The sequence below is a fragment of the Nomascus leucogenys genome, chromosome 1a, assembly GCF_006542625.1.
Source record: "Nomascus leucogenys isolate Asia chromosome 1a, Asia_NLE_v1, whole genome shotgun sequence".
Lineage (NCBI taxonomy): Eukaryota > Metazoa > Chordata > Mammalia > Primates > Hylobatidae > Nomascus > Nomascus leucogenys.
Window position 1 is genome coordinate 97,691,131 of NC_044381.1, and position 144,179 is coordinate 97,835,309.

Genomic DNA, 144,179 nt, shown 5'->3' on the forward strand with positions numbered 1-144,179 from the left:
ATTAATAAAGATTTAGCAGCCAAATAATTGCACTAACATGACTTTAGCATAGAACAACATATACTTTTAGGCTCATCTTTCTGTTGTATAAATCAGTGATGAAAAACTTCAAAAATTGGACCAATGTTAGACTGCTTAGGGTAATTGATTTGGAACACATGTTTAAAACATTTTTTATCCATCTATGAATTCTTAAATATTTCTTATGCCTAAGAGGCAATCAAAAATGCCTTTCACTGACCTTTGGTATTGACTCTTCCTAATAGAGAATGTCTCTCTTCGCTCCCATTTCAACGGCTCTTGAGTATGACTACCTAATGCTGGGGAAAATGTTGGCTGCTTTTAGCAGGCATGCCTGTCAATACCAACAGTTACACCATTCTGCTCTTTCAGTTCAGTTTCCATTGTACTGGAGAATGAAGACCTATCTGTGAGTATTTATTCCTCTCCAGATTGGCTGTCAAAAGCTCTTTATGTTGAATTTCCTTCTTACTGGGCCCCCAAAAGAGTCAGTCTCTCCTAATTGATCTTCAAATGATTACCACATTCAGAAAAAAATGGAATCTTTGCCTAATATACAACATACATTTGAGTTATAGTAGTATTTTGTTTGTAGATTTTTTGTGTGCATCTAGAGAAAAGAGATTTTAAAATCAGAAACAAAAAAAGTTAATAAAAAATTTAAAAATGATTTAAGGAATCATAAATAACCTAAATATCCACTAATAGAGGGTTGACATAGATCAGATGTAATATGATAAATATGTAGCTATATAGATTTATGATGATATTTCTGTTCAGTAAAGCACTCTGCTTCTAATATAAATGATACTATGACACTGAAGCTTCTGCTTCTACAGAGCAGACTATGCACTAGGTGTTTATATCTCCTTCCTTAAAAATGTCTATAAAAATAACAGCAAAGAAATATGGAGGGCAGTTATCTCAGCACTAGGAAAGGAAGACAAAGCCATCAGCAGACGAGAAATTTGCTAAAATCTCTAAAAGATAGTAGGTAGATGGAATTAGGTAAGAATGAAGACGTAAACATCCCAGGACCGAGGACACATAGTTCCAAATTAAAATAAGTAAATGCTGAGCAGAATGAATGACAAAGACCAATATATAGAAATACCTCTACAAAATTTTGTTACACACCAAAGATAAAAAGAATATCCTAGAAGCTTCCAGGAAGAGGCTTTGGAAACCAGTTACATAAGGCCCTTGCTGTGAGGTTTATTATCTGCCTTTTTTTTTTTAATACTTTAAGTTCTGGGATACATGTGCAGAACATACAGGTTTTTTACATAGGTATACACGTGCCATGGTGGTTTGCTGCACCCATTAACCTGTCATCTACATTAGGTATTTCTCCCAATGCTTTCCACCCCCTAGCTCCCCACTCCCCAACAGGCACTAGTGTGCAGTGTTCCCCTCCCTGTGTCCATGTGTTCTCATTGTTCAACTCGCACTTATGAGAATATGTGGTGTTTGGTTTTCTGTTCCTGTGTTAATTTGCTGAGAATGATAGTTTCCAGCTTCATCCATCTCCCTGGAAAGGACAGGAACTCATCCTTTTTTATGACTGCATAGTATTCCATGGTGTATATGTGCCACATTTTATCGAGTCTAACACTGATGGGCATTTGGGTTGGTTCAAAGTCTTTGCTATTGTGAATACTGCTGCAGTAAACATACGTGTGCATGTGTCTTTATAGTAGAATGATTTATAATCCTTTACATATATACCCAGTAATGGAATTGCTGGGTCAAATTTATTCCTGGTTCTAGATCCTTGAGGAATCGCCACACTGCCTTCCACAATGGTTTGACTAATTTACACTCCCACCAACAGTGTAAAAGCATTCCTGTTTCTCTACAACCTCTCCAGCATCTGTTGTTTCCTGACTTTTTAATGATTGCCATCCTAACTGGCAGGAGATGGTATCTCATTGTGGTTTTGATTTGCATTTCTCTAATGACCAGTGATGACGAGCTTTTTTTCATATGTTTGTTGGCCACATAAATGTATTCTTTTGAGAAGTGGCTGTTCATATCCTCCACCCACTTTTTGATGGGGTTGTTTTTTTCTTGTAAATTTGGTTAAGTTCCTTGTAGATTCTGGGTATTAGCCCTATGTCAAATGGATGGATTGCAAAACATTTCTCCCATTCTCTAGGTTGCCTGTTCACTCTGGTAATATTTTCTTTTGCTGTGCATAAACTCTTTAAGTTTAATTGATCTCATTTGTCAATTTTGGCTTTTGTTGCCATTGCTTTTGGTCTTTTAGTCATGAAGTCTTTGCCCATGCCTATGTCCTGAATGGTATTGCCCAGGTTTTCTTCTAGGGATTTTATGGTTTTAGGTCATACATATAAGTCTTTAATCCACCTTGACTTAATTGTTGTACAAGGTGTAAGGAAGGGGTCCAGTTTCAGTTTTCTCCATATGGCTAGCCAGTTTTCCCAACACCATTTATGAAATAGAAAATCCTGGACAAACGTGGTGGCTCACACCTGCAATCCCAGCACTTTTGGAGACTGAGGCCGGCGAATCACAAGGTCAGAAGATCAGGACCATGCTGGCTAACATGGTAAAACCCCATCCCTAGTAAAAATACAAAAATTTAGCCAGGCATGCTGGCCAACACCTGTAGTCCCAGCTACTCAGGAGGCTGAGGTAGGAGAATCGCTTGAACCCCAGAGGCAGAGGTTGCAGTGAGCCAAGATCACGCCACTGCACCTGTGAGTAAATCTCAATAAACATTGACAGCAAAAAAATAATAACACATAGGTTAGGAAGAATGTAAATAAAGCTAAGCGTTTTAAGCTCCTTGCTTCACCCAGGAAGGGAGAAAAATTATTCACTAATAATTTCAATAAATCAATGTTATATTTTGTAATTTCTCACAAGAACACTAAAAGAATAAAGAAAAAGCCTAACACTTTCAACTAAAAGAAATAAAATTAATAATTTTAAAAAAAAAATCAATCAGACGTCGACATGGCCAGAAATTGTAACTCCACAGGTCTTGGAGATACTTGCCTACCACAGGAACTCTCTTGGGGATCTGTGGCCAAGGTGGTCTCCAGCTGTCACAGTTGGTACCAAATCAATTTACTGGGAAAAGCAAGCATTCAATGAATCTCTGCTTGTTTCTTTAAAATGCATCAGTGATATGATACTGAGGAGGTCCCAATTATTTATTGATCACTTCAACAAATGTGCTATAATAAGCATATTACACTCAGAATAGTCATTTCTTATATCCTGAAAAAGAATGGAAGATATGAGGTGAGTTCTTAGGAGACTCTGGCAGTATTTCTCCTAATTTTAATATTAGAAAATATAAGCTAGTAACAGCAGAAAGTTGGATTATTCTTGATAAATTGAAGATTTAGTGACAAAGAGTGACACAAGGAGGCAACATAAAGTCTGACGGCAGGATTCTTTACCAAAGTGCCTTTCTACACCCATAGGAAATCAACCGAGTTAAAGATAACCAGTATAAAATCAAGGACATTGGTTATTAAGGTTACAGAAGACTATACACTGCACAAACCACAAACTTTACAGATGTGACTACTTGATACTTTCATTTATGCCTCTATTTCAGCATCTCCCAACAGGTTATGATATGCAAAAGAATGAACTCCAGAATGGTATCTTGAATGCTTTCTATTCGGCTATATTTATTCTAGGGTTTGTTTGGTGTTTTTTCATGATCAAGGATCAAAGATCTCAATTAATCTTTTCCCATCAATTTATGTTGACTACAAAGTTACTAGCTTCTGTCATCAAAATGTCTTTGAAATTTGCCATTTGTTTTTTATGTGTCGATATTCTACAATTTTAGCTCTATTTGCATCTATGTGAAATGGCCTTTAAAACTTTGCTGGCTCTTATTCTGCAAGCAAAGTAGAAGGGACTAAAAGTGACTGAGAACTGATAAAATATTCTTTTCATCTTCCAAATTATTAGCTGAAATTGCATGGAGAAATTATATAGGAAAAGTCTGACAAGAAACAATATAAAAAGATATAATCATTTATTAATATTTATTATGTATTATAATAGACATATTTATTAAGAAATTAGCTATAACTAACTTTTTGAAGAACTATTCCAAAACAACATTTCATTGTGAGGTTTGGTTGTAGTTTTAGCTCATGTTCACCAAATCAAACTCCCTTTTATGAAATACACACGAAATTTAGAAACAATTTTGGGAAAACTCAATGTTTACATTGTCAACTATTAAATCTGAAAAGTTACATGAATGAAACACTAATTCACTAGTTTAAAACTATTCAGATAAAAGCATGTGTCCACTTTTTTTCCTGGCATCTATATATGTTTAGAAAATGTGATACAGATAAAAAGTTTCCTCACTGAGTGACTACAAAATCTCACTTTAAATGAGCAAGGAAAGTGAGTACACTAAGTCTAACAGTTTAAGTTTTTCTTCAGAACAATGGTCTTAACAGCTTATTTGTAAACGTTTAAGCTTGAGTTCTGTTGGGAATTTTCAAGAAAATATTAACTGTCTTTTAACAGTTAATAGTAATCCCCAGGTATAACTATTTACATTTAAATTTTAAAAAAGGTATTAGTATTAGAGACGCTTCTTTAGAAGCTTTGGAATGTAAATTTCTGTAAATTCAAAAAAGAGAACTCTTTGTGATTTTAACATTAAAAGAAGTATCTTTCCCCTGAAGTTGTAAAAAGTCCTTTTAAATGCTGAAATTAAGAAAAATCTGAGTTACATGCAGAAAAAGCATTTGACAAAATTCCACATCTCTTCACAAAAAAACTCTCAACAAATTAGGTGTAGAAGAGATGTATCTCAACATAATAAAGGCCATATATGACAACATTACAGCTAACATCATACTCAACAGTCAAATATTGGAAGCTCTTTCTCTAAGATCAAGAAGTAGACCAGGATGCTCACTCTCACCATTTCTACTCAATATATTACTGGAAGTCCTAGAGAGGGTAATTAGGCAAGAGAAAGAAATATAAGGCATACACATTGAAAAGGAACAAGTTAAATTGAATTTGTTTGCAGATGACATTATCATATATATAGAAAGCCCTAAAGACTCCACCAAAAATAAATAAATAAATGAATTCAGTAAAGTTGCAGAACACAAAGTCAACACACAGAAGTATGTAGCATTTCTATACACTAACCATAAACTATCAGAAAAAGAAAATAATAAAACAATTTATAATAGCATCAAAAAATAAAATACTTAGGAGTAAATTAACCAAGAAAGTGAAAGATCTGTATACTGAAAACTACAAAACATTGATGAAAGAAATTGAAAAATACACAAATAAATGGAAAGATATCCTGTGTTCAAGGATTGAAAGAATAAATAGTGTTAAAATGTCCATACTATATTGCTTAGTTCCTTTTGTGCTGTTGTTGCAGAATACCACAGACTGAGCAATTTATAATGAACAAAAATTTATTTCTGTTCTGGGGTCTGAGAAGGCCAAGATCAAGGTGCTGGCATATGGAACAAGGGCCTTCTTGGTATGTCATAAAATGGCATAAGAGCAAAGAGAGGGAGAGACAGGGAGAGAGAGGGAGAGAGGGAAGAGAGACAGTGAAGGGAGCCAAACTCACCCTTTTATAACAAACCCACTCCCACAAAAAAATAAAAAATAAAAAAAAAACCATCAATCCATTCATGAAGGTGTAGACCTCATGGCCTAATTACCTCTTAAAGGTCCCACTTTAAGGCAAATATTCATAGCATTCCACCCGACTCCCCAAAACTAATGTCCTTCTTACATACAAAAGATATTGATTCTATCTCAATAGCCCTAAAAGTCTTAATGCATTCTAGCACAAACTCAAAAGTCCAAAGTCTCATCTTCAACATCATATGGGTGAGATTCAAGCCACAATTCATCCTAAGGCAACTTGCTCTTCAGCCATGAGCCTACGTAATCAAACAAGTTGTCTACCTCTAAAACACAATGGTCAGATAGACACAAGATAGACATTCTCCTTCCAGAAGGGAGAAAAAGGCAAGAAAAAAAGGGGTAACTGGTCCCAAGTAAGTCCGAAACCCAATAGGGTGAACAACATCAAATCTTAAGGCTCCAGAATAATCTTCCTTGCCTCTATGTCCCACCTGACATGCACACTGGAATGGGAATTGGGTCCCCATGGCCTTGGACAGCCCTGCCCTATGGCTTTGTTGGGCTCAGCCCACACAGTAGCTCCCACAGGTTAGAGTCTCATACCTGCAGCTCTCCCAGGCTGGCACTGCACACTGGCAGTGCTATTGTTCTGGAGTGGGCTGCCCCCACCCCCAGGGCTCCAGTAAGCATAGTTCTAGTGGAGATTCTCTTTGGCAGCTATTTCCCTGTGGCAGGTTTTCATCTGGGTCCAAAGACTGTTCAATACATCCTTTGAAACCTAGGTTGAGACCTCCACGGTCCCACAATTCATGTACTCTGCACCTCCCCGGGGTTAGCACCATGTGAATGCTGCCTACATTCACAGCTGTTCCATCCCCAGTGGTGGTCAGAACAGCACTTGGGCCTTCTTAAGCCATAGCTGGGGCAGTGGAGAAGTGTTGTTCTAGAATGTGAGGAGCAGATACTTGAGGAGGGACAGGGCAGCAAAAGCTGAAGCCCCATGGGTGCCCTGGGCCCCTCCGCAGAAACCTTGCCCTCAAGACCCTGGCTTGGTCCAAAGATTTCTGAAATGCCATTGGAGTCATTCTCCCATTGTCTTAGTGAATAGCGCCTGACATTTTTCTAGCCATATCAATCCCTTCAGCAGTCACTTGGCAACATCGTTAGGATTCTCTCCCAAACATGCTTTTAAAATTTTTTACATTGCCAGGCTGATAATTTTCCACATCTTTTCATTCTGCTTCCATTTTAATTATTAATTCCACCTTTAAATCATTTCTCTTTCCTTGAATTTTACCATATGCAGTTAAGAGTAGCCACATAGATCCTTCAATGCTTTTCTGCGTAGATATTCCTCCAGCCAGATATCCTAGTTCATTGCTTTGCCTGGGCATGGACACAGTGTAGCCAAGTTCTTTGCCACTTTATAACAAAGATGATGACCATCCCTCCACAGTCCGGTACCCCAGTACCTTGATCTTTATTTCTGAGATCTCATCAGAATTACCTTAACTGCCCACATTTCTACCAACATTAGGATGGCAACCACTTAAGTAACCTCTAAGAGGTTTCAGGCTTTCGCTACAGCTCTTCTTGCCTGAGCCCTCACCAGAATTACTCTTAATACCTCATTTACAGCAACCTAGGTTTTTTCCTAACCTGCTCTTCTAAATTTTTTCAGCTTCTACTCCTTACTCAATTTCAAAGCTGCCTCTACATTTTCAGATATTTGTTACAGCAACAGCCCCTCTTCTTGATACCAATTTTATATCTTTGCATTCTGCTACTATAACAGAGTATCACAGACTGCATAATTTATGAGAAACAGAAACTTATTTCTCACAGTTCTGGAGCCTGGGAAGTGTAAGACTACAGTACCGGCATCTAGCAAGGGCTTTCTTGAGGTGTCATAACATAGCATAAGGGCAAAGAGAGGGTGACAGAGAGACAGAAGGAACTGAACTCATCCTTTTATAACAAAACCAATCCCGAAATAACAGCATTTGTTTATTCATGAAGGGAGAGCATTCATGGCCTAATCAATTCTTAAAGATCCCACTTCCTAGTATTATTACAACAGCAATTAAATTTCAATGTGAGTTTTGGAGGGAACAAACATTCAAACTATAGAATTACCAAAAGCCAGGCAGGGGCATTGTGGCTCATGCCTGTAATCCCAGCACTTTGGGAGGCTGAGGCGGGTGGATAACAAGGTCAGGAGTTTGAGACCAGCCTGACCAATATGGTGAAACCCCATCTCTACTAAAAATACAAAAATTAGCTGGGCACAGTGGCAGGCATCTATAATCCCAGCTACTTGGGAGGCTGAGGCAGGAGAATTGCTTGAACCTGGGAGGCAGAGGTTGCAGAGAGCCGAGATCATCCCAGTGCACTCTAGCCTGTGCAACAGAGCAAGACTTGGTTAAAAAAAAAAAAAAAAAAAAAGAACTACCCAAAGCCATGTTACAAATCCAATGCAATCTCCAACAAAATTTCAATGGCATTTTCCACAGAAATCACGGTCCCTGATTTCAAAATATATTACAAAGCTATAGGAATCAAAACAGCATGGTACTGGCATAAAAACAGACACATTGACACCTACAGGAATAGGATAAAGAGCTCCAAAGTAAACCTACATATTTACAGTCAATTGATTTTCAACAAAGGTGCCAAAAATACAAAACAGGGAAACAATTGTCATTTAAATAAATAGTATTGTGAAAACTGGCTAGTCACATAGAGAAGAATAATATTGGGCTCTTCTCTCAAATCATATACAAAAATCAACTCAAAATGTTAGATTAAAGACTTCAGTGTAAGACTTGAAACTGTGAAACTATTAAGAAAAACACATAGGGAAAAAGCTCCATGGTATTGGTTTGGGCAATAATGTTTTGAATATTACCTCAAAAGTATAGGCAACAAAAGTAAAAATAGACAAATGAGGTTATGTCAAACTAAAAAGCTTCTTCTGTCTAAAAATAGACAAATGAGGTTATGTCAAACTAAAAAGTTTCTTTCACAGGAAAAAAACTTAACTGAGTAGAGAGACAATCCACAGATTAAATTATTTGCAAACCATACATCTGTTAAGGGGCTGATATTCTATATATATATATTTAAGGAACTCAACTCAATAACAAGAAAACAAATAAGCCAATTTAAAAATGAACAAAGTATCTTCATTGTCATTTTTGCACAGAATTCATATAAATGGCCAACAGATATATGAAAAGGTGGTAAACATCACTAATCATCAAAGAAATGCAAATTAAAACCACAGTGAGATATCACCTCACACCTGTTAGAATGGCTTTTATCAGAAAGACGAAAAATAGGCCAGATGTGGTGGCTCATGCCTGTAATCCCAGCACTTTGGAAGGCTAAGGAGGGTAGATCAGTTGAGGTCAGGAGTTCGAGGCCAGCCCGGCCAACATGGTGAAACCCTGTCTGTGTTAAAAATACAAAAATTAGGTGGGTGTGGTGGCATGCACCTGTAATCCCAGCTACTTGAAAGGCTGAGGCAGGAGAATTGCTTGAACTAAGGAGGCAGAGGTTGCAGTGAGCTGAGATCATGACATTGCACTCCAGCCTGGGTGACAGAACAAGACACTGTCTCGAAAAAAAAAAAGATGAAAAATAAGTTTTGGCAAGGATGTGGAAAAAGATGAGCTCTGAAAACAAAAAGTTATATTAAAACCAGTGAAAATAGGCATTAAGCAAAAAAACATTACCAGTAATAAAGATGGTCACTTGCATTTCAACAGATTCAATCCACTAAGAAAACAAAGCAATAGTAAATTTAATGTCAACCAATAACAAAACCCGAATAGTTCTAATAGCATAAATTCTAAGTATCAAAAGCAAAACCTTGAAAGATAAGGAGAAATGGACAAATTTACAATAACACTGTGAATCCTAATACACCTTTTCAATAATTCATATCACAAAGGCAAATACCATAAAGGCCCCAAAAGAAGCCTCAACAACTGCAAAAGACTAGGGTGATAGAGTATATTTTCTAATCACCACAACTTACTAGAAAATATGTTTTTAAAACAACAGTAGAGATTTTGCTAGTCAAGATAGAAAAACAGGGACAAGATTTACCTTTTTATCATAGCAACTACAAAATCAGACAAAGTATATGAAACAACAATTTTCAGACATTGGATGAAAAGCAATTCAACAACATAATCCATGAAAAAGGGGAAACAAGCAAAATGAGCCCTACTATTCCACAGGCTTAGGTCCTAAGAGGCAGTTTCAGGCTACAGGGAGGGAAGAAAGGCTGTTGGGGGGAAGGGAAAATTCAAACAGAGTTGGGCATCTTGCTGTGAGGAGACGGAAGCTTGCGAAAACTAAGACAGCTAGAATTACACAAGAAAGAGAACAGGAGAGGAGGGAGCTACAAAAAAAGACAGAGTTCCACGAATCTGCAGAGGCATACTTTTGAGTCTGTGGCTAGGGAAACTACACAGTAAAGAAAAGCCTCTGGAAGAGAGTAATCAAAACAATTTCCTAAGCTCACAGAACTGAGGATAGGTTGTGCGCACACCTGCCAGAGTGAATAGATCTTATAATTGATGACGCATTGAGTAAAATCTTCAGAAGTGTATTGCCTAAGTAGGAGGGCTATATCAAGCCATAGATTAAAGGCCTAACAAAATTAAAAGCAAACCTTTCAAGATTCCAATTGCTACAAAGTTACATTGCAAACCAAAACAAAATCTAACAGTATTAAAAGGAATACAAAATCTAGCACCAGCAAAGTACAATTCACAATGGCTAGCATCCAATCAAAAATTGCCAGGTTGGAAAAAATAGAAAACTATGGCTTACAATAAGGGAAAATATCAGTCAATGGGAACAGTCTCAGAAACAGAGATGATGAAACTAATGAACGAGGATGTTAAAAATGTCTCATATTTCAAGAAGGAAAAGAAAGACATGAGCATGCTAAGAAAAGAAATAGAATATATTTTAAAGGACCCAAATTAAAGTTTTAGACATGAAGAAATATAACATCTAAAATGTAAAATACGCTAAATGGAATTAAAATCATAATAGGTACTATAAAAGGTCAGTGATTTAAAGACATAGCCATAGAAACTGTCCAAAATAAAGAACACAGAAAAAAAGACTAAATAACAAACAAAAGAAATTGAACATCAGTGATCTGTGGAAAATATCAGGTATTCTAACAAATATGTAAGTGGAGTACAAGAAGAAGAGGGTCAATGAACAGAAAAAAATGTTTGAATAAACAATGGCCCTCATATCTTTTAAATTTTATGGAAAAAACATAATCCACAGATCCAAGCTTAATGAATAACATCAAAAGAAACATTAAAAATGCTAAGGAATATAACCAAATTGCTAAACACCATTGATAAAAATCTTAAAAACAGAGAAAAAAGACACATTATATACAGGATAAAGAAATGAACTGGGAAGTGTAGTTTGAAGATATAGAACAAAAAGCTGGCATTATCAGAACATGTAGACAATAGACAAAGTTAAGGGGCACAATATTTAGCATTGTTATCTTTCTAATGTATTGTTGTAATGTACAGAACTTTCTTTGGTGTCACATGGCGCGCGCAAACACACACACACACACACTCTTCTTTTTTTTTTTTTTTTTTACCTTTTTAAGAAAACACACTGGGCCTGAATCGTTTTTTTATGCATTACTTCTTCATCTTTCCTCCTCTACTTAGATTATAAATTACTAGAAGACAGACTTTCTCTTAGACTTGATCATTTCCCTGCAACAATGCTCCACAGACATTCATTTAATATGCGTTGATTTTTTCTTCCCAAAGTATTTGCTGTTATACATAGGCAAAAGATAGCTGAAGGGTCCAGGAAGTATCACAGAAAAAGTAGAACCATGAGGATTTCTTTTCACTATGATTCCAAATTTCCTAGTAAATGTCTCACTAGAATTATTTTAGATAAAGCATTTAAGAGGTAGGGAAAGCTTTTTGAGAAAAGCTATGAGTAATACTCCAGGCCTTGACCTCTCTGGGTGCCCAGTAGAAAGAGTGCTCTACACACATCCCCAGTCCCTACACAGCCTGATTGAAATCGTCCCTTTTTTTTCACATTCTCTGCCAGTACTCCTCCCCGCCAAATATAAATGAGGGGAATAGTGCACCCAAATTTATCAAACAGCCACCCCAGCACACAGCAATCCTCAGCACACATGGTCTAACCCACATATAGTTGGCCAGCAAAACTCTCCAACCAGTGTGTACCCTCACTTTGTCTCATTAGCATGCCAGTAGAACCACAGTGATGATTTATTCAAGCTAAGCCCAAATCTTTCATAAAGAAAAAAAGGCAAGGGTGGCCTGGTTAAAAGGGAAGAAGAAAGGATAGAGTCAGAGTTCCCATAAGAACCTAATTTAAATTCTGACATGGATCTTTACTGATCTCACAAAAGAAACATAAAAAGAACTAGAAAGGGGAGGGGGAAAGGCAGCCTCGGACACAGCATGGCAAATTGGAAAAGAAACCTGCACACTTTCCCTAAAGACAATTAGCTTAATTATTTCTATAGTCATCCACTGCATTCAGTACATATTGATTGACTTCATTGCTAATTAGACTAAATGACCCTGAACATTTCTATACAATCAGTTTCATTCTGTAGAAAACTTATTTTCAGTGGTATTTTGATACATGCTACAAGAGATTCTTTAGATATTTAAAACTAACAAAGGGGAGTACAATATTTAACATCTGTGAAGGAAAAGGTAAAGAAAATACTATGCAAACTATTATATAATTTTCTCAAATTGTGAAATTCCATAATCCTATATTTGACCTCCATATATTTACAGCTATATATGAACTTCAATTTCAGCTTTGATAACTGTGCTTTAAAGAGATCAAAGTTTGTACCATTTCAGAAAAGGTAATTCGAATTGAATAATGATATTATAAGGAAATTAATAATGAACTTATAATTAAATAATTTATTAAATAAAAAATTAAGAAAACCAAATATATGAAGAACGTTTCTAGTAATTAGATCTGGGGTTCTGGGGTCCTGAAATGGACTGGAATGAAATGGGCTACTGAGCAGCTTATTACTGGAAACCCTCAAAGAGATGATAGTTGATTAAAGAAGATGGAAATGGTATTACTGCATTGGAAAGGCGACTGGACTAGATGATACCACAGGTCCCTTCCAAAGATGCCACATGTATTATGCACTTCCGCTTCTAGTTAAGGTAACGTGGAAATCAAGGCTGAGTGTAGTACAAATATTGAGGGAATGTGGCCTTTAGGCAAGGAATAAATCCCTGTCCGATTTCCTTTGTTTTGAGCACTGTGTTGGTAAATCTGCTGTTAGGACTGGATAAATCTATGGAGCCTGAGACACAGGCCCCAGTCTGCTAACTACAAGATGGCTGTTAAATACAAAGACCATCATGCAAAGACCTTCATGCATTCCCCTCTTTCTGCTCAAGAGGTGACCTACAAGCTCCGTGCAGAGAGGACCTACACACATCAGCTTCTCTTCCAAGAGGCATCCATATAGAAACCTGCATGGAACTTATCCCTCCTGCTTGTGGTAACTGCACTAAACTTCAAGTGTCACTGTTCTCTACAATTGACTTTGTGCGGTTAATTTGGAAAGTAGAGATCAATCCAGTATAACTGCAATCTCAATATGGGGTGCCATGAGAAAACAGCCTTGGGATGACACATGCCCAGGGAAGCAGCCAGGGCTCCCATGCAGGGTTATTCATTTACATACTACACAAGGACTCCATATTCAAAGGGCAGCATACACATCACAGACAGATTTACTATTTTGAACTACTGTCAGATTATTATTTTAACATTATTGATTCAGAAAACAGACAACTTTTCTATTTATAGTGAAAAGTTTTTAGCAGACAGCAACACTGTATCTTCCAACAAACATCAGTATATTGAAACTTTTTCCTGACAAAGGACCAACAAGTCTGATAATCAAAGATCTTGTTAGTGAAACATCTAAATAACCTGTGTTTTTACATGGGGAACTGCATTTCTGACTAGTGTACTGATAGATAAACCTCTGAAAATGTGAGCAAAAAGTCTTCTGTTGGTGTCAGTGCAAAGGTTAAATCTGATGCTATATAGTACAGTTCATATCATCTGTTTACTATATTAGAACAGTATTGCTGAATTCTTGATTCAAATCTATGAATACTTTCATGATGATGTAAAGTAATGAATATTCATTTCCCATTAGTAATATACAAGGTAAGTATTACTTAGAGATTACTGTGCAATCATCCACTTAATATGGCAATTGATTGTTTTTGTTATGGAAATTCTGACAGTACAAACATTAACTGCCATTAAAATGTTGCTGTCTCCTACCATATAGATATTATTTATGCTAAATATAAAATGTGCAGGAACCAAAATTCAATCGATAGTGCCTTTAAAAGAATTAAATGAGTAAGAAATTCTTTGACAAAACATGAAGCAATGCTGTTTGATAAAATTATATTATTGATGTTAAACCAATTGTAGTTTCTTGACTCTGAAATCAACTTCTCCAACATTAAATTACCATAAAAAGGGGAAAGAAGATTTAATTTACCTATATATCTCACTAGCAGTCCGGCTATGATCCAAAACAAAATTTCAAAATCAATTTTTTTCTTATCTTGGATGTAACATTCTCCTTAAAAGAAAGGCTTATGATAATGAAAGAATATCATGCCTTTTTCAGTGGATTAGATATTTGCTACTCAAAGTGTAGTCCACGACAGGCAACAAAAGCAAAAATAAAGGAGAACTACATCAAACTAAAGTTTCTTCACCACGGAGAAAATAATCAACAAAACAAGGTTCCCACACCTGCCAAAAAGATGGCAGATTAGAGGCTTTCAGCAGGCTACAGACACTTGGAAATAGAAAAATCGTGTGTAAAGATTAACTCTGAGCTGTAATTCAAGAAGAAAAATAGGAATTCACCAGAATAGCAAAGTACATTTCAGATCCTGGGGAAGAGAATGTGGACAAACAGCCTCCTAGCAAAGCACATTTCAGATCCTGGGGAAGAGAATGTGAACAAACAGCCCCCATGATGACATTTGCCTGATAAATGTGAGTTGAAGCCCCAGTACCTGAGAAGGGCAGAGAGTCTTCCTCTGTAACTCACCTTTCCACTAGGAATCTGTGCCTTCCAGGCTGAGGGAGAACACGTTTTTTCTCCCAAGCCCTGGGACTACCCTGGGGAGATACTGTGAGACAGAGAGAGGGAATGATGCTGGTAAAAGCTGCAAGCATCTTCCCAGACCCAGGACTGAGAGGAGGATGCCATTTTTAATCTGGACTCACACAGTCAGTCATGGTTGGCAACCTGACAGCAGCAGCTGCTGCAGGCATGTTAGCCTCAGGCCAGAGATTGGAGCACTTGCTCTGGAGCAGGCGAAGGGCCCTCATAGCCAGAATTAAGCAGCAAGTGTGGAGTGCATGCCAGCAGCATTAGATGCTGGATCGGGCTCTCTCCCATTGCAGGACTGGAACAGGAGAAAAGTTGCTGAAGCCAAGGTTTCTCCTGCATAGTAAGACTTGCAGCCAGGGACAGCTTTGCAACCTGAAATTGGTCCGCATGTGTTATTGCTGGATGCCCCAGTCTACACCCTTGGTCGTTCAGGGGAGAGTACCCTACCATTTGCAAGGAGTGGGGGAGAGGGAGACCCCAATCATGTTCATCTGAATTGGGAGCGTAAACCAAGCCTTCCTTCTCTTGCAAAGATGTGGGTACAGTGGTGCCCCATCCACGGCACATTCTCAGGCATTTGGAGTACCCATTTGCCTAGATTAGCAGCCTAAACTGCCCCCTCCCTTCCCATGCAGAGAACCTGATGCAGTGGTAGTTTCTTCACTCCATGCACAGGCATATGTCCAGGCATTTGGAGTACCTGCCCACCTGGATTAGCAGTGTAAGCCGCCACTCTCTTCCTGTGCAGAGGTATCGGTGCAGTGGTGCTTCCTCCACTCTACATCCAGGCATATTTCCATGCATTCAGAGCAGCTGCTCACCTGGATTATTAGCTTGGACCATACAGAGATCTTGTTGCAGTGGCACACTCTCTGCTCCACATCCAGACATATCTTCAGGTTTCTGATGCACCTTCCCCCTTGGAATAGGAGCTTGAGCTGCCACTCTCTTCCCACATGAAGAACTTGGTGCAGGAGCACTCCCTCTATGCCACACCCAGATGTAACTGGAGGTATTTGGCACAACCACTTCTACAGATTAGAAGTTTCAGTCGCCCTACCATTCCCATGCAACTACCTTGTTGTGGCAATCGTTTCTCTTCTCCTTCCCCAGGCATATTACCAAATTTGAAGGGCATCTGCTACCCCAAATTAGGAGCTTGAGCTGGCCCTATCCTCCCCTGCAAAGACCTTGTTGCAACAACGATATCTTTGCTCTTTGCCAGGACGTATTTCCAGGCATTTGGCACATTCATTGTTTTGGGTTACAAGACTGAGCTGTCCCTCCCTTCTGGTGCAGAGAACTTGGTGCAGCTGTACTCTTTCCACTTGATGTCCAGATATATCTGCAGGCATTTGGAGCATCCACTCTTATAGGTTAGGAATTTAGGCCATCCTCCCCCATTCTTATGGAGAGAACATAGGACAGCAGAGGCACACCACGTACACTTGGCAGCTGCCCACTGGACCCCCTCAGAGCTGATGCTTGCACCTGCCACTGGGGGACATGCATATGGGCCTGCCTGGTCTGGCACCACCTATCTTGGTTCCCCCATTCTGCGGCTGAGCAGAGAGCTCAGACCACTGAACATTCCACAGATCAGCCCATTGTGTGAAGAAACAGAGCACTTCTCCCAGTACACAAAGATCAAGTGTGTACCCATCTGCATTGCCTGCATCCAGCTTTTACCCATAAGCACCACCTATTGGACTGGAGGTTGAACTGCACAAGACCAAAGAAAATCTGACGTAAGAGCACAGCACTGGGGAATGAGACACACCTCCTGAGACTCTCACTACCCTTGCGCCACAGGAGGCAGTGAGCCTGTTCACAGACCAATTACATCACTACCCAACCGGCATTTGGAAAAGTAACCATGAAAAGGCTACCTATAACAAAGGAACATATACAGACCCTTTGCCACTGAAAGCACCCAGAACCAAAGCCAAAAGACCCTACACAACATACATTATATCATCCAAACCTCTGAGTTTATAGGTATTCGAGAGGGAGAAGAAAAAGTTTGAAGTGTGGAAAACTTATCTGAGGAAGTGATTCAAAAAACTTCCCTGGTTTTGGGCGACATTTAGACATCCATACACAAGAAGCTCAGAAAATTTCTGGAAGGTACATTGCAAGAAGAACCTCACCAAGGCATATAGTCATCATACTATCCAAAGTGAATATGAAGGAAAAATTCCCAAGGGTGGCAAGAAAACTACCTAATCACCTACAAAGAAAATCCCAACAGACTAACAGTGGACTTCTCAGCAGAAATCCCACAAGCCTGAAGAGACTGGGAGCATATTTTTAGTCTCCTTAGAAAAGAAGTGTCAGTCAAGATTTTTTTTCCAATTTTTTTTTCTTTTTTTGTTTGTTTGTTTGTTTGCAGAGACAGGGTCTCACTTTGTTGCCCAGGCTGGTCTTGAACTCCTTGCTTCAAGCGATATTCCTGCCTTGGCCACCAAAAGTGCTGGGATTACAGACATGAGACACCATGCCTAGCTAAGAATTTTATATCCTACCAAATCAAGCTTCATAAGTTAAGGAAAATAAATTCTTTCTCAGACAAACAAATGCTAAGGAAATTCACTGATAGTAGAATGACCCAACAAGAAAAGCCCAAAGGAGTTTTCAACATGGAAACTAAAGGATGATACTTGCCATCATAAAAGGACACATAAATACAAAACTCATAATCCCAGAAAGCATTGAAATTCCAACACAACAGGCTAAAAACTTTATGACAGGTACAAAACCTCACATATCAATATTAACCTTGAATCTAAATAGCCTAAATATTCCACACAAAAGCCACAAAGTGGCAAATTGAATTTAAAGACAGACACAGACTCAAAACAAAGAGGTGTACGATGGTTAACACTGAGTGTCAACTTGATTAGATTGAAGGATGCAAAGTATTGATGCTGGGTGTGTCTGTGAGGGTGTTGCCAAAGGAGATTAACATTTGAGTCAGTCAAGTGGAAAGGGCAGACCCACTCTTAATTTGAGTGGGCACAATCTAATCAGCTGCCAGCATGGCCAAAATAAAAATTGGGCCAAAAAAAAAGAAAAAGAAAAAGGAGCTTGTGCAGGGAATCTCCCATTTTTAGAACCATCAGATCTCGTGAGAGTCATTCACTATTACAAGAACAATGCAGGAAAGACACACCCCCATAATTCAATCACCTCCCCTAACACAAGAGAATCGTGGGAGTTAGAACTCAAGACGAGTTTCGGCTAGGGACAAGCCAAATCATATCAGGGTGGAGAAAGATATATGATGTAAAAGGAAAATGAAGGGAGCAGGAATAACCATTCTTATATCAGATTAAAACACACTTAAAACCAATAATATTAAAAAGAAGGCAAAAAAGGTAGTATATAATAATAAAGTCTTCAATAAAACAAGATTTAACTATCCTTCATATGTATGTACTCAATACTAGAGCACCCAGATTCATAAAACAAATACTACTAGATCTAAGAAAACAGATTGATAGCAATACAATAATAGTGGGGAACTTTGATAACCCACTGATATCACTTGACAGATCACTGAGTCTGAAAATCAACAAAGAAACTGGGGACTTAAGCCAGGCTGTAGACCAAATGGGCCTAGTAGACATTTCTAGAACATTTCATACAAAAGCCACAGAAAATGCAAGCTTCTCACCTACACATGGAACATTCTCCAAAATCAGCCATATGCTTGGCCATAAAGCAAATCTCAATAAGTTCAAAAAAAATCAAAATTATATCAAGTATCATCTCAGACAACAGTGGAATAAAATTAGAAATCAATGCCAAGAGGAACTCTCAAAACTACACAAGTACGTGAAAACTAAACAACTTGCTCCTAAATAACCTTTGAGTAAACAATGAAATTAAGGCAGAAATCAAAAAATTTTCTGAAACAAATCAAAATAGAGACACAACATAAAAAAACCTCTGGGACACAGCAAAAACAATGCTAAAAGTAAAGTTTATAGTATTAAATGCCTACAGCAAAAAGACCAACATATCTCAAGTTAACTACCTAATCTTACTGACATAGTTTGGCCCTGCATCCTCACCCAAATCTCATCTTGCAGCTCTCATAATTCCCATGTGTTGTGGGAGGGATCCAATGGAAGATAACTGAATCATGGGGGTGGGTCTTTCCAGTGTTGTTCTTATGGTAATGGATAAGTCTCACAACATTTGATGGCTTAAAAAAATGGGAATTTGCCTGCACAAGTTCTTTCTCTTTGCCTGCTGCCATCCATGTAACATGTTACTTGCTTCTCCTTGTCTTCCACCATGATTATGAGGCCTCCCCAGCCACATGGAACTGTGAGTTCTCCATTAAAACTCTCTCATTTGTAAATAGGCCAGTTTTGGGTATGTCTTTATAGGCAGCATAAAAATGGACTAATACAGTAAACTGGTATCAGCAGAGTGGGGTGCTGCTGAAAAGATATTAAAAACGTGGAAGCAACTTTGGAGCTGGGTAACAGGCAGTGGTTGAAACAGTTTGGAGGGCTCAGAAGAAGACAGGAAAATATGGGAAAGTTTGGAACTTCCTAGAGACTTGTTGAATGGCTTTGACCTAAATGCTGATAATGATATGGACAATGGAATCCAGGTTGAGGCAGTATCAGATGAAGATGATGAACTTTTTAGGAACTGGAGCAAAGGTAACTCTTGTTACGTTTTAGCAAAGAGACTGGTGGTATTTTGCCCCTGCCCTAGAGTTTTGTGGAACTTTTAACTTGAGAGAGATGATTTAGGGTATCTGGTGGAAGAAATTTCTAAGCAGCGGTCAGGATGTGACTTGGGTGCTGTTAAAGGCATTCAGTTTGATAAGGGAAGCACAACACAAAAGTTCAGAAAATTTGCAGCCTGACAATGTGATAGAAAAGAAAAATGCATTTTCTGAGGAGAAATTCAAGCCAGCTGCAGAAATTTGCACAAGTAATGAGGAGCTGAATGTTAATCCCCAGGACAATGGGGAAAATATCTCCAGAGCATGTCAGAGGTCTTCATGACACCCCTCCCATCACAGGCCCAGAGGCCTAGGAGAAAATGATTTTGTGGGCTGGGCCCAGGGTCCCCATGCTGTGTGCAGCCTGCGGATTTGGGGCCCTGCATCCCAGATGCTCCAGCTGCAGCTGAAAGGGACCAACCTAGAGCTCCAGCCATGACTTCAGAGAATTCAAGCCCCTAGCTTTGGTAGCTTCCATGGGGTGTTGAGCCTGTGAGTGCACAGAATTCAACAATCGGGGCTGGGAAACCTCTACCTAGATTTCAGAAGATGTATGGAAATACCTGAATGCCCAGGCAGAAGTTTTCTGTGGGGTGGGGTTCTCATGGAGAACCTCTGCTAAGGCAGTGAAAAAGGGAAATGTGGGGTTGGAGCCCCCACACAGAGTCCTTACTGGGGCACCACCTAGTGGAGCTGTGAGAAGAAGGCCATAGGCCTCCAGACCCCAGAATGGTAGATCCACTGATAGCTTTCACCTTTTGCCTGGAAAAGCCACAGACATGCAATGCCAGCCCATGAAAGCATCCAGGAGGGAGGCTGTAACTGGCAAAACAATAGGGGAGGAGCTGCCTAAGGCCTTGGCAACCCAGCTTTTGCATCAGCGTGACCTGTATATGAGACATGGAGTCAAAGGAGATCATTTTGGAGCTTTAAGACTTGACTGCCTTGCTGGATTTTTGACTTGCATGAGGCCTGTAGCCTCTTTCTTTTGGCCAATTTCTCCCATTTGGAATGGCTGGATTTACCCAATGCCTGTACCCCCATTGTATCTAGGAACTAACTGACTTGCTTTTGATTTTGCAGGCTCATAGGTGGAAGGGACTTGCCTTATCTCAGATGAGACTTTGGACTGTGGACTTTTGAGTTAATGCTGAAATGAGTTAAGACTTTGGGGGACTGTTGGGAAGACATGATTGGTTGTGAAATGTGAAGACATGAGATTTTGTGGTGGGGGGGCGGAAGGGGAATGATGTGGTTTGGCTCTGTGTCCCCATTCAAATCTCATCTCATTGCTCCCATAATTGCACATGTTGTTGGGGGGACCCAGTAGGAGATAATTGAATCATGGGAGCAGGTATTTCCTTTGCTGTGCTCAGGATAGTGAATAAGTCTCATGATACTTGATGGCTTTAAAACAAATGGAAGTTGGCCTGCACAAGTTCTCTCTCTTTGCCTGCTGCCATCCACATAAGATGTGACTTGTTTATCCTTGCCATTAAACCTCTTTCCTTGGTAAATTGCCCAGTCTTGGGTATGTCTTTATCAGCTGTGTGAAATGGACCAATACACTCAAGGAACTAGAAAAACAAGAACAAACCAAACCCAAAACTGGGAGAAAAAAAGAAATAACAAAGATCAGAGCAGAGCTAAATGAGATTGAGTGCCAAAAAATGACACAAAGAATCAATGAAACAAAAAGATGGTTCTTTGAAAAGGATTAAAAACATGACAGACTGCTAGCTAGATTAACCAATAGTAAAAAGAGAGGAAATTAAATAAGTACAATCAGAAATGATAATAGTAGTGTTCCAACTGACACCAGGGAAATACAAAAGATCATCATAGACCACTACAAACACCTCTATACACACAAACTAGAAAACTTAGAGGAAATGGGAAAATTCCTGGAAACATACAAACTCCCAAGATTGAACCATAAAGAAATAGAATTCCTGAACAGACCAATAATGAGTAATAGAATTGAATCAGTAATAAGAAATTTCCTAACAACAAAAAAATCCCAGGGCCAAATGGATTCACAGCTGAATTTTACTACACATACAAAGAAGAGCTGGTACTAATCTTATTGAAATTATTCCAAAACATTGAAAAGGAGGAATTCCTTGCTGACTCATTCTATAAAGCCAGTATCACACTGACACCAAAGCCAGGCAAGGACACAACAGAAAAAACTCTACAGGCCAAATCCCTGATGAACATAGATACAAAAATCCTCTGAAAAATACTAGCAAACTGAATCTAGCAGCATAACAAAAAGATAATATATTATGATAAAGTGGGTTTTATGCCAGGGATGAAAGGATAGTTCAATATATGCAAATCAACAAATGTGATGTGATTGAATTAAAACCAAAAACCATACAATCACCTCAATAGATGGCAGAAAATCCACCTGATAAAATTCAACATCACTTCATGATAAAAAAAAAAAATCTCCTTGTGAAACCAGGCATCAAAGGAATACAGCTCAAAATAACAACCACATATGACAAATCCACACTGAACATCACACTAAATAAGGGAATGTTGAAAATATTTGTCCGAAGAACTGGAAGAAGACAAGGATGTCCATTCTCGTCACTTTTATTCAACATAGTAATGGAAGTCCTAGTCAGAGCAATTAGGCAAGGGAAAGAAACAAAAGGCATCCAACTTGGAACTGAGGAAGTCAAATTATCTGTTTACTGGTGATATGATTATATACCAAGAAAACCCTAAAGACTCCTTTAAAATATTCCTAGATTTGATAAATGACTTCAGTAGTTTCAGGATACAAAATCAATATACAAGAATCAGTAGCATTACTATACACTACCAATGTTCAAGCTGAAAACCAAATCAAGAACTCAATCTCGTTTACAGTAGCCACAAAAACACAAAATACCTAGGAACAAATTTATCCAAGGAGGTGAAAGATCTCTACAAGGAAAACCACAAACATTGTGAAAGAAATTGTAGATGACATAAATGGGAAAACATGCCATGCTGATAGATAAGATGAATTAATATTGCTAAAACGTTCATACTATCCAAAGCAATCTACAGATTCAATGAAATCCTTATCAAATTACCAACGTCATTTTTCAAAGAATTAGAAAAAACTATTCTAAAATTTATGTGGAACCAAAAAAGAGCCCAATTAATCAATGCAATCCCAAGAAAACACATTGCATTTTTTCAAATTATACTACAAGTCTATAGTAACCAAATCAGCATAATACTAGTACAAAAATAGGCATGTAGATCAATGAAATATAATAGAGAACCCAGAAATAAAGTCACATACCTACAACCAGCTGATCTTTGACAAAGTCAACAAAAATAAACAACAGGGAAAGTATACCCTATTAAATAAACAGTACTGAAAAAATTAGCTAGCCATACACAGAAAATTGAAACTGGACCATCTCAAGATGAATTAATCCATCTTGAGATGGATTAAAGACTTAAATATAAGACCTCAAACTATAAAAATACTAGAAAAAAATGAAAAAAATTTTCTGGACACTGGCCTAGGCAAATAATTTGTAATGAATTTATTATGAAGACCCTTCAAATTATATACAAAGTTATATTAACCAAAATAGCATGGTATTGGCATAAAAACACATAGACCAACGGAACAGAATAGACGGAGAGGCCAGAAATAAATTTACACACCTACCGCTAGTTGATTTTTCACAAAGGTGCCAAGAACATGCGCTGGAGAAAAGACAGTCTCTTCAACAAATGGTGCTGGGAGAACTGGGTATCCACATGCACAAGGAGACTAAACTCCTACCTCTCACCATATAAAAAATTTAATTCAAAATGCATTAAAGACTTAAATGTAGGTCTTTTATAAAACTACTAGAAGAAAACATGGGGAAAATGCTTTATAACATTGAACTGGGAAAGGATTTTTTAAATAAGACTTCAAAAGCACAGGCAACAAAAGCAAAAATAGACAAATAGGATTACAGCAAAATGAAAAAGCTTTTGCACAGTGAAGGAAACAACAGAGTAAAGAGACAATCTATAGAATTAGATAAAATACTTGCAAACAATATATCTCACAAGGGGTTAATATCCTAAATATAAAAATAACTAAATGGCAAAAAAAGATTAAAAATTGGTAAAACACCTTAACAGTTTTTCAAAAGAAGACCTACAAATGGCCAACAGGTATATAGAAAATGCTCCACTCACTAATCATCAGGGAATGCAAATCAAAACCATAATATTACCCTACTTCAGTCGGAATGGCTACTATCAAAAAGACAAAAGAAAATAAGTGTTGGAGAGGATGTGGAGAAAAAAGAACACTCACACACCACTGGCACAAATGTACATTAGTACAGCCATTATAAAAAACAGCATGGAAGATTCTCAAAAAATTAAAAATGGAACTACCATGTGATTCAGCAATCCCGCTCCTGGGTAAAAATCCAAAGGAAATAAAATCAGTATGTTAAAGAGTTATTGAAAGACGAAATTATACCTTATAAACATGCACAACTACAATGTGTTAATTTTAATTTTTTAATTTAAAAAAGAATACAATATATTTTGGCCTTAATTTACCACATGTATTTCTAAATACTTTTATAGCTCTAAGGATGTATTTAACTTTGCCAATATTGATCATCAGTGGAGAAAGTATCTTCTTAAAATAACCATTTATTAATTGATTATGGCCTACAATTTCACAAAAAAGACTGTTAAATCTAGAAACCATTTCTACAGGAAAGGACATAAAGTAAGCACTCAGTCTGTCATAAATTAATTTTCATAGAAACAAGATGTGTGTTTTGTAACAAATTATATTATCTCAGTGGCTAGCTTTCCAAAGTTTGATTTAAAATTCTAAATCTATTAACATTATGTGGCAACTTGATTGAGCCACAATGTGCCCAGATATTTCGTAAAACATTAGTCTGAGTGTTCTTGTGAGGGTCTTTTTGGTTGAGGTTAACATTCAAGGAAAAGAGCAAGTTGACTGACTAATGCAGCCAGGTGAAACAGCTGCCACCACGGGACCAAGACAACTAGCACACTTCAAACAGACCTTCAGAGAAAAGGCCCAACCTGCTCCTACTGCAGCAAGAGTGCAGTCTTCCACCCTTCTCCCCGCCAACTGCCATTGCAGATGGAGAATTGCAGGCACAGAGCCAGCCAGCCCAATCCCTGCTAGTGCCACACCCTTGCACCAGCACTGCCATGGGAGTGAAACTAGGAACAGAGAACAGCAGGTCCTCCCCTTCCCTGGGCAATCACGCCTGTTTGCAGTGCACAGAGAAATATTTCAGACCTGCATCTGCCGGCTCCTCACCACTGAGCCAACACCACCACAAGAGTGACCATGCACAAAGTTGACAACATGGGCATCCCACCCCCCTCCAAGCTGCATTGCCTCTGCCACTGTGATGAACACCCACAGGGAGGCAGGCATCTTGACACCCACTAGCACCCTGCCACATCCAACAAGTGTGTACCCCACCATGCTGCCACTAACACTGCTACTGGCATGTGCAAATGAGGATAGATCCCGCTGTCACTGCAGTATGAAATGCTTTGGCTGACATCACCCATTGGAGTGTAGTGACCACCGGTCCAGGAGCACCTCAGTCCAACCAACTACAGTGAAATACTAAACCTAAGAGACAGAAACCAAAGTTCGGGCCCAATGCAGTCCAGGAGTTGGGAGCTGAGCATTGGCCTCACAAAATCTTCCAGAAATGAAGCCAGTCAACTGAATCCACCTTGTACCACAATCAACCCCTCAAGGTGATCAAGTATGATAAAAGAATAAAAAAAAAGAAAACTAAGTCAGTGTATTAGTCCGTTCTCGCACCATTAATAAAGACATACCCAAGACTAGGTAATTTATAAAGAAAAAAAGGTTTAATTGGCTCACAGTTCTGCAAGGCTGGAGAGGCCTCAGGAAACTTACAAACATGGTGGAAGGGGAAGCAAATATGTCCTTCTTCAAATGGCAGCAGCAAGGAGAAGTGCTGAGCAAAAAGGGGAAAGCTCCTTATAAAACCATCAGCTCTCATGAGAACTTACTATTAAGAGAACAGCATGAGGGTAACCACCCCCATGATTAAATTACCTCCCACTGGGTCCCTCCCATGACACATGGGGATTATGGGAACTATAATTCAAGGTGATATTTTGGTGGGGACACATCCATACCATATTATTCTACTCCCAGCCCCTCCCAAATCTCACGTCCTCACATTTCAAAACACAACCATGCCTTTCCAACAGTCCCCCAAAGTCTTGGCTCATTCCAGCATTAACCCAAAAGTCCAAGTTCAAAGTCTCATCTGAGACAAGGCAAGCCCCTTCCACCTATGAGCCTGTAAAATCGAAAGCAAGTTAGTTACTTCCTAGATTCAGGGGGCATACAGGCACTGGATAAACACACCCTTTCCAAATGAAATAAATTGGCCAAAACAAAGGGGCTACAGGTCCCATGCAAGTCTGAAATCCCACAGGGCAGTCACTAAACCTTAAAGTTTCAAAATGACCTTCTATGACTCCATGTTTCATAACGAGGTGACACTGATGCAAGATTGGGCCTTGGGCAGCTCTGCCTCTGTGGCTTTGCATGGTACAGCCCCCTCCTGGCTGCTTTCACACCTGGCATTGAGTGTCTGTGCCTTTTCCAGGCCCACAGTCACAAGATGTAGGTGGATCTACTATTCTGGAGTCTGGAAGACAGTGACCGTCTCTTGCCTTCACTCCACTAGCCAGTGCCCCAGTGGGGACTTTGTGTGAAGGCTCCAACTTGACATTTCTCTTCTGCACTGCCCTAGCAGACATTCTCCATGAGGGCTTCACTCCTGCAGCAGACTTCTGCATGGACATCCAGGCATTTCTATACATCCTCTGAAATTTAGGGGAGGGGCCCAAGCTCAGTTCTTGTCTTCTGCACACCCACAGGCCCAATACCATGTGGAAATTGCCAAGGCTTAGGGTTTGCACCCTCTGAAACGACAGCCTGAGCTGTACCTTGGCCCCTTTTAGTCACAGCTGGAGCTGCTGGAACACAGGGCACCAAGTCCTGAGGCTGCACACAGCAGGGGGGCCCTGGACCCTGCCCAGGAAACCATCTTTCTCTCCTAGGCCTCCAGGCCAGTGATGGGAGGGGCTGCCATGAAGGTCTCTGACATGTCCTGGAGACATTTTCCCTATTGTCTTGGTGATTAGTATTTAGCTCCTCTTTACTTATGCAAACTTCTGCAGCCAGCTTGAGACTTGAATTTCTCCCTCAAAAATTAGTTTTTCTTTTTTGCTGCATCATCAGGCTGCAAATCTTCCAAACTTTTATGCTCTGTTGCCTCCTGAATGCTTTGCTGCTTAGAAAACTTATTCCACTAAATACCCTAAATTATCTCTCCCAAGTTCAAAGTTCCACAGATCTCTAGGACAGGGGCAAAATGCCACCAGTCTCTTTGCTAAAGCATAAGATTTTAAAGAGTCACCTCTGTCCCAGTTCCCAAGAAGTTCCTATTCTCCATCTGAAACCACCTCAGCCTGGACTTTGTTGTCCATATCACTAACAGCATTTTGGTCAAAACGATTCAACAAGTCTGTAGGAAGTTTCAAAGATTCCCACATCTTTCTGTCTTCTGAGCCCTCCAAGTCTATAGGAAGCTCCAAACTTTCCCACATTTTCTTGTCTTCTTCTAAGCCCTTCAAACTGTTCCAACCTCTGCCTGTTACCCAGTTCCAAAGTTGCTTATCCATTTTTGGATATCTTTACAGCAGCACCCCACTCTCTGCAGTACCAATTTAATCTATTAGTTTGTTTCATGCTGCTAATAAAGACATACCGAAGACTGAGTAATTTATAAAAGAAAGAGGTTTAACTGACTCACAGTTCAGCATGGCTGAGGAGGCCTCAGGAAACTTAGAATCATAGCAAAAGATGAAGCAAACATGTCCTTCTTTACATGGCAGCAACAAAGAGAAGTGCCGAATAAAAGGAGGAAAAGCTCCTGATAAAACCATCAGATTTTGTGAGAACTCACTACTATGAGAACAGCATGACGGTAACCACCCTCATGATTAAATTACCTCTCAGCAGGTCCTTCCCACAACACATGGGAATTATGGGAACTATAATTCCAGATGAGATTTGGGTGAAGACATAGCCAAACCATATCAATCAGCAACCTCAAAGATTGAAGGAACATAAGTCCACGAAGATGAGAAACAACCGCACAAGAACCCTGACCACTAAACAGCCAGAGTGCCTTCTTTCCTCCAAACAACTACATTACCATTCCAGCAAGGGTTCAGAACCAGGCTGAGATGGCTGAAATGAGAGAAATGTAATTCAGAACATAAACAGAAATGAAGATCATTGAGCTATGTAAGTACATTGAAACCCAACCCAAGAAAGCAAAGAATCACAACAGAACAATGCAGAAGCTGATAGACAAAATAGTATAAAAAATAATGTAACCAACCTGATAGAGCTGAATAACACACTACAAGAATTTTCATAACACAATCACAAGTATTAATAGAAGAATAGACCAAGCACAGGAAAGAATCTCAGAGATTGAAGACTGGCTTTCTGAAATAAGACAGACAATAGTAGAGAAAAAAGAATGAAAAAGAATAAACAAAACCTCTGAGAAATATGTGATTATGTACAGAAAGCAAATCTACAACTCATAGGTGTCTCCGAAAGAGATGGGGAGAATTAAATCAAGTTGGAAAACGTGTTTCAGGATATCATCCATGAGAACTTCCCCAAACTAGCTAGAGAGGACAATATTCAAATTCAAGAAATGCAGAGAAGCCCAGTAAAGTACCTCAGAAGAAGATCACCACCATAATACATTAATTATCAGATTCTCCAAGGACAAAATGCAAGAAAAAATGTTAAAGGCAACTTCACAGAAAGGCCAGGTCACTTACAAAGAGAAGTCCATCAGACTAACAGTGGACCCCTCGGCTAAAACCCTAAAAAGACAGAAGAGACTGGGGGCCAATATTCAACATTCTTAAATAAAGGAAATTCTAACCAATAATTTCATGTCTGGTCAAAGTATGAATCATAAGTAAAAAAGAAATAACATCCTTTTCAGACAAGCAAAAGCAGAGGGGATTTCCTACCACCAGAACTGACTTATAAGAGTTCCTGAAGGAAGCGTGAAATATGGAAAGACCATTACCAGCTGCTACAAAAACACACTGAAGTACACAGACCAGTGACATTACAAAGCAACCACATAAATATGTTGCAAAATAACCAGCTAGTGTCATGATGACAAAATTAAATCCACACATATCAACACTGACCTTGAATGTAAATGGGATAAATGTCTCAATAATAAGACACAGAGTGGCAAGCCAAATAAAAAACCAAGATCCATTGGTATGCAGTCTTCAAGAGACCCATCTCACATGCAATGACACACAGAGGGTCAAAATAAAAGGATGGAAAAAAATCTACCAAGCAAACGGAAAACAGAAAAAAGCAAGGGTTACAATCCTAGTTCCAGATAAAACAGTCTTTAAACCAACAAAGATTTAAAAAGGTAAACAGCATTAGATAATGGTAAAGGGTTCAACTCAACAAGAAGACCTAACTATTCTAAATATATATGCACCCAACACAGGAGCACCCAGATTCATAAAGAAAGCTCTTACAGATCTGCAAAGAGACTTAGACTCCCACACAATAATAGTGGGAAACTTTAACACCCCACTGACAACATTAGACAGATCATCAAGACAGAAAATTAACAAAGATATTCAGGACCTGAGCTCAGCACTGGATCAAATGGACCTAATAGACCTCTACAGAACTTGTCACCCAGAACAACCAACAGGATATAAATTTTTCTTTTTTTTTTTTTTTTTTTTTGAGATGAAGTCTCTCTGTTGTTGGCCTGGGCTGGAGTGCAATGGTGTGATCTCAGCTCACTGCAACCTCTGCCTCCCGGGTTCCAGCAATTCTCCTGCCTCAGCCTCCTGAGTAGCTGAGATTACAGGCACCTGCCACCATGCCTGGCTAATTTTTGTATTTTCAGTAGAGATGCGGTTTCACCATGTTGGCTAGGCTGGTCTTGAACTCCTGACCTCAGGTGATCCACCGACCTTGGCCTCCCAAAGTGCTGGGATTACAGGCATGAGCCACCACGCCTGGCCCAGAATATACATTTGTCTTATCATTACATGTTACATAGCCTAGAGATTACATAACTGGAAATAAAACATCCTGCAGCAAATGCAGAAAAAATGAAAGTATAACAACCAATATCTCAAAGCCCAGCACAATCAAATCAGAAATCAAGACTGAGAAATTCACTCAAAACCATACATTACAGGGAAATTGAATAACCTGCACGGAATGACTTTTAGGTAAATGATGAAATATGGGCAGAAATCAAGAAGTTATTCGAATCTAATGAGAATAAAAATACAACATTCCAGAATCTCTGAAGCACAGCTAAGGTGGTGTTAAGAAAGAAATTTATAGCACTAATGCCCACATTGAAAAGTTGGAAAGATCTCAAGTTAACATCCTAACATTACAACAAAAAGAACTAGAGAACCAGGAGAAAAACAACCCCAAAGCTAGCAGAAGACAAGGAATAACCAAAATCAGAGCTGAACTGAAGGAGTTTGAAATGTGAAAAACCATTCAAAAGATCAACAAAACCAGGAGGTGTTTTTTTGAAAAAATTAATAAAATAGACTCCTAGCTAGACCAATAAACAAGAAAGAAGATTCAAAAAAACACAATCAGAAATGACAAGGGGGATATTACCACTGACCCTACAGAAATATAAATAACCATCAGACAATATTACAAATGCCTCTCTGCAAATAAACTAGAAAATCTAGAAGAAATGGATAAATTCCTGGACACATAAACACTCTCCCAAGACTAAATCATGAAGAAATTGAACTCCTGAACATAACAATAATGACCTCTGAAACTGAAAAGATTGTACCATTCCTACTGAAACTATTCCTAAAAATTGAGGTGGAGGAACTCCTTCCTAACTCATTCTGACGCCAGCATCATCCGGATACCAGTACCTGGCAGAGACACAACAAAAAAAGAAAACTTTAGGCCAATATCTTTAACGAACATTGATGCAAAAATCCTCAACAAAACACTGGCAAATCAAATCAAGCAGCACATCAAAAACTTCATCTACAATGATCAAGTAGGCTTTATCCCTGGGATGCAAAGTTTGATTCATTTGTAACATAAACAGAACTATAAGAATGAACCAGCACAAGAACCCTGACCACTCAAAAAGCCAGCATGTCTTCTTTCCTCAAATGACCATGTCATCTCTCCAGCAAGGGTTGAGAACCATGATTATCTCAATAAATGCAGAAAAGGTTTTTAATAAAATTCAACACCCCTTCATAGTAAAACTTCTCAGTAAATTAGATATTGATGGAACATACCTCAGAAGAGTAAGACCCATCAGTGACAAACCCACAGCCAACATCATACTCAACAGGAAAAAGCTGGAAGCATTCCCCTTGAAAACTGGCACAAGAAAAGAATGTTGTCTCTCATCACTCCTGTTCAACATAGTAATGGAAGTTCTGGCCAGGGCAATCAGGCAACAGAAAGAAATAAAGGGCATCCAAATAGGAAGAGAAGAAGTCAAACTACATCTGTTTACAGATGACATAATCCTATATCTAGAAAATCCCACTGTCTCAGTTCAAAAGCTCCTTAAGCTGATAAACAACTTCAGCAACGTCTCAGGATAAAAAATCAATTTGCAAAAATCACTAGCACTCCTATACACCAACAAGAGTCAAGACAAGAGCCAAATTAGGAATGATCTCCCATTCACAGTTGCCACAAGAAAGAATAAAATACTTAGTTAGTAAAACAGCTAACTATCAATGTAAAAGATCTCTTCAAGGAGAACTATGAAACATTGCTCAAAAAAATCAGAGATGACACAAATAAATGGAAACATATTCCATGCTCATGGATAGAAAGAATCAGTATCACTAAAATGGCCATATTGCACAAAGCAATTTATAGATTCAATGCTATTCCTATTAAACTACCACTGAGATTCTTCACAGAACTAGAAAAAAATAAACTATTTTAAAATTCACATGGAACCAAAAAAGAGCCCAAATAGCCAAGGCAATCCTAAGAAAAAAAAAAAAAAAAAAAAAAAAAGCTGGAAGCATCATGCTACCTGACTTCAAACTATACTACAGTGCTACAGTAACCAAAACAGCTTGGTATGGGTACAAAAACAGACACATAGACCAAGGGAACAGAATAGAGAACCCCGAAATAAGGCCACACACCTATATGCATCTGATCTTTAACAAACCTCACAAAAACAAGCAATGGGGGAAAGAATTCCCTATTCAATAAATGCTGCTGGGGTAACTGGGTAGCCATATGCAGAAGACTGAAATTAAACAAAAATTAACTCCAGATGGATTAAAGTCCTAAATGTAGAACCCAAATCTATAAAAACCCTGGATGACAACCTAGGCAATACCATTCTGGACATAGAAACGAGCAAAACTTTTGCAACAAAGATGCCAAAAGCAATTGCAACAAAAACAAAAATTGACAAATAAAATCTAATTAAAGAGCTTCTGCAAAGCAAAAGAAACTGTCAACAGACTAAACAGGCAACCTACAGGAAGGGAGAAAAATTTTGCAAACTATGCATCTGACAAAGGTCTAATATCCAACATCTATAAGAAACTTAAATTTACAAGAAAAAATCAAACAACCCTATTAAAAAGTGGGCAAAGGACATGAACAGATACTTTTCAAAAGAGGACACACAAACATTCAAAAGAAGTCAACAATCATATAAAAGAAAGCTCAACATCACCGGTCTTAGAGAAATGAAAATCAAAACCATAATGAGACATCATCTCACACCAGCTTAGAATGGCTATTATTAAAAACTCAAAAAAATAACATGCTGGCTAGGTTGTGGAGAAAAAGAAATGCTTATACACTACTGTGGGAATGTAAATTAGTTCAACCATTGTGGAAGACAGTGTGGTAATTCCTCAAAGACCTAAAAACAGAACTACCATTTGACCCAGTAATTCCATTACTGGTTATATGCCCAAAGGAGTATAAATCATTCTATCATAAAGACACATGTACACATATGTTCATCGTAGCACTATTAACAAAAGCGAAGACATAGAATCAACCTAAATGTCCATCAGTGGTAGGCTGGATAAAGAAAATGTAGTACCTATATACCATGGAATACTGTGCAGACAAAAAATAATGAGATCATGTCCTTTGCAGGAACATGGATGGAGCTGGAGGGCATCATCCTTAGCAAACTACCACAGGAACAGAAAACCTAATACTTATATGTGGGAGCTAAATGATGAGAACACAGGAACACATAGAGGGGAACAATGCACACTGGGGCCTATTGGAGGCTGGAAGCTGGGAGAAGAGAGAGGATTAAGAAAATTAATGGGTACTAGCAAGTTTAATAGGCTTATCAATAGGCTTAATACCTGGGTGATGAAATAATCCGTACAACAAACCCCTATGACACAAGTTTACCTATATAACAAACTGCACATGTACTCTGATCTTAAAAGTTAAATGAAATTTTTTTAAAAAAACAAAGGAAACATTTAAGTCGGTAGGACTGAGTAGTTTGTCTCTCGGAAGGAAGTTGACCTGACCAAATCAAGCAAAGACCTCAATAGTACAAAAAGTTTTACTCTCCCTAAAGTAATAAAAATTCCTCCTGCCTAACTACCTTCAAACTGGAACATCATGTTTTTGCCTGACTTCAGACTCATACTAAAAGATCAATTCTTTCTGGGTCTTGAGCCCACAAGCCTTCAGACTGAAATTTATTGACTGTCCTGGGTCTTTGCTTGCCAACTCACCCTGCAGATTTTGGGACTTGTCAGCCCCTCATAATCACATGAGCCAATTCCTTACTCACACTGATATGATTTGATTCTATGTCCCTACTGAAATCTCATCTCCAGTTTTAATCCCCATATGTAAGGGGAGGAACCTGGTAGGAGGTGATCGGATCATGGGGGTGGTTTCTCCCATGCTTTTCTCATGATACAGAGTAAATTCTCATGAGACATGATGGTTTAAAAATGTGACACTTCCTCATTTTCTCTCTCTCCCTTGCCACCATATAAGACATGCCTTGCTTCCTCTTCACCTTCCACTGTGATTGTAGGTTTCCTGAGGCCTCCACAGCCATGTGGAACTGTGAGACAATTAAACTTCCTTTCTTTATAAATTACCCAGTCTCAGGTAGTTCTTTATAAAAGTGTGAAAATGGACTCAAACGAAGAGTTGGGATCAGGAGTTTGGAGTATAACTATAATAATACCTGAAAATATGAAAGCAACTTTGGAACTGGGTAACAGGCAGAAGGTGGAACAGTCTGGAGGGCTCAGAAGAAGACAGGAAGTTGTAGGAAAGTTGGAACTTCCTACAGACTTGTTGAATAGTTTTAACCAAAATGCTGATAGCAATATGGACAATGAAGTCCAGGCTGAGGTGGTCTCAGATGGAGATGAGGAACTTATTGGAAACTGGAGCAAAGGTCACTCTTGCTATGCTTTAGCTAAGAGATTGGTGGCATTTTGCCCCTTTACTAGAGATCTGTGGAACTTCGAACTTGAGAGAGATGATTTAGGGTATCTGACAGAAGCAATTTTGAAGCAGCAAAGCATTCAAGATGTGACCTGGCTTTTTCTGAAAGCATACAGTCATATACATTTACAAAGAGATGATCTGAAATTGGAACTTACGTTTAAGAGAAAAGCAGAACATAAAGGTTTGGAAAACTTGCAGCCTGACCATGCAGTAGAAAAGAAAAACCCATTTTCTGGGAAAAAGTCAAGCTGGCTGCAGAAATTTTTGTAAGTAACAAGGAGCCAGACGTTAAAAGCTGAGACAATGGGGAAAATGTCTCCAGGGTATTTCAGAGCTCTTCATGGCAGCCCCGCCCATCACAGGCCCAGAGGCCTAAGAGGGAAATATAGTTTCATAGCCTGGGCCCAGGGTCCTGTGCTATTCTATACAACCTAGGGGCATGGCACCCAGAGTCCCAGCCACTTCAGCTCCAACCATGGCTAAAAGAGGCCAAGGCACAGTTTAGACCATTGCTTCAGAGGGTGCAAGCCCCAAGCCTTGGTGGCTTCACATGGTGTTGGGCCTCTGGGTGCATAAAAGACAAGGACTGAGCTTTGGGAGCCTCCACCTAGATTTCAGAGAATGTATGAAAATGCCTGGATGCCCAGGCAGAAGTCTGCTGCAGGGGTGGAATCCTCATGAAGAACCTCTACTAGGGCAATGCAGAGCGGAAATGTGGAGTTGGAGCCCACAGAGTCCCTACTGGAGCACTGTCTAGTGGAGCTGTGAGGAGAGGGCCACCATCCTCCAGACCCCAGAATGGTAGATCCACTGAAAGCTTGCACTCAGTGCCTGGAGAAGCCACAAGCACTCAATGCCAGCCCCTGAAAGCAGCTGCAAGGACTGAACCCTGCAGAGCCACAGGGGCAGATTTTTCCAAGGCCATGGGAACCCACCCTTTGTATCACCCTGGATGTGAGACAGGGAGTCAAAGGAGATTTTTTTGGAGGTTTAAGATTTAATGACTGCCCTCCTAGGTTTCAGAGTTGCCTGGGACTCTTTGTAGTCCCTTTGTCTGTAGCCCCTTTGTTTTGGCCAATTTCTCTTTTGGAATGGCAACATTCACCCAATGCCTGTACCCTCATTGTATCTTGGAAGTAACTAACTTGTTTTTATTTTACAGGCTCCTAGGTGGAAGAGACTTTGCCTCGCCTCAGATGAGATTTTGGACTTTGACTTTTGAGTTAATGTTCCAATGAGTTAAGACTTTGGGGGACTGTTGAGAAGGCATGACTGAATTTGCAATGGAAGAAGGACATGATATTTAAGAGGCATCAGGGGCAGAATGATATGGTTTGGCTCTGTGTCCCCACCCAAATCTCATCTTGAATTGTAATCCCCACATGTTAGGGGAGAGACCTGATGGGAAGTGATTGGATCAAAAGAGTTATTTCCTGCATGCTGTTCTCATGATAGTGAGTGAATTTTCACGATATCTGATGGTTTAAAGGTGTAGCACTTCCCCCTTTTCTCTCTTTCTCTCTCTCTCTCACTCCTGCTGCCATGTAAGACATGCCTTGCTTCCCCTTTGCCTTCCACCATGACTGTTAAGTTTCCTGAGGCATCCCCAGCCATGTAGAACTGTGAGTCAATTAAACCTCTTTTCTTTATAAATTACCCAGTCTCTGGTAGTTCTTTATAGCACTGTCAGAATGGACTAATACACACACACATACACACACACACCCCTTATTGGACATATATATATGATATTGGATATATCATATATTTGCAATAAGTTGTCTCCCTGAAGAACTCCTACTAATACACATTATTTTCTGTTTAATGATTCAACTTGCTTAGTTCCTACAGAATGGCTTTATGTTTTTAGTATTTGTTATTCTTGAGTATTCTTTTCAATTGAGGAAGATGCAACTCTTTTTCTGATTTGCACAAAGGTATCAAAGGCCATGGTAGCTTTGGAGGTAGTATAGAACAGAGAAGCCAACATTGCAAAGGGATTTAGAGCCAGAACTTAAGCCTGTTTAATATCTGACTTCACATCCATTGGGTGAGTGGTCTTGGGCTCATGCCCTCCCCTCTGTGCTTTAGTTTTTTTATCTACAATATGGAGCTGACGTGATTTAAGTAATTATACTACAAAAATCACTTACAACAGTGCCTAACAAGTAGCTATCAGTACTAGATATTGCTATTATTACTATCTTTAGTATATTTAAAGTACATGTTACAATTTCTTAAATTCTATTGAGCATGAACCATATGGTATCCTTTATTATTAGAATCACTCCATTCCAGAAAACTAAAGGGAAATTAGAAGGGAAAAATTATCTTCTCATTGAACCTTTGACATGAACATGGCATGTCAATGATGCCAATTTTGAAAGGGTGGGTTTTTTTTTTTCCATATATCTCAGAGTCGGGAATACATTACGTATCCTCTAACTTTTCTTCTTAATATCAACCTTGCCTCTGTTTTTAGAAAAATACAGTTCAGTTATAATTATTCCATTCATTAAAATGTTAAGTGCTAAAGATACACTGGTGAATATGTAATTCCTGACCTTAAAAATTTCCCATTAACAAAGGTAATTATCAGTGTAGGTAATACCACAGTAGCTAAATTACCAGTTAGCTTTTCTAACCATGACTGTAGGCTTTAAATTCCAGAAACAAAGTAATCAAATAGAAAAAGACTCTAAGAATTTGAAGGTAGTTCAAGGAAGAATCCCAAAAGCACAAACAGCTAACTTAATTATTTAATCTTTGTTCCATCATTGGCCTTTCTCTGGTGCCATACCTTGCACAAATGATATTTTTGGAAAGGAAACTCAAACTATGTTAGAAAATGGTATTCAGGTTTCATATTAGGTCTGAAGGGACTATTGAGATTGACAAAGATAATCAGAATTTTTATCTAGTGGAAAAGTTACTGCACTAACTCTATTACCATTTTAAAGCAATGTGTACTAATTTCCCACTGAATGAGGCTAGGCTACACCTCCTTATAGCTACACTCCAGGGTCACAATAGCCATGTCATCACTACAGAGCCAGGATAAAAATCTTAGCTAATGAGCTATCTTCCCATCCTAGAAAGAGTGGTCCAAGGAGTTTAAGAGAAAGCTACCCAGCCTTCTTCTCTTGTAATAAACAGAGCAGCTGCTGAGAGACCGTTACCATAACAAGTGAATAACCTCACAGAGACACTGATTTGGAATCCTTCAGGAGTAGATAACCCCCGGGTATAGGGGCACCTTCTAGCACCCAGACCTCACATGATTCTAATATATTCTCAGGAAAGCATTCTGTGTATCCATGATGTCTATCTCTGAAGCCGCTGCTTGCCCTAGTGGCTTCAGCCAGGCTGCCCCAGGAGTCCCTTGGCAAGCACCCAAATCCACTTCAGGACACTGATTGACATCTTTGTCTGACTAAATCTCACATGATTTTGGATTTTACTTTAATTGTTTTCAGTGGTTAAAATAACAACATTCTGACTGCTTCATTGGTTATATTCCCAACAGTGATCTAACTTAAAATCATTTCACTGCTATGCTTTTATTTCTTTCTCCTCACTCCAATTATTTTCTTTCTTTCTCTGAGCTCACCTTTTGGGTCAGCAGCAATGAAACAAAAGAAGCTGACTTAGTGGAGTTGGGATAGTGGCTACAGATAAGCTATGATGAATAAGAAATTACTTATGTGTGTGTCATAGACGGAGTGTTTGTGTCCCCTCTCCCTCAAATTTGTATGTTGAAGCCTTAACTCACAATGTGATGGTATTTGGAGACAGACTTTGGCAATTAGGATTAAATAAGTTCATGAAGATGAAGCCCTCATGATAGAACGTGTTCTTTAAAAAAAAAAAAAAAAAAAAAAGGCACCAGAGAGGACTCTCTCTCTCTCTCTCTTCAGGCATGCACCAGGAAAGGCCATGTGAGCACACACCAGAGAAGGCCACGTGAGCACACAGCAAGCAAGTGGCCATGTGAAAGCCAGGAAGAAAGCCTTCACCAAGAACCAAATCCACTGGTGCCTTGCTCTTGGACTGTCCAGCCTCCAATTTTTATTATTTAAGTCACCCAGTCTATGATATTTTGTTGTGGTAGCCTGAACTGACTTACATAGCATGGAATAGACCTGATGCTATTGATCTGAATAGCCTCGTAAATCTTGAATATTCTGGATCCTCTATTAGCACTAGAACATGTCAGGAATTATTTTATTTGCTCATTTATTTATATTAAAAGTCTTAGAAATGCTTGTAAGTAACACTTTTATCGAAGACCATCTGATATCAAAGTAGAATTCTTTAAAAATGTTAAGCTTTGCAGTCATTGTAAATGTAAGTATAAGCATATTTCAAGATGTGCTGAGAGACTAACTAATGCACCAAAAGTTCAAAAGTAAAATCAATGTAACTGAAACCAATTATTTTCAGTCATTCAACAAAACTAATGAAATTTCTTCTAGATGGATATGGTGCTAGATGGGCATGAACTGTGCAAGGTTGAGGGGGTAGTAAGAAATTAAGAAATGAGTAAGACATGGCCCTTCCTGGGCTTGACCCCTGACATCCAAAAACCTGTCATATCCACCTGAAGAAGGCTCTGCAATAATTAACTTGTCTGTGTCTATTACAGGCATATTCATCATTGACTCCATTTTTTAAATTCTTATTCATATGCTATTTATTGTGACTTTAGTCCATACTGTGAAATATATGTTCTTATTCCCAAAGTGACCATTTTTCTAAGTATATAGATAGGAATCAATTTGATTTTCAGAGTTAGTACAGCCTAGTAACACATCACTGAAAAAAAAAAAAAAAAGGAGGAGGAAAAAAAAGCCAAGCTCAAAAGTTATTCACTTAGATACAAAAACAGACTCTTCAAAGGCTTACAGGCTGCATTTAAGTCTCTCCATTGGAGATAATGAGACACCATCTGCTTGCCACTCATTTACAGAGTTTTATGTAGCCAGAAAAGAATGATCAAGTATCCATCCAGAGCCAACTGTACCATCTATTTTTCTATAGTACATAATACAAATGCACATAATTATTTCAGAAACTAAATTATTTTTATTAAAAGAAATATACTTTTGAATATATTTAATCTTTTAATAACAACTTGTGGCAGGAAAAATGTATTTTCTCTTTCAAAGAATATGTGAGTTGAGTGCTTATCCACACCACTTTCATACTTGTTTTAAAAAAAAAGTAATAAACTTTAGTATCACCTTCACCCATGTTTAGAGGAGAATAAAATGAAAGTCCAACAGCAGCAGCAAAATGAGTTAGGATTGAAACATTTTCCCTACCAGAAAAGAAGTGAAGAACTAACTTTTATGGGATCAAAAGTGGATTTTAGAAACATAATATTGGGCTGGGTGCAGTGGCTCATGTCTGTAATCCCAGCTCTTTGGGAGGCCAAGGCAGGCGGATCACGAGGTCAGGAGTTTGACAGACCAGCCTGGCCAATATAGTGACACCCCATCTCTACTAAAAATACAAAAATTACCTGGGCATGGTGGCACATGCCTCTAATCCCAGCTACTTGAAAGGCTGAGGCAGGAGAATCGCCTGAACCCAGGAAGGGGAGCCTGCAGTGAGCCGAGATCACACCACTGCACTCCAGCCTGGGTGACAGAGCGAGACTCCGTCTCAAAAAAAAAAAAAAAAAAAAAGAAAGAAAGAAACATAATATTGGCAGGGCATCGTGGGTCACACCTGTAATCCCAGCACTTTGGGAGGCCGAGGCCAGCAGATCACCTGAGGTCAGGAGTTCGAGACCAGCCTGGCCAACATGGTGAAACTCCATCTCTGCTTAAAAAAAAAAAAAAAAATTTAACCTGGGTGGTGGCAGGCACGTGTAATCCCAGCTGCTCAGGAGGCTGAGGCAAGAGAATCACTTGAACCCAGGAGTTGGAGGTTGCAGTGAGCTGAGATTCTGCCACTGCACTCCAGCCTGGGCGACAGAGTGAAACTCTGTCTCAGAGAAAAAAAAAAAAAAAAAAAAAGAAACATAATATAAGTCACAGATAATCTCCCATTGTGAAATGACTTTTTGTTTAAAAGAAGTTCCCTATACCCTAAAAGTATACGGGGGAATATTACATCCAAATAATAATAAACTGTTCACAGAGCAACTGCTTTCAGAACAATTCAATACTAAAGTATTGAATTACAGGCAGAAAGTAGGGTTGTAAAAGGCTTTACTCTGTTAAAACTATTTTCTCATATATAAAATGGTGTCCTGTGATAGCTCTAAGATACTATTTAGCTAAAGCAGTTTGTCCTCACATGGGATAACATCAAAAAAACATGTAATGGGCAGGTGTAAAGTCCACACATTGTTAATGAAAAGGAAAACTGAGAATCACAGCTAAGAGGTTTATAAATAAAGTAAATATTACCTAGATATTATTGATACATATTTAAAACTTTTTGAAACTTTTTTTTAGATTCCATGTTTTTTACATGGGTATATTGTATCATGGTGGGAATTGGGCTTCTACTGCGCCCATCACCCAGATATTGAACATTGTACCCAAAAGGTCATTTTTCAGCCCTCAGCAGCCTCTGCTCCTCCCCTTTTGGAGTCCCCAGTGTTTATTATCACTATCTTTATGTCATGTATACCCATTATTTAGCACCCGCATAAATGAGAATAAGTGGTATTTTTCTGTTTCTGAGTTAGTTCTGTTAGGATAATAGCCTCCAGCTCCATCCATGTTGCTGAAAAGAACATGATTTCATTCTTTTTATGGCTGCATAGTATTCCATGGTAATCTATGCCACATTTTCGTTATCCAGTCAACCCTTCATGGACACTTAGATTGGTTCTACAACTTTGCTATTGTGAATAGTGTTGTAATAAACACACAGGTGCAGGTGTCTTTTTTATATAATGATTTGCTTTCCTTTGGGTAGATACCCAGTGGTGAGATTGCTGGCTCGAATGGTAGTTCTATTTTTAGTTCTTTAAGAAATCTTCAAAGTCAAAAGATAACAGATGCCAGAGATGTTGCAGAGAAAAGGGAATGCTTATATGCTGTTGAAGGAAATGTAAATCAATTCAGCCACTGTGGAAACCAGTTTGAAGAGTTCTCAAAGAACTTAAAACAGAGCTAACATTCAACCTGCAGCCCCATCACTGGGTAAATACCCAAAGGACAATAAATTATTCTACCAAAAAGATACTCACACTCCTATGTTCATTGCTATGATATTCACAATAGCAAAAACATGGACTCAACCTAGATACCATTTAATGCAGATTGCATGACAAAAATGTGGTACATATACACCATGGAATACTATATAGCCATAAAAAAGAATTAAATTATGTCTTTTGCAGCAACTTGGATGCATGCAGCTGGAGGCCATGATCCTAAGCTAATTAATGTAGAAACAGAAAACCACATACCTCATGTCCTCATTTGTACATGGGAACTAAACACTGACCACACATGGACATAAACATGGGAACAGACACTGCAAACTACTAGAGGGAGTAGGGATGGAGAGAGTGGGGCATGGATTGAAAAACTATCTATTGCATAGTATGGTGTATCCTGGATGAAAGGACACATACCCCAAACCTCAGCATCACACGATATACCTATGTAACAAACTTGTACATGTACCTCCATATCTAAAATAAAAGTTGAAAATTGAAAAAAAAAGAAATCTCCATACTGTTTTTCATAGAGATTGAACTAATTTACATTCCCACTAATAGGGTATAAGCATCCGCTTTTCTCCACATCCACACGAACATCTGTTGTTTGGCATTTTAATAACAGCCATTCTCCCTGATGTAAGATGATACCTCAAAGTGGTTTTAATTTGCATTTATTTGATGATTAGTGATGTCGAGCATTTTTTTATGTGTTTCTTGGCCACTTATATTTCTTGTTTTGGGAAATGTCTGTTAATGTCCTTTTCCAAGAAAAACTATTATTTTTTTAGAGGCAAAAATTTGCATTCAGAAGAACCCACGAGGTGACCAATAGGTCCTTAGGAAGATGAGAGTAATGAATTACAGATACCAGGAGATGATAATTACTTTAGATAGAAGTCCATCATCAGTCACACCAAGAGAAGGCAGCAGAAGAACAGACCCCTGTCCACTGTAATATCTCACTCTTATCCATAAGTACAACCTTTAATCAGCCTCTACTGCTCAACTCAAATCACACTGAAACCTTCCCTGATGTCCCAATCAGATTCACCCACCTCTCTTCACATAGTCTCATTTAATAATGATGACTTTGAGAGAGCTTTCCCTCTCTGTATATCAGAGCCTGGCAGAATCTCTGATACATAATAAGTGCTTAGTAACTATTTTTGGAATGAATGGAAAAATTTCTCAAAATATTGCTTTGATACTTCTAGAGTTTTCCTCCTTGACATTTCTACAAGATGGTTTCAGGAACAACAACAAAAAAAAATACAGGAAAGGAGGGAGGAAAGGGAAAGAGGCCCACCTAAGGATCACTAATAATGAGAATTCCCTGAGTAGGAACTCAGATTTCCTTATGGCTTAATACTCAACACAGAGCCTAGCACAATGTCTCGTGTTCAGTAACACTAGACAGGGAAGATTTGTGAATTTGAGTTATATTAGCTCTGTTTAGATGAAGGATAATTTTTATCCCATTTCCTATGCTTCTACAAGTCCTAATATATTTGAGGTTGTTGAGATCAACCACAGTCTTATGTTTCTGGATCTTTCCTCTTCCCCCTTTGCCCTCAGGCCCTGACTCTGGTTATTCCTTTCTCCATACTACCCTTTTACCTTATATATACTACATAACCTCACTGGTTATGCCAGTTTACAATTCTATGTGCCATGGTGCTTATTTCTGTGCCAGTACCAGCAAAGTGGTTAGCCAAAGTAGGCATCCAATAGTAGTTTGTCGATGACGACCCCTCCAGAACTAACAATACATTGGTCTCCCATGTCCCTTCCTCCTTTCATATTCTCATTTCCCAACATATCCAGCTTAGATTTCAAGGCCCAGCTCTGTAATCACTCTGGTGTATCCACTTTCAGTGATCCTGGTCTTCCATTGTTTAGTTGTACCTGCTTGGCAAACTCCAGTCCTGCCTAGATCTAATATTCCATCTACTGCTCACCTGTACCTAAGGACTTAAACGTATATAAAGATAAACTGCATTAAATGTTTGAAGTGTTGGTTTCATTTTAAATTCATAATTGATAACCTCAAATGAGTTCATAGTTTCACCCAGGAAATCTACTGTATTTCCTCAGAATGTTCACTCTCTCTATTAGTCCATTCTCACACTGCTATAAAGAACTACCTGAAACTGGGTAATTTATTTAAAAAAAGGTTTAATTGACTCACAGTTTGGCAGCCTATACAGAAGGCATGGCTGGGAGGCGTCAGAAAACTTACAATCAAAGAGGAAGCCAACACATCTTACATGGCAGGATTAATAGGAAGAGAGCAAAAGGGGAGGTACTACAACCAGATCTTGTGAGAAACCTATCAGGAGACAGTACTAGGAGGATGGTGCTGAACTGCTAGAAACCACTACTATGATCCAATCACCTCCCACAAGACCCCACCTCCAACACTGGGAATTACAATTCAACATAAGATTTGGGTGGGGACACAGAGCCAAACCATATTAACTCTCCAACTCTTCTAAATAATTATGTTTTTTACCTTCTTCTCAAACTTCCAACAGTTCCTCTCCTTCTTCATTTTTATCAGATAACCTCAGTTCCTACTGAGAAAACAGAAGCAATCAGAGGAGGACTTGTTCTACCACATCTACTCAATTATTACTTCTAGCCCTGTCTCTCCTTCTGTTCCCTTTACGGACGGGACTGTCCCTACTCCTATAAAAGCCAACCCTGCCGTTGTGTACTCGATCCCTTCCCTCTTATCTATTCCATCAATTCTTTCCACTATGTCATTTCTATCTGTAGACAAACAGGCCATCATTTCTTTAATCTTACATAGACACTCTGTCTTCCTTCCTCCGTCTCTTATACCACTTTCTCCTCTATCTATCATTCCATTGCTCTTCTGCCCTTTACAGAAAAGTCCCTCAAAATAGTTATCTATACTTGCTATTTTCAATTCCTCTCCTCCTATTATCTCTTGAACTCTCTCCAAATCATACTTTTGATGCTTTTGTTTTCACCACCTATTCGCCCATGACCTCCATGTTGCTAAATCCAATCATCCATCTTCAGTTCTTATGTTAGCTGAACTATCAGAAGACTTCTTTTGCTGTTTCTTCCAAATATTCCTAACTACTGAAAAATCAGTTGCCTTAGACTTCTCTTTTTTTCTACCTACACTCACTCTGTTAATGATCTCATCCAGGTTCATAGCTTCAAGTACCATCCACGGAAACAATGACCCCAAATTTATATCTCCAGCCAGACCTCTCACCTGAACTTCATAGTCATATGCCCTACTCCACCTCAACATCTCCTTTGAATGTCTAACAGGATCTCAATCTTAGCCTTTCCAAAGGTAAACTCCAGGCTTTCCTAGATATCTGTTTCCAAAATTTTTCATTTCAGTAAATGCAACTATATCCTTTCACTTCCTCAGTATAAATCTTAGAGTCATCCTTCACTCCTCATATCCTACGTCCAATCTACCAACAAACCCTGTTGATTCTACAATTTTTCTCTCTCGTCCTCTTTCCTTCTTGATAGCTAAAGATCTACATATCTATAAATATGTGACAAATAACCACTTTTCACCACCATCTCCTGTCACCATATTCCCAAACCACCACCACCGCTTACCTGAATTACTGCAATAGCTTTAACTAGTCTCCCAGTTTTCGCTTTTCCCCCTTCATCTATTCTTAACATAACCACCAAAGTGATGCTTTTAAAACGTACATTTAAATCATGTCACTACTTTTCCCAAAGCCCACCTATGGCTTCCCATCTCAGAGTTAAAATCAAGATCTTTATAATGGCTACAAGGCTGTCTACCCTCTGGCTCTTATTACTTCTCCGACCTCATATGTTACTGTTCTCCCCTTGGCTCATTTCATTGCAGCTTTACTAGCCTTGTTGCTATTATTTGAAAGTAGCAGCAGAAAGTAGCAGCATCATTTGGACTTGCTTTTCTCTCTGCCTGGAATGCTCTTCCCCCTATATTCACATGGTTTACTTCCTCACCTTCTGTGGGTCTTTGCTCCAATACTGCCTCAGTGAGGCTTTCTTTGTCCGCCCAGTTTTAAATGGCAACTCTTTCCTTACACCTTCCCAGTACTCCTTGTCTCCTTCCCTGCTTCATTTTCCTCCACAGCATCTAACATCATCATGTTGAGTTCCCCAGGAATATAGTCGCCAGATAAAATACAAGATACCCAGTCACATTTGAACTTCAACTTATTTATAGGCTGCAGGACCTTAACTGCAATGGAGAATGGCCCTTGCCTTCCAGCTTGTTACAGAAAGGAACAAATTCCATCTCAATGGATTGTTTGGGAATTCAATTCTCTGTAGCCCCAGCACAAAGAACTGTGCTGAGAGAAAAATCCAAATGCTAAGATTTCTTATTTAATCCAGCTCTAAATCGTTGTGTGGCCTACCTCTGCTCATGTTAAACATCTCGACTTTGTAAAGAAGATTCTCAACATAAAGCTTTCCCAGGGCTTTATAAGAAAGTCTCTTTAGAATTTCTATTCTGTTACACCAGAATGGTTAATTCTGCTCTGTTGATGTCCCTAAGTAGACTGTGAACTATTAAGGGCAGAGGCCATGTATGATTATTCTTTAAATATTCTTGGTTCCTAATACCATACCGAATCGATAGTCAATGAACGTTTATTAAATAGCATATGATGTTTTAGACTAATTTTTGTCACATTTTAGATGGCTATTTTAATGAATCTAGCCTCTGAAATGCGTCAAATAGGCAATTTCTACAGACAGCAACATTTATAGGTAGCAAGCTTCATGGGGTGCTTCCAGCTTCCTCTAATATACCACATTTCTGAAAGATTTTAAATAATTTTCTACAGCTTACCTTGTTTGACATGATTTTTTTTGCTTCTTAAGCTATCGGCATGGAATACAAATACATAAGAATTTTCTAAAAATTAAACATTATATACAGAGTTCCAAACAGCATATTTCTATTTAAATTACACTCTTTCAAATTACGTAAAGAATATTTGAATGTCAATCAAGACAAAAATACTAAATATCAGGTATAAATCAATAGGCTTTAAAAGTGTGCAAGGGATCGTTGTTCTGCTGTGTTTAGGAAGCGGAAGCAAAGCATGCTCAAGGATGTGTGCGTGTCTATTCCAAGAGACTGGAAGAGGGATGACAGAGTCAAGTGAAGGACCGTACTTTACACTTCCAGGAAGCTAAAAAGTGCTAGAGGTTGACTGAGCAACTGTAGGAGAAAGAAGTCCTTTCCCTACATGATCTGTGACTTCTGAAAGGTTGTAATAGATGCTCTCATAGTGCAAGGGACAGCTATGGCATAAATACATGTGGACAGAGGAGGTGGTGTGATTAATCCAAAGTCACAATCAATTCAGAGCTGGATTCGATTGAGGTGTCATTGCAGGAAAATAATGCTGCTAAAAAGACGATAGAACTTTCAAAGGTATATAGAGTAAGTTTTATATATTGTAACATATAAATCACCATATAATCTGTTCTAAATAGTTTAATGTGAAATTTCCATCAAAAGTAGAAAGAGGAAAAAAATTAAAACCCTACCACTGTAAACTCATGTATTCTTTGTCCCTCCCTCATTAAATTTTTACTCTCAAAGTTTTGTTACCCCAAAATCTTATATCGTGTAGGTCTTTGGGAAAAGGCAAAATGGCACAGTCTGGGGAGAAAGTGTCCACACTGCCCCCACCCCATGGTAGCAATTACGTCTCCTGGGCCAAACGTTCTCTCCCAGCCTGGCTCTTGGGGAGATGGTGAGCCTCATGTTCTCCCCTCTATTCCAGGTCAGAATGTTAAGCCTACCCACGTAGGGTAAATATTTCTCACAAAGGACCTCAGATACTCTTGGACTTCATTAAATTTCACTTAAAAATGAGACAAATAGCCACAGCAGAATTTCCAGCCACAGCATGAATAGGCAGTTCAGCAGCCCATCTTCACCCTGGCCAGCCAGGCAAAAGACCCTCCCCCACTAAGCAGGCTCCATGAGCAGCCAAAGCTCATGCAGAGGGGCCCAGACACTGATCACATGTTAGCTCTGGTCCTGTAAGGGGCTTTCTCCCAGCTGCAATGACTTGTCTAGCACTTACATTAATTATTTAAAATCGAGCCTCAGATTCAAGAACATTCAAGTAGAAATTAAGCACTAACCTATAATAACCAGATAATTAGGAAACATCACCAGATTTTGTGAAAGAAATAAGGCTTTAAGAGAAATAAGAATACATTATGTTTTACATCTAAAACGCTAAAATCTTACTGTTCTGAGGATTTTTAAAAATCTTATAAAAAATGATCCTTTTAAAAAGTAAATAGCCATATATATTGGTGAATGAACTCATTCTTATACACTGAAAATCCTAGCACTTTGCCAACAGCAGAATATTTTTTAGTTGAAAGAAAACAGAATAAGCAGTACAAGTAAAATTATGATGCATGAGCCAATGTGTTCAAATGTTGTCTTATTGGCTTTGCTTTAAAATAAGATTTTTAGACTGAGATATTTCAACTATGGTAAATATTAGCAATTGCTTGGTCAATATAGTGACATTCCTTATTTTCAATCACTGATATGCCATAGATAAATTTATTTAAGTTGGGTTCTTAAATTTTCTTACTGTAAAAACTGGACGATTTGCTTAACCACAAATATTTCCTGACCATCTATGATGCCCACATCACAGAAGTGAACACAGTAGAACATGAAGATGTAAGTTTTCCTCTCTTACATTTTATCTTCCTGATGGGGAGATAAATCACACCCAAGAATGACAAACCCAGATAAATAAAGTGACAGTACTTGGCATGGTCCAGATAAAAGGATTTTGGAGAGCCAGAAGCAAAAAGAACATTCATTTTTAGAAGTCAGAAGAAAAGCATCATAGACGAAATGGACTTAGAGTTGTACAAGGGGAAACATGAAGGGTTCAGTCTAAGAAACAGGATGTGTTTACTGGTATGTAAAGGTGACGCTGGAGAGAAGAGAGACTGTTATCCACCCTCTCCACTAAAGGTTAGCTTTTCAATCACTCATATGTAAGCATCATGTTATGTTAACTCCAGAATGCACTGACTTTGGTTAATCAGATTTTAATTCAATTTCTTATATAAAGACTTTCCATTCTAATCTCAGCTTCTTAAATCTTCTATATCCTTGTTCTTTGCCAATATTCATATTTCTGTAATTTCTATGGCTAGAATTAATCATTCTCAAGGGTTGTCTAACTCTGCAGGATCCTATAATCACATGCTTTTTATAGAGTCCCCTGGGTGTTATTTTGGTCCTCATCTTTTTTATCTTTCATAGCTTATTTCACTGTCAGATCCATACTGAGCAAGCCCCATTGTATCTCTATTAAATATACACAAGAAGTGACAGAAGACTGGCGATATCACCAAAATATCTAAAGGAAGATGGCTTGCAGAATTTATGTTTTTGAAAATATAATGATGTTATAGATGAAGATTCCATTTTAGATATAAAATTCCTAAGCCCCCAAGGCTATCACTGTGGGTTCCAGAAATGATCCCCTACCAAATTTTTCACAATTAAGACAGTACCGTCCACTCTTCTGCTGACCAGAACTCTGAAATACAGGGCACATGTTTTTTCATGACTCCTGTTTTCCTTTAGCCTCCCCACTCACCTTCACTTTCCCTTTTCTCTTTCAGGACCAAACAGCTTTCTCTTTACAGGTCTAAGGTTCTCCCTCTGTCACCTGTCATATAGAAAAAAGATTTAGATATTATTTTATAATGAGATCTTAAGGGCTTAATATGCTGCCCTCAGTAACTATCTTCATTTCGAAAGAGGACCACAGCAAAAAGGCAATGCTTTGCTCAAGGGAAAGCATTGCCATAAATTGAATTAAAGTCATGTGAAAGGAAAGATGTTTTTCTTTTTTAGTGGGAGAGTTGTTTGAGGAGTTTCTGATTATCATAAAGTAGCAAACATCTTCTCAACACTTTATTCATTTTACACAATTATCTAGCATCTCTCTTCTAATGACTAGGTGGTAGTATTAACAGTATTAATAAAGATAACAGCTAATGTTTGAATGCCTGTTGCTATTAATAGCTAATATTCATTGAACACTTATCTAAGCATTTTACATGTATTGTCATTTAATCTTCATCATTATTCCTAACTTAAAGGTGAAGATGCTGAGGCACAAAGAGGTTAAGAATGCATCCAGAAAGCTGGAATCAAATCCAGGAAGTATAAACAACTAGATGGCGACTGCTAAGATTTAGTAGCCACAGACTCACAGGGAAGAGTAACTAGCCCATATGCACCTAGACACACAGTGTTAGGTTTTTCCTAATGGTGACCCGGCTAAAGCCATGGGAGGTGTCCTACTCTTCCGTCCAACCTCCTCCCACACCATGCCCAGGGTCTGCCTTCATCCTTCTTAGTTTCTCCAGCTGCTCAACATGACACCAACACATTTCACCTGTTCTTCTTCCTGCCTTCCTTTCTTCCTCCCCTTCACCATCTCTGCACTTCAAGAGAAAACAAATGAAGGTACTGATGTTGCCTTCCTATGAGATTCCAGGTGAAAACTGGTTAATCTGATTAATCATTATGGCTGCTTTTATTGCAGCAACCACTTTGAACTGCTGTGCTAAAACGTAACTGTTTTCCACCTCATAAATGTCTATAAAAAGTGTAAACAGTGCTTTCTGAGAGCAATTTAGTTTGGAATCCAGTTTCACAGAATTTTAAAGCTAGGAAAGACCTTAGTGGTCACCTTGAACAGCCTCCTCACCACAGAGGTGACAAAACTAAGACCCAGGGAGCTCTTGTGACCTGGCTAAGGTTGTGCAACTAGCTTGCTCCAGGTACAGAACTCCAGGTATAGACTTTTCTGACTTCCCCCCAACTAATTCAGTAAAAATGTAACAGGCATGTTTTTAATGGGTCAGGTACTGAGAATACAAAAGGAATCTAGTGACCTTTCCACTCCATGTTTCTTGATTAGAGTCAAGTTGTAAACATTTTTATGGTGAGCGTATCCTCAGCTACTAAAAGAAACAGTGATGTCTTCACATTCACAGAAAGAAAACTCTGAGAAGAGCTGCCTTTCTCTTTCCTTTAAGATAAAGTGGAGTTAAACTGTAATATGAACTGTTGGAGCCAGCAAGAACTTCATGAAATATTTATCCATATTATTCATAATATAACCCAAACCTCCTTGTTTTACCAGTGAAATAAAGAGGAATCATGGAGGTTACCCGGTGTTTTGCTTTTTTCACCACCATCCGCACCACCTACCTACCTTCTGGGTAGGAGCAAAACAAAATTTTCAAAAAGAGAGTATGAGATTCCAAAATGTTATGCTTCCAAATCACTGAGGCTTTTTTACAACTTGCATCAGGGAAAGAAAGATGAATCTTTCTTCCTTCTCTAGCAACAACATACGTTGGCAGAGAAATGAAAGAAATGAAAAGACAGTACCAGTCTCAAAGAACCACTGGCCAAGCAAAAGGTAGGCATGACACTCTCCAGATGGATTTTGCTGGCAATTTTAAGAAGTTATGTGAACTTTTGACCCAAAACTGGACATTATCTTTGAGCTAGGAAAAATCCTAAGACAGCTGTGACTCCAAGATGAAGATTCAAGATGAAAGCAAGATTTTCAGCACCCCTGGTCGACGGTGACACCCAAGGGTAATAATGTCACAACGATGATTTTCTTAGAGAATGAAAACCTGCAATGTGTCTAGTTCTTTTTGCCTTTTTTCTAGTCATGCAACTAGTCATAAATTTTGACATTGTTTCCTATATAACATGATCACTGCTTGCTTCTTCCTTGAAAACTATTTTTCATTATTCGCTGGTATTTGAAGACCAAATTTCAATGTGTGGAATGTATGCCACTTAAATAGATTTGACGGTCCTCTGCCTATCAGAGATACTCCAAAGTGGAAACATAACTGTTATTGAGGGGTTAAAGCCATTCTATATTCATTTCTCAGGCTTTGTAATATGTGAGACAGCCTAAACTAAACATGAATAATGTTTTTTAATATACCAAAGGCTGACTGCCTTAAGTTGTTTTTCTCCCTGCTTAAACCGAAGCACAATAGGAATAAGTATTATTGCAATTCAAAATCCATTTCAAGCCAAGCACCAACAATAAATTATGAATACTTTAAATAATGAAAATATGCATGTGAAATGTTAATATTTTTATGTCCATAAAGTAGTAAATATAAGGTCAAAGAAAACCCTCAGACCCCTCCTAACCTATGAATACACTGAAAAATAATTCAGTAATCAGGATGGAAAAAAAACTCACAGTGTGGAAGTAGTTGTTAGGGAGAAATTACCAAGGACTGGCCTTATATTTATAAAATAATATGATTGCCTTTTTGATGATTTTATTCAAAAATATCGATTGAATATTGTATGTCTAACATTTATTGAGTGCCAACTATGCACCAAGCATTCTACATATTGACTTCTTAAATCCTCATAACAAGTCTTTGAAGTAGATATTAGCTTGAAACATGCAAATTCCCATCCTTGTGGGTCAAAAGGGTTAAATGTTGGCAAATACATAGAGTCTGACCTGAATATTAATGTTTTCATTTTATGGGTGGCTCAGATAAATTAAGTAACATGTCCAAATACCTGGTAGAGTTGGAATTTCAATCCTCACTCTTGTATAACCCCATTGTACCCTGCTTTATCTGAAGTAATTATAATTAAATTATCCCACAGCCCCTCAAACTACAAATACACTGTCCTCCCTCTTACTCAAACCAAAACACCTGAATGGTTTCAGTGCCTTACTTTTAGGTTAAGGATTTGATTCTACTAGAATCTTTCTTTCTCTACATACCTACTGCCCTTCTTTCATCAGCCTAATTGTACCTTCATTGTCACTGCATTTGCAGAACCAAAATTTGGAACATGTGATTAGAAATAAACGTGTATTTATGAGAACAAGGATATAAAATAATTGCAATTGATACTGTCATTCAAATCAGTGGGGGAAAGATTAAACTATTCAATAAATAGTATTGAAGTGGCCAGTTTTTATAAGGAAAAAGTACAATTAATTCCCTTCTTTATTATATAATTACATAATTTTGACTTTTCAAATTGCTAAATCTGAGCAGCCAAACTTAAAAGAATATCTTTGGGACTTAGAATAGAGAAGTATTTCTTAGATAAGACACAAAATATCACCTAATTTTCAACATACAACAAAAGATCTAGTAAAATTAAAAGACAAACTACTGTTTGGTAGAAAATATCTATAACACATACAACTACAGATTTAACATCAGAATATATAACAGAACTCCAGGAAATAGGTTAAAAGAAAAAAAAGACAATCTTAATAGAAATAGGAAATTCACATAAAAGAAAGGCAAATTACCAATAAATATATAAAAACACGCTGTCTCATTAGAATTTGGTTAAAATGTTAATATTAGGTAAATTATTAAGAAAGAATTATCATCATACACATATGACCTGAGCCGGGTGTGGTGGCTCACGCCTGTAATCCCAGCACTTTGCCAGGCCGAGGCAGGTGGATGGCCTGAGGTCAGGAATTTGAGACCAGCCTGACCAACATGATGAAACCCGGATTCTACTAAAAAAACAGTACAGCACAGTGGCACACACCTGTAATCCCAGCAACCTGGGAGGCTGAGGCAGGAGAATCGCTTGAACCTGGGAGGCTGAGGTTGCAAGTGAGCTGAGACTGAGCCATTGTACTTTCAGCCTGGGTGACAAGCACAAAACTCCGTCTCAAAAACAAACAAACATATGACCTGAACACCACCATGTAATTGTCTTTATGTGGCCACCACAATCTACTTGCAGCTCTCTGAGAGTAGTTTCTATGTTTTGTTGCTATTATGAAACACCTGTAATTTTGTGTGATACAAAATACTAGAGCACTTCTAGTGGCGAGCAGAGGCAATCAGAGGCACCATGGCTGGGGCAGGGGTTGCCAGAGAGTAGAGCCAAGACACTCTCCTTTCCCTCAGAAACTGTACAGAAGTGTTTAATATTCATAGAAAAACTATCAAGCACTTCTTATGCACTAGGTATTTGCTAGATGCTGTGTAATATATCTGAGAGGCTTCTAAGAAAAATAAAAGACGTATCTAGGCCTTGAAAGCAAATCGAGAGAATAATACAAACCCAGGGTTCCCAACCTCTAGCATGGATAAAAATCACCTTAAGAGCTTGTTAAAACACAAATTTCTGGGTTCAACTCAGAGTTTCTGATTCAGTAGATCAGAAGTTGGGGCCCAATAATTTGTCTTTTTATCAAATTCCCAAAATACGTTCGTGCTGCTGATCCAGCAGTCGTACGTTGACAACCACTCATATGAACCATTGTAAATTGGAGAAGCAGAATGAGCAGTCTCACAGACGATGAGCTCAGTAAAAGAAGTCTGGCCTGTCTGGAATGTAAACATGACTATTAAGCTACTTGGTCCTCCGAAGGCAATTGACCTCAGTGCAACCTGGAGCACTCTCTTAGCTCTGATCCCACTGCCACCTACCACAATCCCAGCACCTGGAAGAGCCAGGGACAGCTGCCAACCATCCATCCAAGTTAGAAGACTTAAGCAAGTATCTAGCAGGAGTCACTCCCTTACCTCCAATTTTCCTAGAATCTGTCTCTATGGAGTTGCTTATTAAGGCCAACTGAGTCTATAAGCCTCTCTGCAAAAAAATGTTCCTTAAGGCATTCAAATGTTTCATTGCTTAAAAGATCTTTTAAGCACACTTATATTTATAATGCAGATTTAAAATGTGCACAACTTTTCTGCACAACTGTTTAAAATCTTGTTCCAAAGACTTGTAGAAATTAAATTTTCTAACTCATTCTCAGAGAATGCTAGTCTTCAATCTACAATGAATTCCCTGGTTCTCTTGTGTTCCTGACTTGAAATGATACAAGGCATTTGTCTCACAATCTGTCACCAACAATAGGCCTTCTTAGCATATCTAGGCCTCATTTTGGATTGTTGATTCTAAAAAGTGAGAAGTCTGAGGTTTAATCAATATTTTCCAGATTGATTAATGAAACTTGAGCCACATGCTACAGCTAAGCTCAAGGTTTATAAAGCCCATTCAATGAGTAGTACTGAATATTATCTTCTTTGTCTTATCAAGTAAATAAATAGAATCAATAAAGTGAACAGAGTAACTAAAGAGCAGCCCTTATAATAGAGACTACATTACCTGATTCAGTTTTTTAAAAATCTGAAGATTTTATACCATCAAAAAAGAGCCTCGATCCTTATGCCTCTCTCTCTTTCTCATCTACCTATTACCCACTCTATCAACAATAATTTTAACTCACACAGCTCAGCTTTAAATTTAGCAATCCAGTAGGACCAAACTAAAAAAGTTGTCATGTGTCAAAAAAACAGAATGGAGTACCCAGGGCAATAAAATAAAAAAAAGAAAACAAGATGACGAAGCTTACGTTACTACAGTAAACAAAGAGGAATTGTCATATGTATTTTAAAGGTCACAATAATAATAAAACCTTCACGAACTCATTTAGACTCTTCCCTTTGCAAAGAGATATTAAAGCTTCTATATAAACACGGGAAAGAGTGCTAGAATTTCTTCTTTCTATACTTGATGCCTCAAATGAAACCAAAGGACTATTTGAATTTTAGAGATAGCCTCTGAATGCTTATAGCTGTTCAAAGAATGCCACAGTGAAATAGAAAGAAGGAGGGCTTCAGTTTTCCAGGAATGTTCTGCTTACTTTTATTCATTTAGGATGTCTGCTTTTTAAAAGAATGTAATCACTGACAACATAGAATACATCTAAAAATAAAATAACATTTTAAAAATTTCCATAAACGATACAGACGGATTTAAAAATTTCACATCAGCAAAAATGACTCTAGGCTAATCACAAACCACCACTATAGCTAAGCATATAATTATTTGTCCCAAGATATTTTCTCTAAATTTATTCTATTTATATGACCTACAATAAAGTTGAGTGCAAGCATAAAAGCAAATATATAATTTGCATTGTTTACAATAAAGTGTCAATAATTTAGAAGCAACTAAATTAGACTCCCATAAATTAACTAGGTTGGGACTGAAGTTTGTATTCTCTCTGCAAAATAATTTACTAAGTAAATCAATACTGTAAACACGATTATAGGACACATTTTAAGGACTTTATTATATTAATTATTTGAGGCAAATGGTATTCCCAATGGCGATTTTTAGTTAGTTTTTAGTTTTAAAATTAAGCAAGGACCAAACGTCACAACTGGATAGTTCTTATGCCTGTTTCCTTCAATTCCTCCACATCTCAAGTAATTTCTGACTTTCAGATGAAACCCCTGCAACACATCCGTGCCTACCCCTCCCCATTTCATCCTGTACTCACCCCCAAGTGCAACTCAACACAAGAGCTCTAGCTCTTGCTCCCACGGCAATCAGAAAACTCTGAATTCAAAAATAGAACTGAGAGATAAGAAGTCAGACCCCAGGGCAGCCTGCCCTGTGGGGACGGTGAGTCTACACTGCCTGCTTTCTCTCCTGAAGCCTCTCATACCAAAATCTGTACTCATGCCCTCAAACTGCCATACAAATAACCACAAACCAGCGGCTTAAAACAACAGGAATTTATCCTCTCACAATTCCAGAAGGCTAATGTCTAAAATTAAGGTGTTCCAGGGCTACTCTCCCTCCAAAGGAACTCCGAAGACTCTAAGGGGAAGCTTAGCTTGCCTCTGCCAGCTCCTGGCAGCTCCTGGTGCTCCTCGTTCTGTGGCAGTATCAACCTTATCTCTGCTCCCTCTTCACATGGCCTTTTGCTCTGTGCATTAGCAGAGTGCATTTCTGTTGGCAAGGCAATCCCACATACATCATCCCCTTTGATGACTTTATTCTTCCATTTAATCACTAATATTTTCATTTTATCGAAGAAATAACTGAGCTCAGAATGGTCCAAGGTTACATGGCTAGTTAGGAGGAGGTAGAAGGAGGTTCAAGTCTTCCAAGCTCAAATCCAATGATATTCCCACCATACCAAGCTACTCCTTGCTTCCTTCACAGACCTTCTTTAAAAAAAAAGTCAGTACACCCCTCAGGTGGCTTTTCAACAGGCTTTCTCAACTAACCCCAGCAGTCATTCTCAGCCCCAGCAATAAATCTGAATCTCCTGGACCTGGGACCCAGGCCCGTATGTGTTTAACCAGCTACCTAGGTGATTCTATCCAAGTGCAGCCAGAGTTGAGAACACTAGGATGAGGGATTTTAGATCCTTATCTTCCCATCTCTCTCTCTCACACACACACAATGGTTTTTTGTTATTATCATTTTCTGAAAGCAAAAGTAACAATCACAACCATGTCTCTTATACAAGAAAATAAGATAATATACTATGTTTAACCTATTGTGACAATAGGGGTGCTAATGCAATGCTGAATGTTCTGTCTACTGCTGGTCAGAATTCCTGGATGCTCCTCGGGGCATCCTCACTGCTATAAACATGTAGGCTCTAGGGTCCCAATTCTGTGATGGAGAGAAAAAGCCTAGTGCTTTGTTAAAGAAATAATAGACAAATGTGTGTGTCTTCCATGCTCCCTGCCATTTAGTTACTTTCCCTGACTCAATCACTTTTATAATATCTGTAGTATTAGGAGCTTTTACTAAAAACAGCACCAGCCATTTATGTACTGGCCAGGCTGTGCTTCTGACAACTATTCCTTTAATCCACAGCAAACCAAGAGGGCTTGATGGAGTTCATTACTGGCTTCAGATGGCAGAGGAGGTCTGGGACTGGCTGTGGCTGAGGTGACCCTCAACAGATGTCCTGCCGATAGAACTCTAAAGACACCAGGTAGGGCAGAAATCACATGCCACACCCACAAACAGGAAGTCCAGAGAAACCATACATCCCTGTCCTTATCTTCTGTTGGGACACAGGCTCCTTCTCCCTTTGCGCTGATCATGTCAGCCATATTGCAGCTGGAAGTTCTCTTGGCAGGGCAAAGAGCAGGGTTAAGAGGTCCAAGCATTCCAGGAGGAAATGCCAAACATTTGGTGTGGGTTCACACTCATGGCAAATCACAATCCCATTTTTGGACCAACTTTGTTTTTTAAAATGAGAGTTTTTATTGTGGGAAAAATAGGCAAGTAGTTTTTCAGTGCCATGTCACGACTATCTAATTAGTATTTTGCAGGAAAGTTTTAAACGCAAATATTTGGGATGTCGTTCCATTGTACACTCTTCACTGAGTTAGTCTTCCAACTCAGATTCAGAAAAGATGGCACATGAAGAATTTTGCAATTAAAACTTCAGCATCAGGGTAGGTGATGGTGTGGTAGAAGGAATGGGGAGACTACATATGTCAAGCCCTAATCATCTTATATCTTTATTGATCAGGTAGGTTTTAGGTGATGTAAGTTACCAGAGAAGTGTTACCTGAACCACATCTGAGAGGGTGGGGAAGTCCAGGTTGTCTTGCCAGGGAAATAAAATTTAATCTTAGTTTTTAAGGATCAGTTGAGGATAACTAGTGGCTTGAGGGCCTGGCTGATGTTTCAGTCAATAAGAGAGCATGGCCTGCTCAATACTGTTCCTTGCCTCCATGACATCCTGCTTTCCATTCCAGGAATGCCCTTCCTCCATTGGTCTGCTTAGCAAGCTGCTATTCATTCTTCAAGAGCTTGTTTTTCTCTGTGACATCTCCCTAAGTTAACTACTCTCCCATGAGTATTTTTCCGTACACCTATCTATTCCTGCCACTCCACCTATCCCATTACAAGGTAATTGTTGGTTTATACATTTGTCTTCCTTACTAGAAGGACAGGAACTCGAATTCATTTGAGAGTAGAGATTGTTTGGAAAGCGTACTGTCTATAAACTACCAAATAATATGTGCTTATTGTCATAAATTGAGTATCAAAGTGACAAAAAGTTAATAGTCTCTCCATATCCTCCTTCAGTTCTAACCCTCTCCCTTGATAATCAATGTGTATAATTTCTCTCTATCCTCATAATGAAATATATGAAAGGGGTTTACCCAAAAAATGGTATCCTACTCTATGCATTACTCTGTAACTCATTTTTCACCTAACATTATATCACAGACATCTTTCAAAGTCAACAACTTTGATTTAAATTGTTTCTTTAAGACTATGAAATATAAAATTAGGAGATAAAAATAAGAACAGAACAATTCGTAGAGATACATCACAAATGTTTCTTTGTGCTTTCCAGCAAATAATCCAAAAAGGATAACAGAGAATTTTACCATGTCCATAATTTAAAAATAAAAGCAATCCAGTTGTACCAAAAGCAAATTTTCTTCAGACTAGTTCTGAAGAGAAATTTATGTTGTGCTCCTCATAAAACAAGTTTAACTACAATGAGCAAATTACTTAAAAATGTCCTTATAGTAAATACAGCATCAGTTTCCCGGGTGGATTGTCAATGTCCATCAAAACCATAATATCTCATAACTAGCAAAACAGCACAGAGCAGTTCAGTTCCAATTTCACTGGAAGAAAAAAGAAAAAAAGGCCTAAAGGCCGAGTGGTCTGCTCCTAAGTGAATGGAAATGAGAACAGCTATAATAGAGTTTCATATGGAGTCCATAGCCATCCATCCCTCTGCAGAAAAATATACATATATATAGAAATTGAACACAAAATTCAATTATGTTTGTGCAGATCTGAATTTTTCAGGGAACAATACTTATTTAGATTTATCCAATTCTCAGAGGGCTGTGACAAAAAATTTTTTTAAAAAAGATTTGGAGCCACTAATGTGGAAAAGCACATTGCCTGTATACCTTCCCATAAATTCTCTATAAGTTTTATTTCTTTCAAAGAAGATTTTGACAGTCATTTGTTTACCCATGCAGCCTTAGTCCCCAGCATAGATCCTGGTACATGTAGGTGTTAGGGACTGAATGTTTGTGTGTTCTCCAAAAATTACACACAATCATTTGAAATCCTAACCCCCAATGTGATAGTATTAGGAGGTGGGGTCTTTGGGAGGTAATTAGGTCATGAAGGTAGAGACCTCATTATTGGGCTTATTGGAAAAACACAAGAGGGATGACTTCTCTCTTGGCCATGTGAGAACACAACGAGAAGACAAATGTCTGGAACCATGAAGCAGGCCCTCCCCAGACACCTGATAGACAGGCACCTTGATTTTGGATTTACTAGCCTCCAGAACTGCAAGAAATAAATGTCTGTTGGTTAAGCCACTCAGTATTCTCTAATAACAGCCTGAACTGATCAAGACAACAGACTTGCAATAAATTTGTGTTGGATAAGTGAAAGTTGAGCAGGAGAGTGCACATGTTCTCCATAGCTGAGGAGACCTGGATGTTATGGCATTCTCTGTGGCTGTAACAGTCACCTGACCTGAGGAAAGTTGAGGATGCCATGAAGGAAATGGTACAGAATAGAAGGTAAGTGAGAAAGTGACCAATGGCAAGGCCAAAACTTTTCCCAAGAAGTAATTCATCAATACCTCCAGTGCTTACATAAGTAAATGATCAGGGTCTCAGTTTCTCACCATAGAGGGAGATTACCATAATTTTAGTAGCTTTTATATCTCTTGCCTACAGAAGTATGTCAGCCTATCAAATTACGTATGTGTGTTTAATGGCAGTGGTTGGCAGTATTGATATACATTTTTCTCCTAAATGGACTGATCACTCATTTAGCTGTCATCTTGCATCTGCCACTGAAAGAGAGAAGACAAACTGACTCCATTTTTCAAACTCAGCAGAGTTATTTATTTTGTTAAGCACAACATATTCATCTCTGTTAGTTTTCATATGGCAGCAAGAGAGTCAAGCCATCCGGATGTAAAGCTAATTAATGGAAATAAGCTTTGGATTACTAAATTGGCAGTCTGACACTGCTGATTAGATTATCATGGGAATAGTGAGTTGTGAAAAATATTACTAAAATAAATCCAGATTTTTATTTTATTATAGGAAAGGGATTTCAGCAACTTTGTAATCAAGAATTCTTTGTTGTTGTTTGGCATGAGGGTAGTTCCAGTATTTTTCACTTTTTTCTTATTCTAATATTATGTAAACATAGCCCAAGATAAATTATTTTTGGGTTCTGCTCAGAGAAGTGACGTAATTCTGAATAAATTACTCACAAATTCTCTACTAGGGAGTAAGAAGGATGACACTTTGAAAGGCTCTTTTCGAGGCAAAAGAGAAAAAAGAAAATTTACAAAGGAAAAGAAAATTACTATCCCAAAATAACCTATACCTTTTCAGGAATATAAACACCTTCATGCTAATGTAGCTAGAGAAAAATTTCATACAGTCTTATCCAAAAAAAAAGAATCTAAAGACTATCCTTAAAATATTATCTCCTCTGTCATGAGTTTTTTCCTTCACCTTTCTTCCTTCTAAATGAAAATTTGGGTGGCTCAGGGTTCTTTTCTTTGCATTACAAAGCAGCTCTAAAGGAGCACCATATTGATTTCGCTCTAAAGATTAGAAATCCCTGCTACTCAAAAGCTGTCAAATACGTTTACCTGAGAAACACAGGGATTGGGGTTTATTTTGTCCTCTCCATTTCAACACATACTGCTCAGTCATACCTATCCCTTTCAAAACACTTTTTAATATTTTTAAATTCCTCTTGTTCTATCCTTTCACGAGAAATTATGATGCATCAAACTATTATACAGGAGTTGCTCATGGAAAAATTTTTGAGGATAAACATTTTATACATCCTAAAAATGACTAGTCAAGTCTGTTATTACACAGTTTCTGAAATACCTTCATTCATTCAAGGACAGAGCTACTGGAAATTCAGTGTAATATTCTTTTTGATGCATTAGTAAACACCCTAGAGCCAAGTAGAGCCAAAGACTTATTCCTGGAGAGTTAATTGTGCAGGCAATGTTCTTGGCATAGAGAAATAAAATTTATGGAAATTGCTGCTGTCAATATGAGTCATAAACACAGGATCCAACCCTATAGCTGCACAACTCATCTCACCTTACCCTCAAACCTGTCCTACCTTTATTTAAAATTCCAACATTTTTTATCATAGGTTTTTGGTATTAATTTTGATTTTTTAAAATATTGCATTGAAATATTATCTTCACTGCTGAAATTTTTGGCATATTTTTGAGTCATGTGCCCTAATCTCCCAGTGCCAGCCCTAACTATGACTTCCCCAGAGGTAGTCCTAAGTCTCTCTGCTAGAGGGACGGATTATATTTAATTTTGATGGCCCTTTAAATTAAAAACATCACCTATTATATTTTTCTGCCTATGACTTTCAATACACATCCATGGTATTTACTTAGAAAAAAATGAGACAAAAAAAAGAAAAAAAATTAAAACACCCTAGTCGCATTTAACAATAACCACTGTTAGTAAATTACTGTCCATACATTAAGTATCATACTTTCCATACGTTTCTCTATTTGTGAAACATATGTTTGTGTCAGTAAGGTACACAGATGATAGATAAATGATTAAATACTTATAAGATATGGCTACATAACAATTTTTCAGATTAGCCATGTTTTAAAAGAAATAACAATTTCATTTTTTATAAATTAGTATTTTTATTTTTCTAAATATATTCTCTGTGAGTATAGATAATTTCAATATCTATACACATCAGCCCTTTTTTTCTCTCTCTCTCCTGCTGTACCTCTCATTCTCTCATCTTCTACCTCTATCTATCTATCTACATTTAACCTATCAATGGGTTAGTTATTATTCTTATTAATATCCCCATCAATTTGTCATAGCTGATAACATTATGGATTTGATATTGGACAGCCCAGGTTTGAATTCTAGATGTCTGTCTTTGGGCAAATTACATTAGTGCTTTAATCCTAAATGTTCATGTATGTCAACTAAGTGTCATAGAAAATCCCTATCCTCATAGGGCTGCTGCAAGAATTAAGTAATCATTGTAAATGCTTTCCATAGTGCCTGGTACTGAGTAAGCATCCAATGCATGTAAGTTATTAAAATTAAAATGAGAGATTCCCATTCCAAGACGGCCAAATAGGAAGAGCTCTGGTCTGCAGCTCCCAGCGTGATCCATGCAGAAGACAGGTGATTTCTGCATTTCCAACTGAGCCTCCACTGGTGATACCCAGGCAAACAGGGTCTGGAGTGGACCTCCAGCAAACTCCAACAGACCTGTGGCTGAGGGACCTGACTGTTAGAAGAAAAACTAACAAACAGAAAGGAATAGCATCAACATCAACAAAAAGGACATCCACACCAAAACCCCATCTGTAGGTTACCAACATCAAAGACCAAAGGTAGACAAAACCACAAAGATGGGGAAAAACCACAGCAGAAAAGCTTAAAATTCTAAAAACCAGAGTGCCTCTTCTCCTCCAAAGAATCGCAGCTCCACACCAGCAACTGAACAAAGCGGGATGGAGAATGACTTTGACGAGTTGACAGAAGTAGGCTTCAGAAGGTCAGTAATAAAAAACTTCTCCAAGCTAAAGGAGAATGTTCGAACCCATTGCAAGGAAGCTAAAAACCTTGAAAAAAGATTAGATGAATGGCTAACTAGAATAAACAGTGTAGAGAATACCTTAAATGAACTGATAGAGCTGAAAACCATGGCATGAGAACTACGTGACGCATGCACAAGCTTCAGTAGTTGATTCAATCAAGTGGAAGAAAGGGTATCAATGATTGAAGAGCAAATTAATGAAATAAAGTGAGAAGAGAAGTTTAGAGAAAAAAGAATAAAAAGAAATGAACAAAATCTCCAAGAAATACGGGACTATGTGAAAAGGTCAAACGTGCGTCTGATTGGTGTACCTGAAAGTGATGGGGAGAATGGAACGAAGTTAGAAAACACTCTTCAGGATATTCTCCAGGAGAAGTTCCCCAACCTAGCAAGGCAGGCCAACATTCAAAACCAGGAAATAGAGAGAACACTTCAAAGATACTCCTCGAGAAGAGCAACCCCAAGAAACGTAATTGACAGATTCACCAGGGGTTGAAATGAAGGAAAAAATGTTAAGGGCAGCAAGAGAGAAAGGTCGGGTTACCCACAAAGGGAAGCCCATCAAACTAACAGCAGATCTCTCAGCAGAAACTCTACAAGTCAGAAGAGAGTGGGGGCCAATATTCAACATTCTTAAAGAAAAGAATTTTCAACCCAGAATTTCATATACAGCCAAACTAAGCTTCATAAGTGAAGGAGAAATAAAATCCTTTACAGACAAGCAAATGCTGAGAGATTTTGTCACCACCAGGCCTGCCTTACAGGAGCTCCTGAAGGAAGCACTAAACATGGAAAGGAACAACTGGTACCAGCCACTGCAAAAACATGCCGAATTGTAAAGACCATCGATGCTAGGAAGAAATTGCATCAACTAACGGGCAAAATAACAAAATTGCATCAACTAACCGGTAAAATAACAAGCTAACATCATAATGATAGGATCAAATTCACACATAACAATATTAGCCTTAAATGTAAATGGGCTAAATGCCCGAATTAAAAGACACAGACTGGCAAATTGGATAGAGTCAAGACCCACCAGTGTGCTGTATTCAGGAGACCCATCTCACACACATAGGCTCAAAATAAAGGGATGGAGGAATATCTACCAAGCAAATGGAAAACAAAAAAAGCAGGGATTGCAATCCTAGTATCTGATAAAACAGACTTTAAACCAACAAAGATCAAAAGAGACAAGGAAGGCCATTACATAATGGTAAAGGAATCAATTCAGCAAGAAGAGCTAACTATCCTAAATATACATGCACCCAAATAGGAGCACCCAGATTCATAAAGCAAGTCCTTAGAGATCTACAAAGAGACTTAGACTCCCACACAATAATAACGGGAGACTTTAACACCCCACTGTCAATATTAGACAGATCAGTGAGACAGAAGGTTAAAAAGGATATCCAGGACTTGAATTCAGCTCTACACCAAGTAGACCTAATAGAAATCTACAGAACTCTCCACCCCAAATCAACAGAATAAAGCACTCCTCAGCAAATGTAAAAGAACAGAAATCACAACAAACTGTCTCTCAGACCACAGTGCAATCAAATTAGAACTCAGGATTAAGAAACTCACTCGAAACCACACAACTACATGGAAACTGAACAACTTGCTTCTGAATGACTGCTGGGTAAATAATGAAATGAAGGCAGAAACAAAGATGTTCTTTGAAACCAATGAGAACAAAGACACAACGTACCAGAATCTCTGCGACACATTTAGAGCAGTATGTAGAGGGAAATTTATAGCACTAAATGCCCATAAGAGAAAGCAGGAAAGATCTAAAATTGACACCCTAACATCACAATTAAAAGAACTAGAGAAGCAAGAGCAAACAAATTCAAATGCTAGCAGAAGGCAAGAAATAAGTAACATCAGAGCAGAACTGAAGGATATACAGACACAAAAAACCCTTCAAAAATCAATGAATCCAGGGGCCAGTTTTTTGAAAAGATCAACAAAATTGATAGACCACTAGCAAGACTAATAAAGTGGAAAAGAGAAAAAAATCAAATAGATGCAATAAAGAAACGATAAAGGAGATTTCACCACCGATCCCACAGAAATAGAAACTACCATCAGAGAATACTATAAACACCTCTTCACAAATAAACTAGAAAATCTAGAAGAAATGGATAAATTCCTGGACACATACACCCTCCCAACACTAAGCCAGGAAGAAGTTGAATCTCTGAATAGACCAATAACAGGCTCTGAAATTGAGGCAATAATTAATAGCCTACCTACCAAAAAAATTCCTGGACCAGACAGATTCACAGCCAAATTCTACAAGAGGTACAAAGAGGAGCTAGTCACCATTCCTTCTGAAACTATTCCAATCAATAGAAAAAGAGGGAATCCTCCCTAACTCATTTTATGAGGCCAGGATCACTCTGATATCAAAGCCTGGCAGAGACACAACACAAAAAGAGAATTTTAGACCAATATCCCTGGTGAACATCGATGTGAAAGTCCTCAATAAAATACTGGCAAACCAAATCCAGCAGCACATCAAAAGCTTATTCACCATGATCAAGTGGGCTTCATCCCTGGGATGCAAGGCTGGTTCAACATATGCAAAGCAATAAACATAATGCATCACATAAACAGAATCAATGACAAAAACCTCATGATTATTTCAATAGATGCACAAAAGGCATTTGACAAAATTCAACAGCCCTTCATGCTAAAAACTCTCAATAAACTAGGTATTGATGGAACATATCTCAAAATAATAAGAGCTGTTTATGATAAACCCACAGCCAATATCATACTGAATGGGAAAAAACTGGAAGCATCCCCTTTGAAAACTGGCACAAGACAGGGATGCCCTCTCTCACCACTCCTATTCAACATAGTGTTGGAAGTTATGGCCAGGGCAATCAGGCAGGAGAAATAAATAAAGGGTATTCAATGAGGAAAAGAGAAAGTCAAATTGTCCCTGTGTGCAGATGATATGATTGTATACTTAGAAAACCCACCATCTCAGCCCCAAATCTCCTTAAGCTGATAAGCAACTTCAGTAAAGTCTCAGGATATAAAATCAATGTGCAAAACTCACAAGCATTCTCTGAGGCAGGCAGATCACAAGGTCAGGAGATTGAGACCATCCTGGCTAACACGGTGAAACCCCATCTCTACTAAAAATACAAATAAATTAGCCTGGCACGGAGACGAGTGCCTGTAGTCCCAGCTACTCAGGAGGCTGAGGCAGGAGAATGGCGTGAACCCGGGAGGCAGAGCTTGCAGTGAGCCGAGATCACACCACTGCACTCCAGCCTGGGCAACAGAGCAAGACTCCATCACACACACACACACACAAAAAAAAAAACACCGCACAAGCATTAATATGCACCAATAAAAGACAAATGGAGAGCCAAATCTTAAGTGAACTCCCATTCATAATTGCTACAAAGAAAATAAAATACCTAGGAATCCAGCTTACAAGGGATGCGAAGGATCTCTTCAAGGAGGACTACAAACCACTGTTCAACGAAATAAAGGACACAAACAAATGGAAGAACATTCCATGCTCATGGATAGGAAGAAACAATATTGTGAAAATGGCCATACTGCCCAAGGTAATTTACAGATTCAATGCCATCCCCATCAAGCTACCAATGACTTTCTTCACAGAATTGGAAAAAACTACTTTCAAGTTCATATGGAACCAAAAAAAACCCCACATTTCCAAGACAGTCCTAAGCAAAAAGAATAAAGCTGGAGGCATCACGCTACCTGACTTCAAACTATACTACAAGGCTACAGTAACCAAAACAGCATGGTACTGGTACCAAAACAGATATATAGGCCAATGGAACACAACAGAGGCCTCAGAAATAACACCACACATCTACAACCATGTGATCTTTGACAAACCTGACAAAACAAGAAATGGGGAAAGGATTCCCTATTTAATAAGTGGTGCTGGAAAAACTGGCTAGCCATAGGTAGAAAGCTGAAACTGGATCCCTTCCTTACACCTTATACTAAAATTAATTCAAGATGGATTAAAGACTTAAATGTTAGACCTAAAACCATAAAAATCCTAGAAGAAAACCTAGGCAATACCATTCAGGACATAGGCATGGGCAAAGACTTCATGTCTAAAACACCAAAAGCAATGGCAACAAGAGCCAAAATTGACAAATGGGATCTAATTAAAGTAAAGAGCTTCTGCACAGCCAAAGAAACTACCATCAGAGTGAACAGGCAACCTACAGAATGGGAGAAAATTTTTGTAATCTACCCATCTGACAAAGGGCTAATACCCAGAATCTACCAAGAACTTAAACAAATTTACAAGAAAAAAAAACAAACAAACCCACCAAAAAGTGGGCAAAGGATATGAACAGCCACTTGTCAAATGAAGACATTTATGCACCCAACAGGCACATGAAAAAATACTCATCATCAGTGGCCATCAGAGAAATGCACATCAAAACCACAATGAGATACCATCTCACACCAGTTAGAATGGCGATCATTAAAATGTCAGGAAACAACAGGTGCTGGAGAGGATGTGGGGAAATAGGAACGCTTTCACACCATTGGTGGGAGTGTAAACTAGTTCAACCGTTGTGGAAGACAGTGTGGCAATTCCTCAAGGATCTAGAACTAGAAATACCATTTGACTGAGTGATCCCATTGCTGGGTAGATACCCAAAGGATTATAAATCACGCTACTATAAAGACACATGCACACATATGCTTATTGCGGCACTATTCACAATAGTAAAGACTTGGAACCAACCCAAATGTCCATCAATGACAGACTGGATTAAGAAAATGTGGCAAATACACACCATGGAATACTGTGCAGCCATAAAAAAGGATGAGTTCATGTCCTTTGCAGGGACATGGATGAAGCTGGAAACCATCATTCTGAGCAAACTATCACAAGGACAGAAAACCAAACACCACATGTTCTCACTCATAGGTGGGAACTGAACAATAAGAGCACTTGGATACAGGAAGGGGAACATCACACACAGGGGCCTCTCAGGGGGTGGGGGATGGGGGAGGGATAGCATTAGGAGATATACCTAATGTAAATGACGAGTTAATGGATGCAGTAAACCAACATGACACATGTATACCTATGTAACAAGCCTGCACGTTGTGCACATGTACCCTAGAACTTAAAGTATTAAAAAAAAAAAGAGCCAGGGTCCCAGACTGCACCAAAGCTTCATGAGACCTCTCTTCAGCTGTGCACGGACGAGCGGCCAACTCAGGAGCCCAGGCTGTTGCTTCCCAGTCTGGTGGTGAATCTTCCATAGTCTGGTGAGTGTAAGTATGTATGTATCTGTTTTCCCTTCTCCCCTTCCTATTGCGATTCTCTTATATTAATTTGCTTATTCTATCATTTGCTTATTATATCTGCATTGCCATTTATGAGGGGTAAAGCTTGTTTACCCTTAATAAAATAAGAATAAAAAAATTAAAATAAGACTCCCATCCTGAAAGGAAAGTACAGTCAAGTGGGAGAAAAATCTGTGTATTCCAGTAACACAAATGTAGTCATGTAAAACAGTAAAAGGTAGCTAAGAAGGAGGGTAGCCAATTTGGGGAGCTCCAAATTTGAAAATCATGTTAATCAATGGGCTTACCTTTTTTTGACAATAACAATTATAGTTTACTGAGTGCCAGGTACTCAACTCTTTGCAGAAGGTTCTATTTTTCTTTCCTTATACGTGAAGAAAATCTCTCAGAGAGGCTTTTACACCGTACACATCCAGAGCCTATGCTTGCTCTTTCTTCTTTTCCTTTTTGTTTACTTCTTTCTTGTCCTCTCCTCCTTACCCATATTACCTGACCCATCTCCCGTGTAATCTTAATTAACAATCGCATATATCCTTCTACATTTTACTCCATATAGTTTACTTGACCAGAAACAGATTGTGTAATATATACATCTTACATTTCTTGCTCACAATATGTCACAGAAACCCTCCAAATCAACTGGATTGTTTGTTTTCAGGGTTGTATAATATTTCATGGTAGAGATATATCACAAAATATTCCCCTATTCCTCCATGCTAGGTATTCATTTTGTTCCTTCTCTTCTGTTTGTTTTCTTTTGCCACTATGAACAATGCAGCAATAAATATTCTTATAGATGTCCCAATAGGCCAAAATTTTTATCTCTAGGGGATACATTTCCAAATTTGAAGTTTTGTAGTTTTACTTGTAACAGATACTGCCAAACTGATTTCCAAAAAACCTGTGGCAATTCGCATTTCCACCATCAATGTGTGAGTGTACATTTTTCCCACATCTGCACTAGCAATAGGTATTATATTATTTTTAATTTTGTTAGCCTCATAAGGATGAAATGATATATTACTGTTTATTCTGATTTGCAATTTCTTAACTACACAGGCGTTCTAGCACCTTTTTAAATACTTGCTGGCACCTAGATTCATTTTCTGGTTTTTGCCTGTTTATTTCCTTGCCCAATTTATTTTGGGTAGCCCTTTTTTTTTTTTGGTTTGTTTTTTGTTCATTTATTCTTTTTTCTCCCATTACTTTTCGTTGACATGTAATAATTGTACATATTTATGGTATGCAGAGTAATATTTTGATACACGTGTACAATGTATAATGTTCAAGTTAGGGAAATTAGCATGTCCATCACCTCAGACATTTATTATTTCTTTGTGTTGGGAATATTCAGAATCCTCTCTTTTGGCTTTTTGAATATATACCGTAAATTATAGTTAACCAAATTTACCTTGGAGTTCTATAGAACACCACAACACATTTTTCCCATCTAGCTGTAATTTTGTATCCAGTAACCAACCTCTCCCCAATCTCCCCTCCCCCTACCCTTCCCAGTGTCTGTACCCACAATTCTATTCTCTGCTTCTGTGGCTCAAAAATTTTTTAGCTCCCACATATGACTGAGAACATTGGCATTTATCTTTCTGCACTTGACTTATTTTGCTTAACATAATGTCCACCAGGCCGAGACTCAGGTCTTAACCAAGAGAAGTAATCAATCTATAGATATCAGAAATGGCTACCTTGATTACATTAATTTGTACTTAACTTATAAAATAATAGCTTTGTTTCCAAATTTCAAATAACTTTAATATAATCTTACTATTTCCCCTTTCTAAAGATATATCACATATTAAATATTTTTTCTTTGTGTATATATATATTTTTTAAATACCTAAATTTGGTCCTATTAAAAAATGATATATACTGGGATGAAACAACTCCTTGAGATTCAGTGTCTGAGCAAGGAAACAGGACTTGGAAGTTAGGGTGTAGGTAGCCAGATTAATTTTATGGGATTGGAATAAGTTGCATTCTGTTTATAAAATAATCCTTTGGGATTTACTTTTTAAATTTCAATAGCTTTTGGGGTACAAGTGGTTTTGGTCACATGGATGAATTGTATAGCGGTGAAGTCTGAGATTTTAGTGCATCCTTCTGAGATTTTAGTGCACCCGTCTCCCAAGTAGTGTACATTGTACCCAATGTATAGTTTCTTATCCCTCACCCCCTCACCCTCCTCCTTCTGAGTCTCCATAGTTCATTTTATCATTCTGTATGCCTTTGTGTACCCATACCTTAGCTACCACTTATAAGTGAGAACATACAGAATTTGGTTTTTCTATTCCTGTGTTATTTCACTTAGAATAATGACTTCCAGCTCCACCCACATTGCTGCAAAAAATATTATTTTGCTCTTTTTCTGGCTGAAGAGTATTTCATGGTGTATATGTGCCACATTTTCTTTATCTACTCATTGATCACTGGCAATTAGGTTTGTTCCATATCTTTGCAATTGTGAATTATGCTGCAGTAAACATACGTGTACAGATATATTTTGATATAATGACCTCTTTTCCTTTGGGTAGATACCCAGTAATGGGATTGCTAGATTGAATGGTAGATCTACTTTTAGTTCTTTAAGAAACCTCCATACTGTTTTCCATAGAAGTTTTACTAATTTACATTCTCACAAAGTGTATAAGTATTCCTTTTTCATCACATCCACAGCAACATTTATTGTTTTTTAGTAATGCTCATTCTTGCAGGAACAAGATGGCATCTCATTGTGGTTTTAATTTGCATTTCCTTGACAAATAGTGATGTTGAATATTTTTTCATATGTTTTTGGCCATTTGTGTATCTTCTTTTGAGAAATGTCTTTTCATATCATTTGCCCACTTTTTTATAAAATTATTTGGGTTTTTCTGGCTTATTTGAGTTCCTTGCAGATTCTGGATATTAGTCCTTTGTTGGAAGCATGGTTTGCAAATACTTTCCCTCATTCTGTGGGTTGTCTGTTTATTCTGATAATTATTATTATTATCATTATTATTATCATTGCTGGGCAGAAGCTTTTTAATTTAATTAGGTCCCATTTATTTATGTTTTTGTTGCATTTGCTTTTGGAGTCTGAGTCATGAATTCTTTGCCTAAGCCAATATACAGAAGAGTTTTTCCTAGATTATCTCCTACAATTTTTAAGATTTTAAGTCTTGTAAGTGTTTGATCTATCTTGAGTTGATTTTTGTATAAGGAGAGAGATAGGATCCAGTTTCATTATTCCACATGTGGCTAGCCAGTTTTTCCAGCACCGTTTATTAAATAGGCTGGTGTTTTCCCAATTTGTGTTTTCATATGCTTTGTCAAAGATTATTTGGTTGTAAGTATTTGGCTTTATTTCTGGGTTTTCTATTCTGTTCCATTGCTCTATGTATCAACTTTTATACATGCACCATGCTGTTTAGGTAACTATAGCATTATAGTTTAATTTGAAGTCTGGTAATGTGATGCCTCCACATTTGTTCTTTTTGCTTAGGATTGCTTTGGCTATTCAGGCTCCTTTTTGGTTTTACATAAATTTTAGGATTATTTTTTCTAATTCTATGAAAAAAATGATGTTGGCATTTTGATTGAAATTGCATTAAATCTGTAGATTGCTTTAGGCAGTATGGTCATTTTCACAATATTGATTCTTCCAGTTCATGAGTGTGGATGTGTTTCCATTTGTTTGTATCATCTATGATTTCTTTCAGTAGAGTTCTGTAGTTCTTTTATAGGTCTTTTACCTCCTTGGTTAAATACATTCCTAAGTATTTAATTTTTTGCAGCTGTTATAAAAGGGATTACATTCTTGATTTGATTCTCTACTTGGTTGTTGTTGGTGTATAGCAGTGCTACTAATTTGCATACATTGATTTTGTAACCTGAGACTTTACTAAATTTGTTTATCAAATATAGGAGTCCTTTGGAGGAATCTTTAGGGTTTTCTAGGTATGGGATCATATTATCAGCGAACAGCAATAGTTTGCCTTCCTGTTTCCCAATTTGAATGCCCTTTATTTCTTTCTCTTGCCTGATTGTTCTCGCTAGAATTTAGAGTACATTAAATAGAAGTGGCGAAAGTGGGCATCCTTGTATTGTTCCAGTTTCCAGGGAGAATGCTTTCAACTTTTCCCCATTCAGTATGATGTTGACTGTGGATTTTTCATAGATAGTTTTTACTATTTTGAGGTAAGCCCTGTCTATGCCTAATTTGTTGAGTGGTTTTATCATAAATGATGCTTGATTTTCTCAAATGCTTTTTCAGCATCTATTGAAATGATCATAGTTTTGTTTTAATTCTGTTTATGTAATGCATCACATTTATTATCTTGTGTATGTTAAACCATTCTTAAATTCCTGGGATGAAACCCACTTGATGATCATGTATTTTTTTTTTTTTTTGATGTGCTGTTGGATTCGGTTAGCTAGTGTTTTTTTGAGGATTTTTGTATCTATGTTCATCAGGAATATTGGTCTGTAGTTTCCTTTTTTTGTTATGTCCTTTACTGGTTTTGGTATTAGGGTGATACTGGCTTCACAGAACAAGTTAGGGAGGGTTTCCTCTTTCTCAATCTTTTGAAATAGTTTCAGTAGGATTAGTACCAACTCTTCTTTGAATGTCTGGTAGAATTCAACCATGAATCCATCTGGCTCTGGGCTTATTTTTTTGTTGACAATATTTTGATTAACCATTCAATGTCACTGTTTTTGTTATTGGTCTGTTCAAGGTTTCTATTTCTTCCTGATTCGATCTAGAAGGGTTGTATATTTCTAGGAATTTATCCATTTCCTCTAGATTTTCTAGTTTGTATGCATAGAGGTGTTCAATGTAGTCTCAAGTGGTCTTTTGTATTTCTGTGGTGTCAGCTGTAATGTCCCTACTTTCCTTCTAATTGAGTTTATTTGAATCTCCTCTCTTCTTTTCTGGCTTAATCTAGCTAATGGTCTATCAATTTGGTTTATCTTTTTGAAAATCAGTTTTTGTTTCATTGATCTTTTATATTTTTTGTTTTGATTTCATTTAGTTGTGCTCTGATCTTTGTTAAATATTTTCTTCAGCTAACTTTCGGTTTAATTTGTTCTTGTTTCTCTAGTTCTTTGGGGTATGACATTTCGTGATCCATTTGTGATCTTTTAGGCTTTTTGATGTAGGCACTTAGTACTATAAACTTTCCTCTTAGTACTACCTTTGCTAAACTTTCCTCTTAGTACTACCAGAGATTTTGGTAACTTGTATCACTATTATCATTCATTTAAAGGAACTTCTTAATTTCCATCTTGATTTCATTAACTCAAAAATCATTCAAGAGCAGATTGTTCAATTTTCATGTATTTGTAGTTTTGAGAGTTCCTTTTGAAGTTGATTTCTATTTTTATTCCACTGTGGTGTAAGAAGATACTTTACATGATTTTCATATGTTTAAATTTATTGAGACATTTTTGTGGCCTATCATATGGTCTATCTTGGAGAATATTCCATGTGCTGATGACAAGACTGTATATTCTGCAGTTGCTGGGTAGAATGTTCTGTAAATATCTGTTAGGTCTGTTCATTCTAGAGTGTAGTTTAAGTCCATCATTTCTTTCTTGACTTTCTGTCTTGATGATCTGTCTAATGCTGTCAGTGCAGTGTTATAGTCTCCCACTATTATTTTGTTGTTGTCTATCCCATTTCTCAGGTCTAGTAGTAAAGTTTTTTTTATTAATATGGTAGTTCCAGTGTTAGGTGCATATTTAAGTTTAGGATTATGATGTTTTCTTGTTGGAATGATCCTTTTATAATTACATAATGGTCTTTTTTATTGTTACTTCAAAGTCTGCTTTATCTAAGAGTGGCTACTCCTGCTCACTTTTGATTGCCATTTGCATGGAATGCCTTTTTTCACTCCTTTTCCTTGAGTTTATATGAATCCGTACATGTTAGTGAGTCTCAAAGATAGTAGATACTTGTTTTGTGATTTTTTTATTCATTCTGCCAATCTATCTTTTAGGTGGAACATTAAGGCCATTTACATTCAACATTAATAGTGAGATTTGAGGTGCTGTTCCAGTCATCATGTTATTTGTTACCTTGATACTTTGTTTTTTCCGTTGTTATTGTTTTATAGGCCCTGAAAGTTTTATGCTTTCAAGAGGTTCTACCCTGGTGCATGTCAACCTTTTGTTTCATGACTTTCCAGTGCATTTTGTAATTCCCTAAACATGTCTTTCATTTCCAGAAGTTCTGATTGGCTTTTCTTTAAAATATCTGTCTCTTTAGAAAAATTTTTATTCATATCCTGAATTGTTTTTTAATTTATATTGGATTTCACCTTTCTCTGGTATCTCCTTGAGTAGCTTAATAATTAACCTTTTGATATCTGTATCTGGCATTTCAAAGATTTTATCTTGGTTTGGATCCATTGCTGGAGAGCCAGTGTGATCTTTTGAGGATGCTATAGAACCCAGTTTTGTCATATTACCAGAATCATTTTCTGGTTCCTTCTCATTTGTGTAGTCTATTTTTTCTAATTATTCTTGAATTTATTTTTGATGTGACTGGTTTAATTTCTTTATTTCCCCTTAAGGATGTGACTTTGATGTTTATAATTTATTATAGCCTAATTTGACTCCTAATGCTTTCAGGGGTGAAGACTCCATATGAGTTCCTTGATTATATACTCTTTATATGATGGCTATCTCAGATATTGATTGTAGTAGCAATGTGCTCAATGTGTGGGCAAGTTCAGTCTCCCATGGGGTTGGAATAGCAGAAGTCTCTTGAAGCTTACCTTGTTCCCTGGTGGTATACACTTTATTTATTTATATTCATTCATTCCCCAGTGTTTTATTTACTGGGTTGAATAGTACAGGCTTCAGGCCAGTAGGGGAACTGTCCCTGGGTAGAAACTGGTTGTGGCTGTCCAGTTTCTGTCAAACTTGTACAATTATCCAGAAAAACTTGTACAATTTACTACTTAATAATGCTCTCTGATATGAGTACTGTTTTCCAGAATTTGATCGCTAGTATCTGCTGCTCCTTTATAAGCATGTAGAATAACTATCTATAGGGATGGCAGTTTTGTCTACCTTCAAATTAGACCCACTTGAGCAGTTCTAGCTTGGATACAACCCATGGAAATATGATTTTAGGAATCTAAGAATCTCCTAGCATCTATATTGGATCTGTAAATCATAAGAGGATTGTACTGCAGTGTATAAAATTAGAAATCAGAGGGAGAAAGTCCAGCACTGTTCAAAACAGAGGACACCCTGATTATCAAATAAGAGTATTCCTTCTCTCTCAGCTACAGATCTATAATGAGGAAACATGAGTCAGATTAGTGTAGCTTCATGTCACTAGTCATCAGCCCATTCACCTAAATCCATTTCTTGTGCTGCCCTGATGAATACAATGAGGCTTCCCAAGTGCAGTTAATGTCTCCCTCCTGCTGAGAGCTCCAGGGCCTTGGGGACTCTCCAGTCCTCCTTTTTATTCTCCATTCTAAATGCATCCATCCTCTCTATTAGACATCTGTACTTTCAATTGCATTCTTTCAAGCTAGGTTTCTTCTACTGCACCCAGCCCCTCCAGATTTTTACTGTAGTTGTCTCTTCATTTCAGTTTTATTCTGGGTACTATCTTTCTGATTTCTTTTGTCTAAAAAATTATTCATGTCTAAATTATCCAGTCAAACTTGCACAAGTTATTACTTAATAATGCCCTCTGATCTGAGTACCATTTTCCATAACTCAATAGATAGTATCTGCTGCTCCTTTATAAACATGTAGAATAATTATCTATAGGGATGGTAGTTTTGTCTACCTTCAAATTATACTCACATGAGTTTCCTAGATTGGATACAACCCATGGAAATACGATTTCAGGAATCTAAGCATCTTCTAGTATCTATATTGGATCTCTAAATATCAATTTCCACTAAAAAGAAGCAGTTCCTTTGAAAAATCCCTGATTCCAGGTTTTCTTGGATAGAAATAGTATAAGAAAAGCATGGCTCTTGTCATAACAGAAAGCAAGGAATTATTTAAAGACTATTAAAGTTGTATCAAAAGGATGCAAGAGCCAAACTGAAGAGCCTACTGACCAAAGATGAGATAATGTGAGCATTCATCAGAACGATAACTGCAACATTTTAAAACACATCAAACATATCATTTTGAGTTTATAACAATACTTTAAAAATCTATTGGTCTCTGGGTGCTAGGAACCACATGTCGTTTTGAAAACTAGTAAGTAAAGGAAAAGAATCAAGCCTTTCTTACATAAACTGTACTCAGGATAACGGAGGTGTTGATTAGGGGCAGTTTCATTTTTAGATTTCAGCTAATAGATTAAGAAGAAATGAAAGAAATTTGCTTCCAGCGATTATGATGTAAAAAGGATTTCACTTGTCATTCTACCATAATGAACTAAAGAACCAGACTAAATATATAGAACAACAATTTTCAGATGCTGGACATCAGGTGGTAAAGAAATTTCAAGGCAAGTGAAGATGCAGGAAAATATGAGCAATAATCAGAAAAAAACAATAGAAATACTCAAAAAATAACAGAGATAATGGAACTAATGAAGATCTTAAACTACTTACTATAAATACACTTCGTATGTTCAAGATAGAGGAATGCATCCATACAATGAGAACATAAATAGAACACATAAAATACACAACTAATGGAATCTTTAGAGATTAAAAAAATCCCTAAAATGAAATTACACTGAAAGGGACTGATAGCATTTTATACACTGCAGAAGATCAATAAACTTGAAAATATAGCTATAAGAACTACCCAAAATAAAGTTTAATTGACTAGAGTCAATTAAAAAGACTGAAGAAAATGAACAAAACCAAAGTGACTTGTAGGACAGTATCAGGCAACCTAAAACATATGTAACTGGAGTCCCAGAAGAAGAGAGCTAAAAAATAACTTTAAAAACAATGGCTAAAAATTTTCCAAAGTTGATGAATACTATACACCACAGGGAAATTGTCTTCCATGTGTCTCTCACGTTACTACACATACTATAAGGGGAGGCATTCTATTTTTGCCCTGAACTATCTTTTGAAATATGTTTGTATTGCAAATAGCCTTGGAATGCAAAAATAGTGTCTTGTTCTGAAAAAAGGGTAGATTTGCTTACAATCTTGGAAGAGAAGGTAAGACAAGAGATACCTTTATTTTCCTATCTAGAGTAAAAGGAAGACATGCATACTGTCCCTTATAAAAGATTCAGATTCCCTAAGTTCAGGGTCTTTGTCTGTAACACAGCTCAACTGAAGTTCAAATGCCACCTGGACCTCTTCACCTAACCTTGTAGGAATTGAAGATCAGAGAAGTGTTGATACTCTAGCTACTACTATTACTGTGAATAATTAAGTACTCCATGAAACTGTAGTAAGCTAACTTGTTAGCTTGGAAAGTAGGGTAAAATCTCAGACCCTTCACAGTTCTTTATATCCACAGACCCAAACAGCTCAACCCATCCCAGAAGAATAATCATAAATAAAATCACACCAAAGAAGATCACACTCAAATTGCTAAAAATCAGTAATGAAGAGAAAATATAATGTGTCATTTCAAAAGGCATATTATATACAGAGAAAGACTTTCAATAAGAAGTCTTTCCAAGACTTCCAAAACAAACTTTAGAAACCAGAAGACAATAAAATAATATCATTAAAGTGCTTAAAACAAAAATTTAAAAAACCATCAACCTAGAAATTTATATTCAAAGAAAAATCTTTCAGAAAAAAAGGAAAAATAAAGACATTTTATTTCCAAAAAACAAAAGTTGATGAACTTCATTGCCAGCAGACATGCACTATAAGAAATGCCAAAGGAAGTTTTTTAGGCTAAAGGAGAAGAATACTATTGAGAAATTTAGATCTACAGGAAAGAATAAAGAGCATCTGAAATAAGTATGTGGGAATATATAGATACATATTTCTCATTTTTAATCATGTTAAAAGATAACTGTTACAAACCGAAATAATAGCAATGTGAAGTTTATAACATATGTAAATGTAAAATGTATAACAATAGCACAGGAGATAGGAAGAAGTAAAAGAAAGTATACAGTTATAAGGTTCTTTATATGAAGTGGCATAACAATATTTGAAGGTTGACTACACTAAGATAAAGATTCACATTGTAAACTCTAGAGCAACCATGAGAAAATAAAACAAAGAGTCATAACTATAAGGCGATTATAAATAAAAAGTCATCAAAAATATTCAAATCAAATGAGGGCAGGAAAAGAGGAAAAAGGAAACAAAAAACAAGTGGGACAAATTTTTAAAAATTACAAATTAGTAGATTTAGACCCATCATATTAACCACTGAATTAAATTTAAATGATCTAAATAGTCATATTAAAAGGCAGAGATTGCCAGATTGGATAAAAATGGAAAGAGCCAACTACATGCTGATTATAAGAAATTTACTTTAAATATAAAGACATCAATAGGTTAAGGTAAAACTATGAAAAAGGATATACCAGGAAAACAGTGATGTGATTACATCAATATCAGATAAAGTACATTTAACACAATAAATATTTCTAGGGATAAAAAGAAGCATTCTTTTTTTAAGTGGTCAATCCATCAAGAAGATATAACAAATAAAAATGTTTATGCACCTAACACCAGGGTTTCAAAATATGCAAAACTAAAAGGAAAATCCATAAATAAAGTTGAAGATTTCCACATACTCCACTATCAGTAATAAATGGAACACATAAAATAAATAAAAATTGTAAGATTTGAACAAAATAATCAACTTGACTAAACTGACAATTTAGAACACTTTACTCAATAACCATATAATAAACATTCTGTCAAGTATAAATGGAATATTCACCAATATAAACCATATCTTCTGCTATAAAACAAACATGAATAAATTTGAAAAGATTATTAAATTTATTTTCTCACCAAAATGTTTCTTTTTTAGAAATGGTGTGTTGCTATGTTGCCCAGGCTGGTCTCAAAACTCCTGGCCTCAAGAAATCTTCCCACATCATCCTCAGAGTAGCTGAGATTGTAGGCACAAGCCTACAACCTGTAGCTAACTACACTAACTGAAAGTGAAATTAAACTAGAAATTAATTAAAGGACAATATCTAGAATGTCACCAAATATTCAGAAATGTATAATAACACTACTAATTAATAGGGGTCAACGAAGAAAAAATCAAGAGAAATTAAAACATGTTTTGGATTGAATGAAAATGAAACCACAACATATTTCTAATTCAAAGCAATAATTACTTATATCAGAAGGCAGAAATAAAGGCCTCAAATCAATAATCTAAGCTTCCACATAAGAAAAAGAAGTACAAATTAAACAAAATTAAGCAGAATGAAGGAAAGGGAACACAGCAGGCATCAAACACAAAACAAGAAATAGAGGAAATCAGTGATATCAAAAGTCAATTTCATTAAAAAGATGAATAAATTTGATAAACGTCTAGCACATCAAGTGTGGAAAGAAAGAGAATACATGAATTGTCAGTATCAGAAATGAGAGAGGAACATTATTACAAATCCTACATCCAAATGATAATGTATTCCTTTTTAAAAAAATGGTAAATTTAATAATTTAGATGAAATAAAATAAGGAGTAATTTGATAAAAATTACCAAACTGATATTAAAAGAAATTAATAACCATATAGATCCATTAAAGAAATTTATTTTGTAATTTAAAATCTTTTCACAAATAATCTTCAGGACCAGATGGCTTCAAGTGGTGAACTCTACCAAACACTTAAGGAAAAAAAATACCGTTCTGCACAAATATACACAGAAAAAAAGAGACAGAGAAAATACGTCCAACCCATTTTATGAGACCAGCATTTTTATAATACCAAAATCAGACAAAATTATCACACAAAAGAAAAACTACAGGCCAATATCCCTCATGAACATAAATGTTAATATTCCTATTTTCCTTCTTTCCTATTTTCCATCTATATATCTATCTAAGTGATAATAGGAGAAAAATGCCTGGTATCAATCTTTATTCTATAGTATAAAATTATCTATAAGGATAGGTTTTTGGGTGACCAACGCACAGCATATTACTGGACGACTGGGACTGGGTCAGGAAATAGGGAGGAAGAGGCCAGCAGCTTTGCCAGAATTCAAAATGTTGTTGCCTTCAGAAGAGGAAGTGGGAGATTCCTAGAAGCCAACTTTATGTTTCACAGATATAGAAGTCAACTAGGACTTTTTAAATAGTTGGGTTTTACTTGTGGCTTCTAACCTTGAGAGTGGTTCCAGTTGCTCAAGACCTAAAGGATCAGGTGTAAACGTCAGCCACAGAAAGCTCCAGGATTCAAAAAACATGATTTTGAGCTGGGTGCTGGGGATACACAGACTGCAACCGAATTGTCGTCTTGAGGAGCATGTAATACAGCAGGAGACTGCATGGCCCTGCAAGGTTGGTTAAACGCACAGTTATGGAGAAGAGACTCAGGGTAGCTACATTAGACAAGTAGAGCAGCAATTACAGAAGCAGGACACTCAGAGGCAATGTGCTTTTAGCTTTTGTAGGACCTACCCTCAGACATGCCATAGATATTAATATTCCAAAACAAAATTAAGCAAACCTATTCCAGAAATCCATAGGAAAGATAAAATACCATAATCATTATAAGATTTATCCTAGGAATGCAAAATTAGTTTAATATTTGAAAATCGATTCATGTAATCCACCACACTAACAAAGAAGAAAACTAACATATTCATTTCCATAGATGAAGAAAAAGCATTTGTCAAAATTTAATAACCATTCATGAAAAACATTCTTACAAACTAGTAATAGAAGAGAATATCCTCATTCTAATGGTAAATAGCATCATATCGTGTGGCATGTAAAAACCTACAGCTCACATCATACTTAATGGTTAAAGACCACATTAATTTGTCAAGTTTAGAAATAGGGCAAGGTGCTCTCACCCCTTCTATTCAACATTATACTGAAGGTTATAGGCAGCGCAATCAGGAAAGAAAAAGAAATAAACGGCATATAGATTAGGAAGTAAGACATAAAATTGTCTTTATTTACAAATGATGCGGTCATCTATGTCGAAAATTCTAAGTGATTCACTTAAAGAAAAAAAGCTACTAGAATAAGTGTTTAGCAAGGTCCCAAGATTCAAGATCAGTCAATAAAAATTAATTGTATTTCTATATTCTAACAACAAAAGCCTTTTAATTTAAAAGTTTAAAAAGCAATGCCATCTGTAATAACTTCAAAACTATGAAATATTTAGAAATAAATTTAACAAAATATGTGCAAGATCTCTAAACTGAAAATACAGATGAGAGAAATAAAGACCTAAATAAATGGAGAGATACAGAATATTCTTCTAAGACTTTACATTGTTCAGATGTTATTGTTCCCCAGATTGACCAACAGATTCAAAACAACACCAATCAAAATTGAAATATACTTTTTTGGCAGAAATTGACAAGCTGTTAATGTGAATAGCCAGAAAGAAATGATTAAAAAGAAAGATGAACTTAGAAGACCAACACTACCTGATTACAATAGCTGCAATAAAGCTATAGTAATCAAGGCAGTGTGGTATTGGCATGAGGAAAAACACATAGGTCAATGAAACAAAATAGAGAGCCCAGAAATAGGTTTACATATATATACTCAATTAGTTTTAAAAGAAAAAGGTGCCAAGGTAATACAATGGAACAAGAAATTCTTTTCAGCAAATAGCTACATAAAAAGAAAAATCAATCTCAACCGTTACCCCATATCATCTAAAAAATTAACTCAAAATGAATTATACACCTGGATCTAAAAGTAAAACCTGCAAAATTTATAGAAGAAACCCTCAAACATCTTCATAAAGGTAGATAAAGATTTTTGGATGACAAAATGGATAAATCATTAAAAAACTGATAAATTACAGTTTATCAAACTAAAAATTTTTGCTCTTTCAAAGTCACTTTTAAGAGATGAAAAGACAAGACATAGATTGGAAGAAATTATTTTCAAAACATCTCTGATAAAGGGCTTGTATTCTGGTAAGTAAAAAAAGATATTCCAATTCAACAGTAAGAATCAAACAATCTGATAAAAATTGACAAAAAGATTTGATCAGACACTTCAACACACATATATATATATATATATATATGGAAAAAAGACACTCAATATTACTATTCATTACGAAAATGCAAATTATATACATAATGAGATATAACTACATACCCAGTAGAATGTCTAAAATTAAAAAGATTGACCATTCAAAGTTTCGGCCTGCATATGGAGCAAATGGAACTCTTTAACATTGCTGATAAGAGTGCAAAATGGCACATTCACTTGGAAAAGAATTAGGCAGTTTCTTATAAAGTTACATATACAATAACCACAAAACCCAGCAAACCAGCTAATAGGTACTGACCCAAGAGGGAAAAACATAGTTAATTAAAAATACTTTGTTTTTTAAGACCTCACAGCACAGACTGCCATTCCCTTTTAAAATAAAAGGGTAAGTGGCTTTAGATATAAATACTGAAATAATTAAAAATCAAATTAATTTATATCTAGGGTTTGCTTCAAAATAACCCAGGATAAGAAAATTGATAGAAAATTGCCTATGGATTTAATATTGCTTTAACTAAGATGTACATGGGAGTTTGTGGTTCTATTCTCTCCTGCTTTTTCTGTGTTTTTTTGAAAGGAAAAAGGAGCTCAGGGAACAAATTTCTAAATTATCTCCTCTTTCACCTAAAAACCAAAATAATGCCAACAAAGCTATTCTTGATCTTTGAGCAGCAAATGCCAAGGATGATAAATGTTGAAGAAGTATTACTATTAGTTTGTTTCAGTTGAATTTCCTTCCTTCTCAACCTCTTGAAATGAGTGAATACATTCAGTAGAACTAGCTGAGGCTTAAAAATTTCAGAAATTATATCCATTCACCTTCACTTTTTATCTTTACTCTAAAATAATGACAGCCATAGTAGTAGAAGTAATACTTTTGATGTTAATGTGGGTATGATCCTCTTGCAGAATAACAACAAATTTTCTGTGTAGAGTATCATGTAAACTGGCTCTGACTGGCATTAGCTATTTCATCACAGAGTAGAAGACCAGCATAGCACACTCAAGATTCAAATTTTGGAAACATTAGATCAAAAGGTCCCAGCATACATGATCACAATCCTACCAATATAGACAGGAGCAGCTACAAACAGAAGGTGGTCCAGTGAGGCTTTCTTCACTCAACATTCTGAATTGCAAATCACCTCTGTCAAGCACACACATTCCTTAAGTTGGTGCCACATTCTGTATACTAACATACTAAGTACCAGGAATCCCAGAAGGCACTTCCTTTTAGCAAAATCTCAACTAAAGTTGATGCAATTTACATGGAAGTGGAAGTAGATATATATGCATAATCTAGAAGATGCTGATGAGGTATTGTAAGACTTTAAATGTCTTGCTAAAGAGTCTAGAATTTTGAATATGAATAATTGATAATAATTGTTATCAATTAATATTTTTAACTGGCATGTCCCCAAGATACTTCACTCGATCATTTTAATTAAGCAGTATATTTAAGTGCCACAAGGTGGAGTGGGAGCAAGGTGGCAGAATAGAAGGCTCCACTAATCATCCACCCCACTGCCACCCAGGACACCAATTCAACAACTACCTACACACAAAAAGCACTTTCATAAGAATCAAAAATCAGGTGAGCATTCACAATATCTGCTTTTAAAGTCACATCACTGAAAGATGCACAGAAGAGGTAGAAAAAAACAGTCTTGAATTGATGATACCACCCCTCACCCATCTCCCAGCAGTGGCAGTGTGGTGCAGAGAGCATTTTGGCATGCTGGAGAGAGGGAGATCAAAGGATTTCTGAGGCACTAAACTCAGTGATGCCCTATTATAACAGAAAACAAGACCACACCAAACTCTGCTGACTCCTGCCCACAGAGGGAGCATTTAAACTGGCCCTAACCAGAGGAGAATCACTGATCTTAGTGGTCTGAACTTGAGTTCCCACAAGCCTTGCCACTGCAAGCAAAAGTGCTCTGGGGCTCTAACTAAACTTAAAACACAGTCTAGGTTGCAAAGAATGCAACTCTAGATGAGTCCTAGGGCTGAACTGGGCCCCAGCCAGTGGACTGGGGTAGGGGCGATATGACCTACTGAGACAGAAGCCAGCATATTTAAGGGAGTCCTGGCATCACCCCTCCCCTAACCTCAGGCTGTACAGCTCACAGCTCCAAAAGACACTCCTTCCCTCCACTTGAGGAGAGGAGAGGGAAGAGTGAGGACTTTGTCTTACATCTTGGATACCAGTTCAGCCAGAGCAGGATAGAGCAACAAATCAGAGTCACGAGGCAACCCCTTTCCAGGCCCTAGATCCTAGAAGACATTTCTAGACACACCCTCGGCCAAAAGCAAATCGGCTGCCTTAAAGGGAAGAACCCAGTCCTGGCAGGATTCATTATCTACTAACCATCAGCAATACCCAGGTACTACATTGAGGACCCTGGGTGAGACTCTGACACTTACTGCCTTCAGATGAGACTCAGCACATTCCCAGCTGTGGTGTTTATGGGGCAAGACTCTTTCTACTTAAGAAAAGCAGAGGGAAAATCAAAGGGGACTTGGTATCGCACACTACATACCAGCTCAGCCACAGTGAGGGTAGAGCAGTAAGTGGGCTCTTCGGTTCTCTAATTCCAAGTCTTGGCTCTTAGGCAGCATTTTTAGACCTGCCCTGGGCCAGAGTAGAGCCCATTGCCCTGAAGGGTGAGTCCCAGGCCAGGAAGCATTCACCACAATTCAGCTTCAGTCAGGAAGCTGACTGAAGAGTCCCTGGGCTTTAAGGAAATACTGTTGGTAGTCTGGCAGTACTTCCTGCAGGCCTGTAGCAGGGGCAATGGGGTGAGGTCCCTCTGCCTCTGCAAATGGAAGGGAAGAGTGGTAAAAACTCTATCTTGTGGCTTGAGTGCCAACTCAGCCATAGGACAATAGAACACCAGGTAGACTTCCAAGGTTTTTGATTCTAGTCCTTGATTCCTGGATGGCACCTCTGCACATGCCGAGGGCCTGGGAGAACTCACCAACATAAAGGGAAGGACACAGGCCAGGCTTGCCTTGCCACTTGCTGATTGTAGAGCCTCAGGGCCTTGACCAAGTATAGGTCATAGGCAGGGAGTGGTTACAGCAGGCCTTGGGAGAGTCCCAGTGCTGTTCTGGCTTCAGGTTTGACCCAGCGCAGTCCTAATGGTGGTGGAAACAGGGTGTGCTTTGTCACACCACCAGCAGCTCCAGATTGCTCAGAACAGAAAAAGAGACTCTGTTTATTCGGAAGAAATTAACAGAAAAGAACAGTCTCTGCCTGGTAATCTAGAGAATTCTTTTGGATCTTGTCCAAGACTATCAAGGCAGTACATCTATGAGTCTGCAAGAACCACAGCATTAATGAGATTGGGGTGCCCTCTAAAGCAGATACAGCTTATATCACAAGACCTAAGTCCTTTCGATTATCTGGAAAGCCTTCCCATGAAGGACAAGCGAAACAAGTCCAGACTGAGAAGACAACAATAAATAACTAGGTCTTCAATGCTCAGACACCAAAGAATATGTTTAAGCATCAACACCATCCAAGAAACTATAATCTCTCCAAATGAACTAAGTCACCAGGGGCCAATCCTGGAGAAACAGAGATACACGACCTTTCAGACAGAGAATTCAAAATAGCTGTGTTGAGGACACTCAAAGAAATGCAAGATAACACAGAGAAAGAATTCATAATTGTATCAGATAAATTTAACAAAGAGATTAAAATAATTAAAAAGAACCAAGCAGAAATTCTGGAGCTGAAAAATGCAACTGGCATACAGCAGAATGCATCACAGCCTTTTAATAGCAGAACTGGTCGAGAGGAAGAAATAATTAGTGAGCTTGAAAACAGGCTATTTGAAAATACACAGAAGAGACAAAACAAAACCATAAAAAACAATAAAGCATGCCTGCAGGATCTAGAATACAGGCTCAAAAGGGCAAATCTAAGAGTTATTGGCCTTAAAGGGGAGGTAGAGAAAGCAATAGGGGTAGAAAGTTTATTCAAAAGGATAATAACAGAGAACATCCCAAACCTAGAACAAGATATCAATATCCAAGTACAAAAAGGTTACAGAACACCAAGTAGATTTAATCCAAAGAAGACTACCTCAAGGCATTTAATAATCAAACTCCCAAATATCAGGGATAAAGAAAGGATCCTAAAAGCAACAAGAGAAAAGAAACAAATAACATACAATGGGGCTCCAGTATACCTGGCAGCAGATTTTTCAGGAGAAATCTTATAGGCCAAGAGAGAGTCGCATGACATACTTAAAGTTATGAAGAAAAAAGTATTTTACCCTTGAATAGCATATCTAGCAAAAATATCCTTCAAATATGGAGAAATAAAGACTTTCAGAGACCAAAAAAAAAAAAAAAAGTTGAGGGATTTCATCAATATCAGGCCTGTCCTACAAGAAATTCTAAAGGAAATACTTCAATTAGAAAGAAAAGAATGTTAATGATCAATAAGAAATCATCTGAAGGTACAAAACTCACTGGTAATAATAAGTAGACAGAAGAACACAGAATATTACAATACTGTAACTATGTTGTATAAACTACTCTTTGTTTTTTGTTGTTTTTGCTTTTTTTTGAGATGGAGTCTCACTCTGTCACCCAGTCTGGAGTGCAGTGGCGTGGTCTCAGGTCACTGCAACCTCCACCGCCCAGGTTCAAGTGATTCTCCTGCCTCAGCCTCCCAAGTAGCTGTGATTACAGGTGCCCACCACCACAACCAGATAATTTTTTGTATTTTTTTTTTTAGTAGAGATAGTGTTTCACCCTGTTGGCCAGGCTGGTATTGAACTCCTGACCTAAGGTGATTCACCCACCTCACCCTCCCAAAGTGCTGGGACCCACTCTTAAGTAAAAAGACTAAACAAGGAACCAGTAAAAAATAATAACTATAATTTTTCAAGACATAAACAGTATAATAAGATATAAATGGAAACAACAAAATGTTAACAAGTGGGGGCACAAAGTTAAGGCGTATGGTTTTATTAGTTTTCTCTTTGCTTGGTTGGTTGCTTACACAAAGAGTGTTAAGTCATTATCAGTTTAAAGTAACGGGTTATAACATAGTATTTTCAAGCCTCATGGTGACTTCAAACCATAAAACATACAACAAATACACAAAAAATAAACAGCAAGAAGCTAAGCCATATCACCAGAGAAAATCACCTCCACTAAAAGGAAGACAGGAAGTAAAAAGAAAAGACCACAAAACAACAAGAAAAAACATAACAAAATGATAGGAATAAGTCCTTACTAAAAAATAATAACACTGAATGTAAATGGACTAAATTTTTCAATCTAAAGGCATAGACTAGCTGAATGAATTTTAAAAAGACCCCAAAATCTGTTGCCTATCAGAAACACATTTTACCTATGAAGACACACATAGACTGAAAATGAAGGGATAGAAAAACATATTTCATGCCAATAAAAACCAAGAAAGACCAGGAATACTTTTATCAGACAAAATAAATTTAAAGACAAAAACCATAAGAAGAGACAAAAAGGTCACTGTATAATGATAAAGGGGTCAATTCAGCAAGAGGTTATAATTTTAAATATATATGTCCCCAACACTAGAGAACCCAGCTATATAAAGCAAATATTATTAGAGCTATAAAGAGAGATAAGTCCCAATACATGCATAGCTGGAGACTTCAACAACCTACTTTCAGCATTGAACAGATAGATCTTTCGGACTGAACACCAACAAAGAAACATCAGACTTAATCTGCACTATAGAACAAATGGACCTGATAAATATTTACAGAACATTTCATTCCATGGCTCCTTAATACACATTCTTCTCCTCAGCACATAGATCATTCTCAAGGACAGACCATATATTAAATCACAAAATAAGTCTTAAAACATTCAAAAGAAATTGAAGTATTATCAAGCATCTTCTCTAACTGCAATGGAATAAAACTAGAAATCAATAGCAAGAGGAAATTTGGAAATTATAGAAATACATGACAATTAAACAATATACTCCTGAATGACCAGTGCGTTAATGAATTAATAAGGAAATGGAAAAATGTCTTGAAACAAATGATAATGGAAACACAACATACCGAGACCTATGGGATACAGCAAAAGCATACTAAAAGGAAAGTGTATAGATATAAGTGCCTACACCAAATAAGAAGACAAACTTCAAATAAACAACCTAATGATGCATCTAAAAGAACTAGAAAAAGAAGAGAAAACCAAACTCAAAATTAGTAGAATAATAAGAATCACAGCAGAAACTGAAATGAAGAAAACAACGCAAAAGATTAATGAATCAAAAAGTTTTTTTCAAGAGTTAAACAAAATTGGCCAACCTTTAGCCTGACTAAAAAAAAAAGAGAGAGAAAGAAGATCCAAATAAATAAAATCAGAGATGAAAAAGGAGACATTACAATGGATACTCTAGAAATTCAAAGGAGCATTAGTGGCCACTATGAGCAACTACATGACAATAAATTGGAAAAACTACAAGAAATGTACAAGTTCCTAGACACATACAACCTACCGAGATTGAACCATGAAGAAATCCAAAACCTGAATAGACCAATAATAAGTAATGAGATCAAAGCCATAATAAAAAGTCTCCTGGTAAAGAAAAGCCCAGGACTCAATGGCTTCACTGCTAAATTCTGCCATACATTTAAGAAAGAACCCATACCAGTCCTACTCAAACTATTCCAAAAAATACAGTAGGAAGGAATACTTCCAAACTGATTGTACCAGGGCAGTATTACCCTGATATGAAAACCATACAAAGACTCATCAAAAAACTAGAAAATTACAGGTCAGTATCAATGATGAATAATGAGGCAAAAATCCTCAACAAAATAGTAGCAAACCAAATTCCATAACTCCATAAAAAGGCCATTCATCATGACCAAGTTGGATTTACCCCATTATGCAAGGATGGTTCAACATACACAAATCAATCAGTGTGATACATCGTATCAACAGAAGGAAGAACAAAAGCCATATGATCATTTAAATTGATACTGAAAAAGCATTTGATAAAATTAAACATCTCTTCATGATAAAAAAAAAACTCAAAATACTGGGCATAGAAGGAACATACCTCAACATAATAAAAGCCCTATATAACAGACCCACAGTTAGTATCATACTAAATGGAGAAAAACTGAAAGCCTTTCCTCTAAGATCTGAAACACGACAAGGATGCCCACTTTCACCACTGCATAGTACTGGAAGTCCTAGCTAGAGCAATGAGACAAGAGAAACAAGGAAAGGGCACCCAAATTGGAGTGGAAGAAATCAAATTATCCTTGTTTGCAGAAGGTATGTTCTTGTATTTGGAAAAACCTAAAGACTCCACCACCAAAAAACTATTAGAACTGATAAACAAAGTCAGTAAAGTTGCAGGCTACAAAATCAACATACAAAAATCAATAGCATTTCTACATGCCAACAGGTAACTATGTGAAAAAAATAAAATCAAGAAAGTAATCCCATTTTTAATAGCTACACATAAGATACCTAGGACTAAAATTAAAGAAGTCAAAGATCTCTACAATAAAAACTATAACACTCTGATGCAAGAAATTGAAGAAGACACCAAAAAACGGAAATATATTCCATGTTCATGGATTTGAAGAATCAATATTGTTAAAATGTCCATACTGTTACACACATCCGTGTGAAGAGACCACCAAACAGGCTTTGTGTGAGCCACGAGGCTGTTTATTCACTTTGGTGCAAGTGGGCTGAGTCCCAGAAAGGAGTCAGCAAAGGGAAATAGGGATGGGGCAATTTTATAAGATTTGGGTGGGTAGTGGAAAATTACATTTATAAGGTGGTTATCTCTTGTGGGCAGAGTCAGGGCTCACAAGGTGCAGGGTGGGGAGATCATGAGACTTACTGTCCAGGGGAGGGATGTCACAAGGTCAATTGATTAGTTAGGGTGGGGCAGGAACAAATCACAATGGTGGAGTGTCATCAGTTAAGGCAGGAACTTCTTTTGTGGTTCTTCACTTGCCTCTTTTGTGGTTCTTCTTTTGCGGTTCACTGCTTTTGTGGTTCTTCAGTTGCTTCAGGCCATCTGGATGTATACATGCAGGTCACAGGGCTTATGATGGCTTAGCTTGGTCATCATATGTGTTAGAGGTATGTGTTAGAGGCCTGACACATACTACCCAAAGTGATATACAGATTCATGGCAGTATTTATCAAAATACCAATGACATTCTTCACAGAAATAGAAAAAAAATCCTAAAATTATGTGAAACCAGTAAAGACCCAGAAGAGCCAAATCTACCTTAAAGCACCCCCCACACACACACAAAAAAAAACTGGAAGAATCTCTTTACCTCACTTTAAATTATACTATAAAGCTAGAGTAAACAAAACAGCATAGTACTAGTATATAAGACCAATGGACACATAGACCAATGGAACAAAATAGAGAACCCAGAAACAAATCCGCACACCTACAGTGAACTCATTTTTGACAAAGGTGCCAAGAACATACACCGGGGGAAAAAGTAGTCTCTTCATTAAATGGTGCTGAGAAAACTGGATATCCATATGCAGAAGAAGGAAACTAGACCCTTATCTTTTGCCAAATACAAAAATCAAATAAAAATGGATTAAAAATTAAGCCTAAGACCTCAAACTATAAAACTACTACAAGAAAACAGTGGAGAAAGTCTCCAAGACATTGGAGTGAAAAATTTATTAATATTTCACAAACACAGACAACCAAAGCAAAAAATGGGCAAATGGGATCACATCAAGTTAAAAGCTTCTGCACAGCAAAGGAAACAACAAAGTGAAGAGAAAACCTGAAGAATGGGAGAAAATATTAGCAAACTACCCTTCTGACAAGGGATTAATAACCAGAATATATAAGGAGCTCAAATAACTCCATAGGAAAACATCTAATAATCCAATCAAAAAATGGGCAAAAGATTTGAATAGATATTTCTCAAAAGAAGACATACAAATGGTAAACAGGCATAGGAAAAGGTTCTCAACATCACTGATCATCAGAGAAACGCAAATAAAAACTACAGTGAGATATTATCTCAACCCTGTTAAAATGGCTTTTATCCAAAAGGCAGGCAATAACAATTGCTGGCAAGCATGTGGAGAAAAGGGAACCCTCATACACTTGATGTACAAATGGTAGTGGTAATGGAAATTAGTACAACCACTATGGAGAACAGTTTGGAGGTTGCTCAGTAAACTAAAAATATAGTTACCATGTGATCCAGCAATCCTACTGCTGGGTATGGGCCCAAAAGAAAGGAAATCAGTATATGGAAGAGATAATCTGCAGTCCTAAGTTTGTTGCAGCACTCTTCACAATATCCAAGACTTAGAAGCAACCTAAAATGTCCATCAACAGATGAGTGAATAAAGAACACGTGGTATGTATACACAGTGGAGTACTAGTGAGCCATAAAAGAGAATGAAATCCTGTCATTTGCAACAACATGGATAGAATGGGAGAGGTCATTACGCTAAGTGACATATGCCAGGCACAGAAAGACAAACACCACATGTCCTTACTTATTTGTAGGGAAAAATCAAAACAATTGAGCTCATGGAGATAGAGAGCAGAAGGATGGTTACCAGAGGCTGGGAAAAGCAGTGGGAACATACAATGGAGGAGGGGATGGTTAATGGGTACAGAAAAATAGAAAGAATGAATAGGCCAGACGCAGTGGCTCATGCCTGTAATCTTAGCACTTTGGGAGGCCGAGGCAGGTGGATCACTTGAGGTCAGGAGTTCGAGACCAGCCTGGCCAACATGGTGAAACCCATCTCTACCAAAAATACAAAAATTAGCCAGAAATTGCTTGAACCCAGGAGGTGGAGGCTGCAGTGAGCCGAGATCGTGCCACTGCACTCCTGTCTGAGCAACAGAGCAAGACTCTTGTCTCAAAAATAAAAATAAAAATAAAAATGAATAAAACCTAGTATTTGATAGCACAACAGAGAGATTATAGTCAATAATTTGATGTATATTTAAAAATAACTAAAAGAATATAATTGGATTATTTGTAACACAAAGGATAAATACTTGGGATGGATACCCCATTTTACATGACAGGATTATTATTCATTGCATGCCTGTATCAAAACATCTCATGTACGCCATAAATATATACACCTATGTACCCACAAAAAGTAAAATTAAAATTTTTCAAAAGAAAGAAAAGAAATGCCAGAAAGACACACAATAAGCTTTGTTCCTCTTATTGATAAATGCATGTAAACACATGCAAAACCCATGCAGGGACTGGCAGATACTCTTAAGAATGCCCAGGTTGGTAGGCAATTAAACTTCATTATCTCTTTTGTAGACAGTGCACTACACATAGAAAATGCCTCAATATATATATTGAGTTCTACACTAAAGTATTTTTTTCTTTTGTGTTAATTTTATTTTTTAAGTTCCAGGGTACATGTGCAGAATGTACAGGTTTGTTACATAGGTAAACATGTACTACGGTGGTTTGCTGCACCTATCAATCCATCACCTAGGTATTAAGTTCAGCATGCATCAGCTCTTTTTTCTGATGTACTCCCCCACCTCTGGGCAATCTAAAATTAATCTGTATTTTCATGAAATATATTATATGGTTTGAGACAATAGCTTCTCCTTGGGTAAGACTGAATTTGTATTGTCAAAGTATAAACTTGTTCCAGAAGTAAAGACTGGATTAGGATCTAAAATTAGATTATGACTTACATAATAGGTAATATTTTAAAAACTAACAACTCGCTGCATAATGAATTCTCAAATTTTGAGGACTAGTTACCAAGTTAGTTGATTAATTATCCAGGCCCTCTGTCACTATTCTTCTAGCCATTTTATTATTAACCCATATGTTTTTAACAGAGAATGAAAAAAATAAATCACAGTATATTTAACTGTTGTCGGCAGCCAGAGTCCACAGGTTGGTACCAGAGGTCTATTAAAGATTATTGAAGATTATCTATTAAAGACCAATAATTTTCTGTTCTTGGGTTTGTTACCCATGATTTCCCTGAACCATTTATCCAAATAATTAAGAGTTGTTTACATAAAAGAGGAAAATTAAAAATTTCTTCAAGCCAATGCAAGGTACACATTCTTAAAATTATATGCAAATTTTAAGAAACAAAAGACTGGGTGCGGTGGCTCACACCTGTAATCCCAGCACTTTGGGAGGCCGAGGCAGGAGGATCACCTGAGGTCAGGAGTTTGAGACCAGCCTGACCAACATGGAGAAACCCCGTCTCTACTAAAAATACAAAATTATTTGGGCATGGTGGTGCATGCCTATAATCCCAGCTACTCAGGAGTCTGAGGCAGGACAATCAGTTGAACCTGGGAGGCGGAGGTTGTGGTGAGCCGAGATAGCATCATTGCACTCCAGCCTGGGCAACAAGAGCAAAACTCCATCTCAAAAAAAAAAAAAAAAGGAAAAAGAAACAAAATCCTGGGCCAGATATCTCTACTAATAATGAACTCTTAATCTCCTAGAATTGTTTGTTTTAGAACTCATAATCTGCCATTCATTTGTTTTTAGTTCTAAGAAAACAATAGAGGACGAATAATGAATGTGAGCACTGAAATCCTCCTGTCCCTTCACAGTTGACCATAGCTCAGTAATAAAATCTTTCTTTCCAATCATTTTATGTTCATCAAGCAGGAAGAAGTTTATTCTTCTATGAAACATTCAAAACTTATTTATTCTTTTATCTCTTGCCTTCATCTTGTCTGTCATCCCTATAAAGGATTTAAAGTTGAAACATCTGAACTACTTCATCCACCTCTACACTCCCTGCTTCCTACAGAAGCTGACGTTTTTATACAACTGTTCAGGCAGCTGGATGACCTTTTATATACGGTAAATTTTCTCCTATTTTCAAAGCTTTTACTGGCTTCTTTTCTGGCACCTACACTTTCACGTGGGTAATATATAAATGTGTAAGTTTCTGAATGCTCTTGAAATCCAGCTGGCAGAAAATGCCAGTTTATAAATAAAATTTACCATGCTCATTTCATTTTCCTTTATGTGAAATGTACGCTAAAAGGAAATAGTGTCTTGCTGAACAAAAAATCCAACAACAAAATATAAACCGCTCTCTGGTCTAATGAAAGTATTTTAAATGGGTAATAAGGCATGAAAAGAGAAAAAAATTGTAACACAGATCACTGAACCAAATGATGAACTAAGGAGTCCTCTCTAAAGTAACAGTCAACACCCAGCATGCACTTAGGGGGTTGTCAAGCAACAGGGATTTCAGCAGCATCCTTTCTGCTTAAACAAGTTGAAGTTCAATGAAACTGATATGAAACTCAAAGTCGTATCAGTGACATTCTACCACGGAGCAAATAACATTTTTACAGGATTGAGGTTCTTGTTCAGTGAAGTTGTAGTCACGGTATCAAATGCTTGGTTGCTTTAATAAAACAACCTAAAGAGAAATAGCAGCTACAGTTGAAAATGTTAAAAGAAATGTGCTTTAAAAGTACTTGATCTACCATCATTTTCCAGAGCAGGAGAACAGAAAGCCCCAAGTAAACTAGGGATCCAATTCAAGAGGCCTCATCTGGGCAGGTCCTCATGCTCTGATTATCCATCTAAGAAATATCTCCTGCCACAATCGATGATCATACCAATTACTTCCTTCTAAGGAGTACAGTAAAAAATAACTTCTAGTTCTCATTTCTCAAGCTGCAAAAACTAGGTGTAGAATATTTACTTGAAACTAAGGCTAGTCTTGATTCTAGGCCAGGATCTGGAAAAATTTTCCTATAAAGGGCTAAATAGTAAATGTTTTGGGCTTTGTAGGTCACATACAGTCTGTTACATATTCCTCGAGGTATTTTTGTGTGTTTTTTGCAATCCTTTAAAAATGTAACAAACATTCCTAGCTCATGGGCCATGCAAAAATGCGTCACTGCTGGATTTGACCCATGAGCTATCTATCATTTGCCGATCTCCGTTCTAAGCATTGTTCTTCCAGTGCTGACCTGCTAATTCCCCTGGAAACTGACCACACACTAGTATAGCCAGCAGGAATCTTTGGTTTGAACAGGCACCCACTCCCAAAATATCTGTTAAGAGATTGAGAGAACCCTTAAAAGAAGGGCTTGGGGCCCAGTTGTGGGGAACGCACTCAGCAGATGGCCTCCAGCTGTCAGCTCCGTCAGAATTAGCCTCAGCTGGAGAGAGATGCTTCTCCAGATTACACCCTTTTCAGCGCAGCTTTCGTCCAGTAATTGAGCACAGCATGAATATAAATATGAGGCCACTGTGTTCCAACATGGACAATTCTGCTTCCTCCCCATTCCTTTCACAGGTCTTGATCCCTAATAAACATCTTGCACCCAAACTCTGTCTCAACATCTGCTTCTGGAGAGTCCAACCTGTGACAAAATTAAACTCTATATATGGCAACTGAATTATTCACTATGCTACACCAAATTAATGAATACCCTTTTCCCAACTGCAAACCAAAAAGGTCACTTTCAGTATCACAACTGTATAGAATTTTTTTGTTACTGTAGTCAACATCTTACATTTTTTAATTTTTTTCATATCTAAACTTTAAAGAATAGTAGAAACTAATTGTGATCTTATTCCTGTGTTTTATGAGATTTCTTACCTCTTTAGAAGTCCTTGTTTGAGTTTCAAGTTTGTGGCAAAGCCCTCAATCAATCTTCAATTCCTCAAAATTATTTTAAAGATTTTTCAGCACAAAAGAGAGGTATTTTAAAGATTTTTCAGTATGCTAGTCTCTCTCCATTAACCTATCAAGTCTGCTCTCTACTCATGGGCCTTTCTCCAAGATAAAGATTTTTAATGATTGTGCTTTCATGCAAGGTCACTAACTCACACTGAGAGACACCATAATAGACAGTGCTATGAAACCTGTCAGTGTTTCTGTTGTAAGGATACATGGAGAATGTTCATCGTTAAATTGAGCAGTGTCATCTTCATGAGGCCATTCAGGGGCAATGTTTCTTATCTCACTATCAGAAATTGTTGTGCTTATCTTAAGCAATTCATTTTCTTTTATCTTACCTGAATCATGTAGAACTCATCACGTAAGAAGGCACTCCAGGGGAGTGGTTAGACCAATCCAGACTGGTTCATAGCCTAGCTCTGCTACTTACTTGCTCTACAACCTTGAATGAATGACTTCAACTTTCCATACCTTACTTTCCTCACCTGTAAAATGGTAATAATAGTACCTTCCTCACAGGGTGATATCAAGAATGTATATAACATGTACATAATACTTAAAAGTCCTAGAACAGAGAACACATTCAATAACTGTTACATTATAATTTCCTTTTTCAAATTGGACTACTTAAGGCCAAATTCATCTTACTCCATGCAGTACTTTCTCTGCTCACTTCCCATGTCTTTTTTGCACTTGGTTTTCACTTTGACTTAAATTTCTAAACCTCCTCTTTTTGAAATGTGTAATATTCATCATCTTTTTCTGATTATAAAATTAATAAATCTGCAAGGTCTAAAATTTATAAAATATGGAATGTATTGCCAATATGTAACATTATTGATATAAATACTATTTATTAAATACTTGGTATATGCTAAACATTTTGCATATATTGGCAGATTTAACCCTCACAGCAACTGTATTGTTATTTTCTTCATTTTATATATGAAGGAATTAAGACCTGGAATAACAACAAAACTTAACCAGAATCTCACAGTTAGAAGTTGGACCCGCATCTACTTTATGATTTCACCACCCTGAGATAACTACTGCAAACATTTCAATAAATTTTCTTCATTTACATGTGTTCTTTGCCTATACATATATATGCAATATACTTATATTTTTTAATTAAGAAATTTTATATAATTTTAAATTTATTTATGGTTTCAGGTCATTAATTAGTATTTAAATAGAGGCTTTAGTAGCTGCATAATACTTTACCTCATGTTTATGTCAAAATGTGTTTGAGCCAGTTGCCTCAGTGATTTTGCCAACTTCGATTTTTTTTTTAATAGAAGAGGTCTCACTCTGTCGCACAGGCTGGGGTACAGTGGTGCAGTCATGGCTCACTGCAGCCTCGAACTCCTGGGCTCAAGTCATCATTCCGCCTCAGCCTCCCAAGTAGCGTCGGACTACAGGCATGCACCAAACCACCGCACATAGCTAATTTTTTTTTTCATTTTTAGTAGAGACAAGGTCTCACTCACTATGTTGCCCAGGCCAATTTTCTTTACAAAACTTTGACAAACATTCTTAAACATGGAGTTTTATTATCACTTCCAATTACGTATCTAGTATCAAAACTAGAAGTATTAAGAGATCTGAACATTTTAAGATTATTCATATTTTCAAAATGTATTCAAGAAACATTGACCAGTTTATTCTCATACCAAAGTCCAAAGGCCTTATGTACCATGTCCAAAGTCAAATTTTGAAATGTGTGTGTATATGTATTTAATCCCATTGAATTTTTATTGGAACTGTATTATAAACATTAGCTCACTCAAGGAAAAGTAAAACCTTTACAACCAAGAATATGCCATGCCCCACCATTTATTCAAGTCTTTTTTTTATAATTCAGGAAAGCTTTATTTTTCTTCATATAGGTTTTATATGTTTTGGGTAAAATGTATTTCTAGATATTTCATAGTCTTTATTGTTACTGTAAAAGTGGTTTTTCTACATTGTATTTTATACTTGATTTTCTATTGAAGGAAAGCTATTTAGTTATGGTTTTATTCCTTTTATTAACATTTAACTTGTAACAAAATCTTATTTCTCGTTTTAGTACTATTCACTGCTTAGATGGTTTTCTTGTATTTGTAGATGCCAATTTGAAGATCAGGAAAGAAGTAAATATTATCTACTTGCAGCTTCCATCCCCTCCCTCTTCCTCTGCCTTTGGACTTGGTGGAACAGTCTCTTGGAGCAGTAGCATTAAGGGGAGAGCAGAGATTGGTGTGGTCAGCCCCAGCAGAGAGTAGTATTTTCTCATTGACATTGTTTAAAAGTCCAAGTTAACAGCAGCAGATATGCTCTCTGTGCCCTGGGAAGACCTCTCCCACCACAGCCCCTGGGTAGCCACAGGTCTGGAAAGGCTCTGAGAGGACTTCGCACAGGAGTACGCTAGTAGGAGATCATACCTGGTTCTACGTGGCCAAGAGTGGACAAGGGCATAAAAAATTCATTAAATTATCCTAATATTTTTCAAATGTAGACTATCTGTAAGGTGTTTTAGTCTTTAAAAATAACTGATTAAATCAAAAAAGACCATAGTTTGCTGCCTTACCAAGGGCGAAGGTGTTTTATTATTTTTAAGACCATAGTAGCATATTGCTCAAATATTATCCCCATATTTTATCTTTATTGACTTAATCTTTGCTTCAGAAGCCATGTGCACTCTAAGTTTGGGATTTTCTATGTGCTCTGGATATGTATGTTTCCTGGAGAACTGCGTATTGTGTTTCTAGTTTCACGGCCTTTGTCTTAGGAAACCTAAAGCACATTGTTACACGCACACAGACACACACCCCTAATCTCAATGCTGAGGTCACTGCTATGAGTTAGGACAGTGTGGCTCTATCTGGTGCTCTGCTACCAGCTTGATATATGATCTTGGAAAATTCACTTATGTCTCAGCCTTGCTTTTCATCCTTAAAGGGGAAAAAGACAGTATTTCTAACATTCCTATGATTCTGTAACAATCAATGCTCCAAACAGCCAACTTTTAGTTTCTCAAAGATGTATTATCCAGCTTATGGTTAGTTTATGCTTTTTCTTACCTTTTTCTGCCTACTATTAACCATGCAATTTGATAAAAGCCACTCACAAAAGGTAAAGCCCTGAAAACCCTAGGTCATGAAATGTAAGAACTTCATATCTGTCTTTTTCTGAGTTTCCCATCAGATACGCTAACTGCATGGAGGCGTCTGGATTCCCTGGTGTGATAAGTAGCAGCACTGCCCCTGCTTTGTTCTCTTCCTTAGCATTGCCACTTACTAAACTATGACAGCAAAAACGTATCCAACTGCTTGGTTTCAGTGCTGGGAAATGTATCTGGCTTAAGTAGGAAATTAAATGAAAATTGCAATAATTATTTTTAAGTTTATAGGCATTTATTATTTAAAGCTTAAGGTAAATCTATAGCAAAACTAAACTACTCTTAGTGACAAAAGGAAAATTACTTAAAATTCCATTTCTTAGACTCCTGCTGTAACATCTGAACATTTACTACATTATTTTCCTGCCTTAGAAAATACAAAGAAAGGCCGGGTGCAGTGGCTCACACCTGTAATCCCAGCACTTTGGGAGGCTGAGGCAGGCAGATCACGAGGTCAGGAGATCGAGACCATCCTGGCTAACACGGTGAAACCCCGTCTCTACTAAAAATACAAAAACTTAGCTGGGCGTGGTGGCAGGCGCCTGTAGTCCCAGCTACTCGCGAGGCTGAGGCAGGAGAATGGTGTGAACCTGAGAGGTGGAGCTTGCAGTGAGCAGAGATCACGCCACTGCACTCCAGCCTGGGCGACAGAGCGGGACTCCCTCTCAAAAAAAAAAAAAAAAAAAAAGAAAGAAAAGAAAAAAATACAAAAAAAAAGCCTCCTCAATGGGTTGTATCACTTACATATCTTCAAGGAATTATAGAAAAGGCATGTGTATTAGTCGGGGTTCTCTAGAGGGACAGAACTAATAGGATATATGTATATATGAAAGGGAGTTTATTAAAGAGAGTTAGCTCACACGATCACAAGGTAAAGTCCCAAGATAGGCCATCTGCAGGTTGAGGAGCAAGGAAGCCGGTGGTGGATCAGTCCAAGTCCCAAAACCTCAAAAGTAGGGAAGCCAACAGTGCAGCTTTCAGTCTGTGGCCAAAGGCCCAAGAGTCCCTGGCAAACCACTGGTCTAAGTCCAAGAGTTCAAAACCTGAAGAACTTGGAGTCTGATGTTCGAGAGCAGGAAGCATCCAGCACAGGAAAAAGATGAAGACCGGAAGACTCAGCAAGTCTGCCCTTCCATCTTTTCCTGCCTACTTTATTGTAGCCACAGTGGCAGCTGACTAGATGGTGCCCACCCAGATTGAGGATAGATCTGCTTCTCTCAGGCCACTGACTCAAATGTTAATCTCCTTTGGCAACACCGTCACAGACATACCCAGGAACAATACTTTGCATCCTTCAATCTGATCAAGTCGACACACAATATTAACCATCACAGCATGTTACCATCCTGGTCAGAAAATGAAGACCTGAATCACCCATGCTGAGATGTGAAAATAGCTTATGGTTATTTTCTTCCACATATCCCTTATGGAGAGATCTTTTGAAATGACAACATGGTTACGCATTATAAGTACTTACTTATCAGCTCTATAAGTTGTCCTATGAGGTAATGAACTATTACTATTTTATTTCATGGTGATTTTACCTAATTAAGTCAACTAACCTCCTGTTCTTTCACGTAACGCCTAAAGCTTTGAAGTTGCATATTATCACACACAGAGAGAGGAGAAAAGAGGAAGCTGCCAATGTGTGTGATCTGCTGAGCCCTGCTGCCTTTCCCCTGCAGAGAGGCAATGCAGGGCAGAGGAGGAAGACCCTAAGCCAGGTATCTTGGGTTGAAACACACTACCCAGGAAACACTGGGCAATTGACATACCCTCTATGCCTCTGATCTATAAAATGAGAATAATACTGACATTGGCCTCACAAGGTGGTAGTAAGGACTTGAGTTGATTGATGGCTCCTCCTGATACATTGGGTGTGCTATATAAGCATTTTCCCATATCTTCCTTATTGGTGCCCTGCTCCAGCACCCTGGGCTTCTTTAATTCCTCAAATGTGAGGAGCACACTCCTGCCTCTAGAACTCTGCACAGTTTATTTCATAATACTTACCACATAAGTAATGATGTGTGCATTTGTGTGACTATTTGCTTAAGATCTGCCTTCTCCATGGGCGTAACTTCCGTGAGATCAGGAACTCTATTTTGTTCCTCACTGAATAACCAGGGCTATGTCAATGCTCACAATGAATGCTCAACAGATGCCTGTTGAACATGGAGTGAATAAATAGAAAACCTAAAAGAATAAAAACATCTAAATAATTTTTAAACCATTATTGAGTTTGTTACGTCTTCATGGTTTCAGTCAGTTCCTTATCTGCAGTATCATATCACAATATCAAATCTCAATTTAGCTTGAAACCTTAGAGGTAGGCTTTTACATATTTTCTTTCAAAGTGCTTCTTGAGAAACCATATTGCAGAAGTTAATCACGTCTTTTAGAGAACTACGTAAATATATTATAGGATCCCTGGGATTATTTCGTTTTTTTCTTCTTTGGAAGAAATACCGTGAACGAAAATCTAATCAAATTGGATCAGTCAATAGTAAACACAGTGTTCCCAGAAGAAAACTTCTTCCCAGATGATGCAGGACTTTGAAACTCAATGTTGTTCCCTTTAGGAAGCAGAGACAAAACTCCAATAAGTTCACTGGAGCCTAATGATACTATTATTTTGGTTTTGGGAATGCAATTTTTAATGAGGATGTACATGCAGAGAAAGAAAATGATGTTTTGTAGGAAGTACATATTTGATTTTTCACATTAGTAGTATATTATTATAATACTATCTTTGTAAAAGAGAATTAGTACCCTCAAAGAGCACTCTGAACCATTCTGGGAGAGGGTTTTATATAAAAATATTATTCAAATAGTCATTTAAAATACACAAAGGGTTTAGTAAACCTCTGACCACTGGGAAAGCAAATATGTTTGTCAAAGGCTCTGTTGAATTAGCAGCCTCAGAATGCATCACTGTGCCTTATATTCAGTTCATTCAAATATACAACCTAGTTACACATTTATATTTTTCATTTATTTTTTACCTTACTATACATTTTCATTAATATTTTTCCCTAACTACCTTGCTACTCAAAGTGTGGCCTGCAGACCAGCAGCACTGGCATCACCTGGGAGCTTGTTAGACATGCGGCCTGTAAGACCACACCTGATGTACTGAATCAGAATCAGCAATTTAACAAGATCCCCAGGTGATTTGTATGCACATTACATTTTGAGAAGCATTGCTGTAAAGTTTTACCCAAAGCAGTGAGAGTTAAATGAGTAATTTCAGTGCAGAGAAGAAATATAGTACTTAGGAAAAAAAAGTGAATTTGTTAAAGTTCAGGAGAACGGTCATGTAGCAGCTGATGGCAATAGAGTCACACAGACTTAGCCTCCAGCTCTGCCTCTCACCACCTGTGTACATCAAACACTTCTTAGTCCCACCACACACCCTCTCAACCTGCCTTTTTACTCCAGCCATTGCGTGGGAACCAACACGGCAAACCTGTAACCTGGTAATACCTCACCTCAGCTGCTCTAGGTAGCTACCACTTTCACCCAGGGTTTCACTGCTGCCCCCATGACAGATGCCTTTGGGAACCTGCTCAGTCATTCTGAGCCATCTACATGCCTTGAAGTCAGAATTCTCCCTCATGGGGCAACCCTTGACCAACCCTGAATGACAGCTGCATTCCATTCTAAGGTGCATTTTATGAGACCTCTCGGAGCGTTCCCAGCTGAATAAGCCCCATTTGCCCATAGCAGTGGCTAGCTGTATATAAGAACTGTGGCTTTCTTCTAACCAGTATAATATGCAAAGACAGTAGAACATCATTCTTGTGATGACATTACATTATATACAGCTCTCTCTTGCTAACAGACTCACTAGTGATTCTCTCTCCTTAGCTGGCTCTGAAGAATTAAATGGTCATGTTGGGAAAGCCACATGGCAAGGAGCTGAGGGTGTCCTCTAGGAACTGAGAGTAGACTCCAGCCAACAGCCAGCAAGAAGCCAGGGCCCTCAATCATGCCACAGGGAGGTGAACTCTATCAACACAGCAAATGAGCTTCAAAGCAGATTTTTCGCCAGTTGAGCCATTGGACAAGGCTACAGCCTGGCAACACCTTGATTGCAACCATGTGAGGCCCTGAGCCAAGGACCCAGTAAGCCATGCCCTGTGTCCTGCCCACTGAAACTGTGAGATAATTAATGTGTGTTGTGTTAAGCTGCTAAGTGCACTGTAACTTCTTATGCAGCAACAGAAAACTAATACACCCTCCATTTTATTCTGCAAGCTCCATGAGGTTAGGGACTGTGTCTGAAATGTCCAGTGCCTAATAAGAGTGACACAATTAAAGGAACTAGAGAAGCAAGAGCAAACCCATTCAAAAGCTAGCAGAAGGGAAGAAATAACTAAGATCAGAGCAGAACTGAAGGAATCGGAGATACAAAAAACCCTTCAAAAAATCAATGAATCCAGGAGCTGGTTTTTTGAAAAGAACAAAATTGATAGACTGCTAGCAAGACTAATAAAGAAGAAAAGAGAGAAGAATCAAACAGATGAAAGAAAAAATGATAAACGGGATATCACCACCAATCCTACAGAAATACAAACTACCATCAGAGAATACTATAAACACCTCTATGCAAATAAACTAGAAAATCTGGAAGAAATGGATAAATTCCTCGACATATACACCCTCCCAAGACTAAGCCAGGAAGAAGTTGAATCTCTGAATAGACCAATAACAGGCTCTGAAATTGAGGCAATAATTAATAGCCTACCAACCAAAAAAAGTCCAGGACCAGACGGATTCACAGCTGAATTCTACCAGAGGTACAAAGGAGGAGCTGGTACCATTCCTTCTGAAACTATTCCAATCAACAGAAAAAGAGGGAATCCTCTCTAACTCATTTTATGAGGCCAGCATCATCCTGATACCAAAACCTGGCAGAGACACAACAAAAAAAGAGAATTTTAGACCAATATCCCTGATGAACATCGATGCAAAAATCCTCAGTAAAATACTGGCAAACTGAATCCAGCAGCACATCAAAAAGCTTATCCACCATGATCAAGTGGGCTTCATCCCTGGGATGCAAGGCTGGTTCAACATACACAAACCAATAAATGTAATTCAGTATATAAACAGAACCAAAGACGAAAACCACATGAATATCTCAATAGATGCAGAAAAGGCCTTTGACAAAATTCAACAACCCTTCATGCTAAAAACTCTCAATAAATTAGGTACTGATGGGACATATCTCAAAATAATAAGAGCTATTTATGACAAACCCACAGCCAGTATTGTACTGAATGGGCAAAAACTGGAAGCATTCCCTTTGAAAACTGGCACAAGACAGGGATGCCCTCTCCCACCACTCCTATTCAACAGTGTTGGAAGTTCGGGCAAGGGCAATCAGGCAGGAGAAAGAAATAAAGGGTATTCAATGAGGAAAAGAGGAAGTCAAATTGTCCCTGCTTGCAGATGACATGATTGTATATCTAAAAACCCCATTGTCTCAGCCCAAAATCTCCTTAAGCTGATAAGCAACTTCAGCAAAGTCTCAGGATACAAAATCAATGTGCAAAAATCACAAGCATTCTTATACACCAATAACAAACAGAGAGCCAAATCATGAGTGAACTCCCATTCACAATTGCTTCAGAGAGAATAAAATACCTAGGAATCCAACTTACAAGGGATTGAAGGACCTCTTCAAGGAGAACTACAAACCACTGCTCAACAAAATAACAGAGGACACAAACAAATGGAAGAACATTCCATGCTCACGGGTACGAAGAATCAATATGGTGAAAATGGCCACACTGCCCAAGGTAATTTATAGATTCAATGCCATCCCCATCAAGCTACCAATGACTTTCTTCACAGAATTGGAAAAAACTACTTTCAAGTTCATATGGAACCAAAAAACAGCCCGCATCGCCAAGTCAATCCTAAGCCAAAAGAACAATGCTGGAGGCATCACGCTACCTGACTTCAAACTATACTACAAGGCTACAGTAACCAAAACAGCATGGTACTGGTACCAAAACAGAGATATAGACCAATGGAACAGAACAGAGCCCTCAGAAATAATGCCACATATCTACAGCTATCTGATCTTTGACAAACCTGACAAAAATAAGAAATGGGGAAACGATTCCCTATTTAATAAATGGTGCTGGGAAAACTGGCTAGCCATATGTAGAAAGCTGAAACTGGATCCCTTCCTTACAGCTTATACTAAAATTAATTCAAGATAGATTAAAGATTTAAATGTTAGACCTAAAACAATAAAAACTGTAGAAGAAAACCTAGGCAATACCATTCAGAACATAGGCATGGGCAAGGACTTCATGTCTAAAACACCAAAAGCAATGGCAACAAAAGCCAAAATTGACAAATGGGATCTCATTAAACTAAAGAGCTTCTGCACAGCAAAAGAAACTACCATCAGAGTGAACAGGCAACCTAGAGAATGGGAGAAAATTTTTGCAATCTACTCATCTGACAAAGGGCCAATATCCAGAATCTACAATGAACTCAAATTTACAAGAAAAAAAACAAACAACCCCATCAAAAAGTGGGCAAAGGACATGAACAGACACTTCTTATGCAGCCAATAGACACATGAAAAAATGATCATCACTGGCCATCAGGGAAATGCAAATCAAAACCACAGTCAGATACCATCTCACACCAGTTAGAATGGTCATCATTAAAACGTCAGGAAACAACAGGTGCTGGAGAGGATGTGGAGAAATAGGAACACTTTTACACTGTTGGTGGGACTGTAAACTAGTTCAACCATTGTGGAAGTCAGTATGGTGATTTCTCAGGGATCTAGAACTAGAAATACCATTTGACCCAGCCATCCCATTACTGGGTATATACCCAAAGGATTATAAATCACGCTGCTGTAAAGATACATGCACACGTATGTTTATTGCGGCACTATTCACAATAGCAAAGACTTGGAATCAACCCAAATGTCCCACAATGATAGACCGGATTAAGAAAATGTGGCGCATATACACCATGGAATACTATGCAGCCATAAAAAATGATGAGTTCATGTCCTTTGTAGGAACATGGATGAAGCTGGAAACCATCATTCTCAGCAAACTATCACAAGGACAAAAAACCAAACACCGCAAGTTCTCACTCATAGGTAGGAATTGAACAATGAGAACACATGGACACAGAAAGAGGAACATCACACACCGGGGCCTGTGGTGCAGTGGGGGAGAGCCGGAAGGGATAGCATTAGGAGATATACCTAATGTTAAATGATGAATTAATGGGTACAGCACACCAACATGGCACATGTATACATGTGTAACAAACCTGCACGTTGTACACATGTACCCTAAAACTTAAAGTATAATAAAGAAAAAAAAAGTGACACATAGCAGTTCTTCAATAAATATGTTATATGTATAAACATATCTCTGAGTTTCCTAAAACAGAATTCACAGTACGCATGTCTAAAAGTATATTCTTCCAGCATTAATATGGTATAAGAAGAGATAGCCATGTATTAAATCTCTATCATCAGGCTACATATTATACAAATTATAACACAAAAACGCAAACAAAACAGGCAATCAAAAAGGAAACAAACCCAGAAATAGTTTTTGCTTGCAATACTCCTAAGTGTCTGACCAAGATTTGCCTCAATATTTTGTCTCGAGGTTTAATGCTCCAGGCTTCAATCACAGAAAGACACAATTAACATTCATTTCCTTCTAGACTGTTTTCCTATGCCTTTAAAAAAACAGTTGAGAACATACTATGCATAAAATTAATACCTGGGTTATTTCTCTTAATATCCTATTATGAGCATATTCCTTGTCATAAATCAGCCATTTTCACAGACACATTTGAAACACTAGGCCTTGCATGATTTTGGTAATATTATCCCAGCATTCTCTGCCTGATATTATCTTATATAAACAGCCAGTCATGCAGAACAGGTGTGACGCAGCTGACTTCTGCTTTGGTGCAGCCAACTAGACCCAAGTTTGCTAATTTTAGTCACGTCCCTCATCAGAACACTGATTCAGTGTTCCAGACGAAACCCTAACACATTGAACATCACACCACTCTAGTTTATAATAAACTTAAATCCTCTTCTGGCCTAAAACTCCTTGCCAAGGCCTGTTATAACTACTGCAACAAATTGATGCTAAGTTGTTTTATATACATATATAAACATTGGTAATTTGGCCACGGACATTCACTTCCTGGATGAATTTTTCATTTTCCCACTTCATTGCCTTAATCTCACTCAGTATGGATTTCCCATCCAGATGCCATATTAAATGTGTGCCAATAACTAGCATGAGTTGGGCTCAAAAACCCCTTGCTTATACTGTTACCTTGTTTACTTAGTACCCTTTTACGAAGCTGGTGACAAAAAAGTGATTAAATATTCTGGGGGGAGGATAAAAGACACAAAGTCAGAGCTATTGGTTACTTTCGAAATATCAGAATCAACAGGTGTTTGGATCAGTAAGTCTAGTTACTTACGTTTCCTTATTGAAGGGACACTCTAACCAGAGAGAATCTACTATTGTTGAAAATCAGCCAAAGGCCGGGCACGGTGCTCACGCTTGTAATCCCAGCACTTTGGGAGGCCGAGGCGGGCGGATGACGAGGTCAGGAGATCGAGACCACGGTGAAACCCCGTCTCTACTAAAAACACAAAAACTTAGCCGGGCGTGGTGGCGGGCGCCTGTAGTCCCAGCTACTCGGAGAGGCTGAGGCAGGAGAATGGCGTGAACCCGGGAGGCGGAGCTTGCAGTGAGCCGAGACTGCACCACTGCACTCTAGCCTGGGCATCAGAGCAAGACTCCGTCTCAAAAAAAAAAAAAAAAAAAAAGAAAATCAGCCAAAAACAAAACAAAACAAAAACCTTCTTCAGGAATAAAAATTTCATGCTTGTTTTGTTATTGGTTCTTTGACCAGGAATGGGTCTTCTCTTAAATATCTGAGGGTTGTTCTCTTTTATTTTTATTAAAGGCCATTTCTCTCATTTGATTTCCCAAAAACATTGAGAATAACAGCTAACATGCAGTCAGCCCTCTATATCTGAGTTCCATATCCATGGATTCAACCAACCATAGATGAAAAACATTCAGGAAAAAAACCACATTTGTATTGAACATGTATAGATGTTTCTTGTCATTAGTCCCTAAACAATACAGTATAACTATTTACATAGCATTCACATTGCATTAGGTATAACTAATCTAGAGATTATTTAAAGTATACACGAAGACGTGTGTAAGTTATATGCAAATACTATGCCATTTTTAATTTTTTTTTTTTAGACATGGTATCTCACTATGTTGCCCAGGCTGGCTTTGAACTCCTGGGTGATCCTCCTACTTCAGCCTCCTGAGTAGCTGGGATTATAGGCACACACCACCAACCTATCTTTATTATGCCATTTCAAATAAGAGGATTTTGGTATCCTGGAGGGGTGGGGGTTGTGGGGGTTTTGGCAGCAATCCGCCATGGATACTGAGGGACGACTGTACTTGAAAATGGTAATCAAGTCATCACTTTCAGGCCTAGTTGAATCCAGCGCTTCATCTACTCCACACCTGCACCCACACAGCTGAATGTGTCTGAAGAAAAACACATAATTGTGCTGATTGATCTCACTTTAAATTCATGACCACCCATTTCCTAACAAAGCTGACCCCTCCATTTGAACACATAAATCTAATTCCATCTCTCCTGCTCAAGGATATAACTCCCACAATTGCCCCTTCCTCCTACATGTTTTATTTTCCCATCTGTACTCAACATGCAGTAGTTCTATCATTTTTTTAAGGCACTCATAATCCCACTTTCCTGTCCTGGTATGACCCCATTTCCACATTTTGAAACAAATAGACTTGCTCTGTCCAATTTCTCTCTTCCTGTTCTCACTTAAACCCAGTCGGAGTATGCTTTTGCCTGATTGCTCCATCAAAACTGCTCCTGCCAAGCTCTCCAATCATCTCCACAGTGGAAATCCAGATTCTTCATCTTACTTGACTTAGCAGCCTTTGACCTGGTTAAACATTATTTCCTTCTTGAAGCACTTTCTTCACTTGACTTCCAGGACACCACATGCTTTCAAATGCTTCCTCTCAGTCTTGGCTTGTTCCTTTACTCCCCAACCTTTTCATGTTGGAATACTCCCAGCCTCCCTTGCCCTGGAACTTCTCTTTCCTATTATCTGTCTATATCTCTAGCTTCAACTATCCATCAATCTATCATGATTCCCATTCAAGTCAGAACAGGCTAAGTCTTCCTGGGTTAACAACAAACACCCACCAGCCCCAGTAGCTTAAGAAAGGTTTCTCACTCATGTTGCCTTTCCGTTGTGCTTGGCCTAGGTGTTGTATCTCATGTTGTCCTTTCTCTGGGACACAGCTCATAGAGCAGCTACCATAAAGAGTACTGCCAGCTGCTGTGACAGAGATAAGAATGTGACATTGTGCATTAATTACTAAAGCTTCCATCCAGAAGTAACACGTATTATTTCCACTTGATTTTAGTTGGACAGAACAAGTCACAGGGCCATCATGAGTAGAAAAATATAATTCTAACATAAAACCATATTAGAAGGTGAAATGGAAATATTTGGTGAACGACACTAGTGATTACCAAAACTCCCAAATGTACACCTCTTGCCTAGGCTTCTCCTAAACTCTTTTTTCATGTACCTAACTCTCTGCTCAGCATCTTCACTTAGATATCTAACTAAAACCTCAAACTGGCGGGGCACTGTGGCTCACGCCTGTAATCCTAACACTTTGGGAGATTGAGGCGGGCAGATCACCTGAGGTCAGGAGTTCAAAACCAGCCTGGCCAACATGGTAAAACCTTGTCTCTACTAAAAAATACAAAAGTTATCTGGGCATGGTGGCATATGCCTGTAGTCCCAGCTATTTTGGAGGCTGATGCAGGAGAATCACTTGAACCCAGGAGGCGGAGGTTGCAGTGAGCCAAGATCGTGCCACTGCACTCCAGCCTGGGCAGCAGAGTGAGACTCCATCTCAAAAAAAGAAAAAAAAAAACAAAACTCAAACTAAGCGTCTTCAAAACTGAGGTCTACTCTTCTCCTTACTCCAAACCAAACCTTCTACAGTTTTTTAATCTCAGTTCATGGCAACTCCATGAACTCCATATATAAGCCTCATAAGGGTTTATTGTTGTATCTTCAATGCCAAACAAAATGTGTGGCAAAAAGTAGGTTGAACAAATGAATTGATGAATAATTATTGTGTTTTTGTCTCAGTTCATGCTCTGATTTCTTCACATCTTTAAAAAATGGTAAAGCAGATACCTTCCTTAAAAAGATTCTGACTAATTGAATATAATGATCAACACTGTAGCTCGAGCATACAGGGCCTGTTACTATACCAAATACTGTGTTGAGTTCCTTGCATTCTCTGCCTCCCCCACCTAACAATTAGCCTACAAGTGCTGTACTAGTAGCTCTCTGACACTGTCAGCCTCCTGAGTCCGAGCCTTCACTACCTACATCCCCTCCCTCTTCATATGGCCATTCTCTCTCCATATGAGTATACAAACCTTTTGGGAATCCATTGCATATGTCACATTTTTTAAACAGGTTATCCTGTGATCCCCGTTAGACATTTCTAAGACCATCTACTACAAGGTTGATTTTTCTTTTAGAACTTATTATATTTACTTTTGGACTCAACACATTTTTTCTCATTAAGCTTCTCAAGTCATCTGTCCTTACTCATCAGACAAATGCCATTCCAGGTGAGGAATTTTGTGTCCTAAAAGCCTGAGTTTTTAAAGAGCTATTTGCAAATTATTGTTATTTTCTGGATCTGACTGACATACCAGGTGAGAGAGTTGTCAGCTGTTAGCTGACAGTTGCAAATCCAGGGGCCTTAAGTCAAGACTCCAGATAAGAAACACAGCAGCCCAAACTAAAGGTACTATTTCCAAATACATGTCCAGGCATTTGCTTCTCTTTTTTTAAAAGAAGATCAGATTATATATAAATTATATTATTGCATAGTTTCTCTTTCATAAGGTCTGTTATGGTGATAAAAATCAATAAATATATGTGAAGTACTTAGAACAGTACAATGCAATTTAAGTACGTGTTGCTATTTTCTCTTCCTTAAGGTGACTAATTATTTAATAGTCTAAGTAGGTACTATATTAGGGTTCTCTAGAGGGACAAAACTAATGGAATAGACATCTATATAAAGGGGAGTTTATTAAATATTAACTCACATGATCACAAGGTCCCACAATAGGCCGTCTGCAGGCTGAGGAGCAAAAAGAGCCAGTCCAAGTTCCCAAACTGAAGAACTTGGAGTCTGACGTTTGAGGACAGGAAGCACCCAGCGTGGGAGAACGATGTAGGCTGGGAGGCTAGGCCAGTCTCTCTTTTCACATTTTTCTGCCTGCTTATATTCTAGCTGTGCTGGCAGTTAATTAGATTGTGCCCACCCAGATTAAGGGTGGGTCTGCCTTTCTCAGCCCACTGACTCAAATGTTAATCTCCTTTGGCAACACCCTCACAGACACACCCAGGATCAATAATTTAATTCTTGATTGAATCCTTCAATTCAATCAAGTCGACACTCAGTATTAACCATCACAGGTATACCCTCTTAAATTATAATCCAAAATACAATCTTCATGTGCTGTTGTTATTAATATTTTAAATCTTTGGTAGATTAAAATAATAAGACTTAAGTAGTTTAAATTCACAGTGTAATTGTAACTATACATATGTTTGGAAACCTGGATATATCAATGCAGCATGTGAGACAGGAAAATAATTAGGTTCCAAAGACCGTACAGATCTAATAATTCTGTCCTGTTGGAGCACATAACAGGAGAAAAACACAGGAGAGGTAACACTGAGACCTAATGAAAACAACCAAAAGGAACTGCCCAGCAGAGAGGAAGACACTCAGACGCAGCAGTTTTGGCCGCGTAACTGATTGACTAAGCAACCTGAAGCCTGTCGTGAATCGGTGTTTTATTCAAATGTGAATAAAGATGAATGCCCCAAATTTCAGTTACCACGGTGTGAAAACATTCATTTTTCACGGTCAGTCAGTCAAAAAATATAAATTCTCTGTTAGCTATGTCTCCAGACACACTCTCAGCCATGGCTGGAGTAAGCTTTGATCCATCTAGGCTGGGAGTATAACCTACTCATTTCCTCACACTGTACCACGGCTATCCCAATACAGGCCTCCAGGAGGCAGTGTCTCTTCATTTTAACTGAGTGCATGAATTCTGCCAGTTCTTCAATATACTTAACTTCTGTCGTCATTCTCCTAGGAAACCTTCCTAGTCAAAGAAAAAGTATTCTGTAATGGTAGCCCTCCCACCGGCCCACCCATCATGGAATAATGCATCATGACTTTGCTAGGCTGGGCGAGTTCGTTCAAAGGTCACACACAGGCCTTTGGTTTCGGGAAAGGTAGAGAGAAAGGGACCACAATTTTCAGAGTAAAAGGACAGGAATGATTTTATGTTTGCAGCATTTGAGGGAAGACGTGATTTTTAAAACAGAGCTTAAAAACCTAAACAAACAAAAAATTTTGACCCTCATATGTGTATAGGTTGTCCTAGGGAATGCCTTTATTGCTTTACATAGGACAACCAAAGTTTCTGTTGAGACCTCAGGTTGACCCTTTGTCACTTTTCCCACTGAAAGTTGCTTTTGATGTTCATTTGCACTGATTTTTACCTTCAACCAAGCCCTTAGATGTGATGTTAGCCATTGCCACTATCAAATACCCTAGAAGAATGGATATAACCCTTTTTTGATGAGTGTCTTTGAAGTTCCAATGAGATATATGTATATTGCTGAACCTACACACATGTATGTATCCTTATGCTTTGCTAACAATTTCAAAGATCTCCTACACTTTGTTCAGTAAAGTCTTCTGGGTGAAGAAGAGAGAGCCCCTTACAGCTCTCTCACTGCTATCCTAGGTCAATTAGATTACTCTGGTAATCAAGTGGTTTTTTGTGAACCAGTAACTGTACTCAAAGTCAAATATCAACAATTCAGGAAAACTGTCTTTGACTTCTTTATTTGGAAATATTCTATGAAGAGAGAATTTTTAATCACCACATAGGACTGATGTTTTATTTGTAATTTGATCACCAGGTAACTGCTTCTTTCATGCATTTCATTTATTATTACTATCATTACCTCACTTTACATAATATTTAACAATTACTGTAATCAGAACACTATTCACACTTTAACCGAGTGTCTTTTATGACACTCCTGAGAAAGTGATATTTCTTCTGGATAACCAAGCCAGAAAAGAATAGTTCAATAGCTTTATTTATGATAGTGAAAGTTGATATCAATGCTAAATTGATGACTCTCTATCCTAGGATCATCAAACCACACCTTTCTCCTTTATAAAAGTTAGCAATACTTCCACATTTGCTAATTTCATAAATGATTTAGTAATATCAACTAGTACAAAGTATTTGCAAAGCATCTGAAAAAAATCATTTTCAGACAAAATCCTCATCAAGCTTAAAATTTCATGTCCTAAATTTAGATTATATTCACACAAACTACCTCCATTTTATCATAGTCTATTGATGTCACCACCATTGTCATTGTTGCAATTGTCATTCAGTGGTTCAAGCTTTAAGATCAGAGTGGCCCCTAGCGGTGCATTCTTTTTCTTCCCCCCCCCCCATTTTGTTCCGTTTCAAATTATCAACAGGTACACTTTGAATACACATTGAGTACTCATTATAACAACAACTATTAATGAAATGCTTACTACCACCACACTTCCCTAAACTTATAGAAACAAATTATTTTGGAATTTGAAATCTCATATTTTGGAAATATGTGACACCAAAATGTTGACAGAACGGAAGCTCATTGGTAATATTTACTGACGATGAAAGTTCTAAAATGGAATATAAAAATGAGACGTTTCTTTAAAAATCAAGAAATATAAAAGGCATGCTAATAATATGATAACGGCCATCCCAAGACAATAACTCAAGAATTAACTGTCTGCAAATAATCATCTGTGTAAGCAGTACCTTGACTTTAAAGTCCTTAAAAATGCAAGCATGAAGACAAGGGAGGTAATCATACTAATTAACTCACTGTGCCTGGTAACAAATTAATTTTGGGTAAAGGAACAGGCAACTAGAGAAAAAGGCCAAAATCTCAATTAGTTAATATGAATAGAACACAGATACTCTCAGAACTTATTTGGCCTTTAGAATAAGAGTAGAACCGGGAGGGTGGGAGCAGTGATCACTCCATGCTCACAGCCTGGAATTGTTATTTATGGCACCGTTTTTCAGTTCTACATTCCAACGGGAGAATTTACCACGTTTGGGCAGCAGAACATGACAGGTTGACGTAGACTATCCATAACAGGCTCCACCCTCAGAGAACTAATCTAACCTGAAACTTTAGCAAGCTCTTCTTATGACTAGGAATAATAGCTTAGCTTCTGTTTAAAATGTGTTCCTGACAGGCAAACTTTGTAACCTAGGTCCTGTTCAGTGCCGTCAGCATTCATTTTTAGTCATCAAGTTCTAAGTAAGAGTCCTTTGCATACCTGCTACCATTTTACAAAGACCATACCACCATTCTAAGAAATGCTGATATTTTGAATGTTTAGAAAGTAAAAATATAAAGGGTCACTCCTTACTCCTAGAGGATCTAGTTCTTGTATCTGCCCATTCCTGTCTCCTCAGCTTCTTCTTCCACAGGTTGGAGCCTCCATGTCTTCAAAGGTACTCAGGTGTTACCGGCTGAAAAGCTGTGTTTCACTGATGCTACCACATCTCTCTCCAGCCACCATCCTCAAGGTAGCCTTCCTTTCACAAAGTTCTTTAAAAGGATATTCTAAATACAGTATATTCATGCTCTCTCACACACACACCCCTTAAAATTCCTGTCACAACCAGCCCCTCCCACCCACATTCATAAATATAAATAAATAAAATAAAATAAAAATCAGGCTTCCCAAACTACTTTTCTTCTGAAATCTGTCAAGGCTGACCGATGACCTCACCAAATCCAGTAGCTTTTTCTTAACCCTTAGTTTCCAAGGCCTGTCTGTTCTAGTCCACATTATTGACTACCATCATCTCAAAATCCTTTCTCCTCTTGGATTCCATGACACCACATTTCTCTGATTTTCTTCTCCCTTTACAACTCCAGGACATATATCATATATTCTCTGTCTGAGTACTATATACTCCTACTACGTGAATGAGTACAGTATTGACCACAATTATGTACATTTTTTCTTTAAAGAAGATAATACGAGGACAATGGAATGACAAGCGAGAGGGACAACAACGTACTTTTTGGCCAATTACACCTTTGTGTGATGTCTGCAAACCACACCCCATTCTGAGTGGCTACACGTGTGGTTTAAAGGAGAACTTGGAGACTCACAGGACACAGGAGACATCTGGCCTTCTGAGACCAATTGTGTGCATTCTAAATACCTCCTGAGCCCCCAGCAGGCCTACTAACAGATATGACCTTGGGTAGACTACATTGATTCATAGCCTTTTCCAATAACTTATTTGTTTTTAACATTGTCATTTACTGTGTCTAAGATTTCTATTCAACAGACTCTTTAAAAAAAGTTTTAAACTGTGAAACCATGAGAATATGCTCTGACCGTTTTTGAAATTATCAGGTGTCAGTTTGGCCAAAATCACATACTCTGAGTATATTCTTAATATTAAAACTACAAATGTTTTGTCCTTTATTTAGATATTCAAGTAAGCAGAGGAAGGCATGTTCTCTAAAGGCAATTAGAGGAAGCTTGTTGAAAAGATCATTTTGGTTGTTTTCATTCTGTTCATTTCATTCTCTAACTAACTTCATCCTGTTAGATATCTCAAAACTCAAACTAAGAAGAACTTTAAAGCAAATGAGGGAGTTGATTGTGAAAACATGATGCTCTGCATAGCACACTGATGGCCTCTGTTCAGAATTGTTTTGTTTCTGTTTTGTCTTTTAATAATGAAGGTCAATTAAGCCATAAAATGATAATCCAAAAGAATCCCCTATGGAAGATTCAAGGAAGGCCCAGAAGAGAAATACTAAAATTGAAAGGGAGGAGCAGCTCTACTGGCCATCTAGAGTAAGTGGGAGAGACAGGCAGTAAATATCCTAAATCCACCTATTAGCCTGCATCCTTCTACCTTTCTGGTCCTCTCTTAAGATGATTAATTGATACCATTAACTTCTTAGGGTTTTTTTCCTTTTTATGTACGTATGTATGTATGTATGTATTTATTTTAGAGATGGGTCTTCCTATGTTGCCCAGGTTGGAGGGCAGCGACTATACACAGATGCAGTCATAACACTCTAGTCTCCAACTCCTGGGCTCAAGTGATCCTCCTGCCTCAGCCTCCCAAGTAGCTAGGACTATGGTGCATACCACTGTGCCCAGCTAACATCCTGTATTTTGGTATATGAGCTTATTTATTTCCACTGTAATAATCTGTATTGTCCTTTGACTTAGAAATTCTGCAGTCTCATTTGGAGAATGGGATATGAGTAGATAATAAAATTTGGAATTCTTCCTCTTCCACAAATGTATTATGTAATTATAATAATTTCTATCATTTCTGAATGCTTACTCCGTATCAGACACTGTGTGAAGCACTTTGTAGACATGATTTCATGTGATCACAACTATTCTACATGGTAGTATTGCCCTCAGTTGATTGACAAGAACCTGTGACTCAAAGAAGTAAAAAAAACTTGCCTATTCTCTAGTAGGCAGATTCAGTCAATCAATCAATCAACACAAACTCGCCTAGCAAGTAGCTGAGCCAAGATTCCCAATCTGCATTTTTTTTTTTTTTACTCTGAAAGAACATGCTTTTCCCAGCCAAATTAATATTGCTGTTCACCATATTTCTGATGTATGATCACTGGACATTGGAGTAGACACACATTTTTAGCACCCTAATCCAGATAAGGAACTTCAAATGCTCACCAGCCCAGGCTGTGTATCCCAGCATGTTAGGAACCAGGAGGGAAGTTAGTACCGCTAAAAGAAATAACTGGACCAAGAAGCAGCTTCTCCACCCCTTCTGGAATCTCTGCCTGCTTCAGCCCACCTGTCCCCACTCCTGCCTCCACCACGTCCATCAGGGTGACCCAGAAGTCCTACAAGGTGTCAGCTTTCTCCCGGGGGCCTTCAGCAGCCACTTCTATACGAGTGGGCCCAGTGCCCTCATCAGCTCCTCGAGCTTCTCCTAAGTGGGCAGCAGCAGCTTCCAGGGTGGCCTGGGTGGAGGCTATGGTGGGGCCAGCAGCATAGGAAGCATCACCGCCTTCACAGTCAACCAGAGCCTGCTGAGCCCCCTTAACCTGGAAGTGGATCCCAACATCCAGGCCATGTGCACCCAGGCGAAGGAGCGGAACAAGATACTCAACAACAAGTTTGCCTCCTTCATCGACAAGGTACGGCTCCTGGAGCAGCAGAACAAGATGCTGGAGACCAACGGGAGCCTCCTGCAGCAGCAGAAGACGGCTCGGAGCAACATGGACCACATGTTCCAGAGCTATATCAAAAACCTTAGGCAGCAGCTGGAGACTCTGGGCCAGGAGAAGCTGAAGTTGGAGGAGGAGCTTGGCAACATGCAGGGGCTAGCAGAAGACTTCAAGAGCAAGTACGAGGATGAGATCAATAAGCGTACAGAGATGGAGAATGAATTTGTCCTTATAAGGATGTGGATGAAGCTTACCTGAACAAGTTAGAGCTGGAGTCTTGCCTAGAAGGGCTGACTGACGAGATCAACTTCCTCAGGCAGCTGTGTGAAGAAGAGATCCGGGAGCTGCAGTCCCAGATCGGGGACACGTCTGTGGTGCTGTCCATGGACAACAGCTGTTCCCCAGACATGCACAGCATCATCACTGAGGTCAAGGCTTAGTACAAGGAGATAGCCAAGCGCAGCAGGGCTGAGGCTGAGGGCACGTACCAGATCAAGTATGAGAAGCTGCAGACGCTGGCTGGGAAGCACGGGGATGAACTACGGCGCACAAAGGCAGATCTCTGAGATGAACCGGAACATCAGCCGGCTCTAGGCTGAGACTGAGGGCCTCAAAGGCCAGAGGGCTTCCCTGGAGGCCACCATCACAGTTGCCCAGCAGCTGGGGAGCTGGCCGATAAAGATGCCAACACCAAGCTGGAGGGTACCCTGCAGCAAACCAAGCAGGACTTGGAGCATCAGCTGCGTGAGTACCACGAGCTGAGGAACATCAAGCTGGCCCTGGACATCGAGATTGCCACCTACAGAAACCTGCTGGAGGGCGAGGAGAACCGGCTGGAGTCTGGGATGCAAAACATGAGTATCCATACGAAGACCACCAGCGGCTATACAGGTGGCCTGAGTTCGGCCTATGGGAACCTCGCAACTCCTGGCCTCAGCTATGGCCTGGGCTCCAGCCTTGGCTCTGTCACGGGCTCTAGCTCCTTCAGCTGCACCAGCTCCACCAGGGTCGTGGTTGTGAAGAAGATCAAGACCCGCGATGGGAAGCTGGTGTCCGAGTTGTCTGACCTCCTGCCCAAGTGAACAGCTGCAGCAGCCCCTCCCGGTATACCCTTCCTGCGGCTGCCCCAGAGCCTAGGAGGGAGGCCGCTGTGCAGGGGAGCACAGGGAACAGGAGACCCACCTGATGCTCGGCCCTAGCCCTCAGCCCACTCACGGGGGAGTTTACTGCCTGGGGACGCCCTTGCCCATCCCTCCAGCTACAAAACAATTCAATTGCTCTGTGTGTGTGTGTGTGTGTGTGTGTGTGTGTGTCAACTGCTGTGTGTGTGTGTGTGTGTGTGTGTGTGTGTGTGTGTGTGTTCAAAATAAAACCTCAGCTAGCTCTGCCCAAAAAATAAATAAATAACTGAGGACAAACCGCCTTACTTCTCCCGTTCTATGGATAATGGCACCCACTGTTTATTATAAGATGTGACTTGCCTTAGTAATCAGAGAAAGCTCAATTAGGAAAGAATGCGAAGCAGTGCTATATTTTGGAGAGACACTTTATCCATATAATTTTCTGTGACAGCCTATTCCTGTAAGCAGGACTTGGAATGTGTTGCTTACTCTCATAATCATCAAAACCATGAAATAAATACATCTTTTATAAACCTACAGCCCAGATCGGCCTCCATTTTCAATTCTAGGCACTCTGGCTAATGCCAGTAAAAAGAAGAAAATTAATTCATGCCTTAATTAGACCAAAATTATTATTTCTAAGTGGATCTCTTAAAGTAAATCTCAAATTGATTTGTGGTGTGTGTGTGTGTGTGTGTGCGTGTGTGTGTGTGTGTGTATTTTAAAAGCATAATGAGGTCATATTTTCTCAAATGTGCACATTTTGGCACAAGCAGGTCTACCAGAAGTCTTCTGAGAACACAGCTTAGGAGATTATACAATTATTAAAGATTGACGTTTCCTGTTCAGTTTAATGAACCAAAAATTGCATTTTTAACCTTGGCTGATGTGCTGTCAGATGTCAGTCATCTTTTTTTAATCTATCTGAAATAGACTATAAATTAAATTGGTCCAAAAACTAATTTATTAGACCAGCAGAGGGGCAAAAATAGCCAGTGGTAATGGAGAAAGACTTCAAGGAAGATTCGTTCTGAAGTCATGTTAAGAAGATGGCATATGGCAATGAGAATGACTGATTTACAGACACAGTCAAGAGATCTACTGGGAGAGGGGAAATCCTGTAGCAGGATTTCCTTGAAACCCTTGTAACTTGCAATGTAATATAAACATGTACTCAAAGCCCGGTGAAGACCGCTACACACCAGACAGAATCCCAACAGCGTGAAACGTACATTCTCAAGCCAAATTATACCTAAAACAAGTCTATCACTAAGCTTACAACACTTTTTACAACTGTCTATTGTTGCATTTTATAACTTTCAATGTAAACATTTTGTATGTATCTCCCTTACCAATCAATTGACTATTTCCATTTCAAACAGAATCTATTTGCTGCACGGTATTTCATGTGTTAGGAAAAGTCAACATCTCCATTAGTGTTATAAAACAAGCATCTCCATAATGCCTCCTTTGTTTTGTTCATACCATTTTTTCCTATTTCCTTTTTAAGGACATTATTCGATTTGTAAAAGATTTTCTAGTGAATAAACTTGTGACCTCTGCTTTTCCCACAAGCTTCTTAATACATTGCAGGTGAGATATTTCTGTGGGTTGAAGCTACTTGTATGAAATGTTGGAATAATTAGTAAGTTCAATCAATTCTTCAAAACAGCTGGTCAGTTCTGATAGGAGGAATATAATCAATATAACAAATTGGACACACATTCCACTTCAGACACGGGCGCAAGGTGTCCATTGACTCAAGAACAAACAGAAGCCAGCCTCTGTCCTCAAGGAGCTTGGAGTCCTGGGGTAGGAACAAAATCTGTGTAAATGACTGTAAGTTCTTTGGTGTTAAGCCAAGAAGGTAAACTCAAAAGTTAATAAAATATGTTTGCTCAAATAAAATCATCATCTTTACCAGTTCATTTGGTTTATTTTAAAGGAAAGTAACAAGTTTATTTTTCAGTACATAGAGAAGCATTAAAAAAAGAGGTGGGAGAGGCATTTTATAACTTGTGAAATTATGATTTTTTAAGTCTTATGTTTTTACACACACAGGTGATGGGGCTGCCTTCCCTTCCCTATCCCTGGCAGGAAGGCAGCCCAGTGTGAACAGCCAGGGACCACACAAGGAAGGAGTGAGAGCAGGGCAGCACCCCAGCAAGATCAGGAGATTACTTACTGGAGAATTGAGTAAATAAGTGAAAATATCAAGAATAATGATAACCAGGCTTTTCACTGTCAGAGAACATGAGGTACAAATATGAGAAGGGAGAAGGAGAAACAACCCCTGCAGCATTAGACTGGAATTAAAGTTTATCTGGATGGACTCATGGTTTTCAGTGTATACCTAGAAAGATAGATACAGAGATATAGAGAGATGAAAATGTGTATATACATGTGTATGATACATATATGTGTGCAGATATGTATATATTACGTAGGTGTGTATGCAGGTATATATATACTTGCATAGATTTCCTTGCTCTGACCACTGAGAAGACGTAGGGGCAGCAACATCTCAATAGCAATAAAGCACACCAAGCACACAGATCTCGACTTTTGAATGCCACTTCTCCATCTTAAAAGACAAAAACAGGACATCTTAGACAAATGGCCGACTCCAGGTGGTTAGGGGCAAGGAGAGAAGACGTGCTTGTGCACATCTTGGTACATCAGGTTTAGGAAGCTGTCACTGGTCAAATCTGGGACAACTTGAACATCAAAATAAATAATCATTGTAATGGATTATAACTCATCGATGTAAGTCTCTAAGTACACACTTATATCAATACATATGTACATATACACATACATACATCTTTACATACTACCGAATGGCAACTAATAATGGCATTTGGCAAACTGTTATGCTAACAATTAACTCAGGCAAGAAACATCAATGGAGGCTAAAACTGGTAGATAAAATTGGGATAAGCAGATTTTACACAGTCTCCAAGTGACTTTCCACAAAATACCCATTATTACAAAGGAAAAGATAGATAGGTTTGCAGCAGAAAAAAAATGTCAGACATCATCTTAACTAGGGGATCAGTGTTAACTTCTCCAGCAATGAGACAAGTAGACAAACAACTGCCATCAGAGAGGATGAAGTAAGAACACAGCATCACTTCTGTGAAATTCTGGCCAAAAATTCTGGGTCTTAACATAAGGAAACATCAAACAGACCCAAATTGGCCTTTAATCTGCATAACTCTTCAAAGTCATGGAAAGTAAAAAGACTAAAGAATTGCTTCAGGTTTGCAGTTTGAGCCGCATTACAGCTTGGTGTAAGGTCCTGTCCTAGATCATACCCCATTGTTATAAAGGAGACTAAAATGGAGTCTCTGGGGTAAGGATATATTTGAGACATTTATACTATTTAACTTTTCTGTACATTTGAAAATGTTTCAAAATTAAAATTATAAAAAGAGGTAATGAGTAAAAGCACTTACTCTAAGGGTAATGCAAGTAAAGTGAGGTGGGGTTCAGAAGCTAGAAAATCCCATTTCCATAGTAACAGAGCCCAGGTCTGCCTTCAGTATTACTGTATCTTGAGAGCCCAATTGGCATATGTTGAATGAATTCTTTGGTTAATTGAGCAGAGAGAAGGGGAGGTGTCAGCCAAGAAAGGTTTCATGAAAGAGACAGAGGGGAAGAGGGGGCAGTCTAAGCATGGGAAAATGAATAAAGAAGGTCACAGAAGTGAGAAAGCAGATAGCACATAAAGCAGCAAGTGGTTGGAGTAGAGAGAATGTTTTAGAACACAGGAGGAGTGATGGTTAGGAAAAGTAGTTCATACAACATAAGAAATAACTTACAATATCAGGGTGAGGTAAGGAAGGAACACTAACTTTAGAAGGCAATTGAAAAAGCTTGTTAGTCTTTTCTAAGCAAAGTCCAATTAATCTTTTTTTTTCTATTTTTGCTCTAATAGAGGTACCAAGGCCCAATGGTGTATCCAAGGAGAAAAGAATACAAGCAAAGATTAGGGTTAGTCTGCAGTTACATGACAAAATCCCCCAGTGAATTCTACAGGATTATGTTCCATAAACCCTATGTTAGTGTTCTGTGATGGAATAATTTTGAATTGGGCTAAATTAACCATGTTTTTCTCCTAAATGACTCTTTACTGGGATATTCCAAAAGGAAGAGAATATGCAATTTGACCCAAGTTAACCTCAGTACCATTCCCCACCCCACCTCCATCCACCAGGAGACTCTAGAGGAACTGCAAAAGCACACTCCAGGAAATGTTGTTTGTGTGGTTGAGCAGAGGGAAAAAGGCTTATTCCAGGTATTTGTGAACAGCCATCTCAACCCTGCAAGGCATGTGAGGATTTTAAGTGAAATCAGAGATGAAGTATAAAGTGATTGAACTCAAATGGTGGCAGACGAGCAAGGCCCTGCATACCATAATTTGCCTACTTCTTTCTTTTGAGCTCTGTCAGTTTCTATGTAAACAGCCACACACAAAGATTGTAAGGATAAAGTTAAGCCCTCCCAAGGGCTCACATGAGCTGACCTTTTTGTGGCACTGTGCTAGCTGTGGCCCAGTTACCATGGATATCAGAAGAGTTAGAGGAAGCTTGCAAGAAAGCATTGATTCATGAACGGGTAAGGGTAGTGCCTATGGCAGTTGGGGTGTAAAATAAGGCAAAAAAAATGAAATGAGTGGGGAGAGATTGAAAGGCCAGTTTGATGGAGGCTCAAAGTGCTGCAGGCCTGTACTCATTCTCTCACTCTACCAATGCCGACAAGAACACCTTCAGTGAATGTTCCCATTCAGGGTCTGGTGACTCTCACTGACAGAAATACATTCAGCCCAGCAGGGGGAATGACTGATGATGTCTATGGAATTGAAATTCAGCAGCGTGTAAAATATGCACAGTGCCTCTTCAGTGACCATATTGGACAATTACCAAGTTGAAAGACACGTAAGTGCCACGTAAACTTTTCAAACATTCAAGGAGAAAATAGCTCTTCCCTGCACAACTGTGGTTCTTCCTATGAGAAGGAGGAGGCAGCAAGAACTGGTAGTAGCAAAAAGCAAGAGATAAATGGAGAAAAAGTTGAGGAAGGTCTTTAAGGTTTCTCCTCCAGGTACTATGGAGTAGAAAAGAGGGAAGATGTGAAATGGAGAAGGGAGGAAGCCTGCACATGCATGCAATCAATTTTTTGAAAAGGTATAAGATGCCCCTCTGTGATTCTCAAACTTCAGTTTGCTCCGGAGTTCTCTGGGCAGTTTGATAAGAAAGCAGATTGCAGGGTTTCATGTTCCATAAAGTTAGGGCTCACTAGGTTGAGATGTATACTCAGAAGTCTGAAAGATAAAAAGATCTTCAGATGATAATGATGCCAGCATCCTTTGACCACAGTGTTATAAATCCTGGGCTATGACGATCTAGTAAAAGTTATTTGGGCTGAGCATTTCCTGAGACTATAATGAGTCCATGACTGAGTGAGCCAAAGCTGCTGAGCAGGCTAACAGAAGGCTCCTAGTACAGGTGACTAGAAAGGGATAAAATATAATCTCTTTGTCATCTATGTATTGGTCTATGTCAAGTCTTGCACATCAGTGGAGAAATATAGCTAGATATAGGTATATAGATATAAATATAGATATGTGGGGGGGAGGAAGGGACCCACTTTAGGTAAGAGAAGTATTGAACAGGAGAAGAAATGCAATATGGTCCAGGTCTTGATGTTATATAGTTGAATCCAAGTAAATTAATACATAATCCACCCAATTATTTAAAAAAATTGAGCTCAAACCCTTAAAATGAGGGACTCTATTCCAAGCAGTCAGCCACACGTGTCCCCTCACAGCCATGTCCTGGAGGCAACGAAGTACTGAGGTGAGAACCCTACAAGAACATTGCGTGCATATATCTTTACAAGGTAGTGATCTTATTCCTGTCGAATATACGGCCAGAGAGTGATTGCTGGGTCATATGGTACTTTTGTTTTTAATTTCTTTAGAAATCTCCATACTGTTTTCCATAATGGTTGCACCAAGCTACATTCCCATCAACAATGTACAACTGTTCCCTTTTCTCCACAGCCTCAACATTTATCTTTTGACTTTTTAGTAATAGCCATCCTAACAGGTGTATAAAATGGGTAACTTTGTGAGATGATGGATATGTTAATTTGTTTCACTACAGTAACCACTTTACTATATATAGTATTCCCTATTATCATGTCGTGTACTCTAAATAAACACAATAATTTTTTTGAGCCCTGTATGATAGTCAGTCTGCCCGGTTTCAAATCTGGTTCTGAAACTTCCTGGCTGTGTGACTTTGGACAAATCAGATCATACAACTATCTGAATCACAACTTTTTTGTAATAAGGGGATTTTAATACAGGAAATTGGTTGTACATATTTTGGAAGGGCTAAAGAAGAAAAAAGAGAGGTGGTGTAGGAGAAAGGAGGAAGTAGGACTGACCCCTAAAGATTAGAAGCTGCTAAAGCCCCTGGATTGGAGCCCTCTAGCAGCACCTCCTACTGTGCTATTGGAGAAACTATCTCAGTTGGTTCTGCATTCATCAAAAAGTTCCTGTGGTGACTGGGGTTGGAACCACAGAAAAGATGTTGACTTGGTCCAAGCATAGGGACTTCAGAACCTCTCTATCTTTGTTGCCATAGCAACAAACAACCATCACATTATTAGTGTCAAAAGCAGGAAACTTCTCTCGGTCCACTTCTGATCTTCAAACAGGAACTTTAGATTCCCATTAGCATAATTGAAAAGTAAGCCAGCTGGCAATGGAAGCTGGGAAATGTAGTTTGCAGACTTCAAGCCCCAATAGTATAAAATACAGCATAATTGGGAGGATATGAAGCTCAACAAGATGAGTAAATAACTAGCACAAATGCTCATGAGAGATTGGCCTGTAATTTTCATTCTCATAGTGAATTTCTATCATTTCTTTTAAACATGTCTTTATTTCACCATATATTTAAGGTATACAACATGATGTTTTGATATATATAGTAAAATGGTTACTATAGTGAAGCAAATTAACATATCCATCATCTCACATAATTGCCCCTGTATGTGTGTGCATGAACGCATTTAAAAATCTACTCTCTCAGCAAATTTCCAGTATACAGTTGTCATATTTTCCTCTAATTTGGTCTTGAGGTCTCTCTTTGGAAAGTGGTACAAATTCCAATGCTGCACTCACAGGGCTCCAGGGTAGATGGTCATGGATATTTACATTGTGCTTTCACAGGGTACTTCTTTATGCTCATGGATAGCCTAATGCCCAAATGTTCAACCCATGACCAGGTGTCTCTCACACAGGAAAATCTTATTCTGGCAGACACCCCTGTGGGACTCTTGTCTGACCTGTGGATAGCCACTCTCTAGGAGAGAACCTAACTTTTCTCCAGGAAAGAAGTTAGGTTCAGGTGTATTGGTCAGATGAGACACACAGGAGGCAGCACAGCAAAACAAAATAACAAAAGCAGTTTCTTACATACAAATCCCAGATGGAAGAGGGCAGCACATCTTGTAGGGCCAATGGGAAAGGGGAGCTTTCAGGACATGCACACTCAATCAGTGGGTAGGCAGAGAGAGAGAAAGTGAGGGACTTATGGTACCTCTGTCTTTCATATGGTTCAGGGCATTGCCCAAACAGATGTTCCTCAAGGAATTCTAATTGGTGGGTTTAGAGCAAGCAGGCTTCAGTTCCCAGGAGTCATGCTATGACTGAGAGGTGGTCACTATGGCATACCTGCACATTCCATGAAAGGTATGGGGTCACTGGGGCAAGTCAAGTAGATTGTATCTAGCTTTACCATAGGAAGGAGGTCCATGCCTCCAATCTGTGGATCTTTATACTGTTCAAGTCTCTACTTTCTATGATAGGTGAACCTCATCTTAAATGCTTACTAACAATCACACTGGCCTGGAAATCAGAAGACCCTAGTTCAAGAACTGACATATTTACTAATGACGTTGAAAAAGTCATCTTACCTCCTTGAATATCAGCTTCTACTTCTAGAAAACGGAGCTAACACTACCCCTATTGGAGACTGAGAAGTTCAAGATCAAAGCCCTGGATTGGAACCATTAGCTGCACCTGCTAATGGGCTAGCAGAGAAACTATCTCAGTTGGTTCTGCATCCATCAAAAAGGTCATGTACTGACTGGGGTTGAAACCACAGAAAAGATGTTGACCTGGCCCAAGCTTCAGGAGTTTGGAATCTCTCTACGTTTGCTGTCACAGGTCATCTTACCTCTTTGAACATCAACTTCTACTGCTATAAAATGGAGCTAACAGTAACCCTTGCCTGCAAGCAGTTAGATCAAATGAGAATGCAAATGTCCAAATAGTCTATAGACTGCAACACTGTAGAAATTTGAAGCATGAGCTGGTTACTACTGTTCTTAAGAGTAGTTCAAATTCTGGTGGAGATTGGCTTTTCAAGATTGACCAAAAAACTATGTTCACACTTAAAGCTATTATCAGTTTCACCTTGAATACCACTCATTTATTCAAGTTAATTCAGAATGATTCACTTTCTGTCACATGAATCAAGAACCCATTGCTCTATTTTGAATGTTTGTTTTCCCCAAAAGTTCATGTTGAAATCCTAACCCACAGGGTGATGGTATCAGGAGGTATTAGAAGCTGAGGCCTTTGAGAGGCTCTGCCCTCAGAAGTAGGATTAGTGCCTATATAAATGAGGCCAAAGGAACTCATTCACTCCTGCCACTATAAGGAGGTTTTAGAGCAAAGTGACCCTCTATGGACCAGAAGACAAACACCAAATCTGCCAGCACCTTGATCTTGAAATTCCCAGCCTCCAAAATTGTGAGAAATTTCTATTGTTTATGAGCCACACAATTTATGGTATTTTGTACAGCAGCCCAAACTGACTAAGACACAGAATGCATTTGCCCAACTAAATAATTTTTTAATCCTGTGAGAAAAAGAATAGCAGGGACTTTGAAGAGAGTCAGGCCTGAACCTAGTCTGCCGTCTTACTTTGCTTACAACACAACACAGGTCTGCCTGGTGTGGTGGTAAGAGGCTTTCCAAACTTTGTGCCATCCCTTCAGTGGAGCCTATGGGCAGAGCCAGGGCATCTGATCAGAAGGCAGGTGTGTTCAGGGTGCTCTTCCAGAGCAAGCTGCCCCCCAGCCTTGGCCAACGAACAGAATAGTCAGGGCAGCAGCAACTACAAATCATTCCCAGTCACCCAGAAATTGCTGGGTCTGAAGGAAGCTGACAGCTATCAAAGCCGCTGTGGCTGACTGACTGCTGCTCACCAAGGCAAAGAACAGCTTCCAGTGGAGGGCTGGGGGAACGGGGCTGAGTCCTGACAGCACAGACATGACCTCTACAAGTCACCCTCTTCGCTGCACTGTTGAGACTTAGAAACTAGAGAATTCATGGGAAACACATAAGAAACATCTGAAATTCCATGAGAAAGAGGGCACAGAGATGCTGTCAAACTCGGAAGTAGCAGTTGTTGTCATACCCAATAACAAACTTTGCAGTCCTTTTTTCTAACTGATATTTTTAATAATCCCTTTACCCACAAGCAACTCAGAGATATTAGGTTTTCTGTGTTTCCAGGGGTTGCTAGGCAACATTTCTAGGCAGCTGGAGATATTTCCATAGTAAGCAAGTCATGTTCTACCACAAAGGCCATGGTTTGAAAAATACATTTTTCATCTATCATCTATAAACCCAGTGTTTTAATACTAGGGGCCTTTTATAATAGCTAAAATGAGATTCAGCATTTGATAATAGTAACTACAGCGTGCCTTAGCATCGAGCCCTGATATAATTCTGCTCTGAGAACATGCATATACCAAAGAGTGCGTCAGTTTTTATAGGTACCATCACTCAAGCATGGTCAACAAGATGAATTTTTTTTAATTAGAGTTTTTTAAAGAGCTTTTAGAGGTTGGTTCTTTGGTTTTTGTTGTTAATTTCAAACTGAAAAGATTTGTTTTCCCTGATTTTATTATTACTTCAAAAAATGTGAGACAACCTCTAATACAATGCAGTTTACTTGTAGAAGTCTCCATTTTCCTAATTAAAATTTAATACATACCAGTGATCTGTACATTTTTGCTAAGTTCTAATTTTGATTCCCTTTAGTTGGATGCTTACAAATCTCTTCAGTGTGTGGGATGCTTTAGAAAATTTAAACATTGACTGTGCCTGGAGGTATTTTTAAAAGTCTCCAGAAACCCTGAGCTGCATCTCTGCTGTTACAGAAAATTAGCTTTTAACAACAAACATGTTAATCAACAGTGGATTAAATTATTTCTCATCCTTTGCTCATTGCCATTCTTTAGAGCCATGCAGTTGTACCCAAAGCAGAACCTTCTTCTCCTCTGGAAGGTATGCAGTGCCAAACTTCTAATCCCCAGGTTTTGAAAGAGTTACATATCCAGAGTCCCAAATAGTTTTACAGAATTGGCATCAACAAAAGGACACTTCTAGAGTTGTCTTAAGCACAAAGCCACCCACTCTTTTTTCACCAGCCAAAAAAACAAAAAAAAATGTTCTAAGTCAGCAGTGTTGTTTGCTGGTTCCTCAAGATACTAAGAATAACAATTAAGTTTACCATATGAAAACCAAACTCTTTTTGGACCCATTTCTCTAATGCTTTCTTATTTATGTAGCTTCAGAAGGTGAGTTGATTGCTTCCAAAATAACACATTTATATCTGATTCTTTTCTAATTGGGTTTTACATAGGTGAAAAACAGAAGTACAAAATATAATTAAAGATAATAAAATTATCTTCCACATGTATATGCTATCTGTTTTAAATTTTTCTTCCAGCAGTGGGTACGTCACAGAACAAAAGGGTCAGAGGTTAAGAATTTTATCTTCAAGAAAAGTAGATGAAGTGGCACATTTAGGCACCAGGAATAAGTTTCTTCTGTAATGGACAATTTTCAAAATCAGGCAGATCGACAGAATTAAAGTAACTTTAATATTTGTATTCTTAACCAAGTCTTTGTGTTATTAACCACACCCACAATTAGGAAAATAATTTTTTCTTCTGCTAAGCAATAAAATCTCATTGATTGATCCAACAAATCTCAAGACCCTACTGTACATCAGGTACCTTGTCCGTCTCTAGGGATGTAAGTGAAGGCAATGTTTTCCCTGACTTCAACGAGCTTATGGCCCAGGAAGGAAATACAAATAATTAGCTAGGCAACTATAGCCGCGCAATTAGCGCCAGATAGAAGTAAAAGCAGGGAATTAGGAAAACACAGCAGAGCTCAGGAGAGTCCTCCAAGCACCTCCAAACTGAGACCTGAAGGATCCACAGAGTTAGCCAAGAGGATGTGTGGGGGAAGGGGAGGAGGGAGGGCAAGAGTGTTTCAGACAGGAGCCATGAGTACCAAGAAAAGCAGCACCTCTCTCCTTCGCTGGGAATAGTCATCTTCTCCCTGTGTCTGTGTCCTAATCTCCTCTTCTTATTAGACACCAGTCACAGGGGATTAGGGCTCACTCTAATGACCTTGTTTTAGCCAAATTACCTCAAAATTATATTTAAAAAAAAAAAAAAGACCTTATCTGTAAACAGTCACATTCTGAGTCACTGGGACTTAGAACTTCAAAATATAAATTTTGGAGGAACGAATTTAACTCATAACAGTCACTTTTGCTGTAAAAGTGGAGAAGGTAAAACTAGAGGATAGAGACATGACAGGAAAACCCAAAGAGTGTATTTCCAGGAAGGGGGAGGAGTTAACAGCACTCCAAGTGCCTCCAAGGTCAATAAGAAGGTAAGGACTGCAATTGTCCTTCAGAATTGGGGGCAAGGAAGGGACAATGACTTCCATAAGTGCTGCTGTGGAGAGTGATGGGTGCCAAAGGCCAATCTCAGTAGTTTATCAACTGTCTGGGAGTTCAAAGGTCCAAGCAACCCCTCAGGAAGTTTATCTGAGAAAGTCAGGAGAGAGCTATGGGTAACTGAAGACAGAGTCACAAGAGGACTTATTTTGTCAACAAATAATTATTAAATTCCCACTGTGCACACAGGGCTGAGGAAGTACATTAGATAAAACCTTGCCATTGGCAAAATCAAAGTTTTGAGTTAATGGAGAAATTACTAATTTCCATATATGATCAAGGACTGGAATACATAAAAATGATATCAGATGCTGAGTTTGGGAGTCAGAAGTAATCTATTTTTTAATTTTTAGCAATTTATTTAATGTAGTAATAATAAAAGCTATCACTAAGTATCACGTATTAGGCAATGTGCTAAGTGCTTTACACTTTATCTTCCAATTAATATAAAAACTGTATGAGGTAACTAATATTATTTTCTTCATTTTCAAATAAGGAAGCTGAGATTTAATGAAGTTAAATAACTCAGTGAAGGTCTAAAAGCTAGTAAAAGTGGACCCAAACACCATCCATGTCCATGCTATTAAGAAGAAATGCCAAAAACTCATTTCAAAAGGAGTATCTGTGTTTGAAAAAGGATGTGCTGAGGGGGGGTATTTTGTGTAACGTGGGGAAAAACAAGACAGAAACTGTGTTATATGATTATGGCAAAAGAAAAACTGTTCATAGAGTCTCTTAGCACTGGTCAGCTGCATTAGACTGCAGACCTTGGTTAAATTCTATCATGAATCAAAGAATCCTGGGAGTTCCACGTTGTATGTACATCTCGCCTGCCAATCTGACATAAATTTCTCAAGAGTAGCTATGCCTTTATTACCCTTTGTTGTTCCCACCAAGCCTAGCTCAGTGGTTTCACTGTAGGAGTCTAATTAAGGCTCAATAAATGTTTGCTTGAATTACTGAATGTTAAACAAAGACATTGAAACAGAGAACAAAACAATCTCAGTATCAAAACAAAGGTACTGGGACCTTTTGAGAAAAACATTCTCCTTCTGAGACACCATTTTCTCCTCCTTGCTTAAATACTTTGGGCCTTTGATGATATTTGACAGCATTTCCTAGCACTGATTCACTGGCTCTCGGAGGGGAGGCTGAATCTCTTCTCCCCCACTGTATCTTAGCAATGACAAAAACAGGCCATTTCTATCATTTTTGGAAACTGAACAGAGATGCTTTACTTCCAGCTGCTTATCAGACATATAAATCAACACCAACAATCAATTATACATCCTTGCTATGCTGCTAAGATCACTAATAGAATACAGTTGGCTCATACCATTAGTAGTCAAGAGTCATGCATAAACGTAACAGCAACTGGTAGCTGCTTAATTCCAAAATCACATTTTTAAAGATACATTAGAAAGAAGCTACTGTAACCCTTCATGCACCAAACTGCATTGGTTCTACTTTGGTAAATCCCTAATAGCATTTCTTCAATCGTTAGCAGACTCCTATTTGCATGTGTAGTAAGGTATATAATGTCTAATGATAATTTGGGTGATCATGGTATTATAATGCAATAGCATTTTTAAAGTAAAAGTTCACATGTATGAGAGGAATTTTCTGTCTCTAGACAACTGAAAGATTATTCAAAGGTCTAATTGTCTTTTTACATACATAATTCCAGCCACCAAAATTGCCATCTTGGAGGGAAGTGCTGAATAGTGGTTACACGTGTGGTTTGTGGAGTCAGACTACATAGGATCAAACCCAAGGTTTACTATTTATGTCATCTTGGAAAGTTGGCCTCTTTTACCTCGATTTCCTCAACTCTAAAAAGAAATAATATTCAACCATAAAATAGAATGAAATCCTGTCACCTGTGGCAACATGAATGAACCTGGAGCTAATTGTGTTAGTGAAATAAGCCAGACACAGAAAGACAAACACCATATGATCTCACTCTTATGTGGAATCTAAACAAGTTGATTTCATAGAGAGAGAATAATGGTTACCAGTGGTTGAGGAGGAAAAGCAGGAAGGAATACCAGGAGAGGTTGGTCAATTGGTACAAAGTCACAGTTAGACAGGAGAAATAAGTTTTGGTGTTCTATTACACAGTAGGGTGACTATAGCAAATAATGCAGTGTATATTCCAAGGTAGTGAGAAGATTTTGAATGCTGTCATCACAAAGAAATGCTAAATGTTTATAGTGATGGGTATAATAATCATTCTGATTTGATTATTATACTATGTATACATGCATTGAAACATCACATTGTACCCCAAAATATGTACAATTATGTTTTTGTTATAAACACATACATTAAATTTAAAAATAATAGTGACACTTATTGGTTGCTTTGTGGATAAAAATCAGATTAAAAATAAATAAAAATGGGATAAAAAGAATTAAAAATAAAAATATAAATATGAAACATTGATACATAAAACAGTAATGTAGGTGACTTTCTAACCAGAGAGACATCTCATGTTTTATTGAAGAAAAATTGACATCACATAGAATTCACTATTTTAACCATTTTAAATAGTACAGTGCAGTAGCTTTTAGTGCATTCACAATGTTGTATAACCATTGCCATTATCTAATTTTAGAGCATTTTCATCTCCCCTAAAAGGAACCTCATACCCATTGAGTAGACAGGCAATCACTCTTCATTCCCCCCACATCCCAGCCCCCTGGCAACCAGGAATCTGCTTTCTGTCTCTATGGATTTGCATATTCTGGACATTTCATATAAATGGAATAATAAGAGAGAGAGTCAAGTAAATTCATTAAGCAGAAGTATTATATCTAGAGTTTTGAAGATAAATACCCAAAGAATTAGAAATAATTAAAAGGGTTTCTTCTGGGGAGAGGGGGTGGAACTTAGGGTAGAGAGAAGCAGCATGAAAGGGTGCTTTTCACTGTAACGTCTTTACTGTTCAGCATATGTGTAGTGCTTTGATAATTTATTTTTCTTTTAAAAAGAAATTTTATTTTTAAAAAGAGGATAATATTAGTATTTAATCAGGTTGTTAGAAGTTGAGTGACATAATGGACATAATACCCATGAAACAGTTGGCTCAGTGCCTGACACACAAGAGATATTTGATAAATGTTAACTGTTAGTATGATTATTACCACTAATAATTAATCAGGTTATCAGTGTTATACAGCAATGGAAGCAGAGCCATTTTGGGGACAGATCCCAGGGCACTTTGAAAATGAACAGTGCAGTATTGAATATTTTATAGGCATACCACTAATATAATATCAAAATAGTTCTTTAAATGTAATTCTTAAGTTTCCTTCAGTCTTTTAGATGATTAGATAAATTTTGATTGAGAAGAAAAAAGTATTTAAAATAAAACTGAAGGCTTAATGGAGTTTTGCTACTTAAGTGTCATGCTGCCTAGTGAGTCATTGTTCAACCAGGTGGAGGGAAAGGTCCTGTGGGCAGCCAACAATACATGGCAGGAGGATGGCATTGAGCTTCTGACCAAACAAAGGTCATAAGCGAGAGACGTCTCATTTCTCATTGTGACCTTCTATAGAAGTTAACATGTCAACGCACTTTGTTCTGGAACATGTTTTATCAATTCCACCTATTAAATGTGAACCATCAAAGTGACAGGTGAGAGGCATCACCTTGAAATGAGGCTAACGGCCAGCACTAAAGTACTGCTTATCACAACCCAAATCTACGCTATGAGCGGCAGGTGGGTTGAAGACGCTCAGAACTAGAACAGACCTTGGTAACAGTATTAGTCTATTTTCACACTGCTGTAGAATACCGTCTGAGACTGGGGAATTTATAAAGGAAAGAGGTTTAACTGACTCACAGTTCTGCAGGGCTCGGGAAGCCTCTTACAGGAAACTTACAATCATAGTGGAAGGCGAAGGGGAAGCAGACACCTTCTTCACAAGGCGGCAACAGCGAGTGAGGAAGTGAAGGAGGAAGAGCCGCCCCCACCCCCGCCCCCTTATAAAACCATGAGATCTCCTGAGAACTCACTCACTATCACGAGAACGGCATGAGGGAACCGCCCCCGTGATCCATCACCTCCCAGCTGGTCCCTCCCTCAACACCTGGGGATTACAATTCAAGATGAGATTTGGATGGGGACACAGAGCCAAATCATATCAGTAACCAACCCTTCAACTCTTAAATCCATTCTACCACATAATTTCCAACATTCTGCCCAGAAAACCAAGAAGTTGCTGAGGAATATGCTGCAAGCAATAGAAGTAGTCACAAGCAGGCAAAACAAAAGCTTTAAGGATTCCCTAAATAATAGGTCTCTTCTGGGAGACAAGGAGCTATAGGTATTACTTAGAAAAGACTTCAAGCCTCTGTAACTTGAGACACAGCACCAGAAAAAACAGAGCATGCCCCAGGTTTAAATCCCAGCTCTGTCCCTTACCTTAGTTGAGTGTCTATTAGATGAGGCTATTGAAAATCCAATGTCATAATATTTGTGAGGATTCATTATAATAATAATCATTCTTGGAAAGCACTTAGTTCCATGTCAAATAGTAAGAGCTCATTAAATGTTAGCTATTATATTATGTTTAATACTAGAAATATCTCTAATCAAAACCACATTCTCATTGAGGGAAGTATTCTTTTGACACAAACTGGAGTGTTCACGTCACAACTGCAGAAAAATTATACTCTGTCAAATAGTTTTTACCTTAGTACAATTGAAGCCGTTGGGATAGAGAAATCTGAAAGTAGCCTCACTTCTTCCTATTGAGCTTAAGAGAGCGTTTGATGCTCCCTGATGAGCTGAGATCAGAATCTCTTTCCACTTCCCAGGATTCTTACAGTACCTGTGTACGAGTCAGTTCTGGAAACGAGCAAACAAAACAATCACCTACTTACCTTGGAAGGTATCCAAATAGGAAGTCAATAAGGCAGTCTGCATGATTTGGGAAATAGAAAGTCATCCCTGGTATGTTTCTTTATAGGTATTACCTTCATTTGAAATATTGGTTTCAGTTGCTCTTGTGAAACATCTGGCTTTTAGCCTATTTCTCCTCTCCAGATCTGTTACTGGGCATGAGTCTACATTGTTCCATAAAATCTCAAAGCTGGAAAGGATGTTACAGAATTTCCAGTTAAGCCTCTTTATGTTACAGATGAGGAAACGGAGGCATGAAGAGATTAAATGAGTTGTCCAATATCAAGATTAGAATTCAAGCTTTTGGAATCCCAGTGCTAGTTCTTTTTTCTCTGTCATAAAGCTCTCATTTATTAGAGATAGAAATTGAGTACATGGAAGATTGATTTTAGCCAAAGTACAAAAGGACTAAATGCTTTGCTAGTTAGCAGCATCCAGAATTACTGATTCTTGGTTAGTGTTCTAACTACAGAATAAAACTCTATTCCTAGCTACCAAAAGCAAGCAATTTAATAACAAACTATGCTGAAACGGTTATGGTCACTGTTTACTCTCAACCACCATAGGATGCCAGGTAATACTAGCATGCTAATTAATCCTGCCCATCTGGCTAATGCAGTCTTCATAATTTATAATCCAAACCCTCTGGGCACAAAGACCTATTAACATGCTAATATACCTTCTCATTCTAGCTGTTTTTCAATTAGTAATTATCTATAGACTGAGCCAATGAGAGGCAATTTTTCCAAGTGATTAGCACGTTGGAAATCACAGTCAGGCTCGTTGCTGATTAACATTCTTTGGTTTTGGCAGTTAGCATTTCTCATTCCAGCAAATTACTCTAGTGGGTTCAGTTGGCAGCTTGGGGCCATGGAAACCCAAACCTATTCAATGCCCAATGACTATTTCAAGAAAATATAATTATGGCATATTGATATGAGAACTTGATTCACTTGACAAAATATATGAAAACATTTGTTTCAGCTCTCAAAAACATTCTGGGGATAATTACAAAAATGTGAATATAAATGTATATTAGATAATATTGTTGAGTTATTATTGATCATCTAAGGTGTGACAATGATATTCTGGTATGTAAGTCAGATGATGAAGTATTTACAGGTGGAGATTCATGATATCCACAACTTACATTCAAATGATGCAGCCACAAATTAGATAAATAGAAAGAAATTGTGGCAAAATGTTAAACATATTTTTGTTTCAAATAGATCTATTACTTTACCTTCATACGGAAAGATTTGTACAATAAATGTTCATTTACAGAAAAGTATATATTATATATACCTAAAACACCATATATAAAACCAATATTTGGATCAAGTGTCACTCCTTTAGTTTGTCAATGTTTTTCTCCCCTTCTCCCTGAATTGTTAAAAAAATAGGATTTCAAACGAAAAAAAATTCAAAACATTCTAAACATATATAATAGCTTCTACATCTTAATACCTGTTGGGCTACAGCGATATCTAAGAAGTGAAGACAATGTTCCCACCACCGAAGTGCACAGCTGTAGTACATATTCTCATCATGTCATCCCAGCTTTCAGTTGCTTCAAAAATGCCCACTGACACAAATGTGAATGTTTTAGAGGCATCTACCAAGTACCACCTAGGCCACTCGTAACACCTATTATGCTTTTACTTCAGAATCACCTTCACTTTTATTTCGTGTTAGTCACTCAGGATGAAACAGCAACATGCTTGAAAGCATGGCTTCATATAGCTATAAACACAACTAACTTTATATTTATCTTTTAAAATTCTTTTGAAAGCAACATAATTAACTGATTTGAATATAGTGGCAAACTAATAATGGCACTGAATCTACTTGCCATAAAAATAAAAAATGTGGATGCCCAGGCAAGTATTCCAAATATATCAAACCCCATAGCCCCCAAACAACCTTAAGGAGCTTTTATCAAATTTGTTAAAGACGTAATCCTGAACTAAAAGCTACCACTGAACAATGATTCAAGCAGCAAACGTTCATTGAAACATCAAAATAGCATAGCTGACATTTCCATGTGCATTATGACTCCTCCTAATATCTCTTGCTGTTGATAAGACAAGCATGAAGTCATGTCAGTGCAATACAATGTCGTAGCTATTTTGAAAACAGCCCATTTTTCATTTAATAGCAAATTAATCAGGTCTAGACACTTTTCAGAGGACTAAATGTCGGTAAATAAAATGTAAAATGTCACATTATATATTCATCTGCACTTTTGATGACACTAATTTCTGTCCTTTATTTTTTCCTAAAGGAAACTAATTACTAATAAAGAATTGAGAAATATACTGTTCTACATTAAATAAACACATTTAACAATAATGCCAAGTATTCTATAATTACCTCTATAAAGTTAGAAATTATATACATTTCATCAAGGATGAACTACAAACCCTCACTATAGCCAGCTGTTGGTATACTCAATGCCAACACACACACAAGAAAACATGCACACACACAAACACATGCGCGTGCACACAGAGAGAGAGAGATACACACACATACTCTAGCCATTTGCAATTGATTCCCGTTTTTTCATTATATTTTTATTTTTTTATTATTATTATACTTTAAGTTCTAGGTTACATGTGCACAACGTGAAGGTTTGTTAGATATGTATACATGTGCCATGTGGTGTGCTATACCCAGTAACTCGTCATTTACATTAGGTATATCTCCTAATGCTATCCCTCCCCCTTCCCCCCACCCCACAACAGTCCCCGGAGTGTGATGTTCCCCTTCCTGTGTCCATGAATTCTCATTGTTCGATTCCCACCTATGAGTGAGAACATGTGGTGTTTGGTTTTTTATCCTTGTGATAGTTTGCTGAGAATGATGGTTTCCAGCTTCATCCATGTCCCTACAAAGGACATGAACTCATCATTTTTTATGGCAGCCTAGTATTCCATGGTGTATATGTGCCACATTTTCTTAATCCAGTCTATCATTGATGGACATTTGGGTTGGTTCCAGGTCTTTGCTATTGAGAATAGTGCCTCAATAAACATATGTGTGCATGTGTCTTTATAGCAGCATGATTTATAATCCTTTGGGTATATACTCAGTAATGGGATGGCTGGGTCAAATGATATTTCTAGTTCTAGATCCTTGAGGAATCGCCACACTGTCTTCCACAATGGTTGAACTAGTTTACAGTCCCACCAACAGTGTAAAAGTGTTCCTATTTCTCCACATCCTCTCCAGCACCTGTTGTTTCCTGACTTTTGAATGATGGCCATTCTAACTGGTGTGAGATGGTATCTCATTGTGGTTTTGATTTGCATTTCTCTGATGGCCAGTGATGATGAGCATTTTTTCATCTGTTTTTTGGCTGCATAAATGTCTTCTTTTGAGAAGTGTCTGTTCATGTCCTTTGCCCACTTTTTGATGGGGTTGTTTTTTTCTTGTAAATTTGTTTGAGTTCATTGTAGATTCTGGATATTAGCCCTTTGTCAGATGAGTAGGTTGCAAAAATTTTCTCCCATTCTGTAGGTTGTCTGTTCACTCTGCTGGTAGTTTCTTTTGCTGTGCAGAAGCTCTTTAGTTTAATTAGATCCCATTTGTCAATTTTGGCGTTTGTTCCCATTGCTTTTGGTGTTTTAGACATGAAGTCCTTGCCCACGCCTATGTCCTGAATGGTATTGCCTAGGTTTTCTTGTAGGATTTTAATGGTTTTAGGTCTAACATTTAAGTCTTTAATCCATCTTGAATTAATTTTTGTATAATGTGTAAGGAAGGGATCCAGTTTCAGCTTTCTACATATGGCTAGCCAGTTTTCCCAGCACCATTTATTAAATAGGGAATCCTTTCCCCCTTTCTTGTTTTTGCCAGGTTTGTCAAAGATCAGATAGTTGTAGATATGCAGCATTATTTCTCAGGGCTCTGTTCTGTTCCATTGATCTATGTCTCTATTGTGGTACCAGTACCATGCTGTTTTGGTTACTGTAGCCTTGTAGTATAGTTTGAAGTCAGGTAGCGTGATGCCTCCAGCTTTGTTCTTTTGGCTCAGGATTGACTTGGCGATGCGGGCTCTTTTTTGGTTCCAGATGAACTTTAAAGTAGTTTTTTCCAATTCTGTGAAGAAAGTCATTGGTAGCTTGATGGGGATGGCATTGAATCTATAAATTACCTTGGGCAGTATGGCCATTTTCATGATATTGATTCTTTGAAACCATGAGCATGGAATGTTCTTCCATTTGTTTGTGTCCTCTTTTATTTCACTGAGCAGTGGTTTGTAGTTCTCCTTGAAGAAGTCCTTCACATCCCTTGTAAGTTGGATTCCTAGGTATTTTATTCTCTTTGAAGCAATTGTGAATGGGAGTTCACTCATGATTTGGCTCTCTGTTTGTCTGTGATTGGTGTACAAGAATGCTTCTGATTTTTGTACATTGATTTTGTATCCTGAGACTTTGCTGAAGTTGCTAATCAGCTTAAGGAGATTTTGGGCTGAGACAATGGGGTTTTCTAGATATACAATCATGTCATCTGCAAACAGGGACAATTCGACTTCCTCTTTTCCTAATTGAGTACCCTTTATTTCCTTCTCCTGCCTGATTGCTCTGGCCAGAACTTCCAGCACTATGTTGAATAGGAGTGGTGAGAGAGGGCATCCCTGTCTTGTGCCAGTTTTCAAAGGGAATGCTTCCAGTTTTTGCCCATTCAGTATGATATTGGCTGTGGGTTTGTCATAGATAGCTCTTATTATTTTGAGATATGTCCCATCAATACCTAATTTATTGAGAGTTTTTAGCATGAAGGGTTGTTGAATTTTGTCAAAGGCCTTTTCTGCATCTATTGAGATAATCATGTGGTTTTTGTCTTTGGTTCTGTTTATATGCTGGATTACATTTATTGATTTGCGTATGTTGAACCAGCCTTGCATCCCAGGGATGAAGCCCACTTGATCATGGTGTATAAGCTTTTTGATGTGCTGCTGGATTCGGTTTGCCAGTATTTTATTGAGGATTTTGGCATCAATGTTCATCAAGGATATTGGTCTGAAATTCTCTTTTTTGTTGTGTCTCTGCCAGGCTTTGGTGTCAGTATGATGCTGGCTTCATAAAATGTGTTAGGGAGGATTCCCTCTTTTTCTATCAATTGGAATAGTCTCAGAAGGAATGGTACCAGTTCCTCCTTGTACCTCTGGCAGAATTCGGCTGTGAATCCATCAGGTCCTGGACTCTTTTTGGTTGGTAAGCTATTGATTATTGCCACAATTTCAGACCCTGTTATTGGTCTATTCAGAGATTCAACTTCTTCCTGGTTTAGTCTTGGGAGGGTGTATGTGTCGAGGAATTTATCCATTTCTTCTAGGTTTTCTAGTTTATTTGCATAGAGGTGTTTGTAGTATTCTCTGATGGTAGATTGTATTTCTGTGGGATCGGTGGTGATAACCCCTTTTTCATTTTTTATTGCATCTATTTGATTCTTCTCTCTTTTCCTCTTTATTAGTCTTGCTAGCGGTCTATCAATTTTGTTGATCTTTTCAAAAAACCAGCTCCTGGATTCATTAATTTTTTGAAGGGATTTTTGTGTCTCTATTTCCTTCAGTTCTGCTCTGATTTTAGTTATTTCTAGCATTCTGCTAGCTTTTGAATGTGTTTGCTCTTGCTTCTCTAGTTCTTTTAATTGTGATGTTAGGGTGTCAACTTTGGATCTTTCCTGCTTTCTCTTGTGGGCATTTAGTGCTATAAATTTCCCTCTACACACTGCTTTGAATGTGTCCCAGAGATTTTGGAATGTTGTGTCTTTGTTCTCATTGGTTTCAAAGAACATCTTTATTTCTGCCTTCATTTCATTATGTACCCAATAGTCATTCAGGAGCAGGTTGTTCAGTTTCCATGTAGTTGAGCGGTTTTGAGTGAGTTTCTTAATCCTGAGTTCTAGTTTGATTGCACTGTGGTCTGAGAGACAGTTTGTTATAATTTCTGTTCTTTTACATTTGCTGAGGAGAGCTTTACTTCCAACTATGTGGTCAATTTTGGAATAGGTGTGGTGTGGTGCTGAAAAAAATGTATATTCTGTTGATTTGGGGTGGAGAGTTCTGTAGATGTCTATTAGGTCCACTTTGTGCAGAGCTGAGTTCAATTCCTGGATATCCTTGTTAACTTTCTGTCTCGTTGATCTGTCTAATGTTGACAGTGGGGTGTTAAAATCTCCCATTATTATTGTGTGGGAGTTTAAGTCCCTTTATAGGTCACTCAGCACTTGCTTTATGAATCTGGATGCTCCTGTGTTGGGTGCATATATATTTAGGATAGTTAGCTCTTCTTTACCATTATGTAATGGCCTTCTTTGTCTCTTTTGATCTTTGTTGGTTTAAAGTCTATTTTATCAGAGACTAGGATTGCAACCCCTGCCTTTTTTTTGTTTTCCATTTGCTTGATAGATCTTCCTCCATCCCTTTATTTTGAGTCTATGTGTGTCTCTGCACATGAGATGGGTTTCCTGAATACAGCACACTGATGGGTCCTGACTCCTTATCCAGTTTGCCAGTCTGTGTCTTTTAATTGGAGCATTTAGCCCATTTACATTTAAAGTTAATATTGTTATGTGTGAATTTGATACTGTCATTATGATGTTAGTTGGTTATTTTGCTCATTAGTTGATGCAGTTTCTTCCTAGCCTCGATGGTCTTTATAATTTGGCATGTTTTTGCAGGGGCTGATACCAGTTGTTCCTTTCCATGTTTAGTGCTTCCTTCAGGAGCTCTTTTAGGGCAGGCCTGGTGGTGACAAAATCTCTCAGCATTTGCTTGTCTGTAAAGTATTTTATTTCTCCTTCACTTATGAAGCTTAGTTTGGCTGGATATGAAATTCTGGGTTGAAAATTCTTTTCTTTAAGAATGTTGAATATTGGTCCCCACTCTCTTCTGGCTTGTAGAGTTTCTGACGAGAGATCAGCTGTTAGTCTGATGGGCTTCCCTTTGTGGGTAACCCGACCTTTCTCTCTGGCTGCCCTTAACATTTTTTCCTTCATTTCAACTTTGGTGAATCTGACAATTATGTGTCTTGGAGTTACTCTTCTTGAGGAGTATCTTTGTGGCATTCTCTGTATTTCCTGAATCTGAATGTTGGCCTGTCTTGCTAGATTGGGGAAGTTCTCCTGGATAATATCTTGCAGAGTGTTTTCCAACTTGGTTCCATTCTCCCCGTCATTTTCAGGTACACCAATCAGACGTAGGTTTGGTCTTTTCACATAGTCCCAAATTTCTTGGAGGCTTTGTTCGTTCCTTTTTATTCTTTTTTCTCTAAACTTCCCTTCTCGCTTCATTTCATTCATTTCATCTTCCATCACTGATACCCTTTCTTCCAGTTGATCGCATCGGCTACCGAGGCTTCTGCAATCTTCGCGTAGTTCTCGATACTTGGCTTTCAGCTCCATCACCTCCTCTAAGCCCTTCTCTCCATTGGTTATTCTAGTTATCCATTCTTCTAATTTTTTTTCAAAGTTTTTAACTTTTTGCTATTGTTTTGAATTTCCTCCCGTAGCTCGGAGTAGTTTGATCGTCTTAAGCCTTCTTCTCTCAACTCGTCAAAGTCATCCTCCATCCAGCTTTGTTCCGTTGCTGGTGAGGAACTGTGTTCCTTTGGAGGAGGAGAGGTGCTCTGCTTTTTAGAGTTTCCAGTTTTTCCGCTCTGTTTTTTCCCCATCTTTGTGGTTTTATCTCCTTTTGGTCTTTCATGATGGTGATGTACAGATGGGTTTTTGGTGTGGATGTCCTTTCTGTTTGTTAGTTTTCCTTCTACCAGACAGGACCCTCAGCTGCAGGTCTGTTGGAGTTTGCTAGAGGTCCACTCCAGACCCTGTTTGGCTGGGTGTCAGCAGCGGTGGCTGCAGAACAGCGGATTTTCGTGAGACCACAAATTCAGCTGTCTGATAGTTCCTCTGGAAGTTTTGTCTCAGAGGAGTACCTGGCCGAGTGAGGTGTCAGTCTGTCCCTACTGGGGGGTGCCTCCCAGTTAGGCTGCTCGGGGGTCAGGGACCCACTTTAGGAGGCAGTCTGTCCATTCTCAGATCTCCGGCTGCATGCTAGGAGAACCACTACTCTCTTCAAAGCTGTCAGTCAGACAGGGACATTTAAGTCTTCAGAGGTTCCTGCTGAATTTTGTTTGTCTGTGCCCTGCCCCCAGAGGTGGAGCCTACAGAGGCAGGCAGGCCTGCCTGAGCTGTGGTGGGCTCCACCCAGTTCGAGCTTCCTAGCTGCTTTGTTTACTTAAGCAAGCCTGGGCAATGGCGGGCGCCCCTCCCCCAGCCTTGCTGCCGCCTTGCAGTTTGATCTCAGACTGCTGTGCTAGTAATCAGCGAGACTCCGTGGGCATAGGACCCTCCGAGCCAGGTGTGGGACACAATCTCCTGGTGTGCCGTTTTCCAGGCCCGTTGGAAAAGCGCAGTATTAGGA

General features: G+C 38.2%; 1 pseudogene; it reads left to right on the forward strand.

Moving 5' to 3' along the window:
- Positions 1–3,003: 3,003 nt before the first annotated feature.
- Positions 3,004–118,951, forward strand: LOC100580041 (annotated as a pseudogene).
- The last annotated feature ends 25,228 nt before the right edge of the window (positions 118,952–144,179 follow it).